Source organism: Cryptomeria japonica, chromosome 1 (assembly GCF_030272615.1).
Source record: "Cryptomeria japonica chromosome 1, Sugi_1.0, whole genome shotgun sequence".
NCBI lineage: Eukaryota > Viridiplantae > Streptophyta > Pinopsida > Cupressales > Cupressaceae > Cryptomeria > Cryptomeria japonica.
Genome location: NC_081405.1, coordinates 297964038 through 298108216, shown reverse-complemented (window position 1 = coordinate 298108216; position 144179 = coordinate 297964038). Strand labels below are relative to the sequence as shown.

The following is a 144179-nucleotide window of genomic DNA, read 5'->3' as shown; positions in this document are numbered from 1 at the left end:
AGTACATTTCCCAAGTCTCATCAACCTCAATGGAAAAAATGTATTCATCAGGAAAAGACTCTGGATTAGGTAGGGAGAAGGGTGAAGGAGCATCAACTAAGTGATCAGTCAACGCTTGACCCTTTATTGCCTTTTGTGAGACAAACTTAAGGTCAAACTCGGTCAACATCATAACCCACTTAGCTAAGCATTTGAAAAGGTTAGTTTTGGAGAAAATATGTTTAAGAGGATCAAATTTAATGATAACATGGATCTCAACATTCAAGAGATAATGCCTCAACTTTTGGGTTGCAAAGACTAAACCAAGGCACTACCTTTCTATCGTAGAATATCGGACTTCGTAATCGAGTAGAGTGTGGCTTATGTAATAAACCACGCATTCTCTACCATCCTTATCACATTGTGCCAATAGAGCTACAAGAGCTTGAGGGGAAGCAACGGTGTACAAAAGAAAAGTCTTAGTAGGATCAGCAGGCTGAAGAATAGGAGGATTGGCCAAATAGGTTTTTAGGTCTTCAAATGGTTGACGACAATCTTCATTCCACTGGAAAGTGATATTATTTTTAAAGAATTGTGTGAAGGGAAAGGTACGATTTGCAAGTTGAGAGACAAGCCTACGAATAGCTTGGATCTTTCCTTGCAAACTTTTTAGTTGGGAGACATTCTTAGGAGGTGGCATGTTAACAATAGCATCTATCTTCTTTGTATCCACCTCAACACCGCGATGTGAAAATATAAATCCTAATAGTTTTCCACTATCCACACCAAAAATACATTTTTGGGGATTCAAACGCATGTTATACTTACGAATTCTCTCAAAGATTCAATGAAGGATCTTAACATGATCTGTATGAAGAACAGATTTAGCTAAGATGTCATCAATGTAATCTTCTAACATCTTATGCATAAAGTCATGGAAGATGAGATTCATAGCACACTGATAGGTTGTGCCTATGTTTTTCAATCTAAATGGCATCACAATCCAACAAAATGTACTGCAAGGGGTCGTGAAAGTAGTTTTATATTGATCTTGAGGATTAATGAAGATTTTATTATATCCTGAGAAACCATCCATTAAGGATAATAAAGCATGCCCTGCTAGTGAGTCCACTATCATATTGATATTCGGGAGAGGAAAGTCATCCTTTAAAGAGGTCTTGTTTAAATCATGAAAATCAATACACATCCTAATCTTGTTTTCAGCTTTAGCCACAGCCACAATATTTTAAATCCATGGGGAATAATCGATAGGATGAATGAATCCAGCATCCAACAGTTTTTCAATTTTAGCTTTAACCAGTAACGCCACTTTAGGGTGAATCTTTCAAATATTTTGCTTCATAGGTTTAGCATTAGGAATTAGGACAATGTTATGAGTTACAATCTGAGGATCTACGCTAGTCATGTCAGAATATATCCAAGCAAAGATCTCATGGAATTCATGTAACAACTCGGCATACTACTTTTGCTCTTCTTCGTCAAGACATTTCCCTATCTTGATGATTTTATCTTCAACACAAGGATCCATCTTGATATCAACGGTGTCATTTATTAGGAGATTTCTTTGTTGAGGAGCATCTTTTAATTAAGTAAATTCATTAACTATCTCATCGTTATTTCTTTATTTCCCAAATTAAGCTTTCGCATTTAGACAATAGGGAAAATTGTGGTTATGAGGATAACGAGGAAGATTGTCATAAGCTCCCAAGAATTTAGCTAAGGATTCATCGATAGAAAAAACATCTAAAGAAAAGACACAAGAAGGATCACAGTCAATATATTCTAGATACTTTAGTGAAAGAGAAGCAGAAATGACATTAACACTAATAGATGATCTCTTAGAGGCTTTCGTACACTTGAAAAGATCATAACCAAGCCCAAATGTCATATCACAAAATTTGTTTTCCAGGGGAACTTTAATCCCTTGTTCTTGAGCACCACATCCATTTCCATTATATCCACACCTAGCTAGGATGTGAAAACCAGGACCATAAAGGTTAGTCATTTTTTAAGAAGAAGGAGGATTTTAAAAAAATGAAGGATCAAAATCCTCTAGACCAAAAACTAAGGGAGATGAAGTCTGAGAAGCCCCCACAAATTTATTACTCAATGGCCCAGATAAAGTAGATTGCTTTTTAGGTTCTTATTTTTTTTTCTTCTTTTCGACCTTAGGTTCTCTAGGGGGAATTATTTATTCCCCTACAAAAGTAGGATTGAAATCAAGAGATCCCCAATCATCTTCTGCAATAATCTTTTCAAGAGAGAAAGTGTTCTCAATCATAGAGTCGGGTTGAGAAGACTCTTCCTCAAGAACCTTAGGTCCACTTGAGGAAGTCCTGGGAATCGATCCAGATATAGGAGACAGGTTTGATGAACTAGTCACACTAATCAGAGTACAAGCTTTAGAGGAATTATCTAGAATAGTTGGGGAAGAATTGATTGAAGAGGATTTAGAACTTGATGTTTGTAAACAATCCTGAAATATTGTGTCACCTAACAAGGTGTATGTTGTATTGTTGTGAATGAATTTGATTTACCTATGCAATGTAGAGGGAACCTTTTGCATGCTATGAATCCAAGGTCTCCCTATCAACAAGTTGTATGTTGACTCTCCAGACATGACATGGATAGGAGTAGGTAAAGTAACAGGACCTACCTTAACAAGCAAGGTGATGATACCTAGTGAAGATTTAGAAACATTATTCAAGCCATAGATGGTGAGAGAATTGGGCTTAATAAGAGATGTATCACTATTGATCTTATGCAACAAGTTAATGCTACAAACATTAAGGCCAGAACCATTGTCCATGAGTTTTCATCTTATCACACTATCATTTATAATAACAACATTCATTAAGAGACCATATTGTTCTTGAATTTTACTAGAGGGCAGCTCATCTTGTGTAAACACAATCTGAGCCTTAGGTGTTGTAATAGAGTGAATCAAGGAAGCCATATTATTGGATGTCACTATGGATGGGACATTCACTATTTTCAAGGCATCTTATATTATTCCATGATGAGTTGAGGAAGTTTGAAGCAAATCCCAAAGGGATATCTTGGCAGGAGTACCTTTAAGTTGTTTGACAAGATCATATTCCTTACCAAGGGTTTGTGAAATGTGAGGTGCTTGAGGGAGAGTGGGTTGAGAATTAGGTCAAGGAGTCAGAACAACTGGAGGAGGATTAGATTGCCTATTGTTTCTTGTGTTATAAGTATGGGCAACTGCATTATAACTCTCCTTAGTTAGTTGTTTAGCATAGCTATAAGGACTCTTAGTGGGATTCCTTCCTTGAACTGTAATGATAGGCTTGTTTAGAGTGCTAAAGGAATCATGACTATATCCACCTTGAACTGTGAAAAGAGGTTGATTGGGAAGAGGTGAAATTAGAGAAGGACAAGCACCTTGGACAATAAAAAGTGGTTTTCTATATTCATTCACATTGATCATATTGATTAACCTTTTAGATGCATTACTCTTGTTTGAAAGTTTAGGGAAAGACATCAAGTCATCAAGGGCATCATCTAATAAAGCATGATCATAGTGATTGAAAGGCTTATCTTTGGACTCAAAAGGGTACATAACATCATAGAGAGAATCATGAGAACCAACCATGTTGCTAGATCTATTGGAGGAGTTGATAGGAATTTACCCATGAGAGGAATCATTCAACTTATCTTTCTCATCACCACAAAATGGCATAGTAACAAGGTTGATTAATTTTTGGCAAAATGAGGGTTTAGAAGGCTTAGGGTTCAAAAACTCATATAGAGATTCATTTAATTCATCCTTAGTAAAATCATAATAAAAAATATTGAATACATCATCAAAAGCATGAACATCTTTCAAATAGAAATTTGACATTTTGAAATGAAATTTGCATGAAACTTAAACACACAATGCGAGGAAAATGAAAGAAACCTATCTTCTTCTTTTTTCTATGTTTTGAAAGCAAATGAAATAAACTAGATATAGATCTAATAATGCAATGCAATGAAAATTAAATTAGATTCACGTCGGGTTCACCAAAGATGTGTAGGCGAAAAAATGAGACTAAGTATGGAAACCCCAATCCCACTCTCATACACACTCATGGAATACGAAAGAGCCTAGGGAGGTAACGCACATTGAATACTTCTTATGAGAAAGAGAGAGTCATGGATTACCTCTTAGGTTTTCTACTCCTTTGTTTTAAATGAGAGAGAGGAATGATGCAAAATGCAATCTAACCTAGAATGTGAGTAAGCAAGAAAACCCTAATCTGAGAATGCAGATCAAATAAGAACTGATACATTGCTTCAAAGTACAGATCAGAAGGAAAAATTAGGGGTACACCTATGTCTAAAATCTGTGCAAAAATGCCTGAGACCAAGGTGCCATGCCACTATCCTGATTCTACAATTCTGGAGCTGCAATTGACAGGAGGGATTTTGGAACCTGCAAAGTGTTGTTCTGCCAAGTCCTGTTGACAGAAGGCAAGACCATGGTGCCACGCCACTATCCTGGGAAGGACTAGGGCACCACACCCCTATCCTTGGGGCTTTTTCCAAGATCTGGAACCCAGAATTGTCCCTGTGTGCTCTTCCGGTCCAAAAACTTCCAGCGACACTTGGATCCAAACCTATACCTGAAGCTAAAAAAGAGGGTTTGGGGCGGCTATATAGGATTTTTCCTTAGTCAAACCCCCATGTTGGTGATTTCCACCCCCACAAATAGTCGATAATGTACTAAAAATGTGTGTGCAAGAACCTTGTGTGTGTGCAAGATCCTAAGAATGAAAGTAAACAAGCTAGAGCAACCCTAAAGAGTAAACCCTGATTGCTTATAATTTGTCATGCCCAAAATTTAGGGCAAGAATGGGATAAAAAAAAAAATTTAAATAACAACTATATAACATTAAGTTCGCTAATACGAAACACACTAAGCAGTTTTAGTTTTAACTATATTAAAATGAACTTTTATCTACTACTTAAATAACATAAAAACCATTTAAGATTAACTACGGATTAAAAGGGGACTAGCTTATTGTCGCTCAATCTATTTAATTTAAAATTAAATATCTACTTAATAATATTTAGTTCGTAACCATTCAAGCTCTTCAAATTAAAATCAATATTAACTTTATTAATATTCATTTCACGAATGCCTAAACCTATTTAAGTTAAAAATAAATATTAATTTCATTAATAATCCATTCATGGACTTTTCAATAAATTTAAATTTAAAATAGATGTTGTACTCACTAATATTTAAACAAGTCAACTTATTTAATTTTAAAGTCTAATATTAATTCATTATAATTGGATTCATAGCATTTCAATTCTCTTTGAAAATTAAAATTAAATAATTCCACCATACCTATATATAATTATAAATAATATTATATAATTATAATATTATTATATTTTTAAAAAAAACACAAATGGGTTTACCCATGCAAACCCTAACCCTTATTTTAAGCTATATATTTAACCCCCTTTTTATTTTTTTATTACTCATTCTTTTCTTATTTACCCTAGCCCTAACCGGGCTAGGGTTTCATCTTATTTTATTCTTTTATGTAGCAGGGTTTCTAAGCAAGTCGGCGGCGCTTTTAACAGTGGGCGGCCGAAATGGTGGAGGCGGTCGAACTGTGGAAGAGGCAGCCGAAAGGGGAAGCGGCGTCAACAGTGGGACGACCCACTGTGAGGGTCGCGGCCCACACAGCGGCCTTGGCCACTGTGTGTGTCGCAGCCTGCACAGTGGTTGTGGGCACTGGTGCGGACGCGGCCCACACAGGGAGCTGCAAGCCCTGTGCGTTTCGCAGCCCACACATAGGCTGCAACCTCTGTGTTGGTCGCGGCCCGCACAGGGACTGCGTGCCCTGTGCGACCCTTCCCAAATAAATTTCATTTCTTTTTTTTTTATTATTTTATATTTATATATATATATATATATATTATATTTTCATATATGTTTACATGCATTTTTTTTAAAAGAAAGGAAATCCATTAAGTTTAATAAATCCATTTACTTTAGAAAGTCAGACATTTATTTTAAATACTGGCAATATTTAGTTTCAGAAATTGATATCTACATTAAACAGATTTATTACTTTACTTCTTCTCCTACAATTGAAAATTAGAATCTTCCATGAATTCGGTTTTATTTTAAGAAAAGAAATAATAATATAAGTTATATATAAATATATATAATTATATACATGTAGATTTCATGTATATATTTATATATACATATATATAAAACATATCATAAAATTTACCTGCGAAATAAATGTAGATATAATCCTAAATATATATATACAAATATATATATATATACATATATATATGTATGTATATATATACATATATATATATACATATATACATATATGTATATATATGTATATATATATATATATGTATATATATACATATATATATATATACATATATATATGTATATATATATATATTTGTATATATATATATTTAGGATTATATCTACATTTATTTCGCAGGTAAATTTTATGATATGTTTTATATATATGTATATATAAATATATACATGAAATCTACATGTATATAATTATATATATTTATATATAACTTATATTATTATTTCTTTTCTTAAAATAAAACCGAATTCATGGAAGATTCTAATTTTCAATTGTAGGAGAAGAAGTAAAGTAATAAATCTGTTTAATGTAGATATCAATTTCTGAAACTAAATATTGCCAGTATTTAAAATAAATGTCTGACTTTCTGAAGTGAATGGAGGAATATTTTCCAGAACTATATTGTACTTTATTGCTTTTACAGGAAACAGAAATATAAAATTTATTTTTAATCTATAGTATGCATGCAAATCTAATTTATGCCTTTCCTATTTAATGTTATTTTAAATGCCTAAGAATGGAATAAACTTCCTGCTAAACTATTTATCTTAACACATCGGATATACTTTTTTCTGAACTTAGGGAATACTGATTTAGGAATGCATAATTCTTTTCTGCAATAAATAAATTTACTGATTTTGCAATTACTACAACAACTGAATAGATATTTTTATTAAAATATAACAACAACTACAACTCATATTTTCTGCAAATAAAATGAAGACAAATTCACAGATAAAAAGAAAACACCGAATTAAATAAAACTGATTTTCATATTTCAATGATTATTGCATGCAATTCAAAAGTATTTATTTTCAAATAGAAAATATGAATATATCTAGCTTTTTACAATCCTAAAGATATTCTGCAAAATTTACAAGATGTTTCTTAAATTAAATACAATAACTAATCTCATGTCTTTATTTCAAATTTACAATTAGCCTCTCATTCCAACGAATGAGGGTATATTTCTTCTTTTAAAAACTAACAAATACAACTGCAATTAAATCTCTGCAACAATAATCTCTTGCAACTTCCCACTTGACCTATTCTTTTCTCCTGACAATCCTGCATAATAAATCACAAATATGACCATGGAGTGCTCACCTCCCAGCCTAGGCTAACTGATAGCCACCCCCGAGCTCGGAGAACCAAGCCCTAGATGGGATACAAACATGCAAACACATAGTAGACAAAATGCACACAGATTTCAAACACACACCCATCTCGGCTACACTGCACCACACTTTGGTGATGACCTTTTTAAGGGTGGTAGTGGACCAATACCCTGAGGAGAACTACAAGTATGGAAAACATGTAGCCACCTCATGGCACAACAAATACATCAAGAAATTTCAACCCCTTATTCCTTATGCCCCCCAAGGCATTCTAGCCTTATATCCCTCCTTATGACCCCCATTGCACAAGCAGGCCATGCAGCAAGGGTCACACAAAAATCCCTTGTGATCGCTCTCAAAATGAGAGTCTCTCACTTGAGGGTTGTCACTGCTACCACCCACAAGATCCTCCTCTTTCCCAAGAGTAAGAGGTCTTGAAAAACTCCCAAAAACACATACAAAACATAACACAAAATATCAAATGAAATTCCCAAAAAGGACATACAAGAAAACAGATTTCTTACACCTACATACCTTCAAACACATGCAAAAAGAAGACATTTAAAAAAGAATGTAACCAACCTTAATCTGCCCAAGGTTAGGATAGTATTTGAGGAAGAGCTACCCAATTCCACGGATCTTCTCCTTCTACCCTTAGCCAAATTTTTACTATTCCAATCTACTCTATTCTTTTTTTTTTCAAATTTCTCTTGTCTCCAAAAATGGAGAGTGGGTGATTACCCTCAAATTTTTCAATTCTTGCTTAAGAAGCTCATTCTCTCAGTTCTCACAAGTTTCTAAAAACTAAAGAGGAAGGTAAGACAGAATGGGAAAGAGAACTCTCATTCGAAAAGGAAAGTTTACAACTAGGTTCAATCTTCTAAATCCAATTTTCGCACAACTCAGAAAAGTCAAATTTTAGAGTGTCTAAAAGGTCACTTATGAGTAGAAACTTGCCTAAAATTACCCCTAACCCTTAGGTATCCCTTATGGGCTTTAGGAAACACTATTAAACTACCCCTAGGTGTTCATTTAATCCATTTTAAACCCCTCTGAAGTTTATTTTCGGGTCAACCCTATGTTGACCACCCCAAAGATTCTTTACCCAAGGTATTTATGACATCACGTTACAATAATTGAAAAAGCTATAGTTGAACACTTTCCCACCAAGAGACAAAAATAAAATTTAAACTTAAATCCACACATGTGTCAAGTGACACAAATAAAACACTTTTACAATTAAAACATGAAATCGTCTCTTGTGGATTTTACACAAGTAAATCAAGTACACTTGACACACATGCAGCATATACTGTTACGAATAAAATACAACACAAATAGGGTGTTGTCTCTCCAAATAGACAACCCCTGGCTTACGAACATACATAAGTCTAGGTTTGGTTCTCCGTAATATTTCCATGGTCACATGGATAATTTCCTGCGCATCTCAATTTACACATTAGTACTTTCAAATATCGACATATAATATAATTTAAAGGAATAATAATACACATCATCACTTGCATACAATTTACATCTGAACAAATTAAATACATCTTTTATCCAAGCAATTTCACATAAGCAATTCATCCCAATTCTCATAAACTTAAGCATACATCATAATTCTATTATCATAGTAAATTCCTGCAAAATCAATAACGACATTTATCACCGCAATTTCATCTTATTCAAAAATCATGTAGTGTTCTATCTCATAAAGCATATAAATAAATCATCAATATATAGCATTGTTATGCAAATCCTAAAATCATATAAGTTCTAAATTCCAAAATGCATCAAAATAAAGTATCCATAATAGTCTCAATATAAAAATCACTGAAATGTCAGACTGAGTCGAGGTGAGGCCTCACATAATTGACAAAGTAAATTCTCTAAATCCAAAATGCAAACTGATCTAAAGCATGAATGTGAATCAAAAATGAATCTTATGCAAATATATGAAAACAACATGAAACCATACCCAACCCCAGGGGAGAGGTACAAGCCAATCGTTAATCGGTGATCTCTTATTATTCTTCTATATCTTCAAAGGCCCCCAATTGATAAAATGATGCTTGATGAATGTTTGATGCATGAATGTTGAATGTTGTTGAGGACATCAATGATATACTCTTTCACTACAAAGAAGGCTCTAATACTCCAAAAACTTTCCCTTAGATTCTTAGAAGAAGACCCCTTCAAATGAAGAAAGAGAGCTCTTAAGTATGAAACCCTAGATCTTAATTTCATGTTTAGGCCAACCTAGGATTTGAATTTCCCACTGATAATTTAGGGTTAAGCATTATTATATCACATGATTATATTATAGCGCATCCCAAAGTTATAGCTGATTTCAAGATGTTTTGATATGTGAAATTGGTCCTAAACCGTCAAAATACGACATAATTAGGGTTGATGATTAAATGATTCATTAGAGGAATAAGATGAAAAGGGGCACACTTAACGTAAAGGGCCCTACTTTATAATGTGTAAAGTGATGAAACATGACCTTATATTTAATTTAATTAATTAATTAAATGCTTAAAGGGGAATTAGAAATGCAAGATGCAAGACACACTAAGGTGGGTGCTAACCTAAGTGTGAAATTGTACCACCCTAGCAAGGGTGTACAATTTACGACACTGCGGGATTTAATTAATCTATGTTAAGTAATAGATCCTATTTGTATGCATGTAGGATGCTTTTGGTTGATGTAAATTTATATGATATCATGTTAGGAATTAATGCTATTGGTTAGGAATTGTTCAGTGTTTAGCTTAAGTAGTAGCGTTGAGGTACCCTAGGGAAGGTAGATGTTATAATGTTATTTAATTTCTGCTTGTGTATCATGGTTTGTGTATTATGTCTATGATGTGTAATTGTATGTTGTGTTAAATGCATATGAGTGGATGATTATATATGTTGTATTATCTTATGTGATGTTTAAAAAAAATTGTTATCTCTATTTTTGGCTTGTTAGTTAGTGTGTTTCTCTAGGGTATTTTGGTAGGCATTACACTCTCAATATGAATATAAATATTATAATGTTGCCTCTAGAACACACTGCCCATAAGAGGAATTGTAAAACTAATGCGCACAACCTTAGGGCAAGATATAGAAAGTTGTCAAGAGATTCAGTATCTTCCAATAGACAAAGGAATAGCTGAAATGAAATGAACAAGATCTCATAATCATTAAATATCCTTGAACCAATGTGTCAAGAAACCAATATTGTGGAAAATACATCTGACTCCAAACACTATCTCAAAACACTATCACACTAAATATATCATCATCAAAGCTCTTCAGAACTGACTTTTGCACATTTCCAACACCAAATCTTCTTGCAAATCATTCATATTAGTTGTACATCAAATCACACACATCCCATACCCTCACTCACACATATACACTCCTTTATATACAAGATTAATCATTAAAACTCTTGATTAGGTCGGCCATAGCTAGAATATATATTATGACATAAATTGGGCTACCCAGACCAAAAATATTAAATGCAGTCCACTCCAAGAGATAGAAGGGACCCAAGAATATCACAATACATTCATCTAAGTCAATTTCAACAAACCACACATGCTAAGTCATCCTCCAAAGTTAGCATCGAATCAAACATGTAGATAAGCTTTAAAGCACGTTAACTAGTCGACCCAAAAACTATTCTCAAATGTAAATTACACAATACGGATCTCCACATGCACGGTAAGACCAAAAAAATAACTAAACTCATTCTCCAAATAAAACCTAGACTAAAAGAGTATGATCCAAGTAAGATAAGCCAATCGGACCAGCCTGAACACAACACAACTGAGCTTGTCGAACACATAAAAAAATAAATTCACTTGCCAGTCAACTTAACACCCAAAAACTCAATTGGAACACTACAAAAACCAAATGAACAAGTCCTTCAAACTACAGAACTTGAATCCATATATTTGAAAGACACCAAGCATTTTTTGGACTAGTTCTAATAGACAACCACTATCAAAAATAGTAACAACCACCTCTATATCTAAGTGAAAGAGGACCTACAAACCTAATAGTGCAAAATACACTAAAGAAAAACATTATATCTAGAGACACAACACATAATCTTCACATACCAAAGGAATGCAAAGCATTCTTCCACTGACACATGTAAAACTCTTCTTTGCATAAATACAATTTCTTACATATTGAAACTTCCACTACACCAACCTTTCAAAAACAAACTTCCACTACACTAACCTTTCGAAAACACCTCAAAATTTTCACCAAACCACTAAACAATACTAGAACACTCACTTTCAAACCATATGAAACACATAGTTACATCAAAGGCAACATAAGATAGGTTGACATCAATGCACACAACAATACCAAAACACTCACTTCCATACCATCTACAACACATAGTGGCATCGATGACAACACAAGATAGGTTGGCATTAATGACAAAACAAAACAGCAATTCAAGTTTCCAACACTTTTTCCTTTTGGGGATCAGACATTGGAGGTCTAGTATGCATCTAGCATTAGGTGATCACTTGACACCCAAGCCCAAACCTCTGGGTCTCTTTTTTTGGGAGAATCCTTGTCTTCAAACCTTGACCCTCATCTATAATAAATATAATAGGTAACTACATACATCACCTGAATTGCCTATAAAATAAATTCTTTACATTTCGTTTTCACCTTACGAGATTGGAGTTTAGGTATCCTAAGTTTTTCAAGAGCTCATTAGGGTTTGACTTTGTGCGCTATCTAGTATTGCTATTTAGATTTCATTGATTTTACTATACAATTATCCTCCTTTTTCCATTGGGGGCCTTCTATTCTTTGACTGAGGTATGTTATTTCTTTGTTTTTTCCTTTCTCTTTTATTTTAGATAGTCTATTTGTGTTAGGGATGAACCTCTATAGTTTTGATGTATCTTTGTTCCTTTTTCTTTGTTCTTTGTTGTCTCTTATCTTGTCTCCCCTTCTATTTTTATCCTTGTTCTTCCTCATGTGTTCTTTGGGTATTTTTATGTTTTACCCTAACCTTTCCAAACCCTCATGCATTTCATAAATTTCCCCTTGAGGTGGATGTAATGCATCTCATTATTATATTTTTATTCTACATCAATAATGTATATGATACATAAATGCATTGTGTGTATGATTATTCTTTTGTATTGGCATCCATGTGGTGCATCCCAATTACAACTATATTATTTGTATCATGTAAATACCACTGCTAATGATTAGAGATGGTTATACATGTAGTTTCAGTGATGATTATACTTGTGATGTTTATGACAAGATGATTATATGGCTTTGTAATTGTGCTTATGATGGTGTATTGTTTGTTGACCCCATTCCTATGTGACCCTGATTAGGGAATGATTATATATGTGATTCGGCTATGATATATACATTCATAGGTACCCATAATATTTCTTGAGTGATGGAAGTATAGAGCATCAACTCCACCTAGCTCTATAGGTTTGAGCATGCCCATTTCCATAACAGTGGTTACAGGAGATAGCACATTGATCATTTTATTATCCAACAATACCTATCGTTCCTAATTAGGATGATTTCCTTGTGATTTTTGTCTACACCATGGTTATTGCATTGGTAATGACCAATATACCCTAGTATCCCTTTGTGATAGACCTACAAAGAGTGTTTGAGCATTTTAGCTTATTGAATTTTTTATCATTGCATTTTGACATATTAATGTGTTTTAATGATATTTTTGAAAAATTTAATAAATTATTTTAATATGCCTTTTATGTATTTAAAATGAAGGCAATTGCCTAATTTGAGTCATTGGGGCTATTTTGGATATTTAAATATTGATTTAAGTTTTATTATTTTATTTTAATTTAAAAGGTGAATAGTTGGGTTATAATATGAAATTAGAATCATTGTTGGAAGTGACTGAATTGGAAGAAGTTTGTGGGTGAATTCTTGTTGGATTTCTCTTGAGGATACCTTTCTACTATCCAATGGATTTTCTCAACCATTTGGTGTGTGTCAATCACTTCAAGTTTGAAATTTGTTCAAGTTGAGGTAGGTAATCTTTAATTTTTGTCATTTTATTAATTTATTTATCCAAATTGGTTTTATTTGATTAGTATCATGCTTTAGAACAGTTTCTATGTTTGAACCAAGGATATTTAAGCATTGTGTCAATTGTATTGATTAAAATTTTAAAAATTTCCCTTAGGTAGGGTTATACTATCAAAATTGGGTTAGAATGCATGTAATGTGAATTTTATAGTGTTGTTCATATTAGAACTAAAAGGGTATTTTTTACACTTTGGATTTTTGTACTTTGATTTTTGAAGCATTTTTGGAGTTCCTTTAATGGAGACAAGGCCATCAACCCAGTTTTAAGCCAAATTTGAGATGCAAACAAAAATAGAAATTTGATAGTTTTTATATGTTTTTATAATTTGGAATAATGGTTTATATCTATGTAATTTTATTTGTGGATCAAATTGGATCCGTTATCAAGAGAAATGGGTAGTTGGGAAAACTATGATTATATGATTTGTGACATATTAAAATGTTGTAATTTGATGCTTTGTGTTTCCTCATTCATTAGGAATGAGATGAGCCTAGGCTTAAGTCCTAAAGAAAGTATAGGGATTCACTCCCAATTTGTCCCTAATCCCTAAGTGGCACATTGGCAATCATGTTTGGGTGTCTCTTAATCAAACGCAAACAATAAAATATTAGGGTAAAACACTTAATAAGATTTGGTTCCTCAATCATGCCTTCAGCACTAGTATGAGGCCAAGGATGCATCAGGAATGCATGCTCATTCATGCTAGCACTAGATCTTACCCAGAGTAATATGCCTTCCATATACCAGTTTCAATGGTGTTTGGATGTGAGTCAATGCTTGCCAAAAGGTGACACACAAGACCTAGGAGATAGTCCTATTTTTTGAATTGAGTCTTGTAACTTCTAGAAGGGTCTTGTATGACTCTAATCACCTCATTAACCATTTCTTAGGTGTTTTGAAATCTTTCCCCGTGTTTAGTTGATGTTTTAGGTGTTATGTTTTCCACATGTGAAGTCTCATATATAGATAAGTTGACCTAATATTGAGGTTTGATCTTAGAACGTTTGTATGTGGTGTATGCTAAACTTAATTACTTCAAAACAAATATTTCCATGTATTCTATGTGTATTTATCTCATATCCTTAGGGGTTCCTTGGTGGGGCATTACATCTGGTATTATAGCCCATGTTCATAAGCTAGGAGCTTTGGTGTATACGTGCTCATTGTGTTTGGCATGAGTTTTGTGTGTTTTTTATATTATATTCTATTATACTTATCATTGTGTTATCATTGCCTTAGCCTAGCTTATACATATATATATGATTATCCTAATTTATGCATTATTGTTTTATGAAGGATGCCTCCTAAGGGTTGTGATCGTAGTCGAGCTTGTGCTACCTGACAAAGTGCCTAATTTAACCTTAATTAGAGGGATAATTAAGAAGAGCATCAAGACATCCATCAAGAGGATCAGTATGTAGACGATCATAGGGGAGGTCAATATGGTGGACTTGATGGTCCTCAAGTGCTTTATTTAATTTAGTTGATCATAAAATGCTTAGGACCTCGACAGAAGGTATCTCAATTTGAGGAGTCTTATCCATCTTAGCCTCATGATAGAAAGTTTTCAAACAATCCAAGAGACATTCTAGAGATGACCATGGGAGAGATCAAGAATCCCCTTGTAGGAGAGATCACACAGTTGTGGTACTGGACATATAAGAGACCTTCTTAGGTCTCAATCACCTACATTTGATGGTTATTATGGAGGTATTTATGTAGATATCTATTTGATAGATTTAGATCAATGATTTTCCATGCATCCTTATGGTATTAAAATCAGGGATTGTTATTCTATCATACATCTAAGGGGTTTTGCTTCTACATGGTGGCATATGGAGGAGCAGAAGCTCCATTTTGATATTTGTTTAGTATTATGACTGATGTTCTTATAGAGATATTGAGAATGTTTCATTTTAGATCACTTTCATTAGAGGCATGCTAATGATTTCCATGAGTTATGTTAGATGGCCATGACTTTTGATCAATATGAGCACTTCTTTGATCTTAAGCAATATACTAGAATTTTTAATGATGAGCCTATCTTAGTGTAGCATTCCATTTGGGGCCTTAATGTCCAAATAAATGGTGGTGTTTAAGTTTTTGTGCTTAAGACATTGAAGGTCACCATAGAGAGGGTGAGACTAATTGAGGAGAACTTGGCCAAGGGGTATGGAGATCAAATAGGAGTTAAGATTTGGAATGCACCTCCATAAGGATCAGGTACACAAGGCATTTAATATTAGCCTATGGGATCATCTAGCACACACATTGCACCTCTTAATTCAAGTCGATAGAAACAACATTAGAGATAGAGGTCTTTTTAGGGTCCTTCTAGCAAACAAGGTTCAAGTAGTCGTCCAACAAGATGTCATGGTGGGAAGCGTCTCAAAGATGAAACTTATAATTAGGCAAGTACGAGTGCACATCAATGTGGTCAATAGAGTTATAGAAAAGGCAGTTTCCATTAGTCTAGTGCACTTTCCATAGGATAAAATTATGGTAGTAGAGTATGTTTCACTTTTGATTGACATGGTCGCATAGTAGTTCATTATCCTCATAGATCATTTTCAAGACCTATTCAAAGACATGAGCCTACAATAGGGATGCAAGGATACCTCACAAGGTATTTGTGGTGGTTGGTGATTGAGACATTAGGTGTGTTTTGTGGGAGCCCTATATCTATTTTTATGATTTTGGTGCTCCAAAATATTTTATATCCCTATTTCTAATGGAGAATTGTCACATCATCAACTTCACATTCATGAGACTAAAATTCATTGTATGACACTTTGTACTTTTTTATGAGCACTATGATTTCATGGTAGTCCCATTTGGGTTGAGTAATGCATCATCAATCTTTATGTCTAATGAATGGAGTGTTTAGCACCTACTTAACTAATTTGTCCTTATGTTTCTCTATGATATTTTATTATGTTCGAGGATAGTGGAGGAATATGAATTGCACTTGCATTAGTTTTGCAGTGTCTTTGTGACCATTAGTTATATGGAAACTTGTCCAAGTGTGATATCTTTTAGAGTGAGGTGAGATATTTAGGCCATATAATCTCGGTATCTTAGTAGATCTCTCTAATATTTAGACTATTCTAGATTGGCCAATGCCAACTAATGTCTCTAACGTTTGTAGGTTATTACCGTCATTTTGTGAGAGAATTTTGTAGGCTAACATATCCTTTCACTAGTGTGACTCATCATTTTATGCTCTTAGGGAGAATTTGAATAGTGCACCTATCTTGACAATGTCAGTTCCAATTGGATATTTTGTTGTTGCACTAATGCGTCATTATAGGGATTGGGGGAAGTTATTATGTAGGAGGGACGAGTGATTGTGTATGAGTCTCCAAAGCTCAAGGATCATGATTGTAACTACCCCACCCATGACTTGTAGTTAGTGGTAATTGTTCATGCACTTTTTCATTAGAGACATTTTATATTAGGTCATCTTTTTGAGTTGCATAATGATCATCATAGCTTGTAGTATATCTTTACTCAGCCAAATCTTAGTGTTTGATATGGTATTGGATGGAGTTTCTTTGTGAGTATGAAATTGATTTATAATATATCCTAGATAAGGAAAACATTGTCACAGATGCCTTGAGTAGGAAGAGGTATGAGATCTCAGTGTTGACTCTTGGTGTATAATTTTGGAGTCATATTCTTGAGGCACTTCTTAGTGATATTAGGTATCAAGAGGTGAGAGAAGAGATTGATTCAAATAGATACCTTGAGGGTAGGGTTTTAGGTTACTCTTTGGAGTCTGATAGAATTTTGTGACATCTTAGTCATATAAATGTTCCTATTTTGGGCGGTCTTTATTATTTGGTTTTGTTTAAGGCATATCATTCTCCCTATTTAGCACATCCTAGTGTCAAGAAGATGCATGTTGACCTTAGATAGTTATATCATTTGGTATGGATGAAACTTGGTATTACCAAATTTGCATCTAAGTTCCTACAGTGTCAGAGGGTGAAGGAAAAACATCAACATCTGGTAGGTCTCTTGTGTTGTAGATTGTTGTCATTGATGTCAAAAGAGCATGGATGATATTGTTGAACATATTATCATTGATGTCAAAAGGAAAATATCAAAAGAGTATAATAGAAAATATTTGAGGTGATGGTGAATGTACTCATTTGATTAATAAGAATACATCATTTGGAGTAGTCTATTTTCTAGAGAAAGGAAACAAGATTGGATCAAATAATGGAACATATACCAGGTATGTGTCATTGAAATGGGTAACCATATCTACATCAATCTCTGTAGAGAAAAGGCAAGTTGTCTTTCTGGACGATATAATTTTTTTGATTCCTCACTTGATGATATTCGACATGTCTTGAACCCAAGGTTTTCAAGAGACCAAGTTGAGAAATTGACACAAATAAGCAATATTGTAGGGCACTTGGTGGATCAAATTATTCACCTAGCATGAACTGTAAGTCACCTCTTATTTGTCGATTTGGAAAATTTATTAGTTAATCACCCAAATTTGAAAGATGTGTGGTGACTAATAAGGAGAGAAACTATTTACATTACTCTTGTGCATAAATACAATACTTATAAGAATCTACTTAAGAAGATTAATAATAACAAATATATCACAAATATTATGGCAGCCAAATCTTTTTATGATTAACACTAAGGTTGACATTTATGAAAATGAAAAGATCATAAGACAAGTTTAAGTTTATGAAGAACGTTCATTATTTTGTTGACCAACTCTCTTTTTTATTGTATTTTGGCACCACCTTTATAGGGAATTCAAATTCAAATGTTGGACAACAACCGTGTGTTTAAAAGATATAGAATTAATCACCCAAAAGAGTTATACAAAGTGTGATTTCGTAGGGGCAATTAAGATTTTAAGATGATGATAATGATTATCATTTTAAAAGAAGAGAGATTAATATTACAAGGCATTGAATCACTTATGAGGGACAACAATGAATATAGAAGGATTAGTTACTATTATATCTTAACTATCGGAAAATGTCTCTCTCGCTTCTCCCCAACGACTCTCCTGTCTCTCTCCATTTCAACACTATTGTTGGTGCCTCTGGTTCGATGGTGGTTTTTTCTTCTATGGTATTATCTATTGTGGATGTCTATGGAATTCTCTCATCTTTTGACTTCCCCCCCCCCTCTTCCTCGTGTGGGGGCTTCTTCTCCTAGATTTGTGACCTATTCAATGATGTTGATGTTATTTGGTTTGATGCTCCTTGAGTGGTTCTTGTTGTGCCTCCCCATGTTCCCCATGGGGATTTGCCTACTACAACACCCACTCCCCCCAGTTCTCTGATTGTGGGTCCTACTGCTATCGGCTCTCTAGCTTCTAGGGATGTAGCTTTGCCAACTATTGTTGATGTTATTAGTTCTTTTCCCAAACCTGCTAGCAAGCGTAGCTTTGCTTGTGTGGCCAAATCTTCCACCCAATCCTTGAAAGGGGTCCGTCCTCTTCCCTATGCTAAATCCTCCCATGTGGTGGTTTATGGATAGGATGTTGTAGACAACATTGGGTTCTACCAATGTTGTGCTATGGTGTGCAAATTCCCTGGGCTCTGGCCTTCTCTACCGAACCTTCATTGTTGGGTAAGTGACTCTTGGCAACATTTGGCTACTCACAATATTGAGCTTTTACCCTGTGCTAAAGGATTTTTTGTCTCTTCCTTCATATCTTTTGTGAATCAGGATTTGGTTTTGGGCATGTTGTGGGCTTGGGGAGTGCACTCCCTCTTTGTCAAGCCTTGGACAACTTCTTTTAACCCTCTCACTGAACCACTTGATGTGCCTCCAGATTGGGTCTAGCTCATCAATCTCCCTCTTCATTTTTGGGAGCACTCTTGTTATGAGGCTATTGGTAAGTCTATTGGTCATTTGTTGAAGGCCAATGAAACTAAGTCCTCTATGGACCACACTACCTTTTCCCACATTCTTGTGGACATTGACATATCCTCTCCTCTCCTGGGAGATGTGGTACTTATGGTGGGGGATAGGCCTTGGTCACAACTGCTAGATTTTGAAGGCCTTCCCTTCCACTACAGAAGATGCTTCTCTATGGGTCATCTTGCTTCGAACTACTCTATTTCATGCCACCAAGGTGTTTCTACCTAGTGGAAGAATGCTGCTATTGATCACTTAATAATCAATGCTCTTGACTTTGATTTTGTTGTCTCCTCTCATGAGGATGACGTCGATGTCATGCCCCTCACAACTAACGATTCTCTTGTTTCTCCTTTTGTGGCCTCATCTTCTGAGGTCCCCACTTCTTCTTCTCTTGTTTTGTAGTCATGATCACCTGTTGTTGGATATGTTTTTTCTGATGTTTTTTTGTCATATCATTCTTCTTCTCTATAGAAGCCTCCTGATGTTCCGTTGCAGCACTTTGTTGACACCACTATTTGTAACCCTGTGGGGTCCCTTCTAGTTGATCTCTCTTTTTATGTACCTAATGACAACATCGCCTAGGCTATGGTTTCTCATAGATAGAAGGGGAAGTCTTCTCCCCTATCCCAAACCCCACTTGTTAGGGTTTGGGTGGCTCTCCCTGTTGGCAATTGACACTCATCCGGTGATTTTTGGTGGTTTTCGATGACTGATTTTTGGTTTAGGGTTGTCATTGATGGAAACTCTTCATAGGGATCTGATCCAACAGTCGTGATTCTTCCTATCTATAAGTAGCTGTTAATCAGTAGTGTGTGAACTGTTATTTCAGGTAGAACAGAGCATTTTTTAGTCCGGAAGCTTTCCGGTGACTGTGGTGCATTGAATCATGTTTTTGTTGATTGAATCGACTTAGATACATCATCTTATTATCATTTTGGTGATCCACATTTGTCTTTTTGGATCCAGTCAAGCTGACATGTATCTACACATTACACTTTCAAGCTGACATGATGTATAACCTATTTTCGTGGTTATTGGTATATAAATTTGGTGTGCGTGATCTTTTTAGTGGATGATGCGAATATATGCTAGCGAGAGGTAATCAATAATCCTTTTTGGCATAGTTTCACGCGCACATTCTTGATCCGATAGCTAACTGAGATAGTGTACAAGGGAGAATAGAGCATAACAAAGAAGGAGATCCAGTCAGTTAATTTGTGCCTAACTGAAACTCATCCAAGCATAGTAGATGTTGTTTCAGAGTTCATACATTGCAATTAATCATTGTAAATAGTTGTGTAAGTCAGTGAGACTTCCCTGAGGGTTGTAGCCCTACGGACAATTACATTTGAGTAGTGAGCTCTAGGCAATGTGCATGAATGCTTGTGCATTCCTATTTGTAATATTGTTTTTCTACTGGCCATAGTAGAATAATATTGTGGGTTCAAATCCCATCATGGTTTTTCCCATTTAGGTTTCCATGTAAAAATTTAAGTGTTATGATCTTGTGGTTGTTTGTTATTTGTTTCTGCATTTCAGTTTTAAGTGTATGCTTACGGTGGTTAAAAGTTAAATTTGAAAATCTTAGATCCAGTAGATCACTGATTCACCCCCCCCCCCCTCTCAATGATCCCTCATTCCAAAAATTGGTATCAGATCCAAGTACCTCTGAGGAATCTTAAACACTTGAGGAAGATCTGAGAGATTGATTCAATGGATTCTGGTTTTTCAGAGATAACTCGGTGTGGCAATTGAGGATCTTGATGCAGCTAGAAATGAGATTTGTACCTTGAAGAAGAACTTGAATGTTGTTGATGATTTCATTAATGACCTGAAAGATCAAGCAAACATCTCTAGAGAGAAGAGGAAGGAATTGATGGACAAATTAAAGGAGAAAGAAGATCGAATCATGGAATAAAAGGATAAATCTGATAAAGTTAACAATCTTAAGAGAGAGAGAATGTTGCTTTGAAGAATGAGATGAAATCCATTGTGATGGGGCTGATTAAGTAGATTGAGGATTGAAAGAAGAATGGAGAGAATTTGGCAAATTCATTTAAGGAAAGAGCATATGAATGCTTCAAGCTTACGTATGAGAATGATCGGTTGAAGCTTGAGTTGACACAATCAAGAAATAATAATTAAGAGCTTGAAAGACGAGTTGCTACTTTAAGAGATGAACTTTCCACTACCAATGAATACAAAGACAAATTCAAAGCTAGCTTAGCAAGGCTTGATGAGATGATGAAAAGTCAGAGACATGGAAAGGACATGCGATGTTTAGGATTTGAGAAAGGTAAATCCTTTGGATCTGAACAAGGAAATGCAAAACCTGATCAGAAGAAGAGCAAGAATCCTCTAGTAAGACAATGTAATGCTCATAAATTCAATGGTAGATGCTTTACTTATATATGTTTCATCATATGGTGAATCAATGCAGAAGTAGGATGAGTAATACAATGAATAACATGAATAATGTTCCTACCTTTACTGGTCAGTGTTTCATATGCAATAATTTTGGTCAAAAGTCAAATGTGTGTAGAGCAGTAATGAATAATTTTCAGAACAAAAGATGTTATGCTTGTAGAATGTTTGGACACCTCTAATCAGTGCATGAAAAGACCAAATCAGATGAACTTCATAGCTATGTAGAATAATGTTATTTGTCGAGCATGCAACAAAATTGGTCACATTGCAAAGTACTATACAAGTAAGAACAGTGTTCTGGTAGATAAGAACAAATCAGATGAGAAAGGAAAAGCGAAAGTAGAAGAGATCAAGGAGAAGCATGAGAAAATATGGGTAAGAAAGGATGAATCCAAAGCTGACAATGGGTCTGCACCCAAATCTGGTGCAGGATCTTCAACCAGTAACTAGGGCTTTATGCCTTAGGAGGAGCTTTTTCATGCAGATTATAAGAACCCCATCTTTGGTGGTCTGCAATCGATTTTGAAAGATTGCAGAAGGACTGAATCATATGTGTTGATGATATGCAGAAGTTTCTGAAGGATCTTGTGCTCCGATATGAAATTTCATGAAGATCAAGATAACGAATTGTTGCATTTATTACAATGGAAAATTAGGTTTTTGAAGGATAAAAGTGCATTTTGAAGTCTTATTTATCACAATGCGATCAAGCGAATAGAGCATAGAAGAGAGAAAAGAAACTTGGTGATTTCAACAACAATTTTAGTGACTTCAAAGTTAATTTCAACGCCTGGTTGTGAAGCAAGGCATTTATCCATTGAGACTCTCAATTTTTTGCAAACCCTAGGATTTGAAATGGCTTCAGTTTCTAGTATTACGACTCCTCTGGTGGTTGAGATCAAGGATAGGGCTCGTCCAGTCTTCAAGAAACATACTTTTAAATTTGTTGAGAATGATTCAGAAGGTGCATTCTTATTGGTGCCCTACGACATGTTGCACAACGAAGATATCAGAGCCTACATTCATTGTGACCTTGAAGAGCTTGGAAATGCAAACATGTTGGAACTATACAACAAGCATTTGGCTGACGGTTTGGGAAATCTCAAACCCAAATATAAGGTGTTGTAGGATAAGGGTTTATCATGGTTCATACATTTTCCATTGTTTGATGAGGCAGAATAGATCTGCTACATCCTTAGTCATGTGCATGATGAGTTTATATGGCTTGATAGGCCACATAAAATCACCAAGCAAGTGGTCCATGTTTTAACTGGCTTAGCTGAAACCGGTGAAGTGCCCAACTTAAGGAAAGTATCAAATGACACCATCATTTCTTCCATAGGATCCAAATTTGCTAGCAGAGCCATGACTATGAATGATATTTTGGAGAATGATTTGAAGTTTGCATCAATGGTAGTCAGATGCAAGGTTTACCAGTCCAGCTGGTACAACTCTATCTCTGGTACTGCTATCTATTCTACGTACCAAATGCTCAAGGAAGATAAGAGGTATGATCTATGCATTGTGCTTTTGAATGAACTATTGAGTAATCTAAAAAAGATCAAATGGGATTAAAAGCATACATTCAAATATGGTACACTCCTTATTTGCCTAGCATTGTACTTCCTAAAAGAGATACCTGGTATCAAAGGTAAGGTCCAATGGGCCTATGATAGACCAGTGGCCATGCAGATCAAAGAAGATCTATGAAGATTTGGTGATGCAACCATGAGGATACCTTCCCTCTGGGGATACTTTAAAACCTTCCAAGATGCAATGAAGAACAAGGAAAGGATTCCTAAGAAGGTAGTTGAAAAATATAAAAAAACCATTTGCTTCATGGTCGATAAGGATCAGTGTCTGATGGAAGAAGTGGAGCTCTAGATAGTTTGGATCATGCCCATGGGGTATGAATTTGACTCTGATACACTTGAGGCATATTCATGACACCTTCTGAGTCAATCGGTGGATCCCAAGGAAGGTAGATTTGGCACTTTCAAGGAGAAAGACCTCAGTCTGCATATGCAATTCACTGCCCCTACCCGAAAGAGAAAAGTCACTAAGATGGCAGAAGAAGTAGCTGCTTGGATGGGTTTCACCAAGGAGGAATTAAAGAAAGCAAGAGAGAAACATGCAGAAAAGGAGGCCAAAGAGGAAACCAAGAAAACCAAGGTTGACATGGTTCCCTCCAATGAAAAACCTAAAGATACAAAGTATGTTCCTACTCCGGTGGCACAACCTGCAAAACCTAGTCCATATGGAAAAGGTGTGCTGAAGCAGAAGGAAAAACCAAAAAGAACCTATGTTGTAGTATTTTCGGTGGCCTCAAAAGCTGAATCTGAGGAAAAGGCAAGAAGAGTTAAGAAAAAGGGAGAGTTTGTCAAATTATTGAGGAAGCCTCAATCTAGTGGAGCACAGTAAAGCAAAAAGACTAAGTCAAATCATGTTCCTACCGAAAGATCCGAAAGAGGTACACAGCTCAAAAGTCAACTTTACAAAGACCTTAAGTCTAGAAATATACAAGGTAAGTAGACAATCATCCCTCCACTATCGGCAGATCAGTTGATAGATGAAATATTAGTGGATGGCAATTTGAAGAATCTTGAAGCAAATTTTCAACATTTTGATGAAGGTGACAAAAGGAAAGTTGAGGAAGCAGTTGTATTATACTTACATAATTTCAGTAAGACATTAATTGAATTAGAAAAGTCTATTCCAAAGGACTTTTATAGTTTAATATATGCTAGAAGAATGTATGCAAGCAAAATTGATAGAGAAATGAAAGAGAAAGAGCTAGTAAATGTTTGTACTTGTATTACTCATGATGAAGCAAAGAGACTAATTGAAGAGGCAAATAAAAAGGAATTCAGAAGTAAAAATAGAATCAACAGATTAATGATTGGGAATGTAGAGGAGGTAAGGAAAGAAATAGAGGAGATATGGAGAAAGATTATTTAGAATAACCCTCTATACAAAGATGCATTTAGACCATCTCAGGCGAAAAAATAAGCAAGGTGTTTTTGGAAGTCACAAGGTTGAGACTCAGTCTGAATATCTACCAGAAAACCAAGGCAATACCACACTTAATATTGAGACCGATAACAATCCTCTGGTGGTAGATAAATCTGCAGCCCCTATGATTCAATAGGTTGATATTGAACCAAGTGGTGACACTAGTGCAACAGATAAAGGGGAGAAGGGAGAGAAGAAGGATGTTATGCCAATAGAGGATAAGGTAGCTGAGGTTGACAAAGGTAAAGGCATAGTTGATCTAGCAATTGCCATTCCTTGGGTTATAGGGATCTCGCCTTAGATTCTGATCAATCTTGATGGCTAAGTTGATCTTGGGAAGATGTCTCCTACCGAGTAGCTTATGCTTGCAGCTATAGTGCAAGCCCAAGCAAGTCAAGATTTGGTGAAATTACAGACTGGAGAAAAAAAGGTAATTTTGATTTCTATAGATGTTTTGTAGAAGGTGGCCCCCAATGTACATTTAGATTCAAATAACTTCCCCTCTGATAAATTATTACAGTTTATTAATAGTGTAAATACCAATTTTGATTGTTTGGAGAAGACAGCTACTCAAAAAAAAATGGACAATTTTAAGGAGATAAGAAAACAAACATTCCTGAAAATGATTGAAGATGATAGGGTAACACTGAATTAAGAGATTGTAGACTATTTCTAACACATTGTCAGAAGTCGGTAAACTGTATAAATCTTGCCTTATTTTTCCTAAGTTCACTATTGATATTGATAAACAAATAGGTGTCTATCAGGGCAAGCTTGCTATCATTTCTCAGTCTTTTGACCCTAATGTAACATTAACCAGAAGTATTGAAGGACAGATTATAGCCTTAAATGATCAGATCTCAAGCCTTCAAGCAGATAAGGAGAAATTTTTTAGGAAAGAGGGTGAATTCTGAAACCTGATTGCGACCTGGTTAGATACTATGCTAAGTAATAAGGTGGACTATATGAAGGAAATGGTCTGACCTGTATCGTCAAATTTGAGAGAGTTATAAATTCATGCTACTATATTTAATGCATTTATCACAATTTTGGGCAACTTGAAGAGTGGGTGGGATACACACCTAGGATTTTTTAAGACCGTTTAAGCTGACCTCTTCAAGTATCTGTACAGTGTTTTTTGTATATAGATTTTGAACAGCACCCCATCTTTGGCATTGTTGTCAAAGGGGGAGAGATAAGGTGAAAAATGTATAGCTCAGTGATGCGAATTTTGGATTGCTAATCTAAGGGGGAGGCCTTAGAATTATTTCATTTTTTATCTGGTGTACAGGTTTCATAGGTTTCAACACTTAGCCATTTTTCACAAGTATTTCCATCAATGTCAAAGGGGGAGATTGTTGGCAATTGACACTTATTCAATGATTTCTAGTTGTTTCCAGTGACTGAATTTTTGTTTAGGGTTGTCATTGATGGCAACTCTTCATGGAGATTCGATCTGGTAGTCATGATTCTTCCTATTCAGAAGTAGGTATTAATTGGTAGCATGTGAACCAATATTTCAGGTAGAACGGAGCATTTTTGGGTCCGGAAGGTTTCTGGTGATTGCAATGCATTGAATCATGTTTTTGTTGATTAAGTTGACATAGATACATCATCTTATTATCATTTTAGTGATCTGCATTTGTATTTTTGGATCCATTCAAGTCGACATGTATCTACACATTACCCTTTCAAGTCGACATGATGTATAACCTATTTTTCACAGTTACCAGTATATAAATTTGGTGTGGGTGATCTTTTTGGTGGATGATGTGAATATATGAGAGTGAGAGGTGATCAAGAATCCATTTTGGTGCAGTTTCACATGTGCATTCTCGATCTGGTAGCTGACTAAGATAGTGTACATGGAAGAACAAAGAAAAACAAAGAAGGAGATCCAGTTAGTTAATTTGTGCCTAATCAGAACTCATCCAAGCATAGTAGATGTTATTTCAGAGTTCATACATTATAATTAATCATTGTAAATAGTTGTGTAAGTCAGTTAGACTTCCCTAAGGGTTGTAGCCCTCCGGGCAATTACATTTGAGCAATGAACTCTAAGTAGTGTTCTTGAATGCTTGTGCATTCCCATTTGTAATATTATTTTTCTACTGGCCATAGCGGAGTAATATTGTGGGTTCAAATCCCACCGTGGTTTTTCCCATCTGAGTTTCCATGTATAAAAATTTGGTGTTATGATCTTGTGGTTGTTTGTTATTTGTTTTTGCATTTCAGTTTTAGGTGTATGCTTCCGGTGGTTAAAAGTTAAATTTGAAAATCTCAGATCCGGTAGATCACTAATTCACACCCCCCCCCTCTCAGTGATCCCTGATTCCAACGCTCTCCCCCCTTGAGTGGGGTCTTTTTTGTTCTCCAGTTGGATAGGTTTCATTGTCTATCTAACTGTGTTTGTTTCTAACTGCCTTTGGGTTGTTGTTCATTTTGCCAACATCATCTCTCTTGATGTTGCTTGTTGTCTGTTGATAGTTTTTTACTATGTTAAGGGTCAGCACCCTAGTTAATGCTACTTTACTAATCAAAAACAATGATCACTATTAGAGAGAAGAAATTAATAAAATTAGAAGGAAACGATGTCATTATTGAAGGATTTGAATTTGTTAAGAAGAGCAATGATTTTACTATATAATCACAAGGAAATGATTCATAAGAAATAATAACAAGGGGAAGTGATTCATAATAAAAAAAAACACCAATTATATTAGTATGAAGGCAGTGATCATGTCCAAGAAGCAACAACAATTAAAAGAATTTCATTGGTAATTATTTTAAATGCAAATTAGAGAAGATATGATTTATGAGTGAGGGGATAAAATTGATATTATTACCAAAAGAAGCAATTAATAAATAGAAATATATTTATCTTCAATTCAAAAGGGTGTGACCCTTAGAGATAAGGCTATTTATAGAGATTGGTTCAACGGTTGAGAGTAGTGTGGTGTGCGTGATAAAAGACAATAAATTTTATGCACAAAAGGTCATTAAAGAGAAGAGTATTACATATTTAATAAGAAGAAATTGAAGAAGAGTACAAATTTAATGAAGTATATTATATAGAAGATTATTCCAGATTAACACTTTATATGAAGATAAATCATATCAATCATATACATCAAATTGAGGGAGTGCAATACATAAGAAGGTTATTGCGGATTTTTGAAGGCTTATATAGGCAGATTTATGAATAATTTTTTAGCATGTGAGTGGTGTTTTCAAAGATAAAATAAAGCATTTACACAAATTCTAGAAGAGCAAGCGGTTTATACCTAATTTTATAAGAAAATTGTGAGAAGTTTCAGAAGCATATTTGAAGGTGGTATAAGAGCTACATTATAGTAAAATTGTGGAGAAAGTTTTATGGTGGACTTACAGTTAATTTCTTGGAAAATTTGAGAAAGAGAATAAAATAGCTATAGCTTAAGTTGTGAATAACAAGACCATCCATCATCCATTGTAGAAGAAATATTGATAAGGTGGACATTGAATGAAGGGTCGGTTCCTCTAGTGAGTTGGTGCTCATAGATTGAATGAGGGGTTGGTCATTTTAGTGAGTTGGAGCTTATAAATTGAATGAGGGGATGGTACCTTTAATAGGTTGGTTCCTACAAACTTTGTAAAGAAGAAATTATTAAAAACATTAATTTGTCATGGTTTTCTTCCATCAAGGTTTTTTCATATATCTTATGTTCTATTTGTGTTACATGATAGTTAGATCTCATCTGAATGTTAATATGAAATGACTCTACTCTGAGATTAAGTTATATGTTTATAATATTAAGTTGAAAAAGTAAAAGTTTGATGTTATACTGATTCACCGCCCCTCTTAGTATAATAGTGTGTTTTTCATCTTGCAGCCACATGCCATTCTCAAGTTTAAATGGAACATGATATCTCTTTATTTCATCGTGGGGATACCTATGTAAATATTTTGTCATCATGCTATTATGGTTACAAAGGAAAATTTGTCCAAGATGGCTCATTTCTCCCCTATGAGATCTCCATATACTATTTCATTTGTAGCACATGTGTTTATGAAGGACATTGTGTGTTTGCACAAGATACCTCACAGGATTATCCCAGATTGGACATAGTGCTCACATTAGCATTATGGACTTCCTTACAACATACATTGGGTGTCCAGCTTAATTTCAATTTTAAGTACCACCCTAAGACCAATGGTCATGTTGGTGTTTCCAACTGATTGCCCAAATAGTCCTAAGGATTGGCCTATCTCTTATCAACAGATATTTAGATCAGTGGCCAATGAACAAGAATTAATCAAATAATGATTAATTTCCTCTACACATTAGGCTTTGTAGGACCTAGGTGGGTAAACCTTTTTAAATTGAAAGGCTTTATGCAAATAGCAACGAATATTGCTATAATGCAGATAATTTCTCAATGAATTTTAACTTGAATACATATAATTCAACCTTGAAATATCTCCATTCATGGTTATTTATCATTGTTATGCAGTTAAGAATGATTTCTACTCTAATCCTACTCCTACAAACATAAAAGGAAAAGTGATCTTGATATGAATGAGTTGGTATCTAAAATTGAACAAAGAAATCAAAGATTGATGTCTAATCCTGGGGTAATAGAGTTACAACATAAAACTTCTAAACATTAAATAGATATTTTCAAGATCCACCCGCTAGACCTAAACATTTATGCCCTATAAAAATGTATACCTACATCACATTTAAAATTCTACTTTAATGATCACCATTGCATTTCCTAAGTCACTAAAATACATTTACAAAATTTAATATTCTCCTTGAAAAGAACCTCCAAATATATTTTGCATTCACAATAAACTTGCAAAGACAAATTATAATATCATTGATATAACAATTCATATGACATAGAAAACATATATGGGGGGATATTTGAAATGGATTTTTATTAATCTCTTCAATAATGGTGAATACAATCCATGAAAATGCAAAGTTCTGCAAAATGAATTTCTATTACTCAAACTCAGACTCCTATTCTACCCACCCAATTACTATATTTCAGAACCCCTTACAAGTGATCTTGAATTCCCTTTTATAAAAATTTAAGGGAGAAAACAAGGTTTGGATCACTGGTACACATATCAAATTTTGATTTGATTGCATTGGAATATACCAAAGTAATCTTTACATTGCATATGAGAAAAAAAATATTTGCACTCTTGAGAGGGAAATGCAAATATAACCGCTCCCTATTCAAAATTGTTGATGACTCGTCTTTGTGAGGTGGCATGCTAAGGTGTTGAATCTTTGACTATTCTGCTAATGACAAAATTTGTTGTTGTTGAAGTGGATCTTTTTGAAGAAGAAATTTGAAGAAATTAACATAACTAAAAAGAACAAATTATCCATTAAAGAGAATTGAGATATACTAGACTGATGGATCTGCATTTCAATAAACTATCATCTTCTTTTAATCCTTGTAAGGCACTCGTGATCAGTTTATCTAGCAAGGTTCTTATGTAAATAGCTAAATTGTGCCTAAAAATGTATTATGTCCCTCCTTCCACATAGACTTTATCTATTTGTCATCAATGGTGCAATATTGTTGATGCCACTATGTTATAGAAAAGTTTTCAAAGGCCATCTAAACTCTTAAATCTGATGTACTCTAGTTGGAATTTCTCTGCATTTATTATCTATCACATTCTTTGCATCAGCTATAAACCTCCCATACATCAGATCAATTGCAATAATTTTGTCTATCACAATGTGGTGTATTGGTTTCTGCAATTGATAACCATCATCAATTCTTTGAAGATCAATGGAGACCATTGCATCAAATTCTCTTTTCCTCTCCTCGAGAGTTTTCATTTCTCCCCCTTTATGCAATAACTCTAAGATAGTCTAATGCTAAAGCACATGAAATGAATCAAACTTGTCTTTAATTGATTGTTCTTTTGCCTCCAAATACTGAATCTCTTTCATCAACATATTAAACATTTTATTTTTTGACACGATTTGTAATGTCCACCAAAATACCCTGGATAAATATACTAACATGCCAATAGAGAAAAAAAATTTTAAACACCATCTAATGTAACATATACAACTAAATTCTCATGTGCATTTAACATCTAGTAACAAGATATACAATTAATCAACATGAACATCAACTTATAAGAATAATCATAAGAACTCATTACGCAAGCGCAAAAAAACACAACTCCACAATTATTCTTCCCTAGGATATTTCAATGTCATTACCTAATCTACCCATAGAGCATAATCACATCAAGAATATACCATCATAAACATAGCATCATAATTACTACCATAACCCAATGCATTCCAATCCAACTAACATTTTATATTTTCATGCATATATGTATATCTATATGAACATTCACTACTTTCTCTATCATGAATGCAAATCCCATTAAATTCCTTGATTCATTTTATGAGCACCAATCCAAATGTTCATGATCCCAATCACTTATTCAACATCCTAGCATCATTATTCCATTTCCAATTCTAATTACCATATTATTAGTCTGTTTCCTTTAATCTTCATAGACACCCGCATAATACTAAATGCATATCCATAGAATCAATTCCATTAATGAGCATTCTCTATGATACAACATTAAATTCTCTTACAAGTAATATGATCATGGCCTAATACATCATCTGACCATTATATATACATCAACCATTTCACATCAAGGAGCATAGCTCTCAACTACCATTACAATTGCATCATGAATTCTCCAAGATACATAAGCTATATGAATCATATACATCAATCCACTACGAATATCCATCCATAAGCTGAAGAGATAAGAATCCACTTCCACACACAAGAGTATCCAACGAAGAACATCCCAATGGAAGAAGGCATCAAACCACCTGGCCATGTGGAACCAACCCCCATGCTAGGAGATGACATTAGATCCCACACACACTCTAGATCTAGGTTGACACCTAACAACCAAAGGATAACACTCCACACATCATGCAGCTAAATCAAGCTCAATATAAACATAAGACCTCCAAAGGCTACACAATAAATCAAGACTCGAGGTGCTAGGACCTACATGTAGGAAAGGAGTGTCATTGCATGCAATCATGATGGGAACCTGGGAACCCGTCCCGATATCCATAATGCCCATGCAAATCCATCTCAACCTTGAAGGAGTAAGGGTGATTATCTTACCTATATTACCAAGGTCTTCTCAACCATTCTTAGATCACTATAAATACCCCGGGGACATGCATTGAGGCCACAAATCCATTTCTTATCTTATTATGTTGAATTACTATTACCCAGCCCTCCTAAAATCAATTAATTAATTTATCACATGATTACAAGGTAGACTCCCAATGAGATATTCTAGCGGTCTAGACTCCAGGTAACTTGGTTGTCTACTCCCCATGACCCTAGTCACTCACTAAGAATCCCACTCCCCCTAGCATGCACCTAGACCTTAGGGTAACAACAATGCACAACACATAAACATGGGATACCTATACATCATAGTTGGATAGCTAAGGAAAATCCACAATGATAGACTCTTAGGCATGAACAACGTATGCCATTAACACAGCCTCTCTTAGGCAAATAAGAATCACACAACAACAATCATTTCATAATAATAAACAAAAGGAGAAAGTCATGTCTTATCTTGCACAAAACCCAAAAGCACATATAATCAATTATAACCAATAAACTGATCCTGGAACAACTTCAGATACTCGGAACCCAACACACATTATCCTCTAGGAAAACACAAAATTGGATAATCAACTCAGAAAGCCCAAAAAGATCAAAAATACAAAAGACAGGGCAGTTTAGCGCATCCATGGGAAAGAATAGCACATAGAGAACTTCTTTTAGCGCATAGAGAACTTCTTTTAGTGCATCTGTGTCAGAGTATAAAAATTAGAAGATAGATAAAATGGCACATGTATCACATAGAGTGACTCATATAGGGCCTAGAATAGTGCATAGGACTCAACTTTTAGTGCATCCAACTCATCTTTTAGCGCATACGGTTCATTTAGTAGCACATCTAATACAAAGACTAAATTTCAGGAAAAACATAAATAAAATATTGTGATCAAATCAAAAAAATGTTAGGAACACCATTACATCTTCAAGGTGACTCAGAAAGGACACAAAGCATCATAAAATTTAGGAGATACATAAAGAATAAAATAACCAAGCCCAATAAGCTTGTGCATACAATACTGTGGCAACTCCCAGTAACTCTAAATAGAGATTCATCAATATGCAAGCAACCTTACACTAGCCAGAAACAATCTTGTCCAATAATAATACATAGCCAATACAAAAAAATCATCATAGCAAATCTTTTAAAGCAGTCAGATCCAAGCCAAGGAACATCATGGCAACACAAAAAGAAAACACAATACATTCCCAGTACTATACAACAATTAACTCTAAATAATGCAATAGTTCCTCCTCATAAATATATTAAATAAAACTATACAAATAATTCAATCAATAATATCATTTTCCTACCTGCAAATGATCTTTTAGCAGACACTGCAGAAGACAATCTTTTCTAGTAGACAAAATGTAAATAACAAAGGAGTAGAACCCCCAACCTAGAAGGAGTGGGATCCTAACACGAGACTCTATAAGATCAATAGGACCAATCAAGTCATCACTATGGCTAAAGGGCATTCTTCAAGCTCTAAAATCTCATTCTCCAATCTTCAAAATTCCAAGGCTGAAAGTCCTCCATGGTCAAATTTTTATGATTTTGACCCTATTAAGAATCTCAAACATATTGAAGCTCTAACAACATGGGTCCAAAAATATATGAATACTAGCACTGGAGTGACTGAAAGAGATGTTATCAATCAAGCATTAAATGGGATAATAGGTTTGGCTCGAAAGACATGGGATAGACTAGATACTAATTATAGAAATGGTTTTCTCAATGTCGGTCTAGATGTTGTATGTAATCAGTTAATCACTCTGTTTCTTAGAAATACAAGAGCTTTGGATTTAAGAAATTCTATAATAAATTTGTCACTACAAAATGTTATGATTTCTCTCAGCTCTATGAATATTTCAAAGAACAATATCTTATTTTTTATTGTGGACATGAACAAGACTCTGAGCCTATGTATTTTACTTTTCTTAAGATCTTTCCTCATGTAGAAGACTTCGATTAGACAAAGGTTCTTGAAATCCTTGTAAGGGATGGAAGGGAGCATAAACAAGTTAGTTTTCCATACTTATGAAATTATATTATAGATGTCAATGAGGAAATCTATAGATAACAAAATGAGAAAAAAATCATTAAAAAAATCAAACCAGTTCTTTCCCCAACAGTCTATAAGTTTATCAATCCAAGATATGGATGTAGTGATTGTTGGCAATATGAAGGAATTTATTATGTGTTGCATTGATGTTTTGTCATTGATTTCAACACTACCTATTATGATTGGTTACCGGCAAACAGATTTTGGTTACCAGTAGAAGAACTAGTGTTACCAGCAGAAGGGACTATCAGTTGGATACTATTGATATGTTTGGATCAATGGAATATGTCTGGTTTAATGTGTTGCATGTTTCTGGAGTATTTTTTGGTCAGTCGGTATTGACTTGATGATCGGATGCTATCATACACTCTAGTAAGCCTATACCAGTAAGGGTTTAAGGTTTTACTGGTAGAGCTTTTACTGAGAATCTTTGACAGGAGGCATAAGTGGTGCTAGTGTGGCTTCTAGATGGAATTCAGGATGCAGAAGGTGATCTCTTTTCGTGCCTCGACTGATTGGAGACATCACTTTGGCATGGTGAATCTATTTGGGTCCTAGTTATGGACCGATATCATGTTACGTGGTCTCTACACGTTAATGGGATGATTTATGGATTGGTTAATGTTATTTTGGTCTAAAGCCGACATGGTATATCATTGTAATGAAGATGTACGTAATGATCTTATTGTAATATCTTTTAGGTGGCCGACCTAATTGGTTTAGGCCTTAGGGTTTGTATAAATGGATGTAAGATCTCATTGTAGATCGTGGTCATGGTGGTAATGGTCATGGAATGAAATATCATATGCAAAGGAGACTTAGTCGATCACAGGTGATCGAATTGGGTTTATGTAAGAGGTCAAAGGCCTCCGGTATTGAGCATAATCAGGACTGTAATCAGGCATGGTAGATGCTATCATTGGCAGTTCATTCTTCTGGATTGTTGTCCAATTATATTGAGGTGGTTATAACCTCTCTATAGTCAGTGAGACTCCTTTGTAATGAGTAGTACGCTCTAGGCAGTGTGTCTTCCTGCATGTGTAGGACCCTTATTGTATCACATACTTTCTGCAGAAGTATCATCTGACTATGGGTAGGCTTCCCACCATGGTTTTTCCTTTTACCGATTTTTCCACGTACAAATAATGGTGTTATGTGGTATGGTTTCATTGTGTTGATTCTTTGTTTCATTCTTAATTTTTATTGCTTACCGGTATCTGTTTCTTCTATTTCGATATTTAATGTTTATGTGCTCCGGTTAAAGGTTATAAAGTGGTTTGATTAATATAATCTATTGACAGTTGATTCACCCCCCCCCTCTCAGTTTTCCATCAGTTATTCTAACAATTGGTATCAGATCTTTGGTCCTCTTTTGTAGAAGCTTAACCGCTTGAGGTAGATCCTATGGCAACTAATACTTCAAATCCACCGGCAACTATTTTCAGAAGAGAAATCCCTAAGCTTGATGGAACAAACTATAGGATATGGAAAATATGAATGGAGACTCATCTTAGATGTCTTGGCAAGGATATTTGGGAGATCACTAAGAAATGATATACACCTTATGATCCGGCATCTAGGAATCCTGCTCCAGCAGACTTGGACAAAAACATTGAAAATATTGCAGAGCAAGAGAAGCCCTCTTGTGTGCACTCACTGATCAACAAATCATGGGATTGACTGATAAATCATCTGCAAAGGTTATGTGGGATAAATTGAAAACACTTCAGTTAACAAGATGGAGGCTACTGCAATTAATGAATTGAGAACAATGGCAAACACTTCAGTTAACAGAGACATTTTGATTGGGAAATTATCTTCTTTTGAGCTTGAAGAATTTGGACCCTCTAGAGCTGCAAAATTTGAACCTACTTTTCATGCATCATCATCTACTGGTAAAAGTGATTGGAAAGGCCTATATGCAAAATAATTGGAAGATATGAGGAAAGAGGATGAAGAATTTGAGCAACTTGAAGCCATATTTGCTAAAAGAGTGCTTAAAGGACCGGTAGGAAGTAAGTATGAAGGAAAAGCACCTTTTAAATGTTTTGCATGTAATAAGATTGGTCATTTTGCATCTAGATGCCCTAAAAGGAATGCAAGATTTGAAGAAAGGGTTAAGAAATCATTTAAGCCTAATCAGAACAAATATAGATTCAAGAAAAACAAACTATGCTACATAGCGGATGAGGAAGGAGTAAGTGATGACTCAGAGGATGAACCAGCAAGAGACTCTGCTAGTGGATCCGGCAATGGGAAGGAATGGGTGTTCTATGCTTTAAAGAAAGATGAACCGAAACTGATTATCAAGAATGAAGAAAAGGCCCTGGTAGAAAAAGTTGAAGACAAGGATGAATGGGTAATTGATAGTGGATGCTCACATCATATGACTGGAGATAAAAGAAAAAAATTATCCCTGCAAGAATACAATGGCGGTCAAGTCAGATTTGGAGATGACAAAGCATGTATGATCAAAGGTAGAGGTATTATTTCTCTGGATGGCAAGCATAATATTGATAATGTCTACTATATAGAAGGTTTAAAGCATAATCTTTTAAGTGTTGGTCAGCTGGTGGATAAGGGATTCCAACTTCAGTTTAAAGATAGAAAATGCAAAATCATTAACAGAACTAGTTTGGAGATTGCAACTGGTACTCAGACTAGAGGTAATATATTTCACTTGAACACCAGTGATAATACATGTTTGATTGCTCATATTGATGAGAGTTGGTTATGGCATAAGAGATTATGTCATGTTAATTTTGATTGTATTGTTAAGATCAGTTCAACAAAGGTAGTTAGAGATATACCTAAGATTATACAGCCTCATAATCTGGTATGTAAGGAATGTCAATTGGGAAAGCGAGTTAGAACTTCTTTTAAGAGCATGCATGATAAATATAATGATGTTCTTGTTTTGATTCATATTGACTTATGTGGTCCAGCAAGGACCAGAATCTTCCAAGGTGATAGGTACTTCATGCTAATAATTGATGATTATTCTAGAATGATGTGGGTGACTTTTCTAAGGGAGAAGTCTGAAGCTTTTGAGAAATTCAAAATCTTAAAAGCAAAGGTGGAAACAGAAACTGAATTGAAAATCAAATGTCTGAGATCAGATAGGCAGTGAGTTCACATCTCATGAATTTAACAGTTTTTGTGAGATAAATGGAATTAGGAGACAGTTATCTGCACCCTGAACTCCTCAGCAGAATGGAGTAGTGGAAAGGAAGAATAGAACCATTTTGGATGTAGCAAGAACCATGATGATGGAAGCCAAATTGCCTCACATCTACTGGAGAGAAGCAGTGATACAGCAATCTACACATTCAACAAAGTTCATATCAAAGGTGAAACCGGTAAGACTCCTTATGAATTATGGTTTGGACATACACCTACTCTTAAATATTTCATAATTTTTGGAAGTAAATGTTATATCAAAAGGGATTATTCAACTGGGAAGTTTGATCCTAGATGTGATGAAGGGATATTTCTTGGACATTCAATTGAGGCCAAAGCATATAGATGTTATAACAAAAGATTGCAGATAATTGTGGAGAGCACTTCTAGTGGAGCTTTCTTTCTTGGAAAGAAATTGGTTTCATAGATCAGAAAAAATCATTCATGCATTTCTTTATCTACTCCAGAAGCTGAATATGTTACAACAACAACTAATTGCACTCAAGTCTTGTGGATGAAACAAATGTTGAAGGATATCAAGGTAAATTGCAGTGAACCGATAGTTATCTATTGTGATAACTCTACAGCTATTGACATATCTAAGAATCCGGTATTTCACTCTAAGACTAAGCACATTTCAATAAAATATAACTTTTTGAAAGAAAATGTGGAAGAAAAGAAAGTCAAATTGGTTTATGTGAACACTAAAGAGCATATTGCAGATATATTCACTAAACCGTTGTCGAAGGAATCATTTGAATATTTAAGAGACGGGTTAGGGGTATCTACCCCTCCGGCAAAAACTTAATTGACGGAGCAGATCATCAATCCGGTAGCATCATCAACTTTTTCGTTTGCTCTGGATTGATGTAGTGGTGCTACTACTCAAGGGGAGTAGTCTGCTTTGAGATTCACATGATTTTGATAGCTATGTCATATCTTTAGCATTGATGTCAAAGGGGGAGAGATACATAATGTGAAAAATAATACCATAATATGTCATAAGGGAGAGAGATTCAGATTAGTTTCAGATTGGATGACACTCCTCAGGGGGAGTTGCTGGGATTTTTCAGTTTTTCATTGTTATATCTTCTATGAGAAATTTTTGGCATTTCTTGACACTTAGATGTTTTTTTTTCACATCTAGTGTTGCCATCAATGCCAAAGGGGGAGATTGTTGGCAATATGAAGGAATTGATTATGTGTTGCATTGATGTTTTGTCATTGATGTCAACACTAGCTGTTATGATTGGTTACCGACAGACAGAGTTTGGTTACCAGTAGAAGAACTAGTGTTACCAACAGAAGGGACTATCAGTTGGATACTACCAACATGTTTGGATCAATGGAATATGTTTGGTTCAATGTGTTGCATGTTTATGGAGTATGTTTTGGTCAGTGGTATTGACTTGATGATCAAATGCTATCATACACTCTAGTAAGCCTATACCGGTAAGGGTTTAAGGTTTTACCGATAGAGATTTTACTGAGAATCTTTGACAGGATGCATAAGTGGAGTTGGTGTGGCTTCTAGATGGAATTCAGGATGCAGGTGATCTTTGTTCATTCCTCGACTAATTGGAGACATCGCTTTAGCGTGGTGAATCTATTTGGGTCTAGCTTATGGACCGGTATCATTTTACGTTTTCTCTACACGTTACTGGGATGATTTATGGATTGGTTAATATTGTTTTGGTCTAAAGACGATGTGGTATATCATTGTAATGAGGATGTATGTAATGATCTTATTGTAATATCTTTTAGGTGGCCGACCTAATTGGTTTAGGCCTTAGGGTTTGTATAAATTGATGTAAGATCTCATTGTAGATCGTGGTCATGGTGGTAATGGTCATGGAATGAAATATCATATGCAAAGGAGATTTGGTCGATCATAGGTGATCGAATTGGGTTTATGTAAGAGCTCAAAGGCCTCTGGTATTGAGCTTAACTGGTACTGTAATCGGGCATGGTAGATGCCATCATTGGTAGTTCATTCTTCTGGATTGTTATCCAGTTATATTGAGGTGGTCATAACCTCTCTATAGTCAGTGAGACTCCTTTGTAATGAGCAGTACGCTCTAGATAGTGTGCCTTTCTGCATGTGCAGGCCCCTTATTATATCGCATACTTTTTGCAGAAGTATCATCTGACTATGGGTAGGCTTCCCACCATGGTTTTTCTCTTTACTCGGTTTTTCACGTACAAATCATGGTGTTATGTGGTGTTATGTGGTATGGTTGCATTGCGTTGATTCTCTGTTTCATTCTTAAGTTTTATTTCTTACCGGTATATGTTTCTTCTATTTCGGTATTTAATGTTTATGTGCTCCGGTTAAAGGTTATAAAGTGGTTTGATTAATTTAATATGTTGACAAATGATTCACACACCCCCACCCCACTCTCAGTTGTCCACCGGTTATTCTAACAGAGATTATTTCAAAGAAAGAAAAATGAAACACGGGACTACTGTAAAATCAAGGAAACATAAATGTTTTGAAAGTACTTTACAAACACTAAAGAAACATTTCTTGAGAAGAAGAAAAAAAAAAAAGTTTGGTAAGGGATTCATTAGAAAGAAAACATTTATAAATAATAAAGAATGGACTCCCACTAGTTATATCTGCAAAGGAAATCGTTATGCAAATAAGTGTCTAGAGCGACAGAAAGATAAGGGAAAGGCAAAGATTAGAAAAGTACAAGAATTAAGAATCACTAAGGAGGATGAATATGTTTATGTAAATAACTATCCTACTGATGAGGATGATATCCATTTTTCTGATGAAGATGGTCAAGACCAGTTTGAGTTAACCAAGTCTAAAACCCTTGAATCAAGTTCAAATGATATTTTCTCTAATGAAAGTGAAATCTCTTACCTTTGTAGAATGATGAAAAGTACTTCTCATTTCAAGACTGCTAATGAAAAACTCATTGATGTTTTACACCAAATCCTTGAACTTGAAACAACATGTAGCATCCTAAATTGTACTCCCTTACAATTTTTGTCCACATTTGGACCCTCACCTTGGCGTTCGTGCTTTGCGGCCTAAATAGGACTTGGTTTTGCTCATGTTATGCAAATTTATCACCACTTTCAATGCACACATCATCCTTCCCCTTGATTTTGGTCTCTGAGTAGATGGGACCAAGGCGTGGTGCCCTAGTTCTCCCTAGTCCTCCCTAGTCCTCCCAATTAGGATTCAAATTTGGGCTCATTAATGGTCATGAAATGTGAGCAAGAATTCTACCTTTATGTCAACTCATGTTAGAAAATTAAATTGTTTTCGACAAGCAAGTATAAAAGGAGGTCTACCCCTCTCATTTGATCATCCACACACATGAAAATCAATTTGACATCAAGAAATCAAGCATTCAAGTTCAAGAAAGCAATCAATTAGTCTTCTTTCAAGCATTGGAGCAGAGATAGAGTCAAGATTCAAGCATTGGAGTTGGCATTCATGTTCTATGCTATTGAAGACTTCATAAAACCCTAATTTCATTTGAAGACAAACAAAACATCACAAGGAGGTATAGCATTTGTGTTTCAGTCATTATTCAACATCTCCCTTAAAAGGAGAACATTTTCATTACTACAACTCGATCATATTTTATTTCCATTTCATGTTTAGTTCCAAAACTAGGGTTTGACCTAAGGCCTATTCTGAACCTATTTCTCTTCTCTAGTGTGTGCAGGAATAGGTATGGAGTTGTGATCTTCAAGATAAGCTTTATTTATAAAGACAAATTGATCCCCCATTGGAGTACAAAAAGTGTGGAGGACCAAAGCGACCATCACACCAGTCCTAACAAATCAATAGCTCCTTCTAGGAACAAATATAAGTCTTCTTACAATCCCTAGATCCAGGTTTGTGACTTGATCCAACAACTGTAGCTTACTGATTATGCATGTTTACATCAATTATAGCACATTTACCCTAATTTCAATATTTTTACAATTCAACTCAAAAAAGGGCAATTCAATCCAAACCCTTGGTATTTTCAATAGAATTTTTAGCCCTTATCCTTGTTGGTTTATGGCTAGATCCATTGATTTTACCTCCCACTTTTAATGTAATGGTTCATGTCAAGAAATTAGCTTCCTTCTATGGTAAAAACCCTAATTTTTCACCATTACATTTTAGTGAACCTGAATCCTTACACCTGAAATTCTGATTTATGTTCTCATATCTAAGTGTTTATTCAATTTCAAATTCAAATCTTCATTTGCAAGTTTAATTTTTTATTGAATTTTAAAAATTTAGAGGTTAAATTCACAAAAACCCTAATCTTTAATGCTAAAATTGAGCTTGTGGGTTGTCTAAATTGGGTTCATCATTTTAGATCTGATTATTCATTTAATTTAAAATTCAAATTTTCCCTTCTAGATCTCATTTTTGAATTGAATTACATTAATTTAGTGGTTGAATTTACAAAATTCCTAATTTATAATTCTAAAATTTACCATGTGGGTTGCATAATTTTTCAAATTAATTTTCAAATCTAATCTTAATGAATGTTATCCTATGATTCAAATGCATTTATCTTTCAAATTCATGAATCAATTTTTTTAATTAACTGGTTAATCAATCATTTTCACAAAATTTTGTATTTCTTAATCATAATTTTCAAATTCAAATTCAAAATTTCCTCCTTTGTGCATGAGTTTTACTATTAGTCCTACCAATAATACTCTCATAAGAAGAATTTGTATAATTAAGGCTTCCCAAGGTTTAATTACTAAGGATATGGAGCCTAATTTGGATAACTTGTTTCATGAAAATGTGTGGGGTTCTTTTATTCCAAGAATTGATGTTATTTATCCCCATTCTTTACATAATTCTCATGATGAGGGTGAATCACTAACTAGGGTTTTTGTTGATCAATTGGAGAAGATTGACAATGAATTTGAAAATATTCAAAAATAGATGAGTCAACAATACCCGAAAAGTGAGGCTATCCCATTGATTGAAGGATTAAAAAGAATGGTTCAAAGTGATAAAGTTGGCATTGATTTATTGTGTGGCCTTGCTCATATTGTTGACATTCATATTATGCCTTTGAAAAGTTGTGTTGAAGTTCTTGGTTACACTCAACCTCCTCGTGAAGTTAATCATTTTATTCCTATAACTACCTCTATCACTAGTGTGCCTACTTTCACATCCAACATCATGGCTACTTCCACACAAAATATCATTCCTACATATGATAGTCAATTGGGCAACAATAATAATCAAAACTCTTTCATCCCTCATTTTGTGAGTCTTCCATTTGTTACCCAATCATCTCCCATACCTACCTATCATAGTGTTCTACCTCCTTATTCTCAACCTCCTCCTTCATTTAACTATGTTACTCCATCCCAACCAACATATCTAATTTCAACCCATCCATCGAAGCAACTAATAGCCTAGCTCAAACTATGACATCCTTGCAACAACAAATAGCTTTCATGAACCAATTAAAGTTTAATGTGCCCACATTTGATGTAGTGAGCCCATTATCTAATGATATTTTTTGTGCTATCCCCCCTAGACCTGTGGAAGTCCCTCAATCGAACCTTTATAATGGAAAAGGTGATCTCGTGACTCATGTGAAAACATTTCACACTTTGTGTAGTAATTTTTCTTATGATCAAAGACTTTTGGCTAAATTGTTTACTAGAACATTTAGGGATAAAGCTTTGCAATGGTATTTTTCTTTGCCTCCATATTTAATTACATCATTTCAACAATTGGCTAATGATTTCATTCAACAATTTCACAATAATATCAGTCCTAAGATTACTTTGACTAATTTAATGCATTGTAAGTAAGTTGTTAAAGAGAAAGTGACTGATTTTATTGGTAGATATATGCATTTGTATTCTCAAATTTCTTATCATATGCCCGATCAAGATGTTCAAAGAGCTTTTTATTTCTAATTTACAAAAAGACATTAGGGATAAGCTTCTATTTTTTGAGTTTACTTCCTTTACGCAGTTGTGCACAGTAATTCATAACTATCAGCTTCAAGTGAGTCAATTTGAACAATCTCCTTCAATGGCTCAAGTTAATAAGAATGAAAGTGTTCAACAACCTTTTGTGAAGTTTAAACCAAACAAGGTATATTCATCAATTTCAATGACAACAACAATACTTAGATAGCAGCTGCAACCACGAGTGTGCCACCCTTATCCAAGTATTTTAGAAAAGAATTTACTCCTCTTTCTGAATCTTTCAATAGCATTATGACATAATTGTTGAAAAAGAATGTGTTGAAACTTCCTCTCATCAAACCACTGACACAACTAAACCTTTGACACCTTATCATAATGCCAAAGCTTTTTTTCCAATATCATCATTAACTTGTTCATGACACTGAAAAAGTGTTATCCCCTAAGCAGTAAAATTCAAGAACTTATTGATAACAATACCATATTTGTAGCTGGTGTGAATGAAAAAGGAAACAAATTTGTAGCTCCTCCTAATCAAAACCTCCAAATCTTTACCAATCCTTTGCCTTCGCATTCTACTAATGTGATTGAGTCTCAGCATCTTACCTTGTCTCCTAATGATATTGGCCTTGAGTCTAATAATGTGGTGATTCTTATTGATAAACCTACACCTCCTAAGGACCTATGTATTACATTTGATCCTAGTGAGAATATTCAAGCACCTCATGGCCCACTATATATCACTATGAGTATCAAATACATGCTCTCACGAGGCATGCCCATCGATACCGCATGCATGGTGAATGTGATAACTAAAGAATATCTTTATACCTTACAATTGCATCAAGTTACATATGGTAAATCTGATGTGGTGATTAAAATCTTTTATGGTTTCTCTTATCCCACTATTGGCTCTATTACTCTTCCCATTGAGGTTGGAACTAAGTGCTTAGATGTCAATTTTGTTATCATGCCTACATCAGATCAATTTCATGTGAAGTTGGGACATCCTTGGCTCTCTTCCATGAAAGTGATCCCTTCTACTATTCATAAGTGTTTGAAATTTCCTCTTAATGACAAAATCATAACAATTAATCATAGAATGTACCAACCCATGATGAGGTGTGGAGATGTTAATCTTGATTAATTTTGGTCTAAACAATTTGAACCTCTTAAGCCTTGAAGTGATGCTCTTTTTCAATCCTATCAAATATGGAAGAAAGAGATGATCTTATCCTTAAGTAAGCCTATAGATCCCAGTCCTTTTCCTCTTCTTCATGATAGACCTATTCCTCCTCATCATGATGGACCTATGTTGCGGTTCCGCCTCCTACGTCTTACAAAGGAAAGCGCTCGACATCTCATATCTTTCAACCTAAGAAACCTTCTCCATTGCATCCTTATTTAACGGAAGAGAAGAAGCCTATGCCTATTGATCCTAAACCTTCACAACATTCAACTAAAACTAAAAGAAACCATTGTGTGAGAGAACGCCAATGGATACGTCATGCTAAGGCTCATGAACTTGATTCTCAACCTATTTCCTCCCCGAAGACTCCAAATGTTGATACAATTCCATTTGTCCAGACTTCTCCTAAACCTAGGGAGGAAGTTCAACCTAAATATCCATGACATAAAATTCTTAAGAAAAATGATGGTTCATGTTCTATTCCAATTAAAGATCCTATTTTTATTAATCTTGATGAAGAGATGGGTGAAAATGATGTTCATGCTAACAATGTGGATTCAAATGGTGAATATGAATGTGTTGATGTTGACAATGATTTATCTAAACACTTTTCACAAGCATTAATCCTAGCTCCTAGTAATAGACAAAGTGATCCATCATTAGAGCATGGTCCTTGTTTGGAGCTTGTGTTAGCTCCATCTACTATGCTCAAAGTGGCTCCACTTGCATATTTTCCACCTTCCCAAAATAATGTTGAGCAAGATTGGGAGGCGGATGACTTACTTGATTAGCTTCCTTCGTATTGTAGTTTCTCTCTCTCTCATCTCTTTCTTGTTCGTAACCTTCTTCTATTTGTTTCTCAATTCTTGTATTTGTTATCCCTGGTGTTGTCTACTTGAGGATGATGCAAAGTGTTGAGATATCTTTTGGTCTCTCCCATGTTAACTCAAAAGACACATATGCCCTTCTTCCATTATGGTTCTACTTTCTTTGGGGGATGAGGACAATTCAATGAAAATATATACATGATATACATTGTTTATCATAAGAGTATACTGACCCCAAAGTTAAGTAGAACCCTTATGTGTTTCATGTTTGTTGATCATTATCCTTTGATGTATCCCTTCTTCAGGGCATATCATTGTGATAATGTGCGTCTCTTTAATGAATGTATACTACCTTAAAGAAATTGCTCTCGATAAGGCGTGCACAATCACTTTAATGTGGGGGCATACAGTTTTCTCAATGTTTCTCTCTTTTGCACATATTGATACTCAAGTTACTTAGTGAACTTAGCCTTTTGCTTAGTACTTTTGGTATTTTTCTTTTCAGGAGTCATAGTAAGTGAACCTTACGAGGCTAAGTAGTCATGGTTTCTCTTTTTTCCTTCTTATGATGTCCCTTTTATCTTGATCTTGAAGAAGTAAGATACCTAAAGTCCACTGGGGGCTTGGTGTCTCTTTCCTCCTTAGCATCTTGATAGAAGCCTTTCAATGTGAACCTTTGTATCTCACCAAGAGTATGCTTAATCTCATACTCCCACTAAAGTGGGGGCTAAAATGTAGCATCCTAAATTGTACTCCCTTACAAATTTTGTCCTCATTTGGTCCTTCACCTTGGCGTTCATGCTCTGATGCCTAAATAGGACCTGATTTTGCTCATGCTATGCAAATTTATCACCATTTTCAATGCACACATCATCATGCCCCTTGATTTTGGTCTCTAATTAGGTAGGATCAAGGTGTGGCGCCTTGGTCCTCCCAATTAAGATCCAAATTTAAGTCCCTTAACAGTCATCAAATGTGAGTGGGAATTCTAGCTTTGTGTCGACTCAAGTCAAAAAATTAAATTATTTTTCAATAGGCAAGTATAAAAGGAGGTCTACCCCTCTCATTTGATCATCCCCAAACATGAAAATCAATTTGACATCAAGCAATCAAGCAATCAAGAATTCAAGTTCAATCAAGCAAGCAATCAGTCTTCTTTCAAGCATTGGAGCAGAGATAAAATCAAGATTCAAGCAGTGGAGTTGACATTCATGTTCTATGTTATTGAAGACTTAATGAAACTGTAATTCCATGTGGAGGCAAACAAAACTTCACAAGGGGGTATAACATTTGTGTTTCAGTCATTATTCAACATCTCCCTCAAAAGGAGAACATTTTAATTACTACAATTCAATCATATTTTATTTCCATTTCATGGTTAATTCCAAATCGGGGTTTGACCTAAGGAAAACCCTGATTCCCAACCTATTTCCCTTCTCTAGTATGTGCAAGAACAAGTACGAAGCTATGATCTTCAAGATAAGATTTATTTATAGAGACAAAACAATCCCCCATTGGAATGTGAAAAGTGTAGAGGGCCAGAGCGACTGTCACACCAGCCCCTACAAATCGGGAGCTCCTTCTAGGAACAAATTTGAATCCTTCTACAATCCTTAGATCCAAGTTTGTGGTTCAATCTGATGACTGTAGCTTACTATTTATACATTTTTACATCAATTTCAACACATTTACCCCAATTTTAGAATTTTTACAATTCAAATCAAAAGAAGGCAGTCCAATCCAAACCCCTAGTAAATCCAATAGAATTCTCAGCCCTCATCCTTGTTGGTTGGTGGCTACATCTATTGGGTTTACCTCCCTCTTTAAATGTAATGATCCCTAAGTCACAAAATTAGTGGTTTCTTCCTTCTATGGTGGAAACCCTAATTTTTCACCACTACACAACAACAACAAAAGAGAATTCTAGAATACTATGGGCTCTGGGAAAATTAGAATAGACTTTTTACAAACCTTTATGCTCGGAAACAACAACTATAACAGGAAATAGGAAAGAAACCTATAAAGCGGTCCCAAGTAATTTCTCAGTCACTTCCTAGCAAATCAATAAATCCAAATCCACCCATAGGCTCCGCAGCCAAACATACTTGGCGCCACTAGAGATTGGATTTTCTAGATAAAGTCATTGGTCAAGCCCAACAAGAGTTGGAAGATTTAAGGATGGAAGAATAGGAGGATGAAATGAATGAAGCAAAAAAATAAATAAAATAATTAGAAAGATATATTTAGAAAATGGCAATGACACCATATATCCATAAATCCTCTCGAGAACCAACAATAAAAGAAATATAGGAATATCTCACTTCTATTACAAGATCTTCTCATGGTCTTCAAGCTACAATAGAAGCCGAAGAAAAGGAGATGGAAAAGGGGAAAAGTTTTAGTCACTAGTTGTCCAAGCATTAGTCTTCAAATACATTTCCCATCCATCAAGCCATATGTATTGCATTTTTTATTGGATATTGGTGGACTTAAATATTGTCAAATATAATTGCTTTCTAGAAGATAAGTGGCAACCAATGAAAACAAATTTAACTTTTGGAAAAGGCACACATCTATCTAATTATGTTTATTTTTCTCCTATTCAAAATCAAAATGGGGAACAACAAACTCTTAAATTTGTGCATTATGAAATAGATGGTTATGATGGTATTATTGGGAGTTTAACCATGTAGTCTTGAGAACCAATAACTATTCAATCAAATTGTTTTGTTATCAAAGGAAAAGTGGTACCAAGGCTCACTTCAAAAAAGGCAACAACATCAAAAAAATATTAGGTAAGAAAAGTTCATGAAAAAATAGATAATTGTATTTGGTTCTCTATGCAATTTAATAGCCTTCAACATGAGTTTAGTCAACTCCAAGAAGAGTTTAAACATTTTTTTAGGAAAGACCTTATGAAGATTCGATGTACATTGGTTTTCTATTTGCCCTTGAAAAGGGATTAAAATGGAAATGAAATTCTCCCAAAAGTAAAAGCTAATTATTTTTTGATGAGAAGAACAGAAGCTGAAAATTGTCAAAAGGAAATTAGTCAGTTACTAGAGAAGGGTCTCATTACTCCCTTTCAATCTTTCTTTTGTTATCATTCCATGTATGTTCCAAAGAAGGATGAATAAGGAAATGAACTTCCAGAAAAGTACCTAGTTGTAAACTATAAACCTTTAAATGTGTGTCTACAAGATAATCAGCATCCATTGCCATCAAAAGATCACATCTGGCAACAAATTTAGGGGGGCGATATGTATTCAAAGTTTGATCTAACTAAGGGGTTTTAGCAAATATAGGGCAAGGAAGAAGATCGGTACAAAACAACATTTTCGTACATCAAGGTTTGTATCAATGGAATGTGTTACCTTTTGGCATCAAAACAACTCCTATCTTCTAGCATACTATAGATACCATTTTCCATCAACATTCCAAGTTCGTAATCCCATACATTGATGACATACTTGTTTTTTCACATTGTCCAAAGTCTCATTTGGAGCACTTGCAAACCTTTCTTCAAACTTGTAAACAACATGGCCTTGTCATCAATCCTGACAAAAGTCAATTTGTCAAGAAAGTATTCTCTTTGTTGGGATTAATCTATTACCTCATGGTCATATGGAGGCACAACATCATATTCTCCGCAAAATTGTTAATCTCTCAATTACCAACACTAAAGAGTTACAGCACTTCCTTGGACTAGTTAATTATATAGTAGGATTCTACCAAAATGTAGCCACTAATAGGGCACTCTTAAATAATGAAGAGCACGCGGTTATATTGAGGGGGAAGGAGGGGATGGCGGGGTGAATTAGTATAACAATGAATTTTACCAATTTAAACTTTTTCAACTTCAATCACAAATACATAACTTATCTAATTAACATATTCATTGCATACCAACATTCATATGTGATCTAACTAATATGAACACAAGTAGAACACAAAATATATATGTGGAAACCCTTACGGGAGAAAATCACGACAAATTAATGCTTGTATACAATTCTTCTTTTACAATGTTTGTAGGCACCAACACCTATGTTTGTGAGCACCAACTCACTAGAAGCACCAACTCCCAAATCTGATTTTGTGAGCACCAACTCCCAATTCTGATTCAGTGAGCACCAACCCACAAGGATGAAGCACCAACTCCACCTAAATGAAGCACCAATCTCAACACATAAATCTATTACAAATAACTCCTCTAATCTACTAGATGACTGTCATAAATCTGCTATGAAGTATTCACAAATCTGTCAAATGTGATCACTTTGCCTTCTTAAATCTGCAACAGGGTCTTTATATTGTTCTCCTTTAATTCTAAGATAAATGTTTAATATGTAGAAATTTCTCTAAATCTGATGTATATATGATATGTCTTTATTCATATACTTTTCACTGCACACTGCAAATATCTTCTTCTAAGCCTGATAGAATGTCTTCATTTACAACCACTCTACAATCTGATAAAGAAATTAATTGACTTCAAATAACATATACATAATTACCACCCTTTTTCCTTATTCACTTACATTCACATTATATCCTTCTTACTCTTATACATCTTTTCTCATACATTACTCTACCATACCTCTTCACCAAGAAAGGCAACCTTTCACATATGTACTTTCATTTTCATTTCATTTCACTAGTACTAAATCTGAATTAAATATCTTTTATATCTTTCACATTCCAACATACTATTCTATCCACTCAATCTTCCTTATCGCACGCAACTCACCCACTCATTCCACAATAAACATTTATTTCCAAACCCTATTTGTATTTATCAAGGTATGTCTAAAACTCATGCCTTTCCAAAATGAATGTATCCATCCGAACACACTCCTCAAAACAAATTATTTCAAGTAATCGCACCCCTTGGATCACGATCACTTCTTTAATAAATCAATTTCCGAACAAACCGCAGCCTTTATCTTTGTGTAAAGTGTCTCCAATCTTATCGCTGACTTTCAAGGATAAGTCAATCATTTTAAATCACACCATATTATTTGTTCTAAGAAAATTTTTTTAAATAATTATTATTATAATAAAAAACACTTTGTGTTTGGATGAATGTTTATATTGAGAATGAGATAATATTTACCTTTTAAAAATTAAAAAATAATATTGTAAACTAAAAGTATATGTAGTGCTATCATCTAGAATGTTGTAGGAATCTTTGTGAATTTTAGGTTGGGTAACATAATCTATATTTAGTTTGTAGTTGTAATAGCTTAGAAATATGTATAAATTGTGTGTCCGAATTTACTTAAAGTGAAAATTTAGGTATATATAAATCACAAATATGACTGTATATATTATAATTAATTGTATCTTTGTATATATTTTTTTATTAATATTAATTTTTAATTGTTATTTTATTTTTAATAAAATTTGATTAATCATTTGTTTGTTGGAGAAATCATACAAGTGAGTGTATTTTGAGAATCTTACAATATGAATTTTTTAAAGTCTTCTCAATAACTTCTAAAACTACCATGCCCTAATAAATCTCAATCAAAAATTTAATTTTTTTAACATACACAATCAAAATAAAAGGGAGCATAATTACTAATATAGATTGTGAAAACTAATATCTTTAAAAATTAAAAAAAAAATTAACATTTTTACAAGTGTCCTTATATACATTACCCAAAACCAATATATATTCAATTCTTAGTTGTTAGTTAGCTAAATTAAATGTAGAGATAATTAGGTTTAATGTTAATTAGAGTGAAAAGTGAATTAGGCATTTTTCATTTCTTATATATAGAAATCACCAATATGACCGTATATATTATAATTAATTTTATCTTTGTATATATCTTTTTATTAATATTAATTTTAATTATTAATTTATTTTTAATAAAATTTAAATTATTTGTTTGTTGGAGAAATCATACTAATGAGTGTATTTTGAGAATATTAGAATATGATTTTTTTAAGGCCTTCTTAATAACTTCTAAAACTATCATGCCCTAATAAATCTCAATTAAAATTTTTTTTTTTTTAACACACGTATAAAAATGAGCACTTTCCTAAATGAATATTTAATACATTTTTAACCTCATTCCTCTATTTAATTAAATTAATCACATTCATCTATTTAATTAAATGAATTACTCAATTTATTTAATTAAGTTCACCTAAGCCTTTCATAGCGTTTAATTAAATAAATCACTTTATTTAATTAATTCCCCTTTCTCCCCTTTTAATTAAATTGATCCTTTAAGTAAATAAATCTAATTTATTTATTTTAATCCCCCACTTGTATTTATGCAAGTTGCATTTATTTTTGTTGAAATAAAGTAATTTATTTTAATTAAAATTCCCCTCCATCCACTTGCAAAATCCTACATCTCTCACTTGTCTCTCTAAACCCCCTTCTATATTCTTCTAATCACTTCTAATTTACACTTCTCAAACCCTCAAAGTCTTTGAAAACCATTAAAGGCTTTATGTCTTCAACAAGTTAACCTTTAAAGTCTTCATAACCATTAATGATCATGTTAATATTGTACATATGATTTCGAAGCTCGCCTTCTTGGAACCCATCTTGGTTCCAAGCCATCCAGGAAATCGAAGGTGAATTCAATTCCTGTCTTGGATGTAATTTCTTACACCCAAGCCATCCAGGAAATCAAAGGTTAATTCGATTCATGTCTTGGGTATAATTTCTTACACCCAAGCCATCTAGGAAATCAAAGGTTAATTTGATTCATGTCTTGGATATAACTTCTTACACCCAAGCCATCCAAGAAATCAAAGGTTAATTCGATTCATGTCTTGGGTGTAATTTCTTACACCCAAGCCATCCAAGGAAGACCATATGTCAATTCCTTGTCTTGGGTGATGCATCTCATCATCCAAGTCCATCAAAGGGGACCAGCCAGATCCGTCTCTTACCATACATATGCATATAGATATTCAGTATATACTGCCTACCAGGGATTATCATAATTCCTCAATTAAGCTAAGGGAGTTTCCTCCCAATAGCCTCCATCATATAATCACATTTATATTACATTTTATAATTTATTACTAATTTCTATCCCATAATCCACATTTACATATTCCTAACTTAACATATATTCCATAACATATATTCAGAAAGTGTCCATTATAAAACATTCACAATTATTAACGTATGTTTGTACATATTCATTAACATCTAAAAATCATTCATTACATATGTATTAAATTGTTCATTACTACATTCCTTAACATATATATTAAGTTGTCCATTACTACATTCACTAACATATGTATTAAAATATTTATTTTATATTCATTAACATATGTATTAAACTGTTTATTACTATATTCACTATCATATTTATTAAAGTATTTATTTTATATTCATTAACATAAATAATAACATGTTCATCATTCATATTCATTAACATATATAATACCATATTCGTATCATTGACAAACCGAAACGGAAACGAAAAAAGGCCACCGATAAAGAGAGTCCCACGTGAACCACATAAGCGGTCAAAGCTTAGTATGTGCTCTTTAAGGCTGGCCGTTTAAATGGTTATGATGCTGAAGTTAGACTTACCGGTTTTGCTCTGAATTCTCTCGGTTACTCTATGAACTGCCTTGCCTTTGAATCTTGTGTTTGTCTGAGTTCTTCTTTTCTGAAATAGTAAGAGCATACACTAGCTAGTACCTCAATAATCGATCCATAATGGCCAGCCTTGGATGTGTAATGTGCAATTTTCATGATAATATATTCCACTCCAGTATGATATATATATTCAACAATTATCATCCCAACAATCTTTCATTCATGACAAAGTCTTTCTTGGACATCAATGACAAGTTTCTATGACATTGTCTTTTTATCTATTTAACATCAATGACAACATTTCCAACGGATAAGCTTTTAAAGAAGCATCTTCCAATGTGGTCAATAGAGCATGATGATGTTATCCAACGTATCAAGACTAAATGTGCTAATCTGCCACCATTGCGACTACCAAGACCCTATCCTAAGATAGTTGAAAGCGATACAAGTGAACATAGTTGGGGAGGAATCCTCAAAGAAAAGCTTTCATCTGGCCCAGAAGAAATTGTTTGTTATGTCTCAGGTGGATTCAAAGGCAATGAAATTAACTATCACAACACTCATAAAGAAATCCTTGCTGTTGTAAACGCTTTAAAGCAGTTTTAAATGTTTGTTTGAGGATCAACAATGTGTCTTACGCTCAGATCTTCAAAGTTTAAAAGGATTCTTCAAAAAAGAATCCAAAAATAAAGTATGCATAGGCAGATGGGCACAGTTCCTGGGTACTTTTGACTTCACAGTAGAACATCTCCCAGGAAAACAGAATATTTTTTATGATTTCTTGTCTCAAGAATGTGATGCAGGTCATGTCAAAGTAATTAGAATACGAGACAAATTGTGGATTGAAGATTGTAGTCCAAAATTGAGTACAAATCCATTCAACCGAAGGGACCGTCAAAACTATGATCTTGCCAATGATTTCCTTCATGACAGGCAACAAATGTTTGAGGCTTCACGCACCTTTACAAGTCCAAATTTGTGGCATTCCGATAGTGTCATTCACACCTACCTCACAAAGAAAGCAGATGAGGAAATCTTAAATTATCAAGGAAAAGAGCATCCTTTACCTCAATGGCCTGTACATTTCGTGAATCCACATATTCAACAACCTGAATGCTAGCTCCACGATGAAGGAGGAATTCAACGCCTCAAAGATTTATTTCAAGGACCAGAAAATAAGCCAAATTTAGCTTTCCCATTTAGTGGGTATGAGGGCATATTATGGAAACTTGTGTTCAAATCTCACCAAGATAATCTTATCAGTAGATATGTTTGCAAAAGTTATGATCCTCAGGGGAAGGATCTCGTCTTCAACATATGACCCTCGGCCAGCGCCTTCGAACTCTATTTAATGAACAGCCACCAATATGGATCCTAACAACTACCTACCATCAAGAGAATGGTTGTCCTACAGCACAAACCCAAGGAATCTATGGCCCTTGTAAAACAAAGTCTCAATGTATTACGTGGAAAGAACCTAATCTCTCCATGACACCACAACTTAACAATTGAAGTGATCATTCATCTGAAGAATCTAATGACTAGTAATTTGGTTTGTTGATTAACAGAGTTACCCGACACTCTGTTACGCAAAACAAGAGTGGACTCAACCACTAAACAAAAGGGTAAGGTTACCACCAAAATGTAACCATGAGTTAAACTTCTTGTAATCAAAAAGATAGATGCCATATGAGCTTTTGGTTGTAAAGCTCCCATGCTCGTACCATGGTTGTGAGTATGATTGTCTTTGCCAGTTCATGCCTTATAAGGATCCGCCTCATCGCATAAGGCTACCGATTGCTTTTAGATTTGTCAAAAGCTTTCTATCCACTCATAGCATTCAGATCTTCAGAACTCAAACTCCATTATTTCCTTGATATTGAAAAAGCAGTGGGATTGGTCTATAAAAGTACTCGCTCATATAAAGCATGGTGTGAGTAGCAACTGAGTGAAGAATAAGGCTTGAGTCTGAGTCATAGGAAAATCTGTGTATGCTCTTTGCACATGCACTTCATGCAATCATCCCTGCAGATCAAAAACAAATTCTGTAGACGTAAAAATTGTTCTCTTAAATCAATCCCAATATTTTTTATTAATCAAGTGGATCCATTATGTAATAATCTTATTTTCTATTATATTTATCCATAATATCATTCTATTTTTTCATCATTATCCATTAAAATTCATATATTCATTTATTCTCCACTAATCCATTAATATATTATATTATTAAAACCATATTTTAAATCTCTTGCATACCCAATCCATTCCCTACTTATCATTTTCATATTCATCTATTACAATCACCTAATGAATATAGGATAAACACTTACACCTCCAAACCAATATTTTATCCCACATTCATCCTACAACTTGGATTCCACCTTGAGGGCATCTATAAATACTTGGCTCCCTCTCATTTCTCGGCCTGGCAAATCTCTCTATCATTTGCATACTTGAAGTTTTCTCTTGCATTCAAGTTTTCATATTTGATCATTGTGTTCATTTCATTGCTTTCATATATCTATTTCATTTCATCATATTTGATATCTTCATATCCATCCATCATAGCTTCTTGTCCATGTGCTTCTAAGAGCACCCATATATCGAACACAAGATCTTGATTAGTAGGAGAACAATGGAGTGAGATTTTTTGTTTAATGCATGTGTGTGTATGTTTTGTTTTCAGTTTTGCATGTGTTATATTTTGCAGGTACTTCATTGATAAGATGTTGAATCATCTGAATCTTGGCTCATAAGATCTCAGATTTGATTTTATCCATCTTTAATGTCTATAAGAGTTAGATGAAGTGCATAATGTGAAAATCCTGCGACTTACAAATCACTATTTAAAGCTTACATTACACTTCTATGATTATTTGAATACAACCATACATGTATCTTGAATATATTTAGAAAATAAATTAATCTATTACATTGTTCATCACTTCACCTACTAAAGACCATGGGATATGTCTACTTCTTGAATATAGTAAGTCATATAAATCACCCTACTAACATGAGAGTGGCACACATTTTCCATATTATATATTGATACTTAACAATATTGCATTAAAAAGCAACATATACTGACACAATTTTGCCTCCAAATGTTTCAATATGCAAATGTGCATTTTCTTTTGTAACTGAGCATCATGAATCATGTGCAGTATCTAATGTAGGTCCAATGAATCAAATGCCAAAATAATTGTAATTGTCTTGATTAAAACTTTGATTTTGTGTATAGCTCGATCAATGAGTTTCAAATTATACATGTAATTAAACCATGGAGACTACTAAATTCTTTTGTGACATTCTTCAGATCAATGATACTTCTCATTGCAAGATAATAATGCACCAAGTAAACTATCAAATATGACAAAAACATCCAAAACAAAGTCCATATTGTTTCAAAGTAGGTTGGTTTGTTGATGTTGAGGAGCCGCCACGAACCCTGATCAAGTTCTCGGCCATTGGGATTCTATTTTGCACTACATTACCCACCTTATGTTCATGTATTTAACACTTCTTGTTGTTATACTATTGTCAATCATATCACAATTGTCATAGTTAATTTTATTGCTATTGCATTGATGTTATGTTGCTATACGTATTGCTACTATATGACTATGGCTATTCTTAATTATGATGTTATGTTACTCGATATCAATTGAAGTTTTGAAAATTTGGCTACATACATGCATGTTGTTGTCCCCCTACGATCCCCAAAAAGTGGCCCCCAGACTATTGCCCCTGAAATGCATCCTCTGCATATCAACAAAAAATAATGTCTATATGCTCTTGAAAATCATAAAACAAAATTTTGTACAATTTTTTCTATTCGTAAAATTTGTATACAAATTAGCTCAACAAATAACAACAAATAGTATACATCTTGTGTTTATTGTAAACATATATGGTAAAAGCATTTCAAATAAAAAAAACATTTTGCACAATTTATTGGTTTCAATTAAGTTGTATACATTCATACTCAATTTCTTTTAAATGTCAAGATCAAATTACTTATATTGTAAACAATTATTATTAACAATGCCAATATTCATTTCTTGCGACTCTTCAACCCTCTAATATACAACTCAAAATATATCACTATCGGTGTAACCATTGCACCTAAATTGGTGCAAGTGCTAGTGTAATCTATTGTTGAATTTTTAAATAATATGTTGGGTGGCTTTTGCAATAGAGGTTTTTCTTTTGAAAGTTTTCCCCACCCTGATCACTATGTTGCTATATACAAGTTGTTTATATTTATTTATGTTAAGAGTAACAATTGTAAAGATTTGAAAAGTTTTTGCATTATCATCTCTCAAGATTAGTATAGAAGTTGTTTTGCTACCTTAACTTACAATAAATATGAATAATTACTCTTAAAAAATGTGATTGTTTTAAAAAAACATTTTTTTCTAAAACACTCCCCATCTTTATAAACTTATTTTGAAGAAATAAAATATATTGTATTTCTTTTCAATTAATTTTCCACAAAGCTATAAATGATAATGTAAGTATCCTTTTGATCACCTTTTTGTACCATGAACTTATTGACACTCAAATTAATCACTCATAACATTCTTCTAGATAATTAAATATAAATCATAGTTTAATTTTATATTTTTGGCAACTTTAATATTCAACTATTCAATGATTTTTTCCCCTTTTAACCATCCCATTAGCCACTGGGAAAATATGAAGGCAAGGACATTCCTTGGATATTACCTAAGGCATAGACCTTTCATGTTGTGACACAACATGGGCAATAAGTCATCCTCATATAGGTGCATTCACTTTTGGGTATTCTTGTATTACATGTGGCCAAGTACATGTGAGTAGGAAACTATACAAAATTGTAAATTACATGTGAGTAGGAAACTATACAAAATTGTAAATTATTAGGAAAAGAAAGATATTTTTATAACATTTTAATATGTTCAAATTTGTAGCAAAAGATTAAAAAGATAAAATGTTAAAAGATCTCGTGTAGGATGTATGAAAACATAAAATTATGGGAGGCATAAAAGGTCACATTCAAAGATAACAGGTTTTCAAATGGGATTCTAACACCCTTTTTGCATATTTCGTGCTTTGAAAGTAATGGAGATTGGTGTCCTTTACACGTGAGTTTGTCATGTTCACCCAAAAAAAAGGGTCTTCATAAAACAATATTAACGGTCCTAATGAAAGCCATGTACGAATCATAGAGTCTTTTAAGAATATCAATCTGCCATATGACTTCAAAAAGGAATGGCATCAACAACGATAGCATGTGTAGAATGCATAAGGTTTCACACTAGTTCAATGAAACCGCACCTCACATCAACAGAGAAGGTTGTGGCGGATATAGCAAAAAAAACCGAAGAGGATCATCATGCATATTGATCAATCATTGACAAGTGTTTATATTGAAAATTGCTCATGATGATGTAGAAGTTCAGATAGGTTTCCTTTTAGCTGGCACAAACGTCAACTATTCATAATCACAAGGCCTGGCATCACAAAGAGCAACAATCAGCATTTAAAACATATATTGACAAGGTTTAAACTTAAATATCAGAAGTCTTGTCCCTCGTTGGCCTTCACATCTCCTTTGGCTTTTCCTTCAAGCAATATGGAGAAATGGAAGACTAAAGTTTTTCCAAATTGCAAAGCACAAAAAAATAGGAACCTATCTTAAATCATCATTGACAAATGCCTTCTCAGGCATCTGATTGAGTTTGCCTTTACTGCCCCACATCAATTGAATATCTCATTTCCTAATCCTCTTACCAATTCACACCTGCGCATCATTGTTTTTTTTCATATTTTTACATTCCTTTTGAAAGTAAAGTTGCTTTCACTCTCCATCCTAAAATCTCCATAGCATATGATTTTGAAACAAACACATTAGGCCTAGGCAATGCACACTTATTCCACACTTTCCTTTTTGTTACACCCCTACTTACAATTACCCTCCTCTGTACAGTGATGCCCATTGTTTCCACATGCTTCTCATTGTCTCCTTTAGTTCCAACTCTTTATTTAGCTTCTTGTCAACGTACCCCATGCACAATCAGTTCAACTGCTAGTAAGATATACTTGAGTATTGATCAGACAAGAAAGAGAGACACAAGATCCAATCTTCTATAAAAACAAGGAAAAGTCACTAATCATTTTTGCACAATACCCCTTTTGAATCATTTGCGATCCTTTCTGAAATATGACCTCTTTAGGAAAAGCTCAAGTAATATTTGAATGAACCGTCCATGAAGAAATTAGTTATTTGAGAGTTGGTCCAGCCTAGATGCATACATTTTCATACCATCAGCAGACAGCACACAATATAAACCTTGAAATTCTAGCCCAAAGTTTGAGTTTCAAATACAAAGAGATTTCAAACTGCTCACCCAAAACTTGAGTTGGACGTTAAAGAAATTTCAAGTGCTCATTTATACAACATTCAAAATCCTGTGTGAGGCATAAAACGCTTAATCACTACAGTTGGTTTCTGTGGCTGAATCAGAATTGAAAGTATTCTACAATAAACAACTCAAACAAACATAACTTAATAGACTGAAAAATCAGATCCCAATACAATACATCAGATCTGAGTGAATTCATGGAAGATAGACTGATGAAGGTTGCCTAATAATATTAAAATAATATCACACAATTAAATATCAGACTATCCATTTACACCCTCGATTTTTGGCAACCCTGATCATGCGGTTGATTATAAACCAGTTTAGAAGAAACTGTTATTGCTTCAGTTCTTTGTGTGCAACTGCCATTTGTCACCAACTCTGCAGCAGTAAAAATTTGTTCATCTAACATTGAGTAGGGTGTGCCGTAAAAATTTCAGAAGTCTTCTTGGAAGTCTAGCCTTTCAATTTTTTAGTTTTAAAAAAAACGAAATTTTAGACTGTACAAGTAAAAGAATCTTTGCAATATGTCGTGTTGGAATGCTGAATTTCAAAACTTTTGGCTTTCAGTATAATAAGCGTATACCTCCCACCTGAAAAAACCTAAAGTAATTACTCAACATAAATCGATTATCACTTTGAGATGCAGAACCTGCAAATGGGAGGAAAAAAATATGGAAAAGCAAACACATACTGTCAAAGGATCACTGAAGAGAAACAAAAACCTATATAATGTTACAAGCATGAAGGCAAGGCCAAATAAAAACAATGCACACTTAAAGTTGGCAATCAGGCTTTTCTTTTTGATGATTTTGCAGCTGTAGTGCACAGAATACAACGCATTCGCAGCCCATCAGAATCAGTACTAGAGCCATCATCTGATTCTTCATCATCAAAAGAGTTGTCATCTGGATCTCCAAATCCTCTGGAAACTTTTGGGTTGCTTTTTTGGGTTGAATTTTTTGTGACTGATGAACTTGTGTCCGTAAGACAGGTGGTATGATAAGTATGAGTGCAAAAGAAAGCTACAATTGAAACATTCTGGATAGAGATGGGATCCAAGCATATGCAACACCTCCCAGTGGCCCTTGAATTCAAGTTCTTTGTTGTGCTCTTTCCATTTCTCTGTCCTCTGTCATCTCTAGCCCGGTGCTTATTTGCATTGAACTCATCTTCCCTACTTCCAATGTAAATACCATGACGAGCCTCATAATAATATTTCACCAGCAGGTTCACACAGTCAGCCTGTTATTGCCAAGCAAGACAAAATCAAGTCTTCACAAAGAATCAACACAAGCCAGTATAATGACATTAAATAAAAATACCATTCCTAATACACGTGAAATGTATTATAATCTACTTCTTAACTTTATTCACAGAATATTTAACAAAGGCAAGTCATGCAATTCAAAAGTTACCCATTCAATCTATAGATGCTTTGATAATAAACACCTTGATATTCAGGTAAATAGATCTATAAAAAGTCTACTAGCAGATGAAAACATAAATCTTAAATTATTAGTACCTTCAGAATGTCATTGCAACCATGCCGAAGTGAAGTTTCTGTGCGATAATCTGTGATAATTTTGACAAGCCGGTCCCTCAACCTGCATAAAAAATATGTTAATTTCTATTTCCAAACTAAACAACCAGGAAAATCAAAATAAACAGGCACCAGTATACTTGCCTTGGGATAGGCAAACCGTTTGGTACCATATTTACAATATGAAGCGGATCTAGATTACCGACTGTGTGCTCCAGTAACATTCCAACCTGATTGTGATCACCCAATGGAAGTTAGAATTCAATGTCTGATATGACTTACAGCAAGAAACCAAAGCAAAAAGGATTCAAACAAAGAAAAGCAAGACAATGCGGATAGTATATTATCAGAAGTGAAAAAATAAAAGTTCCATGTGCTCACCATTTCTGGATTGCTGAGGCTTTGCTTAATCAGCTCCTCCCACAGATCATCATCATGTTGCATTGTGACAAACTCTATAGCCTGCCAACATAGGGAATCTTTTAATTGAACACAACAATGTCATTTGTGCATCCTTAATGCTTGAACTATGAGTGTTTGAAGTTTCTGATCAGTGAATCTTCAAGAATGATGAACACTAAAGTTTGCCTGGCATACTTATACACAAACTTCTACTGGCATCCATGAAGATTCCTTCAGTTGCCACAATACTTACGTGCAGATAAATGATAATGGCTCGCAAAAACACAATCCTACCTGCTCCATATCCTCCAATTTATTTATGATCAGTGCAAGAGCCTTCCTTGAATTGCCCATCCTCCCAAGAATAAATACTTGCTCTTTTATAAGGCCTCTTCTGATACAAATCTCATAAGCCTGCATTATTGAAACTTGAAACTCTGCTCACTATTCAAAACAACAATAATATTATATATTTCAGTTGGAAATTCACCACAAGATTGTCTTCACCTTGTCAAGAGAGTAATGCTGGCTACTGAGAAGGAAATTTTCAAGCAATCTGGGCTCATATTCTGCATAAAGCTCTACCTACACATAATAGAGTTGAAGTTAGAATATGTTTAGTCTCCAAAATGAACTGAAAGACACTTATTTTTCCAACTTCTTAGAAGCTCACATGATTGTAAAATTAATTGCATTCCCAAGGGAAAACGAGTCTTGATATCAGTTGGATGATATAGAGTTTGGAGAACTGTACAAGCCTCAAAGACTGATACAAGAGGTTATCAGCCTATAAAAATTAAGACAACTATTAAACCAGAAGTAGATAATTATGCAAAAGTTTGTAAGCACTCCAATAGCCAGCATACCCTAGAAAAGCAATTAAGTGCCTTAAATTCCACCCACGATGACAATTCAAGTAAAAGTAATATAATAAAACACGACATTAAAGGGTAATAAATATGCAAATCCATGTACTTGAAAAACAGCGCAGCATATCAAATGTTCAAACAATGTGTATAAGGACGAGGATTCTGTACACCCTGCCTATAAAAGAAAAGAAGCTTGAGCACAAAAACTAATATTACTTTTGATTAGTAAAAACTATTACTTTTTAAGCTATATTAACTATAAACAAAATTATTAGACTAAGAGTAGTTAGTACAGTTTGAGAAAACAAAGCTGCTATGCTATTTCACCCAGTAGTTGTTGAACAGCCATTTATACGATAAGGGCTAGATTTTAGAAAAAGTTTCTAAATTCTAGCGTGGGATATATAAATGTTTCGCGCTGCAACTTTTCTCAGTAACCTAAGTCTCAGGGATCGTGTTTGTGTTTGAGTTCGGTGAAGATAAAATTTGGAATAAGTTTGTCAACTGATAAAATTCATAGTTAAATTCAAATAATGTAAATTTACAATACTCATTTTTAATATAAAAACCAAATACAATAGTATTTTCCTCAAGTTTGGTTATATTATTTTGATCTCTAAAAATATTAAAACTTAATTTATTGTATTAAATTGAAAATATTGAACTAGATAAATTTTAATACACTCAAATTTAAATAATTTTTAAAAATGAATTATGTATCATAATTACATTGTAGAATTTAAACCTAAAATTTAGGCTTAATAAAACATAACAAAAAATCCAAAATAAAACTAAACAACATTAGTTTGTATTTTGTAAACCTACCTTTGCTGCCAACACAAACACTCCTCTGCTGATCCATGGCACAGACAAGGATACAGACTGCTACCAAGCGCACCAGAAAGATTGAAATTCATTCATCAGTTTCATGGGTGAGCAGATAATGATTATGATTCCTCTGTTCAATCAGAAATATACCAAAAAACACATAGCAGCATCACACTCTACACAGCTGACTCAAGATATGGGTATTGGACCTTTGAACATCTGCTGTAAAATGCAGCAATGAAATGGCATAGGAAACCTACATAGAAAAATTGTACGGCCATATTTATGGTAATTTTTAACGATATTAGGTTTTTATTTTCAAGATTTGTGGAATTCAATCTTTTTCAATAAAATTCACCAAACCTGATGACTTAGCCCGTAGCTATTGGGAACAAGAATTAAGTTGTAATCTATGTTACTGGTTTGCTACAGGAAAGTGTTCGGTTTGGATCCCAGTACAGTGCAGGCAGGGATGTGTCTCAGGGACATGTTTCAGCTTGATGAATCCAACTCAAAGCTAGACTAATTTTGAGGAACCAATGGCTAATCCGGCAAATTTTAACATTTTTAAAATCTTTTTTAGATTATTTTTTATTCTTACATTTGACTTGAATGTATCCTGTTGGAATAAATAATTCATATATTAATTATTCACTTAATTATATTAATTCGCTAAATAATCGATGCCTTAGTTAGTAATTAATTATTGGCATTTATTAGTTAGTTAATTAATTAATTATGAATAATTAATTAATATTTATCTCCATGCATAATGCAAACTAGGAAAAACAAACCATGTTTAGATTTTCGAGAGTTTCATGCATTAATTAAACTATTATGTTTTTTGTGCATACATGACTAATTCATGCATTCTATTTTAACTCTCAGTCTATCTTGTAGACTCCACCATTTAGGGTTTCTATCATTAGAGTTAGATTTCTTTATAAGGATGTCAAATCCTTCTTTGTAATTAAGCAATAAGCAATAAGCAATTTCAAAGCAATACATTCAATTATTGTTAATTGTCTTCAATTCTCTTTGTTGTTCAATTTTCTCTTATTGTGTGACAGGTATTCTTGTAGAAGATGACTGGGCTTGTGGGATTCGCATTTCACGAATTCTAACATGGTATCAAAGCTCCAGATCTGAAGATTCTTGTTCGTTTTTTTGGAGATTATTTGCATGTGCAGCAAATTGTTCATCTTGGGTTAATTTGGATCACACAATTAGTTCCAAAAGGCTCGAGAAATTCAGGACCGCCTTTCGTTTCGCTGAAATCCGATATACAAAGTCCATTTTGTAGGGGTTCGAAGTTTGAGGGTTTTCTCTATTCTAGAGTACTTGAAAATTCGAAGCTTTTTGGGCCCAAAAGGACCTCCGGTTGGATTCAGAAGGCCAATTCCATGAATTTTGATATATAATTTGCCTATTTTCGATGAAAGGGGCATCTAGGGCATGATTTTTTTATTGGCACAATTTTTGAGGCACAAAAATCCATACAGCCGTACCTGCACCAACGTCAGAAATATTTTCCAAAAAAAAATCAACTAGCTGGTTTTTTTGCCAGTTGATGTCAAAAGTTGTTTGCACTCCCGGGGGCATATCTTGTGCATCCGAACTCCGTTTTTCGCAAACGAGATATCGTCGGAAAAATGATTCAGAACTCTATCCGGATCTCGGGTCCATTTTTGCAGATAGATTACCAACCCACTGTCTCTTCCTTCCAAAGTCAATAGTGCTTTTTCTAGCGTTGTTCTTCCCTCCTGTGATCCGAGCTCCATCTTTTTTGTCTCAAATCTATATTTTTTGCATTGTGGAGAATAGCATTCAAATTCTCAGTACCTGTCATACCTCTCCCTTGTCAGCATTATGGGGGGGTTTCTACTGTTGGTGCTAATGCTTCCTTGGTTTCGCGTTGGAGTGTTCTATGTATTCAGTACTTGTTCCTATGTACTAGGAGATGCAGGGCCATTTACCCATGCATTGACTGTGAGATAGAGCACTTACGTACTTGTTTCTATGTACTATGAGATGCAGCAACCATTTACCCATGCATTGTTAGTGAAATGGAATACTCACCATATCGACACTCTTGCATTCCTATTTCTGGAGGTTAGATTTTCAGCATCATCGCAGTCATTTTACTACAATATTTGCAGCTTCTTCATGCTTAAGTGTTTCTTCGTGCTTGTCTTTTGTTTCTCTTTTGGAGAAGAGTTTTGTTCTTCATTCAGGGTTTTCTCCTTTGCTTTGTTTTTGAGAAACATGCATGTTTGTTCATGGGTACCTCATCAGGCTTTATGTCGGGACCCATCATGCATTCATCTTTGCATGCTTTTTCCTATATCTTTGCCTCTCCCAATTGTGCATTCAAGGGGGGTGTTGGAATAAACAATTCATATATTAATTATTCACTTAATTATATTAATTCACTAAATAATCGATGCCTTAGTAATTAATTATTGGCATTTATTAGTTAGTTAATTAATTAATTATGAATAATTAATTAATATTTATCTCCATGCATAATGCAAACTAGGAAAAGCAAACTATGTTTAGATTTTCGAGAGTTTCATGCATTAATTAGTCTATTATGTTTTTTGTGCATACATGATTGATTCATGCATTCTATTTTAACTCTCAGTCTATCTTGTAGACTCCACCATTTAGGGTTTCTATCTTTAGAGTTAGATTTCTTTGTAAAGATGTCATATCCTTCTTTGTAATTAAGCAATAAGCAATTTCAAAGCAATACATTCAATTATTGTTAATTGTCTTCAATTCTCTTTGTTGTTCAATTTTCTCTTATTGTGTGATAGGTATTCTTGCAGAAGATAATTGGGCTTGCGGGATTCGCATTTCACGAATTCTAACAATCCTTACCCTAAAAACCTCATTTCAAGGCATTTGAAAGACGGTAGTTTATGTCACTGTGAATGCAAAACACAAAAGTCACTCATTTTTGTTGAACTTTCATTTCTGCTTGCCATCAAATGAATAGACTTAAAGATTGATTGGTGAAGGTTTCAAAGCGATTGGTTTGCTATTCCTACACATGTACAAGAGCTCGTTTGCTACAAAGAAGATTGTACAGGAAGCAAGGAGGTTGGTTTTTTTAGTTTTTTTCTATTTTGATCCTTAGTTGGACTATTCTACAACATCACCAATCCATTTTCTACAAGTTTCCTAGTGAAATGACAATGAAACTCCACATGTTTTATCACTTGTGGAAGACTCAGCCTTGCTTGAGATAGTTTCATGTTTAAAAGCATCCTTCAAAGCCATATTACCTCACATGCTGCTTTAATTGTTCCTCGATACTCTACTTTGGTCAAAGAGAGAGATACTACTAGCTGCTTCTTACTGGTCCATGTGACTGCACCCATGCCAAGATTGAAAACATATTTAAAAGTGGAGTTTTTGTCATCAACAGAACCCACCCAATGTGAATCTGTGAGCCCAACAGCCTAGGATCTTTGCTTCTAACGTACAGAATACCAAAGTCAAGTTGTCTTTCACATATCTCAGCACTCACTTCATTGCAACCCAATGTTTTGCCTTTGGTGCAACCATGAATCTGAAAATGGAACTCACAACATAGCTCAAATCAGATCTAGTGGCTGTAAGAGAAATAAAACTGCCCACTAGTTACCTAAATGCTGACTTATTTATTACCTCTGAGTCTGTTTTGGCTGAAACCTTCAACCCTTTCTCTATAGATTTTGCAATCTGTCATTTTAAACTTATCAAACAAAACCCAGGTACATTTAGATTGAGAAATAAAAATACCACCACATGTTTGCCAAATTTCTACACCTAGGTAGTAATGTAGGAGATCTAAGTCTATCATGTCAAAAGCTTCACTCAAATTACTTTTGATATGTTCAATCAAATGCCTCACTACCTGTAACAATGATATCATCTACATAAATGCCATTTGATTTGTTCAATATGCTCCAGAATATGCAGGAATCTAGCTATAGGTTATCCAAATCTAAGTTTGATAACTCTAAATCACACCTCCAAAATGGCCTCCAAACCAAATAAGAAAACGCAGCTCTCAAAATGATGTGCTAGGGCATCACAAACCAAAGCCCTTCACCCTTCCAACTACGGGGAGCCTGTATGTCTCTCTGAAACCAAGGATACTCAAGGGTTTCAAGCCTCAAGCCAAGAGACTGCAGCAGCAATAGAAAAAAATCTAATCACATAATGAGCTCCTAGAGAACCCTAATTTGTTATATTGTTATATAGTGACTCCCAAAAGAGTGACTTAATCTCAACCATAGATCCATTGCAAGCCCAATCCAATGACCCATATAAAACCCTCAAAAATGAGCCAATAGGCTCCTTAATTTCCAACACCCCCTTGCCCTTTTTTGCACATGTTTAATAGAAATCACTTAAAGTCCATGTCTCTTAAATCGCTAAACTCAAAAGGGGGAAAATATTAAGTCACTTAAGTTGCATAAAAAGGCGTGCCCACGACTTAAAATCGCTTAAATTTGCATAAAAAGATGTGCCCAGCAGCCAATGCATGGTTAAGCCTCATGGCTTGAGTTGGGGACATTGCAAAGATGACCATTACAAAAGTCAGGAGACAGATAAATAAAGGATGTGTTTTTAACACCTTCACAATCGGCATATAGTTATAGTCTTTCCCTTGCATATAGTTTAGTATCTATGGAATGCTGTTCTCTTTTTTCATGTTTCGTACATTTAGCTGTATAGAAATCAGAGTTTTCAATGACAAACCATCTAGTTCTAGCGATACCAACATCTCTCTCAAAATAAAATCTGGAATGATCTACTGCCTCTAGATCCAATCTCAGATCTGCTATTGCTAAAGGAGTGATATTGACTTATGTGAACTCCAAACTCCTTGATTTTCACATCAACATCAGGAAGGATGCTAGCAATGTTGCTGTGGTATCAGCCTGTAAATCCTGTGAAAATAGACTTTGAATGGCATCCAAAGCAATTTTTTAACAGCTCACTGCTTGTGGAGACTCAAAATTTTCTATCCAAATTATTTGTTCAACTTCAGATTATTCATGCAAAAATCAAAATTTTGATTGATCTGTTCGACTGCGACACCATAGATTTTAGACAAGTTCCTAGGAAATCTAGCAGGTATGCCAACTAAAAAGGCTAACGATGGCATTTCAGCCCCCTAGTCAGTAGCTGTTTTTTGACAACCTTTGATCATCCCCATGATGAGACTGTATTGTAATCAGGGCTTTCGTCATCTGCTGATCCTTGTTTCCGTTGTGTGTGTGTGGCATGCCCACAATGAGACTCTATTGTACCTGAGGCATTTGCCTCCCCCTGTTCCTTGTTTCTGTTGTATTAGAGAGAGAGAGAGAGAGAGAGAGAGAGAGAGTCTTTATTTTAAAATATATATATATGTGCTTAACAATCTACAAAGTAGCTCAAATACCTAACCACAGATATATGTTCATCATTAAGAGGTATCAACCTCAGATGCATGAAGAAACCCATGATCAAATCTCACTGAAATAGTCATCTATTGGAACGTCACACTATGTATTATTAATTGACATGGATCCCAGTAAAATATTATTTAGTTAATATTAAAATAGATATCCCAGAAGTGCAAACCTACTTTTGAAACGAAATACACCCAACATATGGTAGCCAATATAATGCATCATAAATTCCAAATCCCTTTTTGTGATTTGGATAAAAAGCTCCAAGTATTCTCTAAACATTGTAGCCTGATTACACAAAATATTGCAAAAAAGAACGTAAAAATAAATTAAATTTACCTTTTAAGCATAAACATTCACCATTTCTAGGATGGCCACTAGATAATTATTTTCAATTTTTTTAATGATTACTCAAAAAGCACTGCAAAACCTGAGATATTAATTGTATTTAAGCTCAATGGCATCAATAAAAGATGTACTTGCACGTCTCTCCTGAACGTTGGTTCGTACTTTAGCATAAATTTTACAAAACACAGAAATCTTGCCCTGTGAAACTAATGGTAGATTCTTTTCAATTCAAGGGAAAATAATACAGAAGTCACTTTTTCTATGCCCTTCTTCGGGTGTGTCAAATCCTTCATCCACTGAACACCAATCCACCTCACAAGACAACATCATTACAGCCTTTGACACCCCTAGGCTCTCACAGTAGAATGCCTCCTGCCTAATTACCTACTAAGCATCTCACAATATTAAGGTTTACGTTGTATGTTATGCATAAACTAAAGCTAAAATATAAAACAATGCAGTACACTAGCATCTTGTTGATATCAAAAATTATGAAATCACTCATCACCACACTAGCATGCAAACCATTTCATTTTTCGCATCAACATCATAAGCAAACTATTCAATTTACAAACAACTATTACCTGAAGGCCATGAAAGTCTTCCCCTGCATTAGGATCTGTCTCAAATAGTGCATGCAAATATTCATGCAAGTATAATCTGTGTGTCTTATCATTGCCAAACTTCAACAACTGTGAAACTACATCAGATGGTGGGATAAACTTCCGTTGCTGGACAAGTAAGACTACAGCTCTTTTCAAATCTAAATTCATCAGAGCTTCTGCCTGCAAATAGAGATCAAAGTGGGTGCCAGTTGTCAAAAACACAGACAAAAATAATATAATAAGAAACATGGCATGTGATTCAAAATGTTGTTACAAAAAACTCTAAACAGATTTCTGCCAGGAGCTTTACAATATAAAACAATTAATTTTCAGATTTCATTTAAATAGAAGAAAGTGAAGAGAGAAACATCAGCATTACGATCAAAACACATTATATAAGGTGACTAAACAAGATCAAAATTAAAATGATTTAAATTCTATAAACCATAAAAGTCGGTAGTACCAGGAAAAATGAAATTGGTAATTCCCATTAGTAAATTTTGACAGGATATCCCTATGTATCCGAACCTCATGCATATATGAGTACTATAACCAAGCCAATCTTCAATAACAGCTTTGATTCTCTAGTTACAACTAACACAATGATGCACACAAGAATAGCATTCTTCTTTATATGATTCAACACCCAGGGACTGGTCTAGTTTCCGGTTTTACGACAAGAATAATCCTGCTTATCAATGACATAAGGAACTAACTTAATCATTCTACAACATGCTAACCTATTCCAACATAATACTTGACACGCCATTATATTTGTATTTAAAAGCACTGTAGTTATTGCAAATCAGAGATATCGGAATAGTGCTACAACTCAAATTTAAAGTAAGGGAATATATGGTCACAAGCATAGCCCTATAATGGTCATTGCCTCTTTCAATTCTTTTCCCTTTGAGTAAAATCATTTTCTGTATCAACCATCCATTCAATGTTCAATGACTGTCACCACCCTTGCACGTTTTGCCCCAAGGATTTCCTAAGAAAGATCCTATAGCTGCCGTTCCATTTACCAACAAATAGTATATAAAACAATAAACTATTGAGCCCTTAAAATAACCCTCTAATGGTTACTGCCTCTTTTAACCATTTACATTTGTATGAAATAAACCATTTGATGTGCAAGTCTGAACAGATGTTAATAGTCAATGATGTGGGATGAAAATACAGGCTATCATCAAATAAATTGCAAGAGATCACCAGGAAAAGATCACTACCAATCATATCAGGGATATGACAACATAAAAAGTACAACTTCAATCTCATACAAAGAAAGAGAATTGACAATAGAAAGAATATAAAAACTTTTCTGAAGAACTACTCAAAAATTGTGTCAAATATTTGTCATCGTAGCATGATTGATCTAAGGTACACTAGCCATTTTGCTACATAAGGGACGATCCTGGCTCTACAGAGAGCAAATTTCCTACAGAAGGAAAGATTTGTGTTAATGTCCACAGATGACCAATAAAGGTCAACGTCTCAGAAGAAATGACTAACAAGGAAGACACGTCACTAACAAAGATAAAAGATAGACTGGAAATAATGGCTGCCTGAATCTAAATTAGTATCCTGTCTCACTCACTTTTATTGATGAAAGATAATTATATGAAGGGCTAATTTTTACATCAAACAGCAACATCAGATCCTCTGTTGATTGGGCAAATTGCTATGTTGGCAGTACAGGTGCAGATTCAACTTCAGGTTCAGGGTTCCATTCAGGTAATTAATACATAAATAGATTATAAAACAAGAAACATATTTTATATCCATTTACATAAATATATAAGATACATAAATATAAACAAGAAACACAAATTATATTAATAGAAATATATGAAATATGAACAAATATAATATATAAAGTAAAGGAAAGAATATTACAAAGTTGCAGCCTTCAGCAGTTACAATAAGCCATCAGCAGATACATATGAGCATTTGATGAATGAAGACTGCTCCATATCGAATAATTAATTACAAAGGATTCAACGACTACAGATAGATATTTGTTCTGCCCATGACAAATATTATCAGGAGGAAGTTATAGAACTAAAGAAGAAACATAAGTAGAGCAGTATCTGTTCTGTTTGCTGCTGTATCTTCCACATTGCGGCCTAATTATAGCTTACATGCAAGTATATTGTCAAATCTTAATGTCCTCTGACAATGCATATTAAGTGCCATCATCAATCAATTAATAGCAGAATCTGGAGTCTAATTTGCAAACTGTGAAAGACCAAGTGAAGCAGCATGTATAGGAATCTCGGATACCGATTCAGAGTTTATGGTGGAAAAACTTGTCATAGATATTGCTCAGAATTCACATGTTCAAAACAAGTCTGTACCTAGACAAAAACCTACCATGGATGTTTATGAGAAGAAAATTTACAGAGCTTAACTGTAATTAATTGGTCCTAAAAAACTATTTTTTGTTTTGGGGGGGTTTACCCTGGGTACACCCAGGGTTCATCCCTGGGAGGTGGGTTCATCCTTGGCATGTCCCACACATACCTCAAGCAGAAATCATGTCGCAGTTTGTCTTCTCTTCACCCAAGTGCTTCCATTCCAGTAATTCGCACTTATATATTAAAGTCGAACCTATAAAAACTTTAATACTGTTTGGTATGAAATTCTCAGCAAAATGATAGTCGGCCCAAAATATTCACGACTGTATTTGATCCCCACATCATAAATAATTTCTGCAACACTTGGTTTATTTATCCACAATGGCAAACATCAAAATACCAACCTTCTATCGCAAAACATTGGAAATAATAAGCACAATAGTTATCCCTTATTTCTACGGCTTAAAAATAAAAAATTTGCCACTATTGAGTAACTAAGATGTAACCTTGTTACTCTTGATTCAAAGAAAGTCATATACTCTTGATTGAAAGACAGTCATATAAATATTCGATCCTTTATAATATTGACTCCCTTAATTAATCCACAGACTAATTATTTTCCTCCAATAACGCTCACACCAAAGATATGTCAAATACACATATTTCTATTGGAAGATACAAATTACCTCCAAGCTGGCAATATTCTCATTACTGCAAATTTATCTTCAAATGAAGACTTCACAAATTTGATTCAGTTGTGAACTCCGTCGTAGTCACTCCTAGGAAGAGTCAGGATTTCGTCCAACCCTTCTGCCAAATCCTGAAGGTTTCCGTCCCAAAAAATTATAAATCGTTTATCAAATCTCCAAGCATACCCTCCTTCATCCATCCTCCTTATAAAGAACTCCAAGAACCTTCTAGATCATTAAGCCAACTTGACCAACTAAAATATTAATCATATTTTGGAGAACTTTATTTCATAAAATGACATTATGATATTGTTTTATTGTTTTTTAATTAAATTAATAAATATTAAGTCATCATTAGATATTTTACTTATTTTTGACAACTTAATAAAGATCAATTTAATTAATTGTCACCTTTCAAATTGGGTACATGACAGTCCTCCTGGCTCAAACATTGCTTTTCCTCAAGCCATTCTCTGCTGCTCCACCTGGATCCCAAACTGATCTGAAATTGGATCTAGACATTAATTGCTTAAGTGAATATTCATAAATGTAAATGGGAATTTAATGTCTTAACTTAATTTAAAGTTCTTAAAAAGACATCAAAGGAATTAAATCAACAAAGATGATAGACAAAAGAGAGAAGATAGAAAAAAGAGAAGTAAACAGATTGATAATGGAGTTAGTCCTATCAGGACTACGTCTCCAGGTCCATCTCCAATGAGTGACCGATCCATTGAAAATGTTCGAAATGTAGTACAATGTTTGAAAAGAGCTCTGAAACTTGTAATACAACCCTCTTTAGCTTTTCCACAAAGTGGTAATAAGAAAATTCAACTCTAATCACCCTCCAAAAGGCTCACAAAAGGCCTACAAGGTTGATTTACAAAGAGAGAGAAAGACTGTCTAATAGGCTTTACCACAGAGAAGAAAAATCATTTCATCAAAGTCTCATATGTTCTCCAAAAGAATTCTCTCACCATTTACCACCTACCTAACTTCCCATTTTGCCCCCTTTTTATACACATAATTTACCAAATATGGTGTAAAACCATATGATTTACAATATCTCCCATATCTTCCAATTATAATACTTAATATTTGCAAATCACCTTTAATTAAGTCATATAATCTTGTTTTAAAATAACCAACCTTATAATCTTCCTAAAAATACCCGACACTTTAACTTAATGGCTCTTATAAATTGAGCCTTTAATTCTAAATATTTTGGGTTTTAGCTTTGTGATATCCAGATGGTGAATTTAGTTATTTTGTTTTGATATCATTTTATTTTATTTAGATTTTCCTTTATATAGGGAGATTGAGACCCTTTATCTTTGGTCAACTGTCATCGATATGGAATAAAATCCACCACCATTTACATCCCCGCAACCGTCGATGCCGCAATGGTAGAGAGGAAAGTGCGGAATGTGGAGGTCGGGGGTTCAAAACCTCTCGACCCCCAATATCACGATTTATATTTTTTAAATAGTATATGTGCCATATATAGTCTAGAGCACATCACGCAGCACAGTGATGAGGAGAGAGTTTAGCAAACGAAATGGTTGGGGGTTTGAATCACCCAACCTACTTTTAAACAAATCTTTTTTTTTCTCTGAGCCACCTGGATCACAAACTAAACACATAAAAACAACATACCATTCCACAGCTCCACTCTAATGCACACAGCCATGCCGAAATTTGCAACTTTGTTATCCTGAAGCATTCCCATTATCAAGCTGCTCACTAGATCCCAAAACATCACATTCTCACACCAACAAAAAGTGAAGGGATAGATGCCTCTTATCATGTCATTGATGCTCAGTGACCACTGACATCTATATGAGTTCCCAAGGATGTGATCAATGATCATCCTAAATGCAAATTCAGTTATGTCAATACACCATATGTTGCTGTTATAAACCAAGACAGCATTCTGACTGAGCACCTCACTCCAAGTGAAACAATGAGTATCTCCCATGACAAGGGATGATGGATGTTCAATAAGCCAACCTCCAAAAAGAGAAAGATGATGCAATCCTCTCCAACTCCTCCAATTAGCTATTGTCCCCAAAAGACAACTTGACATCTTTGTGGTTAACAATAAATAACAGCTGCCTAACACCAAATGTGTGGTCTACAACCCAAAGAATTAGAATTGAAGTGCTTCTTTGTATGTGTACTTCACTATACCTCGTACCAAATCTCAGCTGAGACTTATCCACCCAAAGTAAAAGCCACTTAATATGAAGAACATTGATTGTGCATTCCTCATACTTTGAAAATTGAGCAGCTTCATACTCCAAAATTCTATCAATGGTCTTCTCAAGAGAATCCAGATGCTTAAGCAAACCTGAATTAGCAATACCACCATCCATGTACACTACTACATAGGCTGATCCAAAAGATAAATGCTCCATTATGTGTGCTACCAAAAGAAATAACTCCTCAAGCTCACCACGAGTGACCAAAGGCTTAACCAAGTCCAATTCACTTACTCTACATGTGTAGGTCCAACACTAGTGGCTGATCCTCCAAATGTGTGCTCAACTATCCCATCTTCCGTTATGATATGAGCTTCAACGAATTCTCTAAAAGATGAAACTTATGAATCTCATGATGCAAAGTAGAGATCCCAATAAAATTTCCTGGATCATACCTCTTTGCTTGTTCACACACAACTACATGTTCTTCTTGCTTCCTCATCCCAAGGGGCTCATCGTTTGTATGCTCCATCTCCATGTTTTCTTTGTTTGGGCAGGCAGCCACTTTACATCCTTTGCTCTTTGTAGCCCTCCTTCACACATACTTTGTGTCTTCTTTAAATCTCATGCTGAAATGTGCAGACTCAGATCTCTTGTGGCGTAGATCCATAACAAATGCCTCATGTTTGACTCTCGAATCTCGAGTGCCAACATTGGAAATCTCCATGACAATAACATCTTCATTTATACAGGCTGCCAACTCATGATTTTGTAAAGGTAAGGAGCCGCTGTTTGAAATCAGTAAATCAGCCTTGCCATCAAAGATCTTGATCACCTCTCCTTTTATGAGTGGATGGTCATCAACAAGTGCTGGTTCAAGGGATGTCTCTAACTGCCTCAAGCTTGATCGAACCTCCATACTCTTAGCTGTCATGTTCATAAGTGTGCCATTGATTTTTGTTGTTCAAAAGTGTATACTGCACCAAAAACCATACCCCACAAGGTTGACAACTCTCCCAACTGGAGAACTGCTGTTAACAATCAGAAAATCAGAGTTTTCTGAGTTTAGGGCAGCATCATTCCCAACCGAGAAATCACCCTTTTCACGGTGAGATGTCATGACACAAGGACATCTCTTCCATTCTGAATCAAGGATAATTTCTTCCCCAATCGCACGACTATCATCCCTTAATGGCCCACAAGGAGTATAAACAATCTTTCCTCCTTTGATCATAGTTTGAGCCTTCATTGCGATTCCTTCTTTGGGAGGTTGCTCCCCAACAAAGGCTGATACAAAAGAAGCGTGCAACTGAAAATTACATGTATCTTCATCAAGGCCTTTATGTCCCCGTTGAGCTTTCCACAAATAATCTGCCCTTATTTTATGATTACCATCAATGTGACTTAGAGATGCAATAATCATGTCTTCATTTAACCTCAATTGACCTTCCAAGTGATGTGACTCTCGAGCTCTAACATCTTCAAACAAATTGTGTGATTTGTCTTCATCATCGTACCATTCAAATACAACTACCTTCACAACATCTCTTCCCAAAAACTCATGTTTTGAAAGAAGGCTATCATCATGCTCAATCAAATGATCATCAACATAAATGTGAATAGAATCGTTTACCCCATGCTCTTCTTCAACTACTGATACGAAATCAAACTGTGAGCAACCTGAGTTTCTATCTTTTACCTCGCAATTATCAACCCACTCTTGTGTGTCCTCCATGCAAGGACTGCTGGTCAAACTCAGAAAATCAGATTCATGTTCCTGTCCCTTAAAAGTGTCTTCGTTGTTCTTTATTGCATCTTCTTCCACGGTGAGTTGCTTCCTCCTAAGTGTTGGTCTGTGAGGTGTGTTCAGCTGAAAGTCACATGTTCTTCTAGCTGCCTTAGCTGTCATTAAACTAATACATACCTGCATCTCCTCAGAGCTATGTTGTTTTTTGCCTTCAACCAACTCCATGGTAAAGTATCCATGACAAACCAAACATTATCAAACTGAAGGACCTTCTTGTTGGGCAATCTCCTAGTCTCCACAATCAGCTCTCTAAGACAACATACCTCATATGATCTTGACATGTATTTCTCCAATGTAATCAGGGGTATGAAGCAAGGAAAATAAATCTCACCACATGACCAGATTTTTGTATTGCTTTCATATGTATGAGCATCATCACTATTCAAGTCACAATTTGATTCTTTACCAATAAGATGTGGAGTTGGTTCACACAATGGAACATTAGTAGGATTTATACCTCTACATAGCTGATCCGTCGATGCTGGTTTGGTCAATTCTGGCAATGCATTTTCTTCAACCTTGTAGTCGCCATGAAAACTTATGTATTCTCCACTTGTAGGTGCAATATATCCTCATATGGCTGATTTTTGTCTCTCCCATGATCATTTGTAATTTGTAGATCACAAGCAATTGATTGCTCTTTCTTTTCTATTTTTCTTCAATAGTCACTTCTAAGTTTTCTTCTTCCTTAAATATTTCTTACGGCTCTTCATTCTTCTCATTCATTTTAGTCTCTTCATCCAATCCATCTTGAGGACAATATTTTGATTCCTTATACTTAAAACTTGTGTCTTTAGGAAACTCCTCAAACCTTTTAACCTCTTTTGATTCTGGTTGAGATTCTGATCCAACATCCATTTCTTCTTTCCTTTTACTTATGTAGTACTTGTCAAAAGGTTTGGTGGCCTTGACATCCTCAGGTTCACTTGAGTATGCATCAAAGACTCTGATTATCTCCTCATTCACGGGTATGATATTTTCTATCAGGCTTAGGACTCTTGAAGTGTTAGTTGACTCTTAACCTTTTAAAATCCGTTATACCAACCAGCAATTTAAGAGGCTGCAATTTCATTTTCCCTCTCTTCCATTTCTGTAATCATCCTAAACATCCCACAGGCTGGCAGAATTTTGACTCTGATACCACTGAAATGTACCAGCTTATGAAGCAACAAAATTTCTTGACCATATATTTACCGGCAATGAATATGAGACAATGTATTAAAGAACAGGGAATCAAATATAACAACTTAAATATTCAACTGTATTATTACTTGCAAGTTCCAAAGGGTCACCCCTTCAACTTAATATAGTTTATACAACTTACAGATCAGTCTGCCAGGCTTATACTGAATGTCTGTTTGCACCTTTCAAATACAGGCCCGCTGATCCCAAACTTAGATGAATTGTCTCCAATCCTCAAGGGAAACGTTCTTATATCTATGCCTGATATTGCTTGGATTGGAAGGTGCAAGCAAGAATGTTGTTGCAGCTCTCGCACCTTATACACTTGATGGCCCCAGCACACATAGCTTCCTGAAGCACTTTGATTATCTATTGATGCTTCTGTCTGCATCTTCCTGTCTGTATGATCAATGAATGCTTATTGTAGACACCTGAACCCATGCCTTGCCAAACCGCTCGCACCAGGAATAATGACAATAGCCTTTGTGCCCATCGCAGCTTGTCTTCTCTTCAAGCAAGTACTTCCATTCCAGTAATTCGCACTTATATATTAAAGTCAAACCTATAGAAACTTTAATACTGTTTTGTATGCGATTCTCAGAAAAATGATAGTCGGACCATAATATTCACGACTATATTTGATCTCCACAATATAAATAATTTCTGCCACCTTGGTTTATTTATCCACAAAGGCAAACATCAAAATACCAACCTTCTATCGCAAAACATTGGAAATAATAAGCCTGATAGTTATCCCTTATTTCTACAGCCAAATAATAATAAATTTACCACTATTCAATAACGGAGATGTAACCTTGTTACTCTTGATTCAAAGACAGTCATATAAATATTCGATCCTTTATAATATTGACTCCCTTAATTAATCCGCGGACAAAAATTATTTTCCTCCAATAACGCTCACACCAAAGATATGTCAGATACACATATTTCTATTGGACGATACAGATTACCTCCAAGCTGCCAATATTCTCTTTACTGCAAATTTGTCTTCAAATGAAGACTTCACAAATTTGATTCAGTTGTGAAATCCGTCACGAGTCACTCCCAGGAAGAGTCAAGTTTTCATCCAACCCTTCTACCAACTCTTGAAGGTTTCCGTCCCTAGAAATTATAAATCGTTTATCAAATCTCCAAGCATGCCCTCCTTCCTTTATCCATCCTCCTTATAAAGAACTCCAAGAAGCTTCTAGATCATTAGGCCAATTTGGCCAACTAAAATATTAATCATATTTTGGAGAACTTTATTTAATAAAGTGACATTATGATATTGTTTTATTGTTTAATAAATATTAAGTCATCATTAGACATTTTACTTATTTTTGACAACTTAATAAAAATCAATTTAATTAATTGTCACCTTTGAAATTGGGGACATGACACCACCAACTTTTTGTTGTTATATGGAGCCTAATCAGAATTGGAGGCTAAATTTTCCCTACTACTATCAGCGTGGTTTCCCCCCATATTTTTTATGGCGGTTTGGGGGCAGCGCCTCCAAGATGGGGTCAAGGGGCAGCGCCCCTAGCGCATTCCCTGTCACGATACAGGGCAGGGTTGAGGGGCAGCACCTCGTGAGGCCAAAAAGACTAATTATTTTATAAAGGCGTCGGGTGTTATTTTTCTATTCGCTGACATGTTGTAACCCTAATTTTGTAACCAACATAAGTCTCGATAAAAAGACTAAGGGTTAGGGTTTTCTGTAGAGAATTTTGTAGCGGTATTGGGTAGCAAGGGATTGCTGGTTGTTATCTGTTCCATTTACTAGATAATAATATTGGAGTCTTTGTTTGGTGGACGTAGCCCGAGTTTGGGTGAACCATGTTAAAATTGTCTCTCCTCTGTTATTATTTCTGTGTTTTTCATTCCTATGTTTAATATTTATCTGCATATAATTGATATTTTCTGCATGCAATTCCTAACACTTTTGCGCAAGGCTGGGTCTGATATGCACTCAAGGCTAGCAAGGACGTGTAACTTAAGATTGCCTAAGTCCTAAAAGGCCCTCTTGTGGCATGCATGAACTAATCCTTCTTGACTTGTACAAAATTGTGCACAACACCCTTTATGATTCGCTCAAGACAATTATGCACACCAATCTTTCAAGAGCGCCCGGTGATTGGGAGGGGTAAGGTAGAGATCATTATGTGCGCACAAGACCCCAAAATGTGCGTTACTTCATGCTAGTGCAGATACCCTTCTTGGATACACTCTCACACACTTAGGGTTGGCAATTTATTAAAGTCGCTCACATTCTCTCATATGCGTTCAACTTTCAATACAAAGCGATATGAGGAATGTGCTCATTGCAAGATTATCCTTCTTATGCTCTCATAAAGATAGGTTATGCAGAAGAGCCTTTGAAATTGGCCCAAGCTTGATGCAAGGCATCACCTCAAAACGCCCATGTACTTGGACTTGTGCAAATTACCCCCAAAATCCCGCCCATCTTGGTGTAGTGAAGGGTAGAAACTCTACTTAGGGTGATGTTATGTAAGCCTATCCCCCAGCTCTGCCCAATATTTTTGTGCAAATTAACAGATCATTTGTGCTCCTCACCAAGCTATTCAAGCAAGATGTCTATATGCGCCCAAGTAAGAGCAACTTTCAAAATTGTCTAAGTTTATTTTTGCTCTTTCAAGGCATGTTTTGTGCAACACAACCCTTGCATCCCGCCAATGCAATACCACCCATCCTATGCACTCAAGCTCTAGGATGTATGCAAGCCAACCCTTAAGATGCGCTCGTTAGGTAGTGCAAGCAGGCCTCTCAAACCTGCTGTGCAGGGTTAAGCCTCATATGTGCCCAAGGGGAGGTATTGTTCAGATCTGAAAGCAGAGAATCAGACCTAAACATTTGAAAATCAGACCTTACTTGTACAAACAGATCCCTCAAGGCCGCTCAGCTCCAACTTTGTGCAGGCATACACATGAATTCCACCCAGCCAAGGAAGTTTATGCAGGCCTACACTTACAATCCGCCCATGGGGAGTGGTGAGCCAACAAAATCCGATCTTAAGGAGGTTATTTTAGATCTCAAGGCACTAGACTCAAACCTTCAAACTTGAAAATCACACCCTAAAAGGAGATAAAATCAGACCTGCAACATACAAATCAGACCTAGAATACGATGGCAGAGCAGAATAAAGTTTGAGGTATGAATTGAATGACTAAGTAATGATGCAGCCCTACATTTATACCTTTCAAAGAGTGAAAAATTCAATTGGAGTGCCCTAGCCAACCTGGTCATAAAAAGAGGAAAAAACAAATCAATTTGAATATCAGACAGAACCGACTCAGCGAGGCATGTGATCAGCACTCAAGAAATTGTGCCAAGGGACCCCAATAATGCGCTCTCCCTTATGCATATGAGCCCCCCTTAAACCCACTCTAGTTGAGGTATGCATGTTGGCCCTAATTGAAGAGTGAATTCAGATTTTGGAAGGACAAAATAAGTGGCTTCAAAAATCTATGTCGGCAATTATGGAGAAGAATTGTGCAAGTGCAATCAAGCAAATAGTTTCAGCAGAATTAAGCAAAGTTAGAAAGTCGACTTGATCATCTAGATGATGCAATTTGGTAATATGCCCCAACTTCATCATATCAGGCAATTGGATAATGTTGAGTATCAAGAGATATTGCTCAACCACAAACACTTCATGATGATCTACAAGGATCAGGCTGAGGTGGCATCCCATTCATCATCAAGCCAATCAGGAGATTCCAAGACAACTTGTCCAAGTACATTGAACCTAACTCATCTCATGAAGGAGCAAGTGACACGACATTACTTTGGAGATTGTTCCACATACCTAACCTCATTCCTAATTGGTGCACATTCAAAGGACATGTGTCCAATTTATTGTAATTATTTCATTGGTTGAAGGCAGTTAGTTGTAACTAACCCTAAAAAGGTTTCATTTTGTAAATTCGGTCGTTGATCTTGAATCAATCTGAGCTCTGTATATGGCTTAGTTCTCTCATTTGTAAAGGTAAATAGTTGTTAGATAGCAATTAGCAATAGAGTGGGAGGAGGAAACTCAAAGTTGTTGCTATAACTTGTTGGAGTTAATACATGATTTTCAATGAAGCATGGTGGATTTCTATGTGTCGTTTCCACATGTTGCATGGTTTCTTGTTACTTCTCAAATTTAGATAAAGTTCATTGATTATAATGGACAAATGCAATGGTAATTGATGGAATCCCAATGCATACCATTTGTAATTTGTTGACTGTAAGTTGCAATGTTTGATTAGTCTAAACCTCATTAAGCACTAGTTCGATTGTGGATATTCACTTGGACTGCACCAGTATTGGGTGTTTGAATGAATGTTCATAATATGAAAACCCTTTGTTATCCTTTGGAGATCGCATCAGGTTTTGTGTAGTTGTTTCTACATGATGGAAATGTTGTCATTGATGTCAAAGATGATTAGTTAAGGAATTGGATAGTTGTGATTTACATAAAAGAGCTTAATACACAATCCAAATGGAAATGCTATCGTCAAAGGTACAAAGACAATATTATCATTAATGACATGTGTTCGTCATTGATATCTACTTACCATGTTAAGAGTCATATTGATAATATGCAGAAGGCAGTTAATGAGAGAATAACGAGAGAAGGCATCATAAGAGTACAGTGATTTAATTAAAGAGAAATGATCAGCAATGGGAGTCTTAACTATATAAAGACACACAGGATCATCTACTAAACCTTGGAAGACAGCGGTGTAGCAAGTGATGGAGAAAGATAAATATCAGTGTTGTGGTGACTGAAAAAGACATTACGTGCTGGCACATCGTCCCAATTCTCTTGTTTGTGGTTGAAGTCACTTATGAGATGAATTTCAGCGATTAGGAGTTATAAGACAAAAGCTACAAGTTGTTTACAAGGAAGAATGTACAGACAAAGGAATTACATGCAATTATAATATGCAGCATGTAAAGACAAAATTTTCAACAATCTCATTAAGAGACCGTGTTTACTTAAGGCAGCATGTACAGACAAAATTTTCAACAATCTCATTAAGAGACCGTGTTTACTTAAGGCAGCACTTTCATTGGTGCACCAGCCGGGAATAGAGGTTCGTTATCACAGGGAGAAAGTATTCTTCAACGATTAAGCAACTGACAAAGAATAGAGATTGTTAAGAGAATTGCAGACTTCAGTATATAGAACATATGATCAGGCGGTCAAAGAACATTAAGGGAGCAAAGATTATTTAAACAAAAAAAGAGAACAGACAACATATGGAAGATCATACTTCTGATTTTATTTCCTGGCAGATTATGGTTTCGTTGCAAATAACAAAGTTGAGTCAATACAAGGTCCACAGTATTACTGTAATACGTAGCAGATCATTAGTAAACCAAACCGACAATGGTGAATGATTATCGTGGGTCTATGAGATTTATTGCTGATATGAATTATAAGGCGCAGCACTCATTATCTTTGACAGACTCAAAAGATTATAAATAATTATCGATTCACTTAGCGGCGGTTCTGATCGATTCATAATTATCAATCATTATGTGGAAGAATCGATTATAATAAAAGACTTCTAATTCAATTTGAAGACAGCAATTCATGTTATATAATGCAGTGATCAGATTAAGAACACCAGAAAGGACTACGGGAGAAGAAATCGAAGAATTGGGCAAGAAGCGATAAGTAAAAGAAAAAGGAGACAGGGATGTGTACTGTCAGGCAAAGATAGTGCGATGAAGATTAGATAATAGAGAGTCGATTTACTTGTGAAATGAACATGAACTAACCACGACATTGACAAACACAATAATAATAAGTTTATATTTGCAGTGAACAAAATTACTATAATACGATATGTATCAAGAAAATAACACAATATGATTAATACATATTAGTGGAATCATGATTATTCATGAAGTGATTATGATAGCAGGAGAAAGTCGACTTCATTATATGCCGACTTTATAGCAGGAGAAAGTCGACTTCATTATATGCCGACTTTATTGAGAATGAAGTATGAAAGAAGATGTGACTATGTTAGAAGATAGCACACATATTCGACTCTCCAATAATAATGAAAGTCAAAGTGTTTTAGCCGTGAGAGAGATTTTAAAAGTAGTTGACTATGTGGATTTCATAAGAGAAACTACGATGGGATTAGAAGTTTTGAAAATCAATATTTATTTCAGATTCCCATGTTTGACGTCCAAGATAAAAACATTAAAAAGAAAGTTCCGAATGATATAACAAATAGTTATTATAACTAAGAGAAACAATGGAAGCTTAAAGGGCGCGATTCACTTTGAACTAATATAATTTGTTATTATTACAAAAAAACAACTCCTTTCGAAAGAGTCATTCTCTCCAGGAAAGAAGATATTAAATAGAGAACAATTTTATGAAAGGAGTGAGCGTGCGTGTATATAATAAAAGAAGATCTTTCTGTAAAAGTGGTGTACGTGTAGTGTGAATAAAGAGATTTTTATTAGAATATCATATACTTGCAGCAGTATTGTGAAATGTGTTAAAATATATATATATATATATATATAAGTTAGCTGTTATATCCCAGAAGGTCTGAAGTAGAAGAGCAGACTATGATCATACATATTACAGTGATATTTTAAGGTATAGTAGTGTGAAGACTAAGTGTGTGGTGTGTGTGAAGAATATAATTCTGAAATTATTTTTCAGACTGAGAAAAGTATGTGAGTGGCTGTGTATATACATATTTTGAAGACAATCATATTTGTGTACCAGATAATGGGAAGGTTGTAAATGAAGATATTGTACCAGGTTTATATGACGATATAGTAGTAAGTTTCAAGAGAAGTACATCTACATATTTGGTGAGTAAAGATTTGATCAGAATGTTGCAGATCATAAGTAAGAAATTGTGGCAGATCTATAGAAGGAATTAATGTGAAGATATTAAAGAGGAAGACTGTGATCTCGTTGAGATAAAATTGTGATCAACATTATAGATGGTATTGTTGCAAATTTATAGCAGATTTGATGAAAAGGATAAAAAAGTTTTATAGCAGATTTGTGGAAGAGTACTTAGCAGATTTTAAAGAAGAATGTATAACAGATTTCTGAAGAAAATATCTCAAATTTAGGAAGAGATCATAGAAGGTCAGAAGAAGACAATATAGCAGACTTGTGTAAGAAATCCACAGTAATCCATCATCAGTTGGTACAGCAACATTGTAAAGGTGGAAAATCAGATATATGTGAAGTGGGTTGGTGCTCACAGATTTTGAAGTGGGAGTTGGTGCTCACAAAATTCAGAAGTGGGAATTGGTGCTTCTAGTGGGTTGGTGCTCACAAAATTCAGAAGTGGGAATTGGTGCTTCCAGTGGGTTGGTGCTCACGAAATCAGATTTGGGAGTTGGTGCTTCCAGTGGGTTGGTGCTCACAAACAGAGTTAGGGGTTGGTGCCTACGAAATGTTGTAAAAGAAGAAATATATAAAAACATCGATTTACCGTGGTTTTCTCGCTTAAGGGTTTCCACGTATATATCTTGTGTTCTACTTGTGTTCATATCATTTAGATCACATATGAATGTTGGTGTGCAATGAATATGTTAATGAGATAAGTTATATACTTGTGATTGAAGTTGAAAAAGTATAAATTGGTAAAAGATTGTTGTTATACTGATTCACACACCCCCCCCTCAGTATAACAATGTGCTCTTCACTACATGGTGAAGCAAGGCTTGATTATGGAATCCATCTATCAAGGCATCATCCTTTATCATCATTGTCCTTAGGACTTTACATTAGCATAGATTAGTATCTCTTAACCCTTATCTCGTTTTGTCTTTATTTTCCAAGCAAGTTAGTATAGATTCCACGGTCCAGCAATGTTCATAAACGTAAGTCCCCATGTGATTACTAGCAAGATCACATCAAACACACTGAATCTATCCCAAGCATGAATTCGATTGTTTGCATTATAAACCTTGGAGTTGTCTCATTTGGTCACATTGCTTAGCATATAAGGTTTCTTTGTTCAAGTGAGGATAGAATACTTGGTATTTTATTCTATGTTCGAGGTGTCCTAAAAAACACATCAACAATATCTTGTGCATTCAGTACAGGTCCCAATCTAATAAGAGTTTGCCTACGGGTATAGTTAAAGAAATAGTATAAATTAACACACAACATTTATTTTCCTTTACAAAGGCATAATATCATATTATTTAAATAAAATGCAAAGCAACACAGAATGGAATATTGGGGGCCCTTTATGGTAATCATGCTTTGTCTCAGCCGACATAATTAGTCTCAATTGGAAGACTACAAAAGTAAGAGTAACACCTTGCTGTTTAAGCAAATCTAGTACTTGTGCACTCTTCAATCAATCTTTAGTCCTTTATTCGTTTATATTTTATTTCTAATCCTATTCATTCAATCATCGATCCATCGAATTTTTCTATAAGGATAAGGTGTGCAGCACCCTTCATTAAAAGCTAAGTCACAAGGTTCGAATTCAAGTTCGTGTTCAGCAAACAATAAAATTTGGATGAAGTTTGACGAGAAAAAAATTTTTAAAAAAATCAACATTAAATTCAGCTTATATAATTTTATTTTATTTTTTTAAATATACATAATATATCCACAACAAAAATAGTTTTAAAACATATAAAATATTTTAAATAATTATATTGTATTTCAAATTACAAGGGTGGAGGAAAAAACAATATCTATTGTCAATGGTGCATTAGAACCAACAAATAAAATGATTAAATAACATTTTACTTACTCATTTTATTATACATGTACTTATCTTTAATTGACCTCAATATAAATCATGTGTGTTTTCAAATAAAATGATTAAATAACATTTTACTTACTCATTTTATTATAGCATGTACATAGCTTTAATTGACCTCAATACAAATCATGTCTGTTTTCAAATCAAATTTTAATTTTAGCAATTGAAAAAAATTAATTACACGTCATGTCACTATAAAGTTAACAAAACAACGTGCCAAGCATCCAATTGGTAGCCCATCTCAAACTTTTCTCTTGGATCTCTCTCGAAACCTCCTATGGGCTTTAGAAACTTTTCATCTTGTATTTCCATTTGATAAGAAAATTTAATCGACATATATGATTTAGTGTATTGCAACTATTACTGTGTTCATGTTTTATTAAGTTCCGCAAATTCAACATGTGGCTTCCAACTTCTTTGACACCATTTTCCGAGAGACCTGAGCATATCGAAGTGCAACATGTTCGTGTCTTCCCATTTTGTCTAGCCCATAGGTCGACATTATTCGTATAGCTCTTTATTTATTTTTTGCCAAGCTTAAAAATTCGTCACAACTATTTGTATCACCCTTTATCTTTTCGCCTTCGTGTCTTTCGCCTTGCGCTTTGAGACTTGTCACGCAGTCATGCCTAAACAAACTCCTTTGCAAAAAATATAAACTTTGCCCTAGCCGCTTGCCTTTTCTGGTACAAATTTAAACTCGAACTTTGACAAATTTCATACCTTCGTTAAATGTTCGCCGAATTTCAAACTTCAAGCAAGAAATTCGGCGAATGCTATGATAGAGTAAATGTATGATATATTTAATATTATATATAAAAAATTTAAAAATATTTATATATATTATGTTATATTTATATTTACTACTTATCTATATTTATTTAATATTTATCTATAATTATTCAAATATATGTTTACTATTTTATCTATCTCTATAATTTGACATTGAGTATTTTTCATTTTTCCAAATTATGAACGAGGTGTTTAAATATTCTATTTATTGGCAATTATGTGTATCACTATTCTTATAACTTATATAATGTATAATATATTCACATACCCATACCCAAAGAAAAAAAATTGGCATACCGTCATACCGAATTCTAGATCCCATGCCCGCACACGTACCCGAATCGGCACTTAGTTGTAAATATAGATAGTGAGTACTATTTGGAATGAGCTGGCTAATTTTTTCCTTGTAATGTTATCAAATGTTTGACAAAATGTCCAATGTTTAAAATTTTCAAAACAATAGACTAGTTAAAATCTTCACTTAAAAACCTTTATGACAATTTGAAGACAAATCACTAGTATTGTATCAAATTATATCACTATATTCTATTGACTCTTATTTTTGTTTATAATAATTCACCAATGACTCACAGATATGCATAGCATTATGACATGAAATAATGTTTGCTATTCAAATATAAATGGAGGTCTTTAAATTTTTTTTATTTAACAAATATCATTACCTTTTACTTAAGTTGTGTTGACTTTTGCTGATAGGATGCTTGTTAGTTGTGACTTCTTTTGACCCTTCATAGTCCTTATTTCACACAACTCTATTAAAATGGAGCAATACCTTTTTTTTGATATTCTAATACTTTCAACAGCAGGTTGAAGGTGCTCTAGAGTCCTATTTGTATGAGTTGATTGGTGACTCTTCAACACCACCAGAATCCCTGCAAGAACAAAGCAACTTCTACAAGAGAGAAAATGGAAAGAATAGCTTGCTTCATTATGCAAAATTGATTGATTAACGAGGAAATATTACAATGAGATGGCCTTGCTTATAAAGGCAATGTGTGATGTAGTGTGAACAACTAACATGGCACAAATATTAAATGCCTAGGTAATTAAAAGCGAACAAAAGTCATAAAAATAAGATATGATGTGTCTTATCTAGACAACTAAGACTTCTCGAATGACACCTAAGACCTACTAGTAACTAGCTATGTATAACACCTTACTAGGTACAAAACCTTATTCATACCAACACTATTGACATTGAAACACCTGTAAAGACACTCCTACAAACATAGAGCTCTTCAATAAGGTGAGCAATCACTTTTTAAACTTCCAAACATTATTCAAGGTTGGACAATGGGATATGACTGTCCTAAAGATAATAGGGTTCCTCCCAAAAACAGACTAGGATGGCATGTGAACATTCCCACACCCCTTTTAACATGGCACAAGTCTTAGAAATGGCGGCTGGGCATTTTTTAATGTGTCACTACTTTTTTGAGCTTCATAAATCTCACCAATTTCCCTTGTATCAAAGAAATAACTTTTGTATTTATATTTCTGAAAGTTTAAACTGGTTAGAGCTACAACACAATATCTAGAAAGTCTTCAATACCAAAATAGCTATTACACCCTGACGATCCAATATTTAAATCTTTGTAATCACCAAATTAAGTGCATCTATGAATCCACCAAGACTTTGCTAGGGGGCTTTTTGTCCCCGAAACCAATTTTGTCATAAGGTTTTCATTCTAAGGCAAAAGATGAAGTACGGCTCACCTCTCCACACTAGGGTTTTGTAAAATAAAAAATACCAAGAATGTCTTTGATTTCTTCTTGTCTATATCACTTTGGAGGCCCATTATGCCAAAATTCTTTATTCATCCAATTTATTCAAAAGGAGTTGTCTATCCTTGAGGCTCTCATTGTTGCCTAATCAATTCATCATAGAAATTCTTAGGTTGCATACCATGTACTCCATAAGTACCATTGCTTCTTGACAATAAATCAATTGGAAGGTAAGTTTCCCATGGTTACTTTGAATGTTGTTCTATTGGCCCACAATATTGTCTATAGATGTTCTTTTCAATTTGTTCCTTCTATACCATATGATTTTTGAATGACAAATATAAGTACCTTATTAATGGCTTTCACTTGACCATTTGTCCTCATCTATCACTTGTGATTTGTTTCAAAATTCCAAACCTAGTGAATGTTCATAAATAAACCTTGTACTTAATGTCATGTTCTCTAGTAGGGTCCATCTTGTATAATAATCCATTGATTAGTTGGAACCAAAATTGCAACTCCCTCAAGTGATGAAATTGTGAAAATAGTGTGGGACATGAAGTTTTGTGTGGTTTCAAAGGCATTATTTTGGGCTTGGTGGTTGAGGCTCTACCCTCGGTTGCTTCGGAACAATGAACTTCAGCACTTTGCACAAAAAAACAAGGTGAAGCGCCACAAAAGAAAGTTGTCATTTCACAACAAATGCTAACTGCCATGCCAACAAAGGACTTTAACCTCTTCCTCACATCCACCAAATCAATAATAAATGCCATGAAAGGAATTCAATTAGCTTTCTAATTTGTTAATAAGTCCACAACACTGTCACATACTCAAGGACAATGAAGGAAACTAATGCCGAAAAAATTAGAACAAGGAGACTTTGTGTCAACCAACAAACTATGGAGCTGCCAACTCAATCAAGAAATTTTGAAAAGAACCTTATACATTTAGCTTTTTGCAATTTAAAGAAGCAACTAGGACAAGCCGCTAATGGCAGCCTTCTACTATGCTTCATTATTTAACTCCCAAGAATAACAAACCTCACAAAAATAAAGCACTGAAGGGGATCACAAATTGATAATCTAGCCTTAGCCTCACACTAAATACCACAAGCCAACCCATCAAAATTCAAAAGTTAACTTTAGAAATCCATGCAAAGGTGACCAATATTTCAATTGTTGATTAACCTTAAACATTAATAGCCCAGTAAAAAGGGAATATATCACCCACACCCATGGGAGGCCTCTATGGTGCAATTCATTGTAGCATTCGTCTAATCGCTACCACTCACTACACCTTTCTCCAAGCATTCACTACATTCTTCTTGTCAGAGTCTAAATCATGCACTCATTTCATAATAGGAATTTTGAATTTTGTCATGTTATTTTATGTTCTTTGTCTTCAGTTTGCCTCTTCCTAAAAAATAGTTATGCATTTAAAAACTCACAAATGTTAACAAAAAGAAAATTTATAAAGCTTTAACTACAACTAAAGCCTAAAGATTTAAAAAAAATGGAAGAAACTTTATAGAGCTTGAATACAATTGAAAATAGGGGTTTTTTTGCAAATTAAAACTATGTTTTTTTCATGATTTGAAAAAATGGGCATTTTTTGGGCAAAGTCCCTTGATCATCCCCAAACATCCCTTAGTCCACAAGGCCATCTTGCGGATGTCCACCACAATAAATGGCAGCCGTGGGATGACAAGGGGTCCCATCACTCTTGGGACATCCCCTCACCCAAAACAAGTGGTTTTTCGGAGGCAACATTCCCGTGGACAAATGGTTTTTTAAAAACACTATTAAAATCAATAACATCTAAGCTAATTACCCAATGTCTATACACTCATTCCTAAAAGTTTGCTATGCTTAATTACATATACATTTAGAAATTATTGAAAGTTGATCGTCCATCAGATCAGAAATTTATTGAGTTATTCTTGCACATATTCATAATCTATCTATGACAACTATTTATCTGAAGTTAGTTTAATGTTTCAAAACAGGATTTCTATTATCAATTGTGTGACTATCTATAAAACTCAAAAGTTACCCTTTGAATATTTATTTATTTATACTCAATGTAATAAAACTACTTCTATTATTTTTTAATTAAACTAGTCCAAATTGTTAAGTTTATGATCAGATTAGGAGAAATCAGATAAAAGATAATTCAAACAAAATTGCACACCATGTACCCTGGGAAAACCCTCCAACATGAGGGAGAAATAAAACCCAACTATCTATCTCTTATATGTATTGAAGTAAATGAATACAATATAGCTAATACACAGCCAGTTAAAAGGCCACCAACAAGGCCAATCTGCAACTATAATAATAGTGCTAATTTACTATATATATTGATCTCCTTGATGGAGATAATGAATTCGCCTAAGTCTGAATGTAGTGTGGAGGAGAGCTGTGTATCTTCTACTTCGAACTGCTGTAGATGAGGATCCAATCTGCTGAAGGTGTATGCGGACTGCTTTAGATAATTTGATCTGCTTGATATGTAATTCGATGCCTTGTGGAGAGAGGGAGTCGATCTATATATATTATATACCCATGAGTGGGTGACTCAAAGCAACACGTCTATTCCAAGAGTTGGCTTAATATCAACAAACACATCTCTAACACAACTTTCATCAAGGGTGGCGGGTTTAACAAATAGTTATATTTCTTTGACAAAACGTTTTATTTAATTTGCAAATATAAATATGCAAAGTCGGCATCATATGTTTAATAAATTGGTTCATATAAATGTCTAAGGCCGATGGGCCACTTAGACATTTATATTAGCTATGTCGGCCTAAAGGAATCCGACCACAGCTACCCAATATTAACACTCCCTCTTAGCTAGGGAGGAATCCTTCTCGATGCCCGAGTCGTGTAGTGATCTCCACCATGGCTACTTGCAGAGGGTGGGTCCATCATGGCTACTCCCATGAATGGAAATGCAAATGAACACAAGTGCTCATCACAGAATCACTCAATGTGATGTCGTCCATTTGTTTATTCACTCCCAAAGGGTGAATAAACACAAGTGCTAAGTCATGGAGTCTCTCACATGACATCCATCATGGCTACTCCTAGAGGGTGGAATACGGAATTTCACCTCAAACTTCTCTCTCACAAAGAAGAATGCATTAACAAGGGCTTGCACCTCAAACTTCTCCCTAACAGAGAAGAATGCATTAACAAGGGCTTGCACCTCAAACTTCTCCCACACAGAGAAGAATGCATTATAGTACATCTCATGAAATCACTGATGTTGAGACTCCCTCTCTGCAAGTGCTTCATTCTCCACACCTCCAAGCTTGTCTCGAAAATGCACAAACTTCACTTTGGTCAAAGGCTTGGTGAGAATGTCAGTCGTTTGTTCATCAGTACAAATATATCTCAACTGAACAACATTCCTCTGTACCATATCTCTGATGTAATGGTATTGGATCTCAACATGTTTTGTTCCTGTCATGGAAACACTGGATTGACAGATAGCTTCACACAGCTTTGATTGTCACAATGAATAATAGTTGGCTCCAATGTTTGTCCAAACAAACCTGCAAGGAGCTTACGAAGCCACACTGTTTCTCGAGTTGCTACACATGCTACAATATATTATGCCTCAGTTGTGCTTAGAGTTACTGAAGACTACTTCTTGCTACACCAGAAAATCATAGTAGATCCCAAACTAAAGCAACAACCAGAGGTGCTCTTCCGATCAGTAACACTCCCTGCCCAATCAAAATCAGAATAGCCTTGTAGATTCAGGTCCACACTGGAAGAATATTTCAAGCCATATCCAACTGTACCACACAAGTATCTCAAGATATGGTTGGCTGCAACTAGATGTATCTGCCTTGGTTCACACATGAACTGACAAAGTGCACTCACTGCATAGCAAGTATCCGGTGTAGTGTTAACTAGATACATCAAAGATCCAATCAACTGTTTGAACATAGTAGGATCCACAAGATCTGAACTAGCTGCAGATTCACTCAATTTCTTCAAGTTGGTTTCCACTGGTGTAGATATAGACTTGCAATCTAACATTCCAAATCTCTTCAAGATGTCAATGGTGTATTTTCCTTGACTCAAGATAATCTCATTAGGCCTCTGCCACACTTCCAAACCTAGAAAGAAATGCATGAGTCCTAGGTCCTTCATCCCAAATTCTAAAATCAACTCCTCCTTGCATCTAAAGATGAGATGATCTTCCCTAGTAAGAAATAAGTCGTCAACATATAGAACCGAGATTAAAGCTTCGCCATTGACTATCTTGAAGTAAAGATACGGATCAGCCTGCTTAAGACCATATAATGCTTTCTTCGATTTGCATACATGAGACTCTTTCCCATGAATCACGAAGCCTTCAGGTTGCTCAATGTAGACCTCTTCTTCAATTACACTATTGCGAAAAGTTGTCTTCCCATCCATCTGATGTAGCTTCCATCCCTTAGTCGTTGCAATGGCAATGATGGTCCTGATGGAAGTATAGCGAGCAACTGGAGCAAATGTTTCTTCATAGTCTATTCTTCATCCATGACATCTTTCCATACTTGCTGATTTGAGGCTTCCTCAACACTAGAAGGTTCAGTCTCAATAAGATTACACATCAATGCAACATAGCTAGAGAATCTCTGAGGTCTTCTACTTTCTCTGGATGTGCCTCTAGGAGCCGCGAACTTTTCTACCTCCTGCATAGTGTTCCTTGCCCAAAGAGGTCTCTTACGATTCATAATAATATCTCTAGGCCCATCAGTAGGATCCAAGGGTTCAATTGGATCAATAGTCTCTATTGGTTCAGTAGACTCCCTTTGAATCTCAGGAGAATGATCAATGTCCATATCTTGAGGAGTCTCTTGATTTTCATCATCTATATCCATGCATGAACCTTTAGATTTTTTGAATGCAACATCTTCTTCAAAGGTGACATCTCTGCTAACCTCTACATGCTTCTGACCTGGAATGTAGATTCTGCAGGCTTTAGAAGTTTCACTGTAGCCCACGAATATTCCTCTCTTGCCAGAAGGTTCCAACTTGGTTCTCTTATCTTTAGGTACATGGACATATACTGGACAACCAGAGATTCTCAAATGACTGACTCCAAGCTTAATCCCTGTAAAGACTTCTTCTAGAGTCATATTCTACAGTATTCGATGAGGACTTTTGTTCTTAACATATACTGTTGTCCTGGATGCTTCGGCCCAAAGAAATGTTTGAAGGTCTTGATCATGGATCATGGCTTTTGCGACTTCAACAATGGATATGTTCTTTCTTTCTGCAACCCCATTTTGTTGTGGGTTGTAAGGGACACAAAACTCCCTCTTGATTCCTGCCTCAATACAGAAATCATGAAAGCTTCCAGAGGTGTATTCACCTCCATTATCAGACCTTCCTTAAAACTTCAATTCTCTTTCCAGACAAGTTTTCTACTTGAGCCTTAAATTCTTTAAATCTACCTAGGACTTCATCAGACTCGTTAGACCTTAAGAAATAAATCCAAGTCTTCCTAGAGTAATCATCTATGAAAATTGCATAGTATAAAAATCCACTTAGGGATGCAATTGACATTGGACCACATAAATCAAAATGTACAAGATCTAATATTTCTTTTGACCTACTTTCACTGCTATGAAATGGACTCTTAGTATTTTTACCCATAGCACAACCTCTACAAGTACCATCATGTACATGACTAAGTTTATGAATACCTTTAACCATCTTCTCCATTGATGGAAGAGCCCTATAATGTAGATGACCAAGTCTTATATGCCATAGTTCACTGGAACTGGAAGAGTCATGTAGAAGAGCTTCAACTGGACGAATGGAAAGCTTGTACAAACTCTCATGCTGATTCCCGATCACACATGCAGTCTTGATGCTAGAGTTCTTTGGCCATGCAAGAACTCTCCCTTCTGAAAATGCTACTTGACAACCTTTGTCCTCCAAGGCTGAAATGGATACAAGGTTTCTCTTCATTCCTGGCACAAACAAGACATCACTTAGATGAAGGGGAATTCCAGATTCTGGGTTGAGATATGTATCACCAAATCCTTTCACTGAATAGCGTGCATCATCTCCAATGATCACTTGCAAGTTAGACTCCCTTTCCACCAAATCCGAAAGATGTTCTCGATAGCTTGTGATGTGTCAAGAAGCTCCACTATCAATCAGCCAGGTGTCACTATCCATGGGAATATTACTTGGTAAGGCAGATATGAAGAGGAATCCATTAGAGTTGTCTTTTGCTTCCTTTTGAGATGAGACTTCATTAATGTTTGCCATTTGTTGCTGAGGCCTTGTCAAACAATCTCGTGCAAATTGACCAAACTTGTCACATCTAAAGCACTGAACGTGGGAGAGATCTTTCTTCTTCTTCTTTGAATCAGGTGCAGAATCTAATCTTTGATCTCTATTCCTCTTGATGTTGCCTTTCTTCCAATTTCTTCCTTCCTTAGTAGATTGAGTGGCTAGGACATGAGTGTCCTCATTTTGAGAGCCTTTGCCATTTCCCCTTGTAGCCAACCTAGATTCTTCTTGAATGCAATCAGCACGAAAACGATCAAACTTGGGCAACTTGGATCTCCCACTGATACTTTGAATGAATGGCTCCCAAGAATGAGGAAGGCCATTCAATGCTAACATGACAAGATCTTTATCCACAACTTGATCTCCAATGGCGCTTAGATGGTCCCTCGGCTCTGAGATCTTCATGAAGAATGATATGACTGTTTCTCCTTTCGCCATCTTGACTTGATGAAGTTGTTGCCTCAATGCAAGAGCCCTACTTGTGTTGTTGTTCTCATATAGACCTTCCAAAGTTTTGAACATGTCTCTTGCAATTGTCATTTTGAAAATGAGAGGCACTAAGTGATCCTTCACGGAGTCAATCAAGATCTTCTTCACTTAGACGACATTCTTCTTGAATTGGAATTTCACATTCTTGATCTTCTGGCTCAGGTAAACCTTCTTTTTCCACAAACTGAAGAAGATCATTTTCTTCAAGTGCAATAAGAACTCTGAACTTCCACGAAGTGAAGTTTGAAGCACCTTCAAGTCTATCTTCGACTTTGAGACCGTTCACCATTTTCGAGGCTTTGTTATTGCTCCTTGAAGGTGAGAGATGAAAGAGAGCTTTACTGTTATAAGGAAATCTGATCACGATCTACTTCACCGTGGCTCTGATACCATGTTAAGTTTATGATCAGATTAGGAGAAATCAGATAAAAGATAATTCAAACAAAATTACACACCATGTACCTTGGGAAAACCCTCCAACATGAGGGAGAAAAAAAAATCAACTATAAATCTCTTATATGTATTGAAGTAAATGAATACAATATGGCTAATACACAGCCAGTTATGAGGCCACCAACAAGGCCGATCTGCAACTATAATAATAGTGCTAATTTACTATATATATTGATCTCCTTGATGGAGATAATGAATTCGCCTAAGTCTGAATGTAGTGTGGAGGAGAGCTGTGTATCTTCTACTTCGAACTGCTGTAGATGAGGATCCGATCTGCTGAAGGTGTATGCGGACTGCTTTAGATAATTTGATCTGCTTGATATGTAATTCGATGCCTTGTGGAGAGAGGGAGTCGATCTATATATATTATATACCCATGAGTGGGTGACTCAAAGCAACACGTCTATTCCAAGAGTTGGCTTAATATCAACAAACACGTCTCTAACACGACTTTCATCAAGGGTGGCAGGTTTAACAAATAGTTATATTTCTTTGACAAAACGTTTTATTTAATTTGCAAATATAAATATGCAAAGTCGGCATCATATGTTTAATAAATTGGTTCATATAAATGTCTAAGGCCAATAGGCCACTTAGACATTTATATCAGCTATGTCGGCCTGAAGGAATCCAGCCATAGCTACCTAACATTAACACAAATTTACTAAATTGATGATCATTAAAGATCAATGATCATTACAATGATTATGATGATCATTAAAGATCAATGATCATTACGATGATTATCAATCAAACATATTTCAAAGTAGGACACTATCATATAACATTTGAACTTAGTGTTGTAAAAAATTTATGCATTTCAGAATTACATTGAATGCCCAGTAATTCTACTATCCTCATTGAAACTATAGTGAAATTCCTAAAACGGTCCTCAGCATGCCAAGAAATAATTTGATAGTGGTTTGGCCTGGTAATTCTTGAAAGGTTGGTAAGCATTTTTTAACAAACTATACAGAAGAATTCAGTAAACTAATACTTATCGAAAAACACATGGATTCTAAGGCTCGCACCTTGCCCTGTAATGAATCGTATAGATTATGCTCCTCAATAAATTCAAATATGCCAGGCTTCCTCAGCTGCGGTCATGTTTAAGTAATGTTAGGTCAAGCATTAATCTACTTGAAAGATCAAAAAATTCCAAATAAAAAGATAAATAATATAATTCCCATGCAACATTTCCAAATATTCTACATATTGCTCATAGAAATGCTTTTGAAGTGAATAACAATTTCAGGTTTGAATAAAGTTCAAGTTGCAGTAACACATACATCTGCATATATTGCAAAAGCCTTCTCATACTGTTTATCAATGACATACAAATCAGCTAGGGCCTGCATTCATGAAAATAATATTTGTAAAAGCACTTAATCTAAGGTTATCCCAAGGAAAAGAAAATTAAAATAGTTTGGGTAAAACACCATTGTTCAAGAATTGATGTTAATTAGTTTGTAAATGTTACCTCTCGCAAAGTCGGAGTTGTGGAACTCATATTTAACTGTGGTTCAATAGCGTCAATGACAGTGGATGTGCTATATATAGATGATGGCCAAGTTTGAATTGTTGACAATAGTTGTTTATGGAAAGCTGGATTTGTGGCTAGAGCTATTAGAGCTGCCTGAAAGAAAAGATATCAAGATCTACTGCCATTCAAAAAGGTGTAATCTAAACAGAGATTTTCATTTGTTTTTTATTAGAAAAACTAGACTTCTGGATTGATATCAGCTTTTTCCATACCTCATACACAGTATCTCGTAGTTGAGGATTGTTGGTGGGGATGTACGGTACCAAAAGGGGTAGCTGCCGATCACGTGCAAACTCAAACACCCATCTGTGACAACACAATTTGGATCATTTTCAAAGGCTTTAGCATAAGAAAATAATCACATAAATATCAGAAATAAAAATACCTCTCCCATGCCGTGGCAGATCCATGCAACAATTTTGGGCACAAAGCAGCTGCTTTAGCGTATTGCCTTTCCGAAAAAACTAAGAAATGAAGGTATTTTGAGCCCACCTGCAAAAATGATGAAGTATATAATAATTACTATCGTGTAAAACTTGACAAACTAAATGATATCATGATAAGTTTAAAAAGAATATGGACATCTAAAGGTGGAATTCCAAGTGGTGACTCTTGGACTTCCATCATAGCTTATAAGTGGACTTAACTTGAATATGTAGCTTCTAAGCTGATTAAATGTTAAACATGTTGTATACAATGGAAATGTTAACGGGTAGGAGGTATCCCACTTCAAAACTCATAAAAAAAACACTAAATGAGGCAGATACTCCAGTATGTCTACAAATAATTCTTACCTGAAATAATTGATAGCCACATAAAATATGATAAATTAAGCTTAGGAGAGTGGTCCTGATTCTATGGTCAGAATTCAAGTCTTCAACCTAAAATTGTGAGAAAGGAAACTTTAGGGTGGCAATATATTATCCCCTTGGTTGGAAAGTAGTCCTGTAGCATGGTGATTTAATCCCATAGGTAAAGATGACATCAGAGGTACAGCAGTCTAGGTTTTCACTTTGGCATAAGATCTATTCTTAAACAGTCAAACAGTGAAGGAAAAATATTAGGCCATTTGTTATGTGGAACTCCCCTTTGGTTGTATTTTGTTTTAATATCATATCCCCTTGAGTCTAAAACCCATGACAAAGTCTAGACCAAAATGTGACTTGCCAAGCCACCTACATCCTCAGATCTGGATTGGCAAAGAGATTTATGTTAATCTAAAAACTAGCACAGATATCTTTCATATAGATATCTATTAAACAATCAGAAGAGAAAAGACACCCTTTTGCAGTTTTAATGTAATAGAAGCATTTAAATTTTAAAACATAGGATATATACTAACAGTACCTGACATCAGAGGTACAGCAGCTTGCCAAGGTCTAGGTTTTCCCTTTGGCATAAGATCTATTCTTAAAACAGTCAAACAGTGAAGGAAAAATATTAGGCCATTTGTTATGTGGAACTCCCCTTTGGTTGTATTTTGTTTTAGTATCATATCCCCTTGAGTCTAAAACCCATGACAAAATCTAGAACAAAATGTGACTTGCCAATCCACCTACATCCTCAGATCTGGATTGGCAAAGAGATTTATGTTAATCTAAAAACTAGCTCAGATATCTTTCATATAGATATCTATTAAACAATCAGAAGAGAAAAGAGACCCTTTTGCAGTTTTAATGTAATAGAAGCATTTAAATTTTAAAACATAGGATATATGCTAACAGTACCTGACATATGCTATTTCTTTTGCATATCCTCATTTGAAGACCCAACTTTGATTAGCAATGTGAAAATTACACTTGATTTTATTCAATGGAATGCTTTACATTAAAACATCACTTAGTCAAATATGAAAGAAAGGTATCTTCTAGTGAGTGCAAGCCTACTCTTCAAATCAAATTCATACACCACCGTCAACATCATAGATTCCGCTTTTCTCTTTCTAATAATACAATTTAAAGGGCCATAAGAATTGAATTGTTTCTATAGGTAGGTTAGATTCCACTTTTCTTTTTCCAATAATACAATTACTCTTTCAAGGGCCATAAAATTTCATGTGCTGCTATATGAAAGTCACTTTTAAAAAGCCAAAAAAAATTTAACCATATACTTACAGTATTTTCCATATTTCTTTTTCTAGTGATAAAATTTATGTCCAAAGAGTTGAGATCAAGTGGTTTAAGTGTTGAGTTCTCATTGTGCAGACCTAAGTTCAAATACCCAAACTGACATCTAAGATGGAATTCTAAGAGATGACTCTTGGCTGTTCATTGTTCAGCTTGTAGCAACAATTTTTAAATTGTTGCTCTTAAGGAGCTATGTATTGTATTACTTGTAAGTAGCCAGATATTAGTATCAGTTGGATCAGATGCTAAATTCCTCTTAAATGGCCCAAAATATCATTTGCTCCTATACAAACGTCACTTTTTTTATAAATGGAAGAAGTTGTTTTTGCAGCTTCAAATATTTATCCACCTAATGAAAGACAATGTTACAGTCTTCACACCCACAGTGTCCAATTTTCGGATGCCTCTCAGCATAAAATTACATGTATCACAATAATGTTACAAACCTCCTAACTACAGCACCAAATGTCAGTTCAATTTTCCCATGTGCATCTCAAAGTAGAAGTAACTTTCATGACTGATAATAAAGTAACAACTAACAACACTTCTCACCTCATCAAGAAGTTCAATCCGGGCTTTGCCTGCTTCAATTGCAGCTAATGCCTTGTCATGTTGTTGATGTTGAAGAAGCCAAGCTATATGGTCATCTGCATCCCTATAATGAGAGAAAAAATGCTATTTATTTACAATAATGAACAGACAGCCTTGCACTGCAATATAAACGGACAGGACACCTTACTAAAACTATTACAGATGCCAGCTTTCCAAATATTGATTACAAACATGATCTGTCAGATTCTGTCTAACAAAACATAGAATTCTATCAAGTCTTACCACACAGATAGATTTATAAACCCAACTTCATGTATTAAATAGTACATTAAAACAAAAAAGATAAGGAAAACTATGCTTCACTTATTAAAGTTGATTAATCCAAACTAAAATGTTCTGACGACGACTCCAATAAGTAAACATTCTTATAAGCATGTGGATATATTATGTCGAATACTGAACCCTTTATAAAAGATCATTTGAAATCGAAATAGTGATTAGTTTAAGCAGAAGAGTAAAAATTAGTGCAGAGTACATACATCTCTTTTCCTACAAGGGATTACAAAGAAGAAACAAAGAGAACAAAAAGTAAGAAAGATTACAAAAAGTGATATTCTAATGTCTATAGAAAATGACTCTGACCCATGTCAATGAAATAAATTTATAAGTTCAAGATTAGCATACACTCTGAATTTCCAGGCATATCATAAACTACAGAGCCAATGACATGTAGTTTAATAAAATATGACAATAGTGTTGGATATTCACCCTTTCAAGAAGTGACTCATACTGACCTAGGCTTCGCAATGATTACACCTTTAGGAAAAACTATATAGTATAGAGGCTCCTCTCCAGCAACCAACTGCCCTCCTGCACCACTGCTCCCTGAAAGTAAGAACAAAGTGTACAAACCATGCAGTTATAAAAGCTGAAACCCATACATATGCCCACGCAATAATATCTGGTTGTTGATCAATTACCTGAAAAAGAAGCATGTGCAAGCAAATAATCTTTGGCCTTGAAATGCTCAAATCCATTTATTGGAAGTTCATCTGTTGCAAGGTCTTCATTTTTCCAAGTCACTATATGTACCTCTGGTCTTTGGGCACACCCCTGTCTTTGTTACACATCATTTAGCTTCTTGGTTTCAATAAATGATAAAACATTCCTAGCAAATTATTCAAATTGTTATGCACCATTTACTTTATTGTTTTAATGAAAATACTGCTTAGAAAGGAAGCACCAAAGGAAAATATGTGAATTATTTAATACATCAATCATTGGAATGCTAAAATAGAACCAGGCAATAAAACTTTAGAACAGCCTTATCTAGGTGTTTATCATACTCTAGAATCTATGTGTAGACATCTACAATTTCTTGATAGTCTCCCTTGTATGCATACATGTCACATTTGATCCCACACTCCAGATATCTCGCCTTTATATGACTGAAAGCAAAATATAACCATGACCGACTTCATTATACATATTCACTGTTTTGTAGTTGTACTCGATTCATCATTGAATATTGAATGAAAGAATTTCTTGCTGGGACAAATGCTTCTGGAAAAAACTGGATTCAGTTCACATCAATGTTTTGGATCATCGCTAGGTGTGGTGTTTACTTTCTCAATGTGATAATGGATCACTTAGTGTGATCCAAAACAATACCGTGAAAACAGTTTTTCTAGAAGCTCTTCTCACTCATTGGCAAGGACCGTGAAAACCCCATGTTCATAAAATTCGTTACTCTCAACTTTACGATACAATGTCTGCAATAACAGTAATTCAAAATTACCAATATACAAAATTTTAGGATCTATGAAGTAACTAGTCAAAATTGTACGTAAAATCTGTCACACTATACTATAGAGAAATATACCAAAATATCTGCTATGACTTGGTCCAAGCACTCAAACAATGGAAACATTATCTTCTCGATGAGGAGGCCATTCTTCATCCTAATCGGTCACCCTTTCAATCTGCATCTATCATCAGCAAAATAAGCAGTTGGAAAATTACTTGCAGAACGCCTACAATTGGGATACGCTGCTACCCATATCTCAACAATGTAGTCTCCCCTGAAACAACATTAGGAACAAGACAGAAACTCTTCCTAGTTGGTGACCACGTTCAGCTTCACTTGGATAAGCAAAGATTTGAGAAAATGTTAACACACACTACCATTATGGGCTTAACACTATTTTAAAAACAATTGGGCCCTTTTTGGCTCAGATCTTCCATCTCAACTTGGCATCCATCATGTTGAAAATATAATCCAGCTCAATTTGTACAAACCCTCACACTTGGATGAGGTTTCCATCACTCATTCTAAGGCCATCATTCTAAATTCTCGACAACATTATCCAAGAAAATAATGCCCTATATTTGGCTTTCACTAACCACAAAACGCAAACCATCAATTACCTTGTTGAGTGTAAAGGCATCTAATGATACTAGCCAAGTGGTCCTCCAAGTCATGCTTTGATGAGTGTTTCATCTCCTGTAGAATTCGAGGACAACTTTCTATCAGAAAGGAAGAAATGATGAGAATTATTATTGTAATTATCTCCATCACTACAGTTTTCAGTATGTACAGTGCCCAGTTCCAGTTGAGCCTTCCTAACTGAGGTGTATTTGAGATAGGAAGCTTGATTGGTGATTAGTGTATAGATGAAGCACAAATGGTCGGGACGGATACAGCTTCCGCATTCAGAATTTAGTTATGTGTGAGCACATGTTATCTTTCGTGTGGTAGAGAAACCCCATACAACAAAATTTCAAGGTATCTATGAGAGCTAATTTATTTGATGATCTTAGAAGGCAAACTGTTGTGATTGGATTCCTTTTGAGAGAGATACTGTTGCAAGCATTTTGATTCAGTGGTAAAATAATTGTCATTGAAAAGCAGAATAGGAAATTTTCGATTTAACCTACTCAGTTTGACAGCTAGGCTTTACTGCTACTGTGCTCAAAAGGAATATGCACATTGTATTCAGGATGTTAATATTTAAATAACACACTTAAGTAATGGAAAGATGAACACCTCAAGTCTTTTGGATGCTTCTAGTTCTTTGTATATATCAGATCCATATTACAATGGAACTATGTTTTCTTTCACTATTGTTAGAAGTTACATATCTTTTAAAAGATCAGCCATCAATACTCCCCTTGCATTCATCCACCCAAAATCAAAAGTCCTAGTTGATGTGGGGTGTGGAATGTGACTCCCAGTGCAAACTACGATTATTAATAATCAATCAGTCAACTCCATATGCAAGTGCATTATTAGAATTAATGATACTATCCATAAGGCAGACAAAATTATGTAAAAGTATAGGTTTTTTTTCTTTTCAACTGTCTGCTGTAAATACTTTGATTTCACCCGCCAATTCTGCTGTTGCTTGCTTTTAGGCCTTGCACAGCCCAGCAGCAGCTCATCTCACTATCAGATCAGATCTCACCCAATGCTTCTGTGCAAGGATTGATTGTGAGAATGGCATTGGAGCAATCACAGACAGGCCAACAATGGCTTGTCTAGTACCAAATCTGGACTTAAGCTAACTGGTCTACAGACTACCGCTCATGTCTTCACAGGGTCCTAAACTAACCATCCTAATCATAGTCTTGTTTCGTTACAGTGGCAACTTGTTAGTTCCCATATATCTGGCGTCAAGCTTCAATCCCTGCATATCTAGTTCCTCATTTTCTGTTTTAGCCCTTCCAAGAGGCCTTTCAGACTACTGCTCAAGAAAACATGCAAATGATTTCAACTTTTACTTGTCGGTATTCTGCTGCTAACAATGGTAATTTTCTCCTATTGCCTGTACAACAAATTACACAATCTCTTCCATTTCTGTAAGCATGTCACTTCAAATATTCTTCTCTTACTCATTTGGTCATCTATAAATTGTAGAAATCTTTATTACAGCATATTCTTGCATGTTCTTTTAAAATATAACAATTTCCCCTTCGTAAGCATGCCTCTATTTCTAAGGAAAGTGATTTTCTTTCTTTATCTCAGGATATTCATAAAATTGATGTCATCATGCTGCAAATTCATAAAGCTATGTTACTGAATTGTAAAATGCCTCAAAATTAATACAGTGCGTTTAAGGTACAGATTAGGAATCCAGAACCCTGTGGAATCTCATAGAGTACCAATTTTTGGCAAGGGAAGATTGTCGAGTAAGGGGGCCCCTTCCTTCCCCATCTATGAATTAGAAACTACTTTTTTAAAATTTGATTAGATTATCTTGTTTCCAAACTCTATGCCACAGGGATTACAACAGCAGCCATTTCTAGCTCTAGTTTTGTGGGCAAACCTTGCTCCAAAATAGACCTAAATTCACCCTCGTGGAAGTATTTTGAGATGAAAGATTAAGAACCCTGCTGGTTCTAACTCTCCTGAAATACTATTGCTGATTTTTTTTTGGATTTTCAAGGGTTTTGGACAATTTTAAATAAAAAATTGCAAGTGTGCCAGGCAAGAATTGCACATAAAACTGAACAGATACCAAAAATAAAGCAATTGAATCTATATTATGAATTAGACAACTGCTGCAAATGAAACTATTACATAAAACATACCTGTAGGTCCACAGCTTATTTTAAATAGAGAATTCCGGAGTTTGCCAACCAAAACTGGGAAACTGACCAAAATTGACATACAAGTCAAGGAAATTATTTCTCCAAGCCAAAAATGTGTTGGAATACCTTGTATGTGCTAGACATTGACAATTGTACAACCAAAATGCAAGAAGAAAGACGTTTCAGCCCACCTGGACCAAATGCCCCTTTTCTAGACCCCACGTGCCAAGTCTGATTTGTACGGCCAGCAATGGGACTGGTATGGCTGCTTTATTGAAATGTAAATGCTGCTAATAGAGGCGTCTAAACCTGAATGCCTCCTTCCTTATTCCAAATCTGCAAATAATTGAAGAAAATAGCCTCTGATGATGCACAATAAGACTCCTTAATGAAGCCTTCCCAATTGCAATAATTCAGCTGATCTTTCACAGCCTCACAATCACAAATCCACGAAGAATTTCCGTTCTCCAATGGCCAAACCTCTGAAACCCTTGTCGAAGAATTCCACAAAGCAAAATAACAAGCAATGTCAAATAATCAATAAGAATTCATGAGTTTGACTTGCTTTGCCTTATAACACCCAAAAGGCACAATTTCCGAGATAGTACACCCTATTGCAATTTTAAATACATTAAAATGTATTTAACTCTCTTTTCCATAGTTATAAATCATCTTGGGCGTACTTTATGATTTAAGTGATTTAAAAACACTTTATAACATTTAAGTGGCTTTAATATTTTATAAAGTCACTTTATGACTTCATATATTCATATAAGTTAAATTTAATAACTTAACCACTAAAATACTAATATCTCCCTCAATATTTAGTCTTTTGACCTGCCGTCTGAAGCTGGAGTCAATACTAAATAGCCCCCATGTGTACAGGTGCCCTAACTAAAAATAGCACAATTGCCAGATTTAAATAGTAAGTCCCTGGAACTGAACCCAAGACTGAACTGAAGAAGTGGAACTGCCACTGAGACTCTCTATCCAAAACGTTAGCCTACGAAAGTCCAAAATAATAGGCTAATCCACCAATCACTGAAACTGACTAGAGTGGGGACATTACAAATAAACAGGTTTGAAGTGGTGTTTTAGATTTACAATCAAATGAAGTTCATTTGTGCAAGATTCCAAGCATAAGTATCAAATCTTGTCCAGCTAAGAAATTTGCATTTGTGCCAATATCTAGGTTGTCAAAATATATTCGAGAGCAAAAGAAGGCCAAAGCAGCAATTGCCCTTAGTTCAAGGCATCTTTTGGAAAAGAGAGCATCTTGATCAAGGAATCCACTCCTTTCCCATCTCCTAATATTCGTAAAGTTGTGATAGAAAGCATCCTATTTCTGGCAAAGACGGACAAGAGCCCACTACACATAAAAGAACAGAGCCATTGTAATCAGATAAGTGTACATCATTTCCAAAGGATGGATGAATACCAAAAATTGGCCCTCAATCAATTTGTGCCTTACAGAGGCAATGTTCTTGGAAGTCTTGGCTCGTAAGGGGCAGGTGAAGCATGTTCAATTTATTGCTGATGTACTTATAAGGGCCATTGAAGAAGTGAACCCTAAAATGTTGTCTAAGTAATAAAAGACAAAAATAATTGTGGCACAATTGACTTGGTGGTTGGGGCACAGTCCATAGTTCCATGAAGTTTCATGATGCGGAGACGTGGGAATGGGTTTTGAGGATGGCAAGGGGCTGGTGGTGGAGCAATGGTGGGAAGGGCAGCCCTTATATACAAATTGAGGTGAACTGAAATCTTCAAGACAAAATCTGCAACAGAATATCTCTACAAATGTGACCCATGTAAAGCAAACTAGTTTTTACAAAGTTAAAGGTTGCAAAGAGTATGTAATGGCATATGCCATATAGCAAGTGAGCCAGAGGAGTTAGCAGAGATGGTGCTGCTGTGGGGGAATGTTTCCTCCAAGTTCCCAAGTCTCAGAAACATCCCCATACAAGGAACACGGATTTTTTTTTCGGGGATGGGGAGGTGCATCCCCATGGAACAGTGGGGCACACTATTTATACATCATTGGGAAACCTTGTGTTGTCCACTTGATCAATTTAATACTACAAAAGATTTGTTGGTATTTGATTCACTGGGCTGGAGAAGGCAATGGTTCAATTATTGGCAATAGTGGAACTCATTGTTGTTTCAGGCTATGGATTCTACAACTGAGCATGTGATCTCTGGTACTTGGCTTGCACTAGTGACACTGTGACACCATGGCTTGGTGGGAAGTGACTGAACTTCAATGATATAAAGGTTTTTGAGTTTGCAGGTGGTACTATCAGTTTTTTGGTGGTGTTCATTTTTTCTAGCTTATTTAAAATTTGTCTCTTGGCTACACCCAATTGGAGGATTGTTCTAGTTGATTTTTATAATCATGCCTTACATGTTACGTGGGTTCTAATTATTATTTTGTTATCGTTTCTGAGTGTGTATAGGGTTGTTCAAGCAATTGTAGTTCTTTGTATGTTGTGAATCCATGTTGTTATCCAGTAAGGTGGCCAATATATAGAACCACAATAATATATGGATAATAATTCTAATCCTGGAACAGCTTGAGGCAGCATCACTAAATGGCCATAACTTCCTCATTTCTGAAAGAAATTATAAATTTTCAAAATGCTAGAGAAAGATAACTTGTGGGGGAATGAAGCCCAAAAATTATTAAACTGATTGTTCAAAATGAATAAGCAGTTTCTACATAAAAAGAAGCTTCATAATCACTCTTTAATTGCTCATTATGCTAGAAATCAAAAACACAGATTTGAATAATTTTTTACCACAACCAGTTTGTGACTATCTTTAATGTTATTCATGAAAAGTTCTTACTAATTATGTATAATTGGTCATTATAGGCTTTCCCTTAAACGAGTATAAAGCAAACCCTATTTATTAGATGTGTGTCTTAAACATATATAGATCCAAACATCATTAATTCCTTACCACTCATATATTCCTGACAAATTATATTATACTTCCACCATCTCAATTTTCTTAGAACCATATATCTCCTCTACCTGAAAAGCAATAGTCTCCTTCCTCCTATATTTCAGTGACAAGGTACACAATGGTAGCTTTTGATCTGTGTTTCATGATCTCCTCCTGAGACATTGGGATTATGCATTTTGATTGGTTGATAGTCATGCTGTAGTACAGTTATTATGATGATATTGATGAGATCATTTGCTTACATACACTAGTACAGTTATCATCTTGATTTGTATGAACTAACACTTACGATGTACAATTACTTGAATCTAACTTGGTTGATTGATTTGGAAGGTGTACAGGGATGTGGTCTTTTTCGTCATGCATAATTACTTTGACATTTATGTTGATACTACCAATCCTGGTCATTTTGTGTATGACCCTAGTGTCTCAAAATAAAAACCACCTATTGGAGGTGAAATGCATCATCATACTTGGCATCATTCATGATGGCATAAGTTGTATTGCCTTCACAAGGTCATAGATCAGATTGGATTGTCTTTGTGAACCTTGAATCGGTTGTTCTTTTTTGCTTCGGCTAGCATGGTACTTGGCACTAATTAAGTGTCAAATCAAAATATTATTGTTCTAAGCTTCTTCCTTAAAGTTTGAACACGATTGTTCACATTTCTAGTGTAGATGCTTAGTTGTTATATAAGTAATAACAAAAGCTAGGATGTCTGGTTCGCTGCTCTGGGCCCCTGGTTCTGGTCCGGTTCGACCTATGTCCTAGTCCAGTTCAACTTATGTCCTCGTCCAGGGCTGGTCTGGACAGGGTCCGTGACCACGTGGGCTGGGTTCGAACCTGGGCTGAACTCGAGCGAATTTGGACGGACCACAGGCAAACCAGGCATAAACGTCTGCCAAAAAGCTGATTTGTTTTACAGATTTAATAATTTTTTGGCATCCACACCCTAAAAAGTGGATTTATAATAACTTATGTTGGGTTTTATGTCTCATTTGGTGTGCAAATAGATTGCTTTCTCTTGAGCTGGAGCAAATAGGTGATTGAGCAAAAGTTTGGTTGAGAATGAGGGAGTTGGAAGATCGATTTGTGAAGCTTGATCAAGTGTTTGTGCTTCATTCCTACTCCTTTGCAAGATTCTATTGGGTGAAAGAGGTAAGTTTTTTGTCATTTTATTTTGTTTTTGTTTATTTTCTTTAAATTTTTTCATTTCTCTTTGATTCATAATTGTCCAAAAGATCTACCCATTTTTCTTTCCATTTTATTGTTTTTAATTTGTGTGTATAAAATTCCTTCCCAAAGGAATACAATGCCATCTACCTCTTCCTCCATAGGCAATACCAATAATGAAAAACAACCAAATTCTAATTCTCCTTTGTGGAGATATATTGATACAATAAGACCCCTTCCAGGATGTAGGGGATGGTATTGGAAATGTCGGGGTTGTGATTAGGAAAGAAATAGTTCATATTTTAGGGTGGCAGGCCATTTGTGTGGAATACCTAGTAGAGGAGTCAAGAAATGCCCTGGAAAAAAAAATGCTCCTATACCAAATGTTACGGTATTAAAATATATCACGGAGCATGAAGAGGCAAAAGAGAGAGAAGCACGTATACAAAATATGCCCATTAAAAAAAAATCAAAGGGAATGCAGCCCCCATCTTCGAATATTGTGACAGAAGACCACCCCTTTTATACTACCGCGGTTGAGCCTGACACTAAAACTCAAGCACCCATTCCACGCAAAAGAAAGGGTCCTTTGGAAACTTCATTTCAAAATGAGAGCTGGGACATTGCCGAACAAGATATAGAAAGATGTATATATGCAAATGGGTTGCCTTTTAGTGTTGTTTGCTCCCCATACTAGAAGAAGATGTTGAAAAGTGTCGATGAAGCTCCAAAAGGGTATAAGGGCCCTAGTTATGAGAAGATACGCAACACCTTGTTGGAAAGAGAGGGCAAGGGGGTTGAGGATGCATTGAAGCCCATAAGGGATTCATGGATTAAGACCAGGGTATCCATTGTTTCAGATGGGTGGAAAGATTCGAGAAACTGTTCCTTGATCAATGTCATAGTGGTATCCCCTAAAGGGGCAACGTTTTTGAAATCTGTGGATTGTGAGGGGCAAGTAAAAGATGGGCAATTTATTGCTGATATTCTCATCGCTGCCATTGAGAAAGTGGGACCTAGAAATGTTACACAAAGAATTGTAGAGCTGCTGGTTTGTTGGTTGAAAAGCGATATTGGCATATCTTTTGGACACCTTGTGCGGTCCACTCACTCAATCTTATGCTACAAAAGATTGGGAATTAAATTTCTTGGATCAAAGATGTGCATGCAAAAGCTAAGGACATTCAAATGTTCATCACGAACCACCACATTCTCATGGAATTTTCACATTATTCTCGAATTTGGAGCTATTGAAGGTAAATGAACTTGAAGAAGTAATTTAATTAAAACAAATTTAAATTAGTATTTTACATTTTCTGATTTTCATAACTTGATTGTGTAATGTGTATTATTTTTACATGTTTGTCTCTATTTAGTTGAAATTTTTGCTTTAATTTCTATTACAGGTTGTTGAGACCCGTTTTGCATCTAACTTAATCGTCTTGACTTGTAAAAGTGAAAGCGGCACTTTGCAATATGGTGATCAAAATGAGAATCGGGACATTGCCAACCAAGATATAGCAAAATGTATATATGCAAACGGGTTGCCTTTCGGTGTTGTTTGCTCCTTGTACTGGAAGAAGATGCTGAAAAGTGTCAATGAAGCTCCAAAAGGGTATAAGGGCCCCGGTTAAGAGAAGATACGCAACACCTTGTTGGAAAGAGAGGGTAAGGGGGTTGAGGATGCATTGAAGCCCAAAAGGGATTCATGGATTGAGACAGGGGTATCCATTGTTTCAGATGGGTGGAAAGATTTAAGAAATCGTCCCTTGATCAATGTCATAGTGGTGTCCCCTAAAGGGGATAAGTTTTTGAAATCCGTGGATTGTGAGGGGCAAGTAAAAGATGGTCAATTTATTGCTGATATTCTCATCGCTGCCATTGAGACAGTGGGACCTAGAAATGTTGTTCAAGTCATAACGGACAATGCAAAGAGTTGTAGAGCTACTAGTTTGTTGGTTGAAGAGCGATATCAACATATCTTTTGGACACCTCGTGCAGTCCACTCACTCAATCTTATGCTACAAAAGATTGGGAATAAAATTTCTTAGATCAAAGATGTATATGTAGAGGCTGAGGACATCAGGATGTTCATTACAAACCACCACATGTATCAAGGAATTTTCAGATTACTCTCGAATTTGGATCTATTTAAGGTAAATGAACTTGAAGTAGTAATTTAATTATAAAAAATTAAAATAAGTATTTTACATTTTCTGATTTTCATAACTTGATTGTGTAATGCACATTCTTTTTACATGTTTGTCTCTATTTAATTGTATTTTTTTGCTTTAATTTCTCTTGCAGGTTGTTGAGACCCGTTTTGCATCTAACTTAATCGTCTTGCCTTGTAAAAGTGAAAGCGGCACTTTGCAATATGGTGATCAGCACTAATTGGTCTATATGGAAGCAAAGCAGCACTGAGAGGGCAGCAGAAATTAGGGTAAGGATATTGGATGACTCATGGTAGGAAAAGGTGGAGTATCTCCTTTGCTTCACCGAACCCATTATGGGCTTGCTTCGCTACACTGATATGGATAGGCCATGCATTGGAGAGTTGTATGATAGCATCGACTCAATGTTTGAGAAGATGAAGAAAATCATAAATGACAAAGAGAAAGACCCTAAGGAGACCTTCTTCAAACAATTGCAAGCAATTATTGTGGAACGATGAAACAAGATGACCACTCCTCTACGTCTTCTTGCCTATGCATTAACACCAAAATATTATAGCAACCAATTTCTTGATATGCTGAGAAGGCTTCCACCATATAGAGATTTAGAAGTGTCTGATGGATACAAGGTAGCATTCCTTAGACTCTTTCCTGATGATGGTATGTGAGATTTGATTTCAAATGAGTTCATAGAGTTTGTGAATACAAGAGGTCTAGGTATTGACACTCTTCGTCATCAATTTAAGAAGGATGCTCATAGTTGGTGGTACCTCCATATAGAGATTTATAAGTGTCTGATGGATACAAGGTAGCATTCCTTAGACTCTTTCCTGATGATGGTATGCGAGATTTGATTTCAAATGAGTTCATAGAGTTTGTGAATACAAGAGGTCTAGGTATTGACACTCTTCGTCATCAATTTAAGAAGGATGCTCATAGTTGGTGGTACCTCCATGGCCGACGATTCCAATTGTTGCAGCCCCTTGCAATCAAAATTATATCACAACTTTGTTTTATTTATAATTTTAATTTACTTTGTCTTCATAGGTTGCTAGAAATTTTATAACTTTCTTAATTTAGTTTTAATTGTTTACTTTGTCTTGTCTTCATAGGTTGCTAGTTCATATGCATCTGAAAGAAATTAGAGCACATATTCTTTCATCCACTCAGTAAAGCGCAACAGGTTGCAATCAAAAAGAGCGGAGAATTTAGTATATGTGCATTCCAACTTGCATCTCCTTTCACACAAGCAAAATAAATACAAAGAATGGGAGTCAAAGATGTGGGATATAAATGCAAAGCATACAGACTTGGATGCTTCCACTTCTCAGCTACCAGTTGCTATATTGGAGGACTCGGACGGCAAGAATGTTATTGGTGCAGCTGATCCCGTTGGCCTTGGCAGTATTTGTGAGTCAACTAATGCCGTTGAAAAAGAAGAAGAAGAAGATTAGATGATTTAAACAATTAAACTTAGAATAAAGTTCCAATTGTTGCAAATTGAATTTTGAAACAATGATACTTGAATTTGATATTATCATTTTAATATTTGATGTTGAACTTGAAGTATATGATGCTACGATGGTATGATCATGATGCTATGATTACAAGTTTATGGTGTTTTTGTTGTTTATATGATATTATGTGACATTCTAATCTTAATTCATGCTTATAGGCTGCATAAATATATATATATAGATATATAAAGATTTTACATGTTTTTGTACTAACGAACCCAAACCCCATTTCAAAAAATTTCTGTACCTGCGAACCAATTCTTTCAACCCAAACTTGAACCTGAAACCGAACCGGCAACCTAGAACAAAAGCAATGTACTTGTGTATTCACATGTGTGTGTGCTTATTATGCATCGTAATGTGTTGATTTATTATTATTTATTTTTAAATATTGTGTTGCATTCTTTGCAATGTGAGGAATCAAATGATCCCTTACTAAATCCAAGATGATGTGCTTTTCCTTAGCCATCTTCTCATAGTTTTCAATCAATGGAACATGAACAATAGGTGTAACCTTGGTGTCCAAATAGACCCAAAGATCAACTTCTTCTAATAGCATATGCATTCTACACTTCCAAGGTGTAAAACTGGAAGCACCCTTTAAGCAATCATACTTTATAAGACCTATTAGAATTTTTGTTGGCCCCTCTAATGGTATTCTAGTGCAATAATTAGAAAAAAACTTGAACACTGTTTTAGGCACTAGAAATATCTTATTATTGTTGTTTGTAACTCTAATTTTAGGCACCAATTTTAGGGTAAGTTTATGAAACATTGACCACTCTTTATCAAAGTGTGCACCTCTCATAAGATGTGACAAAAAAATTATTCAATGCCTCGAACATAGACATAATATCCAGAGTCATAATGAATATCACAAAAACTTTGTGATCAACTCCTAACAACTAGGGTTAAGCTAGCAGTTGAAGAAATGGGCAAAGGACCTAGGAAGAATAAAAAAAAGCAACATGATAAAAATTGATCTCAACAAGAGAAGAAATAATTGAGCCCCATCATGTGTTTCAAGTGCCAAAGTTTGGTCACTATGCTTCTCAATGTCCTAAGAAGACGAAGGGCAAGGGCAAGCAACAACAATAGTAGAAGAAATTTGCAAGTAGTGCAAAAACTTCAACAATGGATGAGCTTTCAAACAAGCTTGAAACAATATTTTTTGTGGTTTTATATAACGATGAGCTTTTGAAGCATGATGTTGTGCAATGTTCCTATTAAACAAATGTCCTCACAAAATGTTGAAGAACAAGACTCTTGAAGATCCCCTCACTAGATAAAACCCTATTGTTTCTCACTTTCAATTGTTTAGAGGTTATATTTACATTCATGTACCAAAAGAACAAAGGGCTAAGTTTGAACCCTCCAAGCTAAAGAGTGTCTTTATAAGATACAATGAGACTTCCAAACCTTACAGAATATATATTTCATCACAAAGTAAAACAACAATGAGCAGAGATGTTAAGTTTGATGAAGATGCTTGGTCCTCTAAGCCTCGAAGAATTCCATGGAGGTTGCGGACAACAAACAGCCAATTGTTCCATTTTTTTATCAATAAAATATAGCAATCCCTATTGCTGATTAGTAAGCCTCATATAAAACAGCCAAGAAGCCTAAATGCTTACCCAAACTTTGTAGGAGGCACTAGAGCAAGTATGAGCACCAAAAATGTCGTTCAAAGTGAGCCAGCCATCCAACTAAAATGTTCCTGAGTTATTTTGCTTGTATGCCTTCCGTCATTGATGTTGAACCATCCACTTTTAAGTTGACAAACTCAATGAAAGTACGGCACAAGTATGGCAAGATGTCATGTCAAAGACATATGAATCCATTCTTCAGAATAATGTTTGAGAGATTAAGCCAAGACCTCATGGGAAGCTGGTGATTGATTAAGAATGGTTGTAAAAAGTGAAGCATGCAGCAAATGGTGGCAGAGAGAAATTCAAGGCCAGATTTGTTGTATGTGAGTTCTTTCATTAAAAAGTTGATTATGATGAGACTTTTGCTCCAATTGCAAGGTATGCTTTTGTACAAGTAATTATGTCTCTTGCATCTTTTCTTGGTTGACCTTTATATTAGATGGGTGTACAAACAGTCCTTCTAAATGGGCAACATAGAGGATAAGGTTTATATAAATCGACCTACAGGAATTGAGGTGCATGGGCTAAATGACCATGTATGTAGGCTTAAAAAGGACTTGTGTGAGTTGAAGCAAACACCTCATGCTCAATATTCTCAAAGTGATGAGCACTTCTTCACTAAAATTGCTTTATATTCTAATCTATATTATTTATTTGATAGATCTTATCTATTGGTTTTAGTCTTATATGTGGATGATCGTATTCATATAGAAAGTAGTCAAAAGCTCATTGTATATTGCTAACAGGAATTGACATTGATCTTAAAAATTATTTCTTGAATCATGATGTATGGCAAGGTAAAAGAGAAATCTTCCTAAATCAATGGAAGTACACATTAGAAATTCTAATAAGATTTCAAATGTTGGATTGTAAGCCCCCTAAGATACCGGTTCTTCCCCTTTTGGTCTGGGTCTGGGTTGCGGGACCCACAGGGAACCCGGCCACCTGGGAAGGACCCGAGTGGAACCCAAGTCGAACCCAGGAGGACCCGCATGAACCCAGGCCCGTGGGTTCCCAAAAATGGGGCCCACGAGTCAAAAAAACAATAAAAAAAGACTTTTTAAAATAGTTTTTTTATAATAAAACTCTAATTCGCCCCTTTATGACTTTTTAAAAAAGACTTGAAATTTGAATATTATCTTTTTTGCAAATTATGAATATGATATTAGACTTTAGTTATTAGTTTACTGATTACATTTTCGATATATGAATATTTATTGGCATTGGCAATTATGGATTTATCATTTATCATTTATCATTTATGTATGGAAAGTCACATTGTATATTTTATTTTTGTATGGATTGTATTTATTGAACATATATATAATATATGTGTATATATGTATATATAATTTATATATATATGTGTGTGTGTGTGTGTGTGTACGAACGAACCCGTACCCAAGAAAAAAAAAATTTTGCCGAATCCGAACCCGAACCGGTAACTTAGTAAGCCCCTTGATACTCTAATAATTTCAAAACTAAAGTTGACTAGAGATTTAGAATCAGATTTGGCAGATCCATTTGTATACATGCAGCTAATAGGTTTCCGTTTTTTAATGCACTTAGTAAATATTAGACCTAATATTTGTTTTGTAGTTAACTTATTAAGTCAATATATATTTTAGTCAAGGCAAGTTCACTAGACTGCTAGAAAACATGTCCTCTGATATTAAAAGGGCACAGTTCATTATGGGTTGAAGTATCTTGTAAACATAATTTTAAGAAAAATTTCCATTTGTGCCCTTTAAACTCCTCTAGCACAAATTATCTTGGAAATTTTTGAGTTGCTTACTCCTCATCTCTCTCTCTCTCTCTCTCTCTGGCCCTCTCATGTTGCCAACCTATTTCTTTCTATATATACATATAGAAGAATTTTTTTTTGCTACATAAGAGAATATTTAATTGATTTGTAAAAAATATTACAAAATATGCCTCTAGGGCATCACACATTTCCACCCTCGCCCCACAGATTATTGGCAAAACAAGCCACACAGGGCCGAGTGCCACATTTGCAGAAAATACAAGAAAGTTCCTCTTGAACATGAAGTGTCCCTAAATATGGGTGAACTTTCTCAACATTCTAAACTTTATATACCATCTTCTTGCAACTGTAAACATATGTTTACTTCTTGTTTAGAATCTTCTCTGCCTCTCGATGGGTGTTGAGAATGTGATTTCCCCAATTGCCACTTATGACTTGGTGAAATAGGAACATCAAAACCATTGCTACAGAACAACACATCCAATACTCTACCATTTGAAATTTGCTTACTGTGAAGTGGTGATTTGCTAAACTTCACGCTGTATTGCAAATTCACACGAAGTAGTCCAATCCCTGCCTAGTTTTGCAAATCCTTTAAATAGAGTTTCTGTGCCAATGCTCTTGGAGATGCTGTTGCATATAGGTTCCATTCCTGTTGTGTATGTTATTATCATCATCATTTTCAATGCATTCATCCTCATCACATATAGAAGATAATTTATTTTTATTTGTACGACCAATATTTTCTACGCCTACGTATACCTATATTTTCAAATAAACTAGCAGAATTGTTTTCAAACGAATTGCAATTGGTTCAATGAAGAATCAAATTAAAAGGATTGTGCTTTTCCAAATTTAGGAATCTGTGAACATGACAAGAAATTAATTGCCAACCAGGTAAAGTAACAAGAATAATAACCTGTCGTGATGGTACAGTGTTCCCAACTTCATTTTCTCCATCTTCCCTATCAGGTATATATGCTAGAATAACTAGAGCATCTCCATATGGTGCAAGTCCAGAAATGAAATAAGTCGTCTGAAATACAGCCACAATATCCACATGTTTTGCACCAGTATATGATGCATACTTCCTATCTGTTGCATTTGTTCCTCCATTTGGTTTTGAACGAATAGCTGCAATTTTCACAGATGTCCCCCAACCTATGACCAAAAGTGTATCATCCTGATTCATGAAAACAGTCAGGAGAATAGGCTAAGTACCTCTACAAATAATTATCAATAAACTATATCATCCCTTTCTCTAACCTGCCAAACTAGATGAGGTTGTAAAAGCTCTGCACGTGGACAGTTATCTGGTCTTGTGATATATGTAATGCGTTGGTTACTTGCAGTGTCATAAATTTTCACACCAATATCATTTGCCCATGCTAAAAGACTACTCCTCCACTTCACTGCATGGATAGGACCTTCTCCAGAGTGTAGAACCTGTGTATAGATTCAGAGAAACATCAATATACTTATTTTGTAAGAGGACAGTCCTAGTTTTAATAGTCAATATTAGATCAAAAGCAATGCCCATTAAACAAAATAATTTAAATATTTATGGCAGAAAGCTTGCAAAATCAGATGTCTGTTTGAACTCCTAAATTAATATTGCAGTTCTTGATCAAACTAACCTGATCACGATACCCTAGCCATCCCTTTGTGTTAAGTAAAAGTTCACCAGCAAGGCCCCCAGCAGAAAATCTCTTAGATGTCTTTCTTGCATAATCTGGATCAAGAGCAACTGCCTTCATAGGACGGCGGTATTCAAACTTTACCCGTTCGTCTGTGAATAAACTATTTACAACAACAGATCCATCATCTGAGCAGCTCCCAATATACTCGCCATCTAAATCAAAACTAAGATCATTCACTGTAGCAGTGTGAGCCGCAAATTCTTTAACCTGGCAACCATAAAAAACATTAAGTTGTCAGAAGTCATAATCACCGTACATATGCGATGCTTTTAGTTGCAGTCAAAATGGACTTCTCTGAAAAAAGTAAAATTCTTAAATTTAAAAAACAATTCTAACAGACACTAACAATACACTTATATAAAACAAGCGCACAGATAAAGCAAGATCCAGCAACAAGTCAAAGAGCATGCAAGTAATTAGAGTTCAAATTAAAAAAGGAAAAACAGGATCTATCCTATAAAAGGGAATAAAATAAAAAAATTCTATGCCTGCAAGCCAAAAAAATCATGTGGAAGGTACCAACACAGAAACTTGGAAACCAACAAAGAATTTCTGTAAACCTATTCAGGTTCTGCTTTAAACGAAATATTCAACTACCCGGTAAATGCCTCTTCTGCTAACCCATAGAGATTAACAGTGAGTAGTAGTTTAGTCTCATGTCCTCATTTTTGTTTTCAAAAAAATGGACTATTACATAGAAATTTTTGTCAAAACCTATGGCACGCTTCCCAAGGTATAATTTTGCTCTACCCCTGGGCTGGACTAATCCTCGCGTTCCGAGTTCGTTTGCTTTGTTTTTCCTTCAATTTTGGGTTTTTTTTCCCAGTTGCAAGTTCTAATTTTCTCTTGTTTTAGTGTTGTTGGGAAATTTTAAGTCAATTACAAGTGCACTTTATGTAATTTTTAAACTTGTAACTTACTTTTTATTTTCCCCCTTGTTCCTTTTTATCTTTTTAGTCATTGTAGGAACTTTTTGAACATATTACAAGTGAACTTTAAATTATAAAGTTAAAATAAAACCTATAATTTATTTTAAAAGTTTCACTTAAGTGATTTTAAGTTATGGTAGGGGTTTTCTCCTCCATTAACAAGTTTTATAAAGTCACTTTAAGTTGTAGTAGGGATTTTATTTCCTTATTACAAGTTTTATTTTTTAGTTAAGTTATTTTTGTGACTTGTTGAAGGAATTTTATTTTCCCTTTACTAGTCTTTTGTTGAGTTGTTTAAAATTTGTAAAGGGAGTTTTATTTCCCTATTACATGTATTTTAAACTCGTTGCCCTTCTCCAAGAACCCGACCAGCTATTGAAGTCGAATTTGTTGAAGGATTCAAACGATTTTTGTGGAGATATTTTAGGAGGAAGGCGTTTTGAATCCTAAGCTATTTTCATGCATTTTGAAACTCTTTTTGTGCCACTTGGAAGTTGTTTTTGCTGGTTCAAAGGCGTTAAAAAAGCAAACACGTGTTCTTCAAATGCCACGATTTACCTCTTCAAATGCCACGAATCCTCCATCTCCTAAGTCGTTTTGGCTTCTCTTACCTAGGCGTGGAGATTGGAAGCTTCATTTCACCGATTCTTCATGCATTTGTTAGACATTTTTGCTGCATATGGAGTTTTTGAAAAACGTAGCTAGGGTTTGAATCTTCTTCTTTTGTCTATTTAAGAGATTCATTCTCTTCTTTCAAGGATTGCTTCTTGTTCTTGGGAGGTCGTTTTTGTTGGTCAAGGTATGTTTTCTTTTCTTGTTCTTGCTTTCATCTCTTGTTTTAGTTTGTTTTAGTTTCCTTCATCAAGTTGTATATATGTTAGTTTTGTTTTGCTCTTGCTTAAAATCGATTTTGTGAGAGATTTTCCCCTTTGTTCCAAGTTTGCAAAGCAATTTGCAAATTGCATTGTCTTTGTTGATTTTATGGTAGTGCTCGTTAACCACAGGCAAAGATCAGATTTTTTGCCTTCCCAACCATAGACGATAAGCTCTTATCGTCACCCCCGAGCATGCTACATGTCCTTCATGTTATTGAATTCATATCAATTGATGCAATCATGACCTTGCATGTGTATGAATCAATACCTCCTAATAGACCTCAAGTCAGCCATATACTTTTGGCGCCAAGGATAGGGTCAAACCTTTATATTACAAGTTACATATGAGTCTCCCTTAGTTGCAAGTTACATTTAACTTAATCACAGGTTACACACAAGTGGTTCACCCAAATAGGGCCATATGAGTCTCCCTTAGTTGCAAGTTACATTTAACTTAATCACAAGTTACACACAAGTGGTTCGCCCAAATAGGGCCTACCCCAAATTAGACTCGTACAACTGAGATATCCAAATGCTAAGGCCGACAGGCCACTTGGCATTTTGTATGAGTCTCCCTTAGTTGCAAGTTACATTTAACTTAATCACAAGTTGCACACAGGTGGTTCGCCCAAATAGAGCCTGCCCCAAATTAGACTCATACAACTGAGATATCCAAATGCCAAGGCCGACAAGCCACTTGGCATTTTGTGCACTAGGTCAGCCCTAGAAGGGATCCGACCTAGCTACACAACAACACTCCCTCTTAGCTAGGGAGGATTCCTTCTAACTACCACCATGACTACTCCCATGAATAATACCTTCACCATAGATACTCCCAGAGGGTGAACAAGCACATGATGGAATTTCTTCCATGATACCCACCATGCCTACTCACAGAGGGTGGAAGAGGACTTTCACCTCAACCTTCTCCCAGAGAAGGGTGCATTTCCACCATGCCTACTCACAAAGGGTGGATCCACCATACCTACTCGCAGAGGGTGGAACGAGGGCTTTAACCTCAGACTTCTCCCAGAGAGAAGAATGCATTAATAAGGGATTGCACCTCGAACTTCTCCCTCACAAATAAGAACTCATTAACAAGGGATTGCACCTCGAACTTCTCCCTCACATAGAAGAACTCATTAACAAGGGCTTTCACCTCAAATTTCTCCATCACAAAGAAAAATGCATTAACCAAATCTTCATGATGACGTGGCTCCCTCTAAAGCTGAAATGTCAGGCTCCCTCTAAAGCTGAAATGTCAAGCTCCCTCTGAAGCTGAAATGAATCTTCTAACCTCCTTGTCCAAGGTTACTTCTGACGATATGTCAGACTCCCTCCGAATGTTGATTCTTCCTCTGCGAAGAAATGCAAGCAATCTTCCTTCCTTGAATGCAATCTCTGATTCGTCCTTTGACAAAGGCAACCCTTTTACACTTGGGCTTTTCGTCGGCCCTCTTCACCTGCTCTGGTTCGAATCTCTTTACTGGAGCCATTTATGATGTTACTCGATCTCAACCTTCCATTACACTGAGCAGCCAATAGCACGCATACCGACTCGCGTTGCTTCGTTGAATCCTCAGAATTCTTGCTGCCACCTTGTTGATGTCTCTAGCCACGAGCGTCGTGAAGCGAGCAATCTCTATCACTTTCATTTGCTAGTAAAAATGTTATGATCGTCGGAGAGAATCCTCCAAAACATGTTCTCCTCCCTGAACGAAGAATGAAGGATATAGAATGTTAAAAGGACAGAGATGTCCATCGCGACTCCACTTACCGTCAACATTTCGATACCAGGCTTGGCGACTTTCAACGCCAAGGCATCGGACTGAATCTGTCATTGAGCACTATCAAAAGATCTATGGCGATCACCGGCACCTCAACGGTCATTACTCGCCACAGAGCATATGCAATGCTCACGTCTGAGTTGAGAGGCTCGGTAATCAACTTTTGCCTGCACTTAGATTTCTCAGTCTACAAAATAATTTGATTGAACTCCCTCAAAAGCACAGGATCTGCCTTCAAGTGGTTAGACTCTATAGAAGGAACCTGCTGTGATACCATGTTGATTTTATGGTAATGCTCGTTAACCACAGGCAAACATCAAATCTGTTGCCTTCCCAACCATAGACGATAAGCTCTTATCTTCACCCCCGAGCACGCTACATGTCCTTCATGTTATTGAATTCATATCTATTGATGCAATCATGACCTTGCATATATATGAATCAATACCTCTTAATAGACCTCAAGTTGGCCATATACTTTTGGAGCCAAGAATAGGGTCAGACCTATATATTACAAGTTACATATGAGTCTCCCTTAGTTGCAAGTTACATTTAACTTAATCACAAGTTACACAAGTGGTTCGCCCAAATAGGCCTTGCCCCAAATTAGACTCATACAACTGAGATATCCAAATGCCAAGACCGACAAGCCACTTGGCATTTTGTGCACTAGGTCGGCCCTAGAAGGGATTCGACCTAGCTAGACATCAACAGTCTTTCCCCATTTTCCCTCTTTGCTTGCATTCGGGATTTAAAAACCCAATTGCAAGTGAGAAGAAAATAATTGATCTAGCCCTCTGGTTGAAAAATCTTAACCATCTTTTGTTGAAGTTCTAAGTTTCAAAGTTGGAAAAATACTCATCCTTTCAAAATCAAGTTTTTAAATCTTGATTACAAGTTGAAAGTTCTTCCCATTTTCATAAAGATGATCTTCTCGAAATCTTTTCATTTTCACTCATATTCATTGCCATCATCCCTACATACTATTCCCACCATTTCCTACATGTCAAAATCTCATTTTTCACTCACTACTTCATTTTCCTTTTTACAAGTATACTTGCATTCGGGTTTCAAAAGCCCGATTACACATTTGTTCTTCCCCACTTGTATACTTGTAAAACATTCCCCAAGATCTGAAATTGGTCAAAAGTCAAGTTCCAAGCATCCCTATTTATTTTCCATCTTCCTCTCACAAAGTTGTGAAGTGCAAGAGTTAGAATTTTTCCCATTTGAAGAGGAAAGATGATAGTTGCAGCTGATCTTGATGTTGCTTTGACACTTTTAAGTCTTCATCGCAGCATACCAGGTTGTTCTTCAATGTCAAATTTACCATCATCTTCCCCTCCAAAAAAGATGAAATACAAATTTGATAAGTACCAAAATGAGGTCTCCCCTTCACAAGTTTCCTCTCCTATGTATCATATCAAGGATACGGAAATAGGGCATGTTGACATGTCAGATTTCATCAGAAGGGTGGAGGATCCAAAGGATAGCAATATGCAATGATTGTTGGACAGCCACATTCACCATGCTTCTTCTTTTTCGGTGGCTGCCCTAGAACCCGAGTTCGTTCTTGCTTGTGCTCACCATTTTGACAAGGAGACAAGAACCATTAAGAACAATGATGGAGAAGAAATAATCTGTCTTGATGCAGACACCATTGAGAAAGTTTTCAGAATCCCATCTGCTGCCCTATACATGGAGATTTCCAAAAGTAGTGCAGTTGATTACTATGCCAAAAGGGAAAAGGATTGCAAGCGCCACATTAACAGGTGGATTCATGAACCACGGGTAGCCCTCACAAGATGGGTCAAATTGCATCGTTGTGATTTCAAGTGGGAAATCGGAGACACCATCACTCTCCTTAGCAGGATGTTGGGTTTGGATCATTCTAATGTTTTTGAACCTTGGATGTATCAATTTATCGTGTTCATAAGGCAATCCCATCACATCTCTTGGCGAGAAGTAATCAGTGACGCTTTGTGTGAACAACTTGCAGCAGTTCCTACCACTATGAAGTTCTATATGAACTCATATCTTGTGTATATAGCAACATCACTTAGACATTTCCCTGATCTTTCTACCAAGGGTGATCGCTCGCTTTTGTGGGAGTACTATGATCAGTTGCCCTTGAAGCCCAACAGATTGCATTAAAGGAGGGTTCGAGATGCTTTCTTTGGTCACTACATGTGTCAGTTTGACAAGACATTGAGAAACAAAAGAGTGTCAGACGAAGCATGGGAGAAGGTGAATGAGTATGGATGTTTGTTTCTTCAGTTCTCAACTTTCACATACATGAGGGTTGGATGTTATGGGGGGAAGCAATACATGCTTCCTAGATACCCAACCAATAAGATTATTCTTATGGAGTTGGGAAGACAGATCATGGCTATTCATACATACCAATCGGTCAAGCATAAGGTTGGAATGGGAATCTCTTCAGCTAACCCATTGAAGATTGGCCGATATTGCCTCATCACATCTACCAAAGCCAAGGCCATGGAAACCGAGTTGCAGGAGATTAAACTTAAAAGGTTCAAGTCAAAGGCAGATTTTGACTACCGAGGCATGAAAGAAAGGATCAAAAAATCCTTTATACATGTGCATCAAATAGAAGACATTTGGGCGGACCTTCGTACAAAAAAGGAGGTACATAAAATGGACTATTGCAGGCTCACCCTTGAGCAGATTATTGATTTGAACCTGGTGGACATTCCGCAAGGAATGATTGATGATGGGAATGTGCTTGATCCAGAGTATGTTTCACAAAGAGTTGATGAAGCCCCACTTCCATTAATTGAGTGGTCACAAAAAGAATGCACTTCCATTCTTGAGAGATTTCAGCATATCCTAGCTAACACCAACACTTGGCTCAAAGGTAATGGTGTTAAACTTATCAAGATCAAAATTGGTAAGGAAGATGACTCTTCAGGACCCCTTGGTCGTAGGTCCGAGATTCAGATAGATATCAAGGAAGGTGCATCATCTTCAGGCACTAGAATTAAGTTGTGGGTGAGTCGAGCAATGGTACTTCCTCCTGAGGAGATGACAATTCGTGGGAAGGAGAAATCCCAGCTTCATATTCATGTGATTGATCCTGAAAATCCAAAGGAAGAACAACAATCAAATGATGCTCCTAAGTCACCAGCTTCGGAGTCACCTCATGAGGTCCCTTCCTCAATCCCCATGGAGATACCTTTATCTCCTCCTGACACAGATGTGGATGCTTCTTCCACTATTCATGATGTTCCTATAGTAGTGGATGAGTCCCCTCAAAATGCCATTCTCAGTTCAGCAGTTGAGCCACCTCTTGATCATCAACAAGAGAATTTGTTAAAAATCTTCGAGGATACTCCTGCATGTATTCATTTGTCAAAAATTGATACCTCTACTTCCGGCTTTGAGGAGTTTATGGGACAATCTTCATGCCCTTTGGTTATCGAGCAAGCCATGGTTGCCATCCAGACAGATACTTTCCCCAAGGTGACCACAGTTGTTCAAACAGAAACTGCTTCTCCTTTGCTTTCAACTGCTACTGAAGGAGAGCTAATGGCTTTACCTCCATGGCTTAGTTCTTTCACTCGCAAGATAAAGAAAGCAAGAAATTTCTCCCGATGTTTTTGATTATCAACAACTTAAGCAATCTAGGCCCAAAGTTGCTAAAATAGCCAAAACAATCTCAAGGGTAATTGTTAACAGCAACAAGATGAAGGTGGCTAAAATTGTTGAGCCTCTTGTAGACAAGCCACATGAGGAGATGCAAGTTGCTGATTACAGGGTCACAAGAGTAGAGTTGGGTAAGCAAACACATGAAGTAGTCAAGCATGATGCCCAGCAGTCCATAGCTTCACTAGTACAACAATATGATGAGCTTCTAACGAAGAAGGACAAGCTAGAAGAGGAGAATAGGCAACTTGTTGCAGTTGTTCAAAAGATCACTAAATCCGCTAGTGACGGGAGAAATTCTTTAAGTTCTTCCGGCCCACAAGAATCAATTCAAGGAGTTGAAAGAGCGGCTCAAAAGGTACAAGCATTGGAATCTTGGGTAGATCAGCTTCATGATTTGTGTGCACAGGTCTTGAAGGAGGTTTTTCAAATGATGGTCAAATTGAAGACCATTGAGGCACAATTGAACTAGGTTTCTGACACTTTCAAACAGAACTTGGGAAAGGTGGAAGATAGCTTGACAACTTGGCTCAAGATTCCTCAACAAAAGTTAAGTGTTCTTCTAGAACATCAGGTTATTCCTTCGAGGGTTGTGTATCTAGAATACCAAGAGCTCTTGGAGAACAAAGCCATTGTTCTCAAGTTACTTGTTGAAGACATTGATGATGCCATGAGATTGCGAGTGGAAGTATTTCAGGATATTGTTTCTCGTTGTGAGAAAGCTTCTTGTAATATCATGAATCAGAATGGGGAATTATTATCAAAAGAAAGGGTTCTCTCAGATCTACAGTTGAAGATTCATCATGAGTGGAAGAGTGAACCATTTTCAGCTGCTTCGATTCAAGCTTTGGTTACATACCAAGTCTTCTTACAAGATATTCAGTCTTCTTTTGAGAAGAATAATGCCACAATCCTTCGTTACAGCGATGTTATTGTGAAAACCATGATCGTGGCAAAGAATACCCATGAACTGAATCCTGATGAGCTGCAAATGATCATCCAGAAGTTTGAAGGATTCATGTCTACACATGCTGCAATATAAGTGGTTTTCAACACTTAGTTGCATTTTCAGAATTGTAATTTCTTAGTTGTAGTTTCTCTTTTGGCATGTTTACTTGTAAAAACATTTTGTAAATTGCAAATTAAGTCATCACTTGCACTTTTGTAATTACAAGTAGATAAGTTACAAGTCAAGACTTGTAACTTTGAATAAGTCATAGTTAGTTGTTGAATAAGTCTTGGTAGTTGAGAGAATTTCTCAAGTTAGTTAAGATCCTCCCACCTTTTTCTCAAGACTACTCTCCTATAAATACTTAAGGGAGTCTATTGTAATACAAATCTTTTGAGAAAGCAAGTAAAAATTTTGTCAAGTTTACAGCAAGGAAGTCTTTGAGCTTTTATGTGTAAATTGAAGAATTGACAGAAATAGAAGAAGATTACTCAAGTGTTCAGTTTTTGTGCTACATTCTTGAGTTTGTGTTCCATATTATCTTTCTTGCAAGTGTTTCTTAGAGGGCTTAATCAAATTTGATTTGCAGTCTTTGGAGTAAATATTCTCTTAAAAAGAGTTGTAGGTCTTTGTGCTCACACTTATTCTTGAGAGACAGATCAGAAATAGATTTTATGATAAGAAATAGTTGTGAATCTTTGAGCTCATACTAGTTCTTACTGTTTTGTGTAGAAGAGAATAAGATACTTCAAACTTTGTGCTACTATAATTTGTTCTTGATATCATTAGCATAGAAAAGGGTATATAGGACTTCATATATTCAAATCTTTAAGCGTGATATTGTTGTCTCGTCCCGAAGAAGTGATGGAAGTCTTTGAGCTTTCAGGAAACTTGATTTCCTTTCTCTCATCTTATTTCAAAAGGTTGTCATTGTTGTTTTAAATTAACTTGCTATCACTTCTCTGTGAAGAGAAAAGGTTATTGGCTTTCTTGAAGAAAGAAGAAAGACTGTTGTCTCATCCCATTTAGTTTTAGATTAGATATAGATAGGGGGAGCCTTCCCTTAATTAGGAGAGTTTTATTCACACGTTGTGGTTGAAACCACAATTTTGTATATTTCCCCAAGTGTACAAAATTTTCAACCAACATAGTCAACAATTGCCATTACTGTTACCAAATTTGGCTCTTGCTCTTGAATTGAAAAACAGTGAGTTTTTAGATTTTACTTTTGTTATTATCTTAAAGAAAAATTAGGAGAGATGGCAACGTCAGTGTTAAAAAATTGTCCCATTGGCAAATATACCCTCACATCTCCAACTTAGGTTGCTGGCAAAAGAGCCATCCACTGCACTGCCCAATGATGACTCGGCAGGCCAACTTTTGTGGAGGCAGACGTGGGTAAGGGTCCCCACCAGGCTGACTTGCATATGGAGGCAACCAGGAACAAATTTAAATAAGTATACCCCAAAAGTTTGTCATATCACCATATTTTGAAATTGACTTCCCTCCCGGAACATTTCTTGTATTGAAAATTAGTTTTTAGGATTTTTGGAGCAGAAACATGTCACTGAATTTCAAACTTTGGTGACTGCAGCTGCAGCAGACAGCTGAAATATGCCAAACCAAAAACTTATTGCATTCTATTGACATCCATAAGTGGGTGTTCTACAAATTTGAGAAGAATATCAGAATGCACATGACACGGCCTGGTAGACAAACCACGCTTATACTTTTCAATTCCGTTAAATGCTCCAGCCAAATTTTACCTAAATCCTGACTTCTAACAGACAAATAAAGCCCGTTTTTTACCGCCCGCTTTTAATTCCTGCAAAGCGGAAGTTCATCTAACCAAGATACTAGTGGGCATCCCCAGTCAATTGAATAGGTATTTGCTGACCAATTCCAACCTGATATCCGCCAAATGGTAAAATAAAAAAGCAAGTTTCGTAAATTAAAAGGAAAAGGCAATTGGCAAAGTTAAAATTCACCCAATCCATCTACAGCCAGGCAAATTATACGAAACGCTGACATCAAACAGTTAAAACAAAGCTAATTTTTTATTCAAAACGTTCGTTTTCAATACCAATACAAAGTGAAAATCTCCGACCTAGATACTCTACGGACCAATTTTACCAGAATATCGATCTCCCACAATCAAATGCGAGTCAATTTTTCACAAACTTCAATCAGAAAATATCCTGCGAATTTCTCTTGATATACAAACTCAAAATATTGATAAAAAGTAATTTCCAACCGATTGAAAAGCTGGCGGAGCTTCCGGCCATTTCTATCAGCATTGTTGACAAATCTTGCCCTAGCATTGGCCGAACAGTTGAAATAAGACACAAAATTCCACAAATGACACAAAGTGAAAAGTGAAACGATCCAGCTGCTAGCAAGGATAAACTAACCTAGACACCAATCCCGAACAATCAAATAAAGCAATCACATAAAATACAGTCCGACAAAAACCCAAATTTTAACAAATAGCTCCATCACACACAATCAGAATTCATGCGATCAAAGCTGCAGCATGAGACTCCAAACCATGAAACTCAAATTCGGAGAAGCTCCAATATAACAAAATCTTACGTTTAACATAAAAATCCAACCCGGATCCACCAACCATAGTTAAAAACGAAATCACCGACCTGGTTGCCCTGACAATCGAGTATATGCACAGTGCCATCAAGCGTCCCCAGTGCGATCATGCGGTCGGAGACCGTTATACATGACGCCGCATCGCTGTGCAAAACAGTCGAAATGCTGCCCCCCATTTTTTGATACTTAAACTGAGGCTCCTCTTCTTCCTCCTCCTCTTCTTCTTCCTCCTCCTCTTCAGGACAGTCATCTTCGTCATCGTCACGCTCGTCATCGCCGTCAACGCCATCGTTAAGATTGTTATTATTACTGTAAATCATAGTATGATTCTGGTCATTATCTGAGTTCGCTTCAGCTGTGACTGCAATTGGAAGCGCCGTGGTTTTATCTCCGTTAACACGAGGGGTCCCACCGCCACCGTCGCCATTAGAAGCAGCATCCTCCGTCGACTCTTTTACCATGACTGGATAATACTCATTTCAGTGCTCGGCCATCTCTGTAGAACATCAATCTAATTCACAGTGTTGTTGTGTGTGGTGTAGGAATGCGCGGAATGAATGGGAGATTTATTTGGAAGCGGAGGGGAGGTCCTGGAAGTTATCTGGGTTTTTGCTTTTGAAAGTGGGTCCTAGCTGTTGGAACACCACTTCTAAAGGGCGAACAGGGAACCCTTCTCCCAAGGGGCAACGGGAATGAATAGCTGTGTGAGGGGTTAACGGGTGTGCAGGCTTCCTGTTGTTGTAGTAGTGTTCATTGTCGGCCTGGAAGGCTTCCTATATTGTAGGGTACTAGTCCTAGGACTAATGCGCGCCAATACATAAAATTCATCTCTCGAAGCGACTTTATCAAAAAATTCACCATTTCCGTCTTTACAGGGATTCAGTTTTTAATTCGTATGATATTTTCTAAGATCTATTTTTGGAGAACTAATAATATGGTAAATTGATAGATATTTTTTGGGTTTGTATATTGGAGGGCCCAAGAAATACAAGAAATGAAAATTGGTATTGTCAAAAGTAATTGTTTAAAACATAAGTGATGTGATATTGACATGAATATAAATTAATGTAATTTAATTTAAAATAGTAAGTCGTGTAAAATGATTTTGTTAATTTAAAATAATAAGTTGTGTAAAATGATTTTGTTATATGAGATGTTTTTTATTAAGGTAAAAACAGGGTTTGAAGGGATCCTAAACTTTTTAACAATATCAAAGCTCAATGAAGTCTTAACAAGAAATCAATCCAACAATGAGCACAAAAACTAAACAACCCCATAATAGAAATAAACAACATAACATCAAAGGGGCAAAATCAGACAGAGCAAAAAACCTTGTTATATGAGATGTTTTTATAATGTATGTTAATAATTAACAAAAGAGAAGCATTATATCGAATGCATTTGTTGCTATTTGTTGAGCTATTTGTCCTCCAAATCTATTTGTTTTGTTCTAATATGTCAAAACGGATGCTTCACTGTAATTGAATATAAGTTTGTTGTTGAGCAACTCTTTTTGTGGCATATTGTAGAATACGATCATCCACAATTACAATGAGTGGTGTCACCAAGAACTATGTTGTATGTGTACAATAGAAGACTATCTTTATGTAACAATTTGGCCAAAGAAGTAGGGATTAAATTAATTCTTTTTTATTCTCTTTGGTGTTCATACTACACCAATATGTCAACGTATCAACTACAATGTTAAGTATGTTGTCTGAGAAGTTATGTTCGTCGAACATGATTGTCCCACCACAGCTATATGAGTCATTAGCGAGAGTCAAGACTATCAATTCTCGACATGAAATATTGGAGTTTAAAAATGCCTGCAATTCTTCATTTTGGGCACCTATATTAGATAGTATTTTGCACATACCAATAATTGAATTAAGATATTATTATTAAAGATAATTTAAATAATTAATAAGAAAGATAGCTAGACAAATAATAGAAATTTAGTTACCTTCTACGCTAAGGTTCTGCAAGATAAATGCCATGTGTCTTCAAAACCTATAGACCATAAGCACCAAAATAATTAGATGCCTAGAATGAGTGTAAAATTTTAGAAGTAGATGGAGTGTAAAATTTTAGAAGTAGATGTATAGTTTGAGCAAAGAGGGAAAATGAAAATTTCTATAAGAGGAAAATTAGAGAGATTTGAAGCACTAAATTATTGTGAAGGCAATGTTGTTATCAAACAATATAATTTGTAAGCGATGCAAAATAATGGTAGATGATATAATTTGTAAGTATTTAATTTATAGTATTTTTATTATTATTACAAAATATTTTTCACAATGTATCAATACAATCACCTTGAGAAATTGAGCATATTGAACTCATTTGTTGTTGGCTACTTAGATGTCGTCTTTGTTGTAATCAAGCTTCCTCTTTTTTCCTTTAAATTATGTATGGATTGTTTTACATTTTAGAGCATTATTCAAAGGAGAATTTGTTTGAATGTAAATGTCATTTAATGACAACACTGGATATAGTTGTAATGTTAGTCCCTACCTTCTATTTTTCTAATGTCGGCTTGGGATTTGTGTAGGGTAATAGCCTGTGCCATTGTGAGTAGTATTTGTCCATAGTTGCATAGTGATACAGGCATTATTAGAATACTTTTTAGGCTAGAATGGTTTCATGGTGACCTATTGTAATTATCAATCCTTGCTATAACACGCATTGGAATATTTGGTGGTTTGCAACTAGGGTTGTAAATGATGTAAATAAATTCACCAAGAGGTCCATTTACAAGTCCTTTCTTATGTCCATATGTTGGTTGTGAGCATGATATGTTGGCCTCTACATAATAGTACATGTTTTTCAAGTTGCTCACCATTAGCTATGTTCTCTTTTGTGCTCTTGGTGCTTGTTGTGGTAATTATTGCAATCGGACATCACAATAATTTCACCATTCTTCCATTATGCAAACTTACTAAATCATTAGTAGCAAAAACTTGCATTGAGTTGGCAAATTGTTCTTTTTCATTTGATGTAAGTTGTTTCTATGTGCATGTCATTAAAAGTTGTCAATCTTCTTGTGTTGGTTCTACATTTCACATGTTTTGTAGCATTTAACAAAATTATGTTTGTGTTGGAGTCTCACCTTGTTGACAAAGCATCGTTTGTATGGTAAGAATTCTCGTAAATCAGTTCCATAAAGTTTTGGCATTTGAATGTGATGTGTACATAGGTTTGTCCATTACAAGTGGTAGTTGTGCTTGAAGTTACCAATCAGTATTATAAATACTCCACTAAAGGATATGTATTGTCAATGGGGAAAGGCCTCATGTAGTCTACTATCTATTTTTAGTAGTAGCTTTGGCCCTGTGAAGCTCATCTCATTAATGAGAATGTAATGCTTGCCCTTGTAGGGGTATCATTTATTTGATAGGAATCCTAAGTGTTGAATGTGTAGTTGATGCATGTATATTAAATGTGGTGACTACTATAGGAGTTAGTGTAACTAGTTGGCTTCTTTGTTGGGGTGTCTTACTTTGGAGTGCATTTCTTACATAAGCAATTAAGTAGGACTTTCATGTTCCTAATGTTCCTTGAATAATAATATGTTGTGGTCTATCTGAGTGACATTCACTGTGGTTTGTGATTATTGTGAGTGCTAGTTTTTTTTTCGGTGACAGTGTATAGTTTGGGATGTCAAAGTTAATCAAGACATTTTTTTCTTGGTTGCATGTTTTTCATATGTATGAATTGTGTAGCTTCATGTAAATGTTGGGGTACTACAAGTTGATCCCACATATTTTTGTGCATGCCAAGCATCTCAAGTTCATCTAGGTTGACATTATTCGAAAGACCCATTTGTGAAAATAATTCTCATTCATTCATTTCTATTATGTCCCTTGTGTTTGTGTCATTATCATTGTCTTCTACTTCTTCAGATCTTGCTTCCATTTTAATATTGTGTATGAAGTTCAATACATCATATTTGGTTTGGTTCATTTGCTTCTAATTTGTGATTATTATATCTTTAGTAAGTCCTATGTTGGTTTCTATGTTTCAAAAATGTTTGTATAAGAATAACTCAATGCAACAAAATTCTTCGAAGTGTTTCAAGTCTTCCTTGGGAATGCTGTAGAACTTTGGGTAAACATTGACAATGGCTTTTACCTCTCTCTATTTCCATTTGCACCCTTTCGACTTGTGTCATAGGAGAAAGATCTTGTATATTCGAGTAGGGTTATTATTTCCAACTCTAAAGATCATTTAATGTAGGTGTGTGAGTAGCTATATTGGAGTTGGTTTTTATCTATTGTTCTCATTATTCAATGAAACACTTTTCATCCAACATTCAAAGATGTGAAAGGTCGATTGCAAACAACAAGCAATAATTTTTTAAGCATATGACATGATTCCTATGCTCCTATGTCATGGTCTAAAACATTTTTTTGTCATGATTTTTTTATATGTTGTCAAGGTTGGGTCATCTATTTTTTGGGAGAGAAAATATTCTTATTAGCATATTAGTATGTGTCTCAAATGTTCTCTCTACTTTTGGTGCATATTTGGCAATGTATTTCAGAACAAGTTCTTGTGAGATGATATGATGGTAATTTATGTTGCCTCTCCATATCAAAATCATTTATTGGTTGTGTGTGTTTAATCTATCATCGTTTCTTGTGAGTTCATATTTTTCTTGCCAGTATTGTCATGTGATAGTGTAGAGATAATCCATCCTTTTCATGGAACTTTGTATCTACACTCAAGTTTTTTCCCTCTTTTGTGTAAGCATGTTCCCTCTTTTCATTGTGTGTCTTTGGACATGGTTAATTATCTCTTTGTAGTCATGAAAGGGATGTAGCAAATACCTATCTCATGCTTAGTAAGCACAAATCTTCAAACAAAATTTAGTATATTATGTTGTTTTTATGTGATGCATCGCGGGGTTCCAAGCGCTAACATACTTGTCAAAAAATGTTCTTGTTTTTTCAAATTCTGTGTTATTTTTCCAATCAAGTTTACCCATGTCTACTGCATTTTAAAGCCAAAGGAATCCACATGTAGTTCTTCGATGTTGCCATTCATATCTATACCAGTAGTCTTTTATGTCTATAAGTTTCTCAACGAATTCCTCATGAACAATTGTGAATCATTGGTGTAGGCATAGTGATGCCATGTGGGAGATTGATTGCATTGTCTAAGCAATGTTTATTTGTTTGCATTTTCGCTTCCATGTCATTTGAGAGTAGTTGTTATAGCTTAAACCACTTTGTGTCTATTGTGCTTAATGTGAGGGGTTGATCCTATTTGGTTGATCATATTTGTTAGTGCATCACAACATTTGATCCAATATGGTCCTGCACCTCTCATGGAAGATCCAAAGTGCATGAGCTCCTTAGCTAATTGTGCATCAGAAATATTTTTAAGGTGTGCATGATGGTTTTCAATAGCATTAAGTATATTTTCCTTGGCATTTTTTTAATGAAAATCATTGCAAGGTTTTGGCTATGACGACACATAAAAATATTAGAGATAAAATATCAAAATCTTGAATTCCTTCTAATTATTTAGTCATGAAATCTCATCAAGTGAAATGCATACTCGTTCATCTATAGTTCCCTAATTTGTGGTTGCATTTGTAGCATAATTCCATTTAGGAAAGGAGTGGTAAGTGCCATATCAAGCAATCCCTCAATATTGTATTCATTTATTGGATATGGGTCTATTTGAGGCCAGTCAATAATGTTATTTGTAATGTCCTCGAGGTCAAGTGTTTGCTTAATAATTTTTAGTTCACGTTGTATGTGTGGAATTTTGGCCATAAATGATGATGTGTATGCTATGTTGTTTTTAGTTTGGTCTTCATCAATGTCCATTTCATTATTTTATATAGCTATCTCTTCATCAATTTCAATGTAATGAAGCATATTTGAAATGTTTGTTCTTGGTTCAAGGATTTGTGCTAAGTTCTCAACACTTATGGAAATGTCATTATAGTATGGATCATTCTTGACTTTGTATTGCAATTCATCTCTAATGTGTCTTCTACTTACATAAGAGTCAATATAATGTTCACAAATGCATGAAAACTTTAGGTAGATAATAGATGGAGTCTTAGATCTAAAATAAATTGATATAATGTATTTATATAGAGGTTTATAGGTAAATTACTAATTAGATCGACCTCCAATGGACATGTAGAGCCACAAAGATCAAATCTTATTGATGAGATAGAGGCCCTACCCCATTTCAAATTGGGGCCTAGTTGAGCAGGACCATGGTATTTTGGAGTGACATGGTCTAAACTAGGGCGATCCATGCCCTGGTTCCACCACAATCAAGACCAAAACAATGTTGAAAGAGGGTGGGTAGCCCATGGTAGGACCCACAAAAGGTTGGTCATGGCCTCGGAGCTAGAGAATAGGCACAAACAAACCTAGAAAGGTGATGAGGATACGACATGCTAAAGTAGAGGCACAAACATGAGGTGTAAATTGTACCGGTGACAATTTATGATGCTACAAATATAACACTAAACAACTCTAAGAAATAGGGTGGATTGCATAATCTCTACCAGGTTCAATTTGACTTCTAGATTTTTGTAGATGAAAATAGACTAAGAGGTGCAAACCAAGAATGGCACCTATACAAGGACTAACTCAAGGAAACATTCACTATAATTGTTGAAATATTGGATCATTTTTTCCTCTATGGAGAGAGGGAAAACCAACCTGATACATGAGAGGATATTATTCTTCCCTGCACGGGATTTGATCATTTCCCAATGCAGCTAATCATAAAACCAAAGGACCCAGCAATTGGAAGTCCTTTCAATTTTAAAAATATATGGCTTAGAGATTCGAACCTACAAGAGCTAGTTGATGGAGTGAACTAAATGTTGGAAGTCATTCCAAGCTCTATTAGATTCACAAAAGATTAATCCACATCAAGAACAAACTCAACATCTAGAATAGAGAGAATTTCAATATTCAAAGAAAGAGATAGAGAGGAAAATGATATGACTGCCCTAAATGAAGCAATGATTGAAAAAGGCATGAGCTCGGATGAATATGAAATAGAGAAATGTTTGAAACATGAATAATCAGAACTAATGGTTAGGGAGGAATTCTATTGGTACCAAAAATCTAGGGAAATTTGGTTTATGGAGGGCGATAGAAGCACTTTAGATCTGGTGTATAGAAATTAATTCTAGGTCCTATAGTTTCTATTTTGTCTTGTTTTGGTTCTTGTGTCATCCTAGAGGATCAATTAGGTCTTGTACTCTATCAATCTTGTGTTTTTTGGTTTGATTGGTCTAATTTGGGAGGATATGGTGATCATGTTCCAATTCCTATGCCTTTTGTGAAATAAATTAGTTAGCTTTGCATTTATATGTTGTTTCAGGGTCGACCCTTGATGTTAGGGTCTCGTGAAAGTGTTAATTCTGATTAAGTGTTTAATTTTTTGAAAATAGATTGATGGTTGTCCAATATGAGATGTATATACTTTAGTGCTTTATGATTCCTCAAATTGAACCTTAGGGTATGGGTAACTAGATGCATTAAGGGAGAGTGGCTCTCAATAGGGGTTAGGGCCCTAAAGAGGCTGTCAAGGTACCTCATTAGAGAGTTTATTAATCAATTCATAACCTAATTAATTAAGTAGAGTAAAAAACATTAACAAGATAATATGGTACCTCGCCCATGGCCTTGGGTGCTTGTACAGACTAAGGATGGGAGTGGGAAGAATTGGCCATTTGAGGGGCATTGATCTGGCATGATCAAATCTCCTTGACTTCATGAAAGGACCATTTGGTTCCGCATGATCTATCTCTTGTTGTGTTATGCGATGACACTCTTTCATTCTTATACTCCAGTATCCCATCCTATTTGGCTACGAGTAGAAGCCTTTTGTGGATCCTTGTCATGTTTCATATTTGTCCTTGTTTGGGCTTTATATACTTGTGCATGCCATGTGTTCTTATGGAAGTTTGGTGTTGTGTTTGAGAGTAGACCTTGTTTTCCTTTCTTGTTGATTGTGTGTTTGGGGTCTTGTGTCTATCTCCTTAGCATGATAGAGTGGAATTGAGGATTCCACAAGGTTAGGTGGTTGTTTCCAACCTCCATTAGGGACCGGTGACTTGTTCATGTGCGTTTAGGAAAGATCTTTGTCTTCTACATTCCAATACCTTTATCATTCAGTTGCAAGCTATTCAGTAAATATAAATGTAATGTGTTATGTATCTTTGAGAATTACTGTAACTTTTATTTAATCTTAATTCTTCGACACTCCCTAAGAAGGTTGATGTAATTATTATTTAATGTAGCAATGGAACAGTTTTAGGTGGATCGATGTTGCTACCAACTACCAATATGTGATTGTATGTATTATCTAATTTTATGTTGAAAGGTAATCACAAGAACATTTGGGTTTGGTGCTTAAAATGAACCTAGATATAGATGTTATGTGTTTATTATGTTATGAAATATTATAGTTGTTTCATTATTGTTTCAACCATTCTAGTTCATGTTTGGATGTGTTGCATAGTGGCGACATTACATAACCCATAGATGGCATTGTTTAGAGATGTATATTTATCTTCTTGTGAATATTAGTTGTTACAATTACGATGTTTTATTGCTATTTTATTTTGTATGGTAATTGTTAGTTCCTTACTAGGGTGGTATAATTCATATTGTTTGATTCATTGGTTAATCAATCATTATACAAAGAAATTGTGTTGCTTAAACATATTTAATATTTCCAATCTTTGCATTCAATATTTTCCTCTTTGTGCATGAGTTTTGTTACCCTTAGTCTTATAAAATAATATTCTAATGAGAAGAAGTCATAGACTTAGGCCTTCCCAAGGCTTAAACACTAAGGATACAAAGCCCTAGTGACTAACCTATTCCATATGAATGCGAGTACTTCCTCTAATCCAACAAATGAAATAGCTAATATCACATATTTACATTTGTCTCATACTTCTCATGATGAGAATGAGTCACTAACTAGGATTACTATTGACGAATTCAAGAAGATTGATAATGAGTTTTAAAATCTTCAACAATGGATGGGTTGACAATACCCATATAGTGAGGCAATCCCCTTGATTGAAGGATTGAAAAGAATGCCTCAAAGTGTTAAGACGGGTGTGGATTTGTTACATATCTTTGCTCATATCGTTTATACTAATATTATGCCAATCAAAAGTTGTGTCGAATTCCTTGGTTACTCTCAACCTACTAGCCAAGTTAACCATTCTATTCCTATTCCTACATCCTTGCCTAATGTGTCTACATTTAGATCTTCTATCATGACTACTTCCAGTCTTACACATGTTAGTCATGGGGGCAATCCTATTAATCAATATTCTTACATAAATCCTTCTATGAGTCTTCCATTTGTTTCACAACTATCTCCCATACCAACATACCATAAAATGTTCCCCCTCCTTATTCTCAACCTCCACTTACTTACAACAATATTATTCCATCACAATCCAATAAGTCTAATTCCAATTCATCCACTGAAGCAACCATCAATAAATTAGCTCAAGCTGTTTCATCCTTACAACAACAATTGGCTTTTTTTTATCTCAATCTAACTTCAATTTTCCATCATTTGATGTAGAGAGCCCACTATCTAATGAGATTGTCCATGTGGTTCCTCCTAAGCATGTGGAAATTCCCTAATTGGAGTTATACAATGGAAAAGTTGACCCCTTGAGTCATGTGAAGACTTTTCAAACCTTGTGTAGTGATTTCTCCATGATCAAAGACTCATGGAGAAATTATTTACTTGAACCTTTAGGGAGAAATCCTTGTAATGGTATTGTTACTTGTCTCCTTATTCTATTTTATGAGTTTACTTCTTTTATGCAATTGTGTGTAGTGCTTCATAATTATCAGCTTCAAGTATGTAGTGTCCCTCCTCGATTCATCTTTTGATTTATGCATTGATAGACTTATCTAGACTCTTATGTGATGTTTTGATTTATAGCTATGACTCTATTGATATCTCAAATGCTTACAGATGATGCTAGACTTTTCATATGGACATTTGATACATGATGGCTTATGTGGATGATGATATTTATCCCTAATCATTGTGATGATGGTGTTATATTCAATGATCTATATGCACTCGCCATTCTAGATCGATTATATTTTTTATGAGATTATAATGAAATTTTGATTATGCTAACCCCACTTTATGATTATATTGGATGAGATGATGCTATGGTGTTCATGACTATCTTATAATTGTATTCATGACATGGACAATGTCATACCACTCATTACGAGTATGATATGACGTTGTGATTCTATATCACTTGTCTGATCATTTATCATATACTATTGTATATGTTTGTATTGTGGTCATTGGTGGATGCAAGATCCAGACATCAACTCCATCTGGTCTCATAGGTCTGAGCATGTCTTTATCCCAATGGCAAGTTGATCGAAGATGGCATGAGTTTCTTCCATGCACTCTAGGCTTAAGTTGGCATCCTTGTCAGTTGAGTGTCTTGGCATAAGTCATCATGTTAGTATTTTGAGTTGTGGTCCTCATGTGGAATTGTTGAGTTTTTTTTTTTTTATCATACGCCAACCTAGAAATTATATAACTTCACACCAAGTCAGATTAAAACATTATAATACCGCCAAAACATGATCTCGAAATTCAAGGAGAAAAAGTTGGGACCATGGCGAATCACCATGGTCCGATCAAAAAATTTCCAAATTTTTAGGGATGCGAGGTATCATGATTATAAAGTCAATCCCATGTGGATGTGATGGTTTAATGTGTTTAGATATGCGAAATCGGGCCTTGAAGGTCGAAATATGACATAATTAGGGCTTTTGATGAATTAATTAATTGAAAGAATAAAATAAAAAGGGGCACACTTAGGATTAAGGGCCCAATTTTATGATGTGTAGAGGGATGAAAGAGGACTTTAAATTTAATTAAATTAATTAATGAAATGCTTAAAGGGAAACTAAAATACAAGATGCAACACACTTAATTGGGTGCTAACCTAAGCATGGAATTGTACCACCCAATTAAGGGTGTACAATTTACGATGCTACATTTAGTCCCCACTTTAGTGGAGTATGAGCTTATGATCATACTCTTAGTAAAGTAGAAAGACAAGAGATAGGAGCAAAAATCACAAGGAGATAAGACTTCACTAGTATCGAGGAACCAAGCTGCCAATCTTAGGATCTTTGTTGGAATCCAAGAATGTTAAGAGGGGGGGGGTGAATTAGTGGTCTATTAGAATAGAGAAATTTAACCTTATTAATACAACAACTCAGCAACCAGTAAGCATAAAATCATATAACAATAAGAAATGATGCAACCACAAAGATGAACACCATAACACCACATATTTATACATGGAAAACCTCAAAGAGGAAAAACCACGGTGGGATTCGAGACCCACAATATTTATCCACTGATCAGATGAATAAATATTACAATAAGAGGCCTTCACATGCAGGAAGTCCAACAACCTAGAGCACACTTCTCATCACAAAATGAGTCTCACGACTACAGAAAACATCGAACTACAATCTAGAATGAAGATTGAACTGCAAGAATAACATCTCTTATGCCTAAGTACAATTCCAATTAAGCTCAATACTAGAGGCTTTAAACCTCTTCCACAAACCCAATTCGATCACCTATGATCAACCAAAACCTCTACATATGATTACGACATTATTTGCATACAGATAATCCCATATCCCATACCATACATAATCCCATAATCTACAAAGAGATCTTACATCATAATTATACCAACCCGAGACCTAAACAATTAGGTCAGCCACCTAAAAGATAATACAATAAATTCATAACTTAAACCCGCAATCTAATGATCAACCAAGTCGTCTTGAGATCGAAACAACATAATCCAATCAATAAATCCAACCGATAATGCATCGGGAGCATCAACCCACACATAACATAAATCGATTCATAACCTAGCCAAATAGCACCAGACCCATAATAGGTTGCCATAAGCCAAATGAAACATCATGATCACTGGAACATGAACATGATATCCATTAGCATCCTAATAACCTTCTAGAAGCTTCACCAACACCACTTATCAGATTCATTAAAAGATCTTCAACAAAGCGTGGGCAGTAAAACCCTTACCGATAACCAAAAGGCCAACTAGAACATATGATAGTATACAGATCATCAAATCCTGAACCAACTGAATTCGATACGCATCAGAACACATGAATAACTAATCCAAACCAATTCCACAAACCAAAGCATACCGGATCAGTATCATAATCCAACCACTCAACCAAAAACCGGTAAGCAACCAAAATAGTCGGTGTTGCCCTCAATGACAAAACATCAATGCAACACAATCAATTCCTCCAAATTGCCAACAATCTCTCCCTTTGGCATTGATGGCAACACTAGATGTGAAAAACATACAAGTGCCAAGAAATGCCTAGCAAGTCTCCCCCTATGGAAGACAACCAACAATCTCCCACAAAATGATATAGCAATGAAGCTCTGTACCAATTAACCATCCATAGACCTGCGCCAAACTCCTCCAATGGGATACAATCAATCTGAAATTATGTTCCTCCTCCTTGTGCCAACAATCTCCCCCTTAGACTGATATCTCTGTTAAGCTCTGTTTTTCACATAAATATCTCTCCCCCGTTGACATCAATGCCAGAAACCTAACATAAACATCAAAGAAAAATCATAAATCCTTTGAACCACATAGCTGACTACTCCCCCTGAGTAGTAGCACCAACACATCAATCTGGAATGAGTAATAGCTCTGATAATGCATACCAAACTGATGCCAATCAGCATCACTCAAGTCTCTACCGGAGGGGCATAAATTCTCAATCTGTCTCTAAAGTACTCAAATGATTCCTCAAACCAATCTGACTTCGTTTCCTTCTCCATCAAAAAATTATACTTGATAGAAATATTGGATTCTTTGATATGTCAATAGCAGCAGAGTTATCACAGTGAATAACTACTGGTTCATTGTAATATACTCTTATATCCTTCAACATTTGCTTCATCCATAGAACTTGTGTACAGTTAGTAGCAACAACAACATACTCAACTTCAACAGTAGATAAAGAAGTACATGAATGTTTCTTGCTAATCCATGAAACAAGTTTCTTTCCAAGAAAGAAAGCTTCACCGAATGAGCCTATCCATTTACCTATAATTCCAGCCCAATCCGCATCTGAACATGTTCATAGTGTAAAGTCATCATAAAACAAAAACCATATCTAAATGTCCTTGAAAATATCTGAAAATCCTAGCTACTGGAGCAAGGATTCAACATAATCAATTCCATTGTTTTGAGAATATCCATTGCAAACCAATCAAGCCTAGTTCCAATAATATCCAAGTCCATGTGTTGTCCTTTTCTAACTAATCCAATTCCTCTTCCATAACTTACATCCAACATTCATCCTTACAAGCTTCAATAATTGATGTTGGTACAATTAAAGAAATTAAGCATACCTCATCAGCTACCAACCTTCTTCTTGTCCAATTATCTGATCTTCTGAATGATCATACCTAGTAGTCTTCTGACTTTTTGTTTCTTTGCTTTGATCTTCAGTTACTGTTGAATTTTTTGATACTGTCGGGGTAATCGGTTCAACATTTTATTCCGGTACAGGTGCTACCAGTTAAGTTATGACCATTTCCACTTCTGGTTCTCTCTCATAAGTTCTGATTAACAATCTTCACAATTCTCTACAATCTTTTGTTATACTATCTATATGCTTTGCTTTTATTAGAATAACCAAGAAATATCCCTTCATCACATCTAGGATCAAACTTCCAATTCACTATCAAAGATTCTAAAATACTTAATTGTAGATGTATGACCAAACCATAACTCATAAAGTGACTTACCGGTAAACCAAACCAAATCCAAGATCAAAGATCTAAGATCCAACAAATCTTCACCGTTTAACCTTCAAACTGACTTCTCCAAAGATTTGAAACAGGCTTTTAGACAACTACCAAGAGAAATGCAAGATATGTCATCAATTTTCCTCCCCCTAAGGCGAATGCCTTAGTTACCAGATGAGTTTCCTTTTGGTGCAGGAACATTTTGCTCTGCCGGTTGAGTAATCGGGGCATATCCTTTAGCCAAATGAATATCTGGGGCAATTGATTATGTCAGTTGAGCCTCAGATTTCATAACCCACTTCTTCTTACGCTCCTTCTAAATTTCATCAACCTTCTTCTTTTCCTTCTCATTAGATTTATCACTTCCTGCCGGTAGGTTCTTGCTTCTGCAAAATTTAGCAATATGTCCTATTTTGTTGTATGCATAACAAGTGACATTGTTATTATAAATTGCCTTATTGTAACCTCGACCATTCCTTGATCTGCATTGTTTATCCATATGTCCAAACTTTCCATATGCATGACATCTCACATTCATTCTACAATCTTCTATCTTATGACCATACTTCTTACAATTTGAACACTGATCGGGAACTGCATTATTATTCTGATTTGCTCTATTTCTGCAATGTCTTGCCATATGACCAAATTTGTTGCAAACAAAACATCCATTGGGTTGCTTTACTGGTGACCTCTAATTTTGTTTGACCTTCTAACCAAATGTGTCATCCTGATTTGCAGTACTGAAGCTTTCACCATGCTCAAATCCAAGACCTCTAGTGTCTCCAGTGTCCCTTGGATCCTTCAATAATTCATCAAGCTTAGCAGAACTAACCTTGAACTTGTCTTTGTATTCATTTGTAGCATCCAGATCTCCTCTTAGGATTGTCACCATTCTTTCCAACTCTTGCTCATTGTTTTGTGATTGCACCAATTCAATTCTCAACACATCATTCTCATGCGCCAACCTAATGCATTCCTCAAATCTATCTTTCAGAGATATAGAAAGATTTTCTTCATTCTTCTTCTGGTCTTTAATCTCCTTGGACATCCTCATGGTTATAACTTTCATTTCATTCTTCATCACACCATTCTCCTAACTCAACTTCTAACATTGTTCTTTAAGGGCATTCTTTTCTTCATCATCCTGATTTTGTAAAAGTTCCTTCCTTCTTGCTTGAACAGATGACAACCTATCTTGCAGAGTAAAAATGAATTCCTTCGTAGATCTCAACTCATCTTGCAACTTCATGTTCCTCAACCTTTCAACATCATAGTCTTCAAGTGCTACTTGAAGTTCCTTCCTCAAACTTATCTCCATAGATTCTAGATATAGGATCTTCCTCAAGTTGTTAGACTTACTTCGAGGGGCCTACACATGTAGGAAGGCTAACAACCTAGAGCACAGTTCTCATCATAAAAGGAGTCTCACCGACTACAAAAAACATCGGACTATAGTCTGGAATGAAGATTGAACTGCAAGAATAGCATCTCTTATGCCTGAG

At 35.4% G+C, this 144179-nt stretch overlaps 1 protein-coding gene across 1 annotated transcript; it reads right to left on the bottom strand.

Annotated features, from left to right (window-relative positions):
• Window positions 1–59741: 59741 nt before the first annotated feature.
• LOC131046425 (vacuolar protein sorting-associated protein 41 homolog) lies at window positions 59742–129649 on the bottom strand. Its single transcript, XM_057980159.2, has 19 exons — window positions 128832–129649; window positions 117912–118181; window positions 117541–117720; window positions 117194–117457; window positions 101419–101551; window positions 101233–101323; window positions 100439–100541; window positions 98146–98252; window positions 97973–98066; window positions 97698–97853; window positions 97507–97569; window positions 97249–97314; window positions 69378–69578; window positions 61806–61883; window positions 61593–61712; window positions 61278–61358; window positions 61041–61126; window positions 60879–60960; window positions 59742–60598 (listed from the first exon to the last, which is right to left on the bottom strand). The coding sequence occupies exons 1-19, from the start codon at window positions 129240–129242 to the stop codon at window positions 60143–60145; spliced, it is 3042 nt and encodes a 1013-aa protein (XP_057836142.2). The 5' UTR covers window positions 129243–129649; the 3' UTR covers window positions 59742–60142.
• Between the last annotated feature and the right edge of the window lie 14530 nt (window positions 129650–144179).

Excerpts from the sequence above, each read along its gene's own strand:
- LOC131046425 (XM_057980159.2), bottom strand. The coding sequence starts at position 129,242 with ATGGTAAAAGAGTCGACGGAGGATGCTGCTTCTAATGGCGACGGTGGC. Across the intron at positions 97,315-97,506 it reads CTTTTGCAATATATGCAGAT|CTGAGGAAGCCTGGCATATT; the intron begins GTATGTGTTACT and ends ACATGACCGCAG. Across the intron at positions 60,961-61,040 it reads AACGGTTTGCCTATCCCAAG|GTTGAGGGACCGGCTTGTCA; the intron begins GCAAGTATACTG and ends TTTTTTATGCAG.